General features: G+C 44.4%; 1 protein-coding gene across 7 annotated transcripts; it reads right to left on the bottom strand.

The window, feature by feature from the left end:
• Positions 1-1,806: 1,806 nt before the first annotated feature.
• CREBBP (CREB binding protein) lies at positions 1,807-97,963 on the bottom strand. Of its 7 annotated transcripts, XM_053957257.1 has the most exons (32): positions 97,307-97,962; positions 83,320-83,855; positions 83,143-83,193; positions 58,543-58,719; positions 48,687-48,936; positions 47,958-48,071; positions 40,960-41,202; positions 40,242-40,341; positions 39,628-39,774; positions 39,073-39,190; positions 36,325-36,517; positions 36,162-36,215; positions 34,859-34,983; positions 34,091-34,279; positions 32,251-32,670; positions 31,457-31,636; positions 31,043-31,229; positions 27,073-27,191; positions 26,665-26,904; positions 26,102-26,190; positions 21,188-21,298; positions 20,438-20,494; positions 19,162-19,239; positions 18,617-18,684; positions 14,351-14,501; positions 13,449-13,595; positions 12,448-12,561; positions 11,879-12,044; positions 10,770-10,937; positions 7,530-7,691; positions 6,992-7,273; positions 1,807-5,489 (listed from the first exon to the last, which is right to left on the bottom strand). In XM_053957257.1, the coding sequence occupies exons 1-32, from the start codon at positions 97,389-97,391 to the stop codon at positions 3,324-3,326; spliced, it is 7,287 nt and encodes a 2,428-aa protein (XP_053813232.1). In that variant the 5' UTR covers positions 97,392-97,962; the 3' UTR covers positions 1,807-3,323. The 7 variants fall into 7 exon arrangements, with proteins under 7 accessions (XP_053813232.1, XP_053813227.1, XP_053813228.1 ...); XM_053957252.1 differs by having other exon boundaries at positions 83,143-83,855; positions 97,307-97,963; XM_053957253.1 differs by having other exon boundaries at positions 32,251-32,667; positions 83,143-83,855; positions 97,307-97,963.
• Positions 97,964-118,692: the final 20,729 nt, after the last annotated feature.

Raw genomic sequence — 118,692 nt, 5'->3', positions numbered from 1 at the left:
CTGAAAGTTGCTCTGGGAGAAGCACCCGACACACCTCCTGATCACCCTGTAAGCCATGAACTGCTGTCACGTGCTGTTGTCCACTGCCACCGGCTAGAAGGGACAACATCTACTGCTGCCTTTTAACACTGACCGAGGGGGGACCGTCCCAGCCGGTTTGGCAAGAGGGCTCCTCTTCCTCCCTGCTTTGCTCTAACGCATCCGGGAGGCAGACAGCGCAGGGAGCACTCACACGAGTGCTGTGGGCAGATCTGTGTCCCGAGGGGAAGCCCAGCTGTGCGGGCAGCGAGAGGGAAAGTTCCCAGCCTGCGGCAGCAGCATCACCGGCAGGAGGCAGGAGCCAGAGCAGAGCGGAGCACAGTGGGCAGCCCAGGAAAATAGCAGAGAACCATCACTGCAGCTTGACGTTCAGATTTAAGAACCTTCTTCTACTCCAGAATTCAGTGAGGGGAAGGCCTTACCCACCCTCTTCGGTGGTAAAGCTCCTGCACAAAGCTCCAGTGCACTCTCGCCTTATCAATTCCCATGTTTCTAGGGTGCTGTTCCTTACTGACCGTACCTCCCCATCAAACAGACAGGGACTTGGAAAAGCCCATCTAGGCTTCAGATATGCTGAACTTCATATCAACACTCACAGGAGACTGGAGTGAAGCCTCCCCGAGGCTGCAAGAACTGCACCCCCAGCCCCTCCTCAGGTTTGATTTCAGCTCTTCATTTCCCTTCTTTTCCTTGTGAAACATCTGCTCTTACCTAACACACCTGAGTATCGGATCTACATCGATCCCTTGGCGCTGTGATCTCGCCACACTTCAGGTTGTACTTAAAAATTACTCCAGTATTTGCTTCCCATCCATTGGTTTTTTCCACTCTTTCCCGGGAATGGGCACCCAAGGGAGCTGCAGCCTGGGCCACACCAGCTCTGTGCTCCAAAGAGGACTCAGCTTATCCAAATCCGGAAGTGGTGCCGATGCCTTTAAAATGGAGGCTACTTAGAGGAATTAGTGAGATTGAGCGCAGTTATCTTAACCTTGGGCGTCAGGCTCCGCTGATCCTCACGGCCACCAGCCAAGTGGAACCATCCTTCAATCCAAGCAGTTTTACCAGCTTTTATTAGAAACACCAGCACATTTCAAGTTTCCTCTTTTTGATCACAAATATAGTGTTTTTCCTCTTTTTAAGTACACAGCATGAGACACAGCATCAGGGCTTTCCATCTTTTTTTTTTTTTCTGTTTGTTTTTTTTTACAGCAATTTCTTTTGGACAAGCTTTGGGTTTAGTGTTCACTGACCTCACCCCAGCCCCAAATTTTGACATCTTGAATTGCTGAAGACAATTGTGTGGGCAGATGAATCCGATGGTAGTGAAAAAGGTACAAGAGTTAAAAGTTTGCAAGTAAAAGTTGAAGCAGAGACCCTCTCCAGTTAAAAAGGATGAAGTGGCGCCGCAGCACACGATTTTCACAGTACGGGGAAAAAAGTTGAGATAAAGATTTGCTCTTTCCCCCCCGTTTTCCCCCACCAGTGTCCCAATAAAAACGTTAAGGCTGGAGGAAGCGCTAACTGGACGTGAAAAGCCACGTGTGCCCAGTGCTCCCAGGACAGCACACCGGGCTCGCTGCGCAGCCCGTGCCGGGCACACGGAGCCGAGACGCCTCGGGCTCTGAAGAAGGCGCTTGTTTGAGCTCGTGGTTTGAGCTCACACCTGTGCTGGGAAATTTTCCCTGGACTTTTTCACTCCGAGAAAGCAATTCACTGAGGGGAGGAGGAGTGAGTATCCCAGGAACGTGAGGGCATGGTGACAGGATATTAAAGGGAACATGTACATGATTTGTTATTTTTTATTCCACAGAAAACCCTCAAATCTAGACTCAGAGTTAACAGCAGAAAAATAGTGTTAAAGTCAATAGGTTCATATTTTACTGTAGACTAAATAAATTAGCCTAGAATTAACTCAATACTCTCTATTTTCCTTTCATTGGTGATCCTTCTCTAAATTAATGCAGTTTTTAAAAAGCAACGGCTATTAATAATTTATTCCAGTTAACCCTTATGGATGAACACCTGCGAAGAGTCGATGTCTGGAAACCATTCCCCTCTCCTCTCCCTCCCCGAAAAGGAAACAATCGCTAAGGGTGTTGTAAAACAGACATGCTAGCTACAATATCCATGGATCGTGCCTCTCCTACCGCTGCCTCTGGCTGCTCCGGGTCATGAGTGAATCGTCATAGCTATGTCTTACAAAGAACATGATCAAAAAAATATATAAATAAATAAAAACCTTAAACATTCTTACATGGATTTTAAAGAACAGAATACATGTTAAAAACTTCAGTAATTTATATCAATTTTAAGCAATACTTTATATACAATGGAAAAAAGACATGCATAGTCCAAATACAATGTTGAAAACAGCATTTTCATAACAAAAAACCCAAACACTAAGTGTTAATACCATGTACATGGATTCAAGAAGGACCACCCTTTTTGTCTGTTGCACACAGTTTATTTAACAATATGATATTATAAGTAAGAAATGAGTTTTTTTTCTTTTTACCATTCTATACAGTGATTGAATCTTCTTGGATTTTCTTATTTATAGTAATTATAGCGCTTGCATGATTTACACTAGAATTGCTTTCCTCGTTTCAAGTTTCACACAGAAGAAAGAAAGAAAAGAATGTTTCTTCTCTATCCAGATCAGCACGGCCTAAGAGTGATCATCCCTATTTTCATCTAAGACCAGTTTTATCAGAGAAACAAAGCAACAATTTCTACATCTGCAAGACAAGGATTTTGGCGTTGGCCAATGTGTGCAAGAGTCAATTCCTATCTTCCCAGGGGTAATACTTCAAACGCCTGCAGAGTTCACTATAGAAAACAAAAATCTTCCCGCCATGTGTCAAAGTTACCGGGATACGCTATAATGTTGCATTATTTCAGGAAACAGTTTCTGAATATTATTTTTTTTTCTTCTTTTAAACTCAAATGTTTAAAGTCTTGAAAATACAAATAAAAAATATGAATATAATGAACTTGTTTTCCCCGTTAAAAAAAAGGTATGAGTCAACAGCAACAAAAAAATAAAAACCAAAAAAACCCACAAAAGAGACCAGATATTTTAACCGCCTGGCTTTAACAAAAAAATATATTCTTTGTATTGTTTTTTTTTTTCTTTTTATTTTTAAACAGCAATTAATTCTTCCATCTGTAGGAAGCAGCAGTTCCATCTAGGATTCAAAACAACCCAGATGTCTGAATTTTTCAGTACAAAATATCCAAGAACACGAAAGGAAAGAAGAAACAAAAGTGATGCTCCCATAATGCTACAAACCCTCCACAAATTTCTCTAATGTGTCCCCGGTGGTGTCACCGACCAGAGACAATTCGTTAGACAACGCACTGCGGTTGGGGGTGTTTAGTTGGGGAAGCATTGCACTCTGTTCTGGGTTGCCCAAGTGTCCCTGATCCATGGAGCTAGCCATAGTGACTGCGAGTCCTGGGTGGGGGGAACCAGTCTGGGGAGAGACGTGGTGCGGTGACGGTTGGGGCTGTATCCTGGGTGACGGGCTGGAATGTGGTGGCTGGGACTGGGGACGGGGAGACTGAACGGGCGCTGGGGACCGCACCTGGTTGCTGAGGGAGGTGGCGATCTGCTGGCCAGGGAGATGAGACGCCTGCGGTTGTCCTGAGAGCATGTGCTGCTGTGGGCTCATGGGGTTGGGCTGCCCGGGGGACCCTATCTGCTGCTTCATCTGCTGCTGCTGCAGGATGCGCTGCTGCAGGGCCTGCTGGATGTTGGGAGCGCCGTCCGCCCCCAGGCCGGGCTGGCCCATCTGGTTCAGCTGTCCCATCTGAGCCATCTGTCCCATGGAACTCCCCTGTATGGATAGGTGCTGCTGCATCCGCTGCTGCTGCATGGCTTGGGGGTAACCTCCCGGGCCCTGGGGCTGCTGGAACTGGTTGTGAGCTGCCATCCCTCCTGCCATGCCGGCCCCTCCCTGCTGCTGCTGCTGCTGTTGCTGCAGTAGCTGCCTCCTCAGGATCTCGCGGTACTGCGGGCTCATGTTGGCCATGCTGGGGTTGTGGCTGGGGTTCATGATGTTGATCGCCTGTCCCTGGGGGTTCATAGCTCCGATCCCTTGCTGCTGGGGAGGGACGCTCGGTCTCTGCACTCCGGCTTGCATCGCGTTCATGTTCTGCAGTCCCGCCTGCGCGTGCATGCCCGGCTGTTGCATGCCAGTCTGCGGCTGCTGCATCCCGGGCTGGGGCTGTATCCCTGCTTGCTGCTGCATCCCAGGCTGGTTCGCCACGTATTTGGCTGTTCTTTGCTTTATAAAAGCTGCCATAAGCTGAGGGTTGGATTTAAGGATATTAAGAACCTGCTGTTGCTGCTGCGGAGAACTCGGCGATTTCAAGGTCCTCAGCAAGTCCTGAAGTGCATTGGGGGTGATGCTCCGCGGCGGCTGCTGCACGCCCGGCATCCTGGGCCCGGCCACGGCTTGCGGCGTCGCCATCGGCATCACCGGTCTGGCCATTCCCGGCTGCATCGGCTGCTGCTGCGGCATCGGCGGCGACTGCCACTGCCCGGGCTGCATGTTGGGCATCACGGGGCCGCTCACGGGGTTGGGCCGGGGTACATTCATGCTGACTTGCTGCATCTGGTTCACCGAGCCCACCGTGGGGTTCACGAGTCCCGGGCGGCCGGGAGGCAAACCATTGTTCATGTTGTTGACCCTGTAGAGCTGCTGCTGCTGCTGTTGCGCAGCCTCTCTCTCGATCTGCCGAGCCGCTTCCACGGCGGCCGGCGGCGGCTGAGCTGGAGGCGGCGGTGCGGACACCGGGTTTGCGGGTTTTCCTGTCGAGACGGTGGTGGGGGGCTGGGTTCTGGACACGCTGGGAAAGCCGGCCGGTGACATACTTACAGGGGAGGGCTGGGGCTGGGGAGCAGGCTGCGGTGTCTGCGGTGTACTTGGCTGCTGCGTAGGGGTACCAGGCGTTGCTGAGGTAGGAGAAGGCAAACTTTGCTGAGGCACGTTTCGGGTGTTCATGGTAGCCATCCTTCTGCGCATGAGCTGAGCCTGCTGCAGGCGGTGCTGGATCTGCTGCTGTCGGAGCTTGTGTTTGATATTGAGACAGAATGGCACGGGGCATTTGTTCTCTTGGCAGTGTTTGGCATGGTAGCAGCAAAGAGCTATGAGCTGTTTGCACACCGGACAGCCACCGTTGGTCTTGCGCTTGCAGCCCTTGGTGTGCTGGACAACCCGTTTCATCTTCTGGCAGGATGGCAGAGAGCAGTTTGCGTTGCGGCACTGGCAGGCGTGGACGAGGGACTGGATGCAGCGCTGGATGCTCAGCCGTCGCGACTCCTGGGGGCTCTTGGACTGCTGCTCTCCTTGGTTGTTGCTCTCATCATCCAGACCCAGGCCCCACTTAACCATCTTGTGGTCATGGCTCTTAGTGTTGTAGCAGTTGATGCAGAGGTCGTAGTCCTGCAAGAAAAGAAAAGCCAGAGCTCAGCTGCTGACAGGGCGCGAACCACACGGGCAGAGAGCAGCGTGATGCCAGGGGAGCAGCGCCAGCTCCTTTGCAGGCACACGTTGGGTGCTTGTGGGTACAACCACGCAGAGCACAAGCAGGATGACAGTCACACACTGTCAACAGCTGCCACTTCACCTCACACCTGTACTCAGCCAGGGAAGTGGCTACACAGCCTGTCCAGGCAGCCTGCAATCACAGCTCTTCACTGTGGCAGGTAACAATGCAACTGGGGCAATCACTGTGTCATTTTGTTACATGAAAAAGTCTTGCAGTAATTTTTTTTCCCAATTTTTCCCTTTTGATGACATTAACTGTTTATTTTTCTGTGATGCCTACTGGGGTGCCAACACCTCCAACTAGTAAGATAAATCTATGGTCACTCCTAAAAAGTAGGGTCTGGCCCTCCATTTATCCTTAGTGTAACTACTGACTAATAATTACTACCCTTAAATATGTATTTTTAAAAATCTCTAAACAAGAACAAGTTTCATACACAGACAATCACTTACCTGAACACCCCCACATTTTTGCTGCCCTGTCCCTTTTTTGGCTGGAGGAAGGGCGCTCCCTTACACAGAGGTACCAGAGGCAGCCTAAAGGCCCTACCTCCCTCCACCACCTAATTCCCTGCGTGTGTCCAGTCCATGTCCTGCAGCCTCGCCTCAAGAAGCTCTGCTCAGTGCTTTCCTCAGAGGGATTAATTAAGACTCTTCCCCCACAAACCTGGCAATAACTTGCGGTGTAAAAACAAGGCTGCACTTATTCAAATGTCTTTTATTCAGCTACACCCAGAGGTGAACACAAGTCCTCCAAAAAGCCTCAAGCATACCAGTACAGCCCCATGGATAACCTCTCTCTAACACACGTCCTGAAATTTGAGCACTCTGGGCTAGTGGAAGGTGTCCCTGCCCATGGAAGAGGGGTGGAACAAGATGGTCTTTGAGGCCTCTTCCAACCTAAACCAATCTAAGATCCATAATTCTTTAAAATTAAGTAAAGAACTTGTCTTTGCTGACGAGCAGTAGCAGAATAAACAATGCAGCAGGAGCTGTTCCAGAGCACTGGTGCTTTCCATGTCAAGCAACTAAAGTCACTTATTCTACAAGAAAAGGCACCCACCTCTTCTACCCTCTAAGGGGAGGTGAGGGCAGTCACCTCCCCTTAAGGCTTAGCAGCCCTTTACCAGGATGGGCTTAATTTGGAGAAACTTTGGGCAATATTCAAAAAACCCCCTTCAGACTCAGCTGTAGGACAAGAGAGGGCCAAGTTCTGAGGTGCCCCACACGTATGTCAGTCAGTGCAATGCCACCATCCCTCAGTCAGTGCAATGCCACCATCCCTTGCAGACAGTGCAATGCCACCATCCCTCAGTCAGTGCAATGCCACCATCCCTCAGACAGTGCAATGCCACCATCCCTTGCAGACAGTGCAATGCCACCATGCCCACACGTACCTCGCAGACAGTGCAATGCCACCTGGTCTCCACGTGGTGCTTGCACTCGTTGCAGGTGTAGACGAAGCGATCCTGCCCCTGGGTGTGCAGCTCCACCAGCATGCACAGCGTGGACCACTTGGAGCGGCGCAGGGAGGAGAACTCCCAGTGCTTATCTCTGGCCAAGGTGAGGAAGGCGTCTCGCCCGTCCATCAGGTCACAGCTCAGCAGTGGATCCGGGTCCACAATGGGGTGCAGAGTGTTAATCACAGGCCCGGCATGTAAATGAATCACAAAAAACACCTGCAGGTAAATGGGGAAGAAATAAAAGGCAAAGAGGTCAGGTAATGTCGCAGGAAGGAGCTGGTGTTCTCTGCAGTGAGAACATTATCTAATTAACTTCGTTTGGGCTAATCTCTTCCAATATGTTGTTATGCAACAGAAACATTCCTAGCCCAACCGCAGGGTTTATTCTTCCTGGTTTTTCAGTTCTGAATATCACTGTGCCTGCATTTACAGGAATAAACCCTTCTCTTTTTACAGCAGATTCCCACAGTACCTCTTTATGCTTCTCCATGGTGGCGTAGAGCTTCTGAGACAGGTCATTGGACACGTTTGGCATGCTGGGCTTCTTCTTGTTAGCTCTGCTGATGCTGCTCTTATTCTTGTTGGTTTTTTTGTTGTTCTTTTTCTTGGCATTCTTGCTGTCGCCCTGGCTCCCCTGCAATAAAGGCACGGGAAAGATGTTACACTTTGGAGAGCTCTCTCCCATTCACTGGGCTCACAGTGACACACTTCTGCTGTCAGGAATAGAACTTTGTTCCAATGCCTGCAAATCAGCCCTCCTGTGTTAAATATATCCTATCTTCCAGGAAAAATCAAAAGCCAAATTGGCAGGCAAACAAATCCAAACACTGTTTAAAAATAAACTTTTAAGGTACGTATACATTAAAAAAATTCCCATTTTACACTGATTGTTTTTCCTTCTCCAACGTCGTACTTCAGCTTCCACTGCTTTAGATCTTGCAGCTGATGATAAAATGACACAAAAAATATGGACTTAAAATTCCAAGAGTGCAGTACTTTGCTTTACTGTGCATTTGGTGTGTCACATACTTGCTTGAGCTCTGATTTAATGCTTGTTTTTACTGAACAGATTTAGGGCTAGGACACAGATAAGAACATGCAGGATTTGAACTGAAACCAACAAAACACATTATTCTCCATCCTGCTGACTTCCAGCTGCATGTGCAGCTCCCAAAAAAATAATCTCCAAAACCTCCACTTGTGCCCAAGTTACAACACAGACCACAGAGGCCATACACTGAATGTTAGATGTAAGTAAAGAGAGTGAAAAATAGCAGATGATGCTATTTAGATGACCTGGGAAAACAGAAATAACTTTTAGAGTTCTCATGTCCTTAAAAAATCAAACCCCAAGCCCTCGGCAGGGAGGGCTCAGGAAAAACCCCTCTCCAACTTCTAGAATTTTGGTCATCATAAAATTAAAAATAAGCTACTGAAATACTTGGATATATATAAATATAAATATACACACATACGCAAGCAAGTTCCATGAACAGTATGTACAAGCAAACACAGGGTTTGTCCACAGGCATATTTATTCCAGGAAAACAAAAATATTCCAACTGCAGAAAGCAATTCTATTTATAGACTGCTGCCATCCTTCCATTCCATTAATTAGGCTTGGACAGGAATTCCCTGTCCACTCCTGGGTTCTCTCTAACTAATTTTGTGGATTTTCTGACCAAACCTGTTTGGAAATTAAAATGAGGCTATTTTATGGGAAACCAGACAGAGCTCTAAGTGACTTGAAGTGACTGAGAAGTGACCTGTTTTATGTGCCCACCTTGACTGCCCCCAAGTTTCCTTCCACTGATGGAATTGGAGCCTGCGCTCCTTTGCCTCCACGTCCTAAAGGCCCAGCTGAGATCTTAAAGTTTAAACACCAAAAGGAGAACAGACTAAAACTTATCAAACAAGCCAAGTCTAAGTTTTCTTTCTACTCCACCTTTTGCAAGTTTATATTTGGCAAACTGTACAAAGTATTCCAAGCTGTTTTAAGAAGTTGTAGGGCTGTGTTTGTGCCATTTCATTCTGACATTCAGCCAGATCAGCCAGAGATGCTGATGGACGGTTCCTGGGGGAGCCTCACCCCTTCAGAACCTTTGCCAAGAATTCTGAATATTTGCCACCTCTTTACTCCCCCTTTGACTGATACCTGCAGCACATGTTCACTTGCAGGAAGCTTTCTCTTCACATACACAACATTTAGGACAAAGAATTTAAGAGAGATTCTGTGCCATTTCAGTACCAAGATCCATGTGCTGCTTGTACCCATGGAGATCCCCATTGCTGGGCAGTTTTCTCCATGAAGTGACCCAGTTTAAGTGTCTGATTGGAGGAAGTTATCACACTTTAAAATTTACTCCTTCTCCTGAGTCATGAGGCAAAGACCCCACTGTGCCATGCTTGGATGACACCTCAGCAAGCTGGGTGCAGGTTGTGTCCCCCTGCTGCTGCACCAGGCATTAAGGGGGAGCACAGGGATGTTCCCATCCAAGGCTGCATCGTCTCATTTTAGGCCACAACTTGTCTGAGCTCACAGTGAATTGTTCTGGGCTTTTTCAAACACCTCATTCCCCCTCCTAGATGCAGAGTAAATTCTCACACCACTGTTTTCCCTGATTTACTGGAAGTGATCCTGTTAGCAACAGAGAGCTGCTGCCTAATTCCAAGCCTTGCCTTCCACTTCTTTTTATACAGCAGTGCTTGCTGAACTATCTCAACATTCAAAGTCACATTCAGAAGAAACAAAGTGAAAGCTGTTAACTTTGTGGTTCCATTAAAACATAGCCACAAACTGTAGTAACTTTGAAAAGCTGCTAAGGTTTAACAGAGGGAACTTTCTGACATCACAAAATTGATGGATTAAGGTCCATCCCTCCACATCCATCCTATGTAACACAGACTGAAGGCAAACAGTCTAAGCTTCAAGGGGGCTTTCCCCAGGTAAAACTTTTGGTTCTACTTCAATCTATTGGACTTCAGATTTTCCTACAACATTTATTTTCAAAGTGTCTTGCTGCAAATCTCAAGTGAAAAGGACAGTATAAAAGTGCTGAGACCATTTCGTTGCAGATAAAATCAAGATGGAAATAAAAATGAATGATGACATTCTGTCCAGGGCCCCGAAAAACCTGGTTGTTGTTTTTTTTTGTGGTTTTTTTTTTGGCTTGGTTGGTTTTTATAGACAAAGAGAAAATGTTGGTGAAGGAACAGCACCATCAGGATCAACTTTTCCCTCCAACGCAAAGCCTGCAATAAACACTTTCAAATTTCAGCCCTTTACTGTTGCAAATGACTACAAGTACCTGTGCTTAAATAACAGCCACATTTCATTCAGCTCTGAAAAATCCAGCACCTTTCAAATCACAAATGCTGGAGGTGCTTTGCAAAGGTGTGAACCAGAAGCTCAGCCAAATGACTGCAAGCAAATGTAGCGTGGCAAAAGCAGCTTAACACATTTCTCTGAGAAGAGAGATGCTGAACTGACATAAGTGACTTCTGAGTATGTTAAAAAAACCCAAACCAACAAACCAAGCCATCAGTAGATGTTAACCAAGAAGAAAAACAGAAATGCAGTTAAAGGGACCCCTGATTTCATGTCTGCTGTAAATGATCTTTTCTAGTTTATTTGATGTGACCTCTCTGTATTAAAGCATTGATTACCAGCTTTGTGAGCTAAGGGAGAACATGGCACATAAAGCTAACCCACCTCTGTTGTTTCACTAGCTGCAGTGCTCTCTTCCTTCTTCCTCTCCTCCTCCTCCTGCTCCAGCTCCTTAATGCTTTCCTCCAGCACATTAGGCCAGAAATCACCTTCAAAGTAAGGCAGCTCCTTGGCACTGGTCAGCCTGTCCTCAGTTGCTTGTTTGAAGATGTCCTGTTGAACACATCACACCAGAGCAGGAATAAATAAATGAAGATCACTTAGCAGAGAGAGAGGAGAACCAGAGACAGCCCAGAGCCTCACTGAGCAGCTGGGCCTCACCCACAGCCAGGAGCTGCTCCTGCCAGGGCTCCTTTTCTGGGACAGCTCCAGACCCAGCCTGGCAATCCTGGCACAGCCCCACTCCCTGTTCCATCTGAGGATCAGTGCTGAGGCTTTCCTGACCCCATCACGCCATCAGTTCATGCTCCTGACATGATGGGAGATACCAAGATATCCCTGGAAAATGCAACTGACCCCTCTCTGGTTTCAAAACCCCCTTATCAGGAGGCCCAGATTTCCCAGCTCTTTGCCACCTGATGACAAGGCTTGTTAGGGGCTGTTCCTACTTTACACATTTAGGAATTGTCACTTGCCATCAAAACATCCATTTTTCCCAGCACTGTCATTGCCATTAAGGAATTCTTGTACATTTTAGCATGAAAGGAGTGGCAAATGCTCCCTTTGCCACTTTCTACTTATTTCCTTGGGTACATGTGTGATATTCTGCAGTTATGAAAATCATTCTTGTCATAAGGAGCTCTTTTATTTCACACTAGTGGGGCCCAGCATTTCACATGCTCCTCCAGAATCACCAGAAAGAAACAGCTTCCATAAACCTTGACAAGCTCCATATTTCCTTGCCTAGAAAATGCAGTGAAAGAAAAATACACAAAGGCAGGTTCTTGCAGATTTCCCTTCATGCAGACACCAAACCTAAAGAATTCTCAGCCTGAAAGGCAGAACTTCAAGAAAATCTATGACAATGAAGACTCTGGTTGAGAATAAACCCCTTGTACAACATTACTCCACTTTTCAGGTGATATAAAACAATAGTAGCTCCCTTCAACTGAGAACACGATAAAAATGGAATCAGAAATCAAATAGTAACAAACCTTGTAGTCGTGAATAATTCTCTCAGCAAATGCCTTGTCCAGCATCTTCTTATACCATTCTTGCAAACGTTTGGGTTTGGGTATTTTCTGGTCAGGTGGGTGGCAATGAAAGATGTAATCATCTCCTTCACTGGGGGGACAGGCCCAGATGTGCCCTGTCACATACCTGTGTCACACACAACAAACAACATCTGTGACTCCCACCAGAAAACTAACTCAAACCTAGTTATAAATTCAGACCTCTGGCTTTCTTTTTTAAATTTTTAAGATCTTTTTCTTTGTAGCAAAGATGCTGAGGCAATAACCCATATTTTGACAAGGGATAAGGTCAGGGATATAATAATGAAGCTTAAACATCAAGTGAACCTCTGACCAAATGAATGATGTGCTGTCAGTTTAGGAACCCCAACAATAAAAACCACCTTAGTGACAAAATCCCAGTTTCTCTCTCCACTGCAGAAGAGACGCTCGCTCCACACATCTCAGAGAGGTCAGAAGGAAACAGAGACCACCCCAAGTGAAAAACCACTGAAGACCCAGATTTCTTTGCTTGCCAAGCTCTCACTCACCCGAGTTTCTTCACGTACTCCAGGTAGCCGATGAGGATCTCGTGGTACACGGCGGTTCGGAGGCAGCGGGGCCGGAAGAAGTGAATGCTGTCAAGGTAGGAGATGTACACACGCCTGCAGGGAGAGAGGGACACCCTCAGGGCTGCTTTTTACTGACAGCTCACTTCTGCACTAGACAAATATTGTAAAATGCAGGTAAACCCAGTGAGAAGAAATGCTGATGTCCAACTCCAGGTCAGAAGGCTGAATGATTTCTTTATTATAACTATGCTATAATACATTAATATACTGTATAAAGGAAGATACTAAAACTACACACCTGCTTTTCTAACTACCAAATCTAACTACCTTACAACTTGTGACCCTGTTCTCAAGAGTCCAGCCACAGGTGGATTGGATTGGCCACCAGAATCAAACAATCCTCACCAGAATCCAATCCAGCAATCACCCCAGGTAAACAATTCTCCAAACACATTCCACATGGGAAAAACAAAGAGCAGAAATAGAAATTGTTTTCTCTTTCTTTCTCTCTGTGCACCTCTATGAAAAACCCTGAGAGAGAAATGTGCTTGCCACAGACAAACATGCAGAAAGACAAATAAATGCTGATGGTGTTTTAATGCATATTCAAGCATCTTAACATGGTGTAAACAGTCCTCAAAAGCAAAAGAAGGGCTGTATTTCTTTAGACAGCAAGAATACACATCGAGAGGCAAAATTATAAGCAGAATCCAAAAAATGTAACATTTTTGTTTGTTATAACTGTAGATTTTGTAATTTTTTTTAAATTTATTGTTCTGGTGGATATAGGAGGTTGTGTCAGTTGATAATTAGGATAGGTATTTATCCTACTAAATTACATTTTTGATATTTGTCTTTCCCTTCAAAGTCATCTGCAGTCCTACAGCAGGACAGATTTGTGGGCCAGAACTGAAATGCATGTCCCAAATGTGTCTGCAGTGACTGTCCAGGGGGTCTGGGAAGATGCCCAAGGAGGGTACCTGGTGTTGGGAGGGGGGCAGTCCGAGCCGTACTCCTGCACGTGCATCCCAAAGAAGCACACGTCCACCCCGTCGATCTCCTCAAACGCAAACAGAGCTTTGGTACGGTAAGGGAAGGATTCTGACATCTCACCAGAGTCCACAAATCTGCAGGAAAGGGCAGCAGGAGAGAAAACCCAAACAAATGCCAATTATTAAAGCAGTGTCCTACCAGAACGAGGGGATTATTGTCAACCTTATTTTTAACTCCTAAGGAACGTTTTTAGGCAGGAGTTAAATGGGATCAGAGCAGAGCTGTAGTAAAACAGGGAGTCCTGTTCCTGTAAATTCATGGAAAGACTTTCCATATAGAACACAGGGCTCAACAGGCCAGCATTGAGTACATGAATATCCTCAGAGACCACAAGCCTTTAAATAGGCTACAGAGCAGAAAATGTGATGCATTAGTATGAAGCGATGTCACATAAACACAGTTTTTATGAATTTAACCCAAAATACTTAACAGAATAAAGCTTTTAATATTTTCATTTATAATGAAACATATTAAAAATTACTCCAGAAAGCTGAAGTGTTTCTAAAAACACAACAAAATGAAGGAAGAGTAAGGAACAGAATCTCAGCAACTGCTCCAAACTAAACTATGAATTCGGTAACCAAAATGTGGTCACACTCAAGATGTAGTGACACAAAGTCCCAGTATTATAAGCAAGGATGTTCCCACTGCCCCCAAAACAGTCACTTCCTCTACATTTTTTAACCTTTCATAATCCTAAACATGCCCAAATTTCAAAAATGTGCCAAGGCATTAAGGTGCAAATTGGCACAATTTTACAATAGCCCCGCAAGGAGGCTTCAAAATAAAATTAAAAAGGAGTGCATTCGTTATAATTAACAGGACTAACCTGGATTTCATTCCTGGTTTAACTTCTACTGTCTTATCTGAACTTGCTACCACTCTGACAAAGACCTCTCCAGCCTCAGGATGGTTCTGACGCCGCAGGAATTTGTTCACTCTGTCCTCCAAATGGTTCCCTAAACGTGTGGTCTGCAGCCCTGCAAGGGAAGGGGAGAACACCACCATGGAAATGTTGACATTGGAGCTGCTCAGCTCAGGCTGGTGCTGTGCTCGAGAGCTCCTTCAGCTTCCTCCTCTGGATGGAAGCAGGTTTTTCCCTTTTGTTTTACCTCCATATGAAAACTGGATGGTTTGATTTATGCAAACCCATCCCTGCTTTTCCCCAGAAGCAAACCCCCCCTGCTTTCCACACCCCATCATGGCAGCTGAACCCACTGGAGTGGCACAATTACCCTGTAAGTGAACTAACAAAGGCAGCTTTACGTAGCATTTTTCAATTTCAGCCTTATTTTATGAACCCTGCAAATGTTTTCTCCTCCCAACCCCACTCTGGCTGCTTGACAGAGATTACATCACTTCACAGATCTGGCTCCATGCCACACCTTTTCAAGCGAAGCAAAGCAAATCAACAGAAATGAAAAGTCTTTTGACTTCAATGGAGATTTCATTGCTTTTGCTTTTCTTTTCAAGAGAGCTTTTGGACTGCAGTTGCAGCAATCTGCACATCAAGGTTAAATAGTTCCTGCCCGGAGATGGAGGTCTTGGGGAGTTCAAGTCCACAGATTGTCCAGATGCCCTCACTCCATCTTTACATTCACAACTGGCTTTTGTGGGGAGAGCTGGGTTTGTGCTCATACAGGATGTGATGGTTTTCAAATAAATCCACAACAAATTACAGAAATCATGATGACTTTGGGTTAAATTAAGAAAGCAGAAGGACCCCACTGTTTTGACTTGAAGATTTATGACTATTTCTCTTATCCTGCTGTACTTATTTTACCACTGATATTTCTACTTCACTTTATGGTCAATCTGCTATCTTTTCCAAAGTGATGGTGTAATCTACAGATGATAATTTTAATAAAATACATTTAATTTTTGCTCTCTATTACTTGATTTTTCAGTTGATATTTGGCTTCTGACACAAGGTCCTTGGTTCCTCCCTGACTCTGAGCCTGCACATAGAATTCTGCAGTGAAATATCTGTGCTAGAAATTCCTTCAGGCTCCAATACTGGGGGAAAATCTCACATATACTCAAAGGACTCTCTCACTTTCTAAAGGATTTATACACTTAAAATTTTATTTTATAAAATCATGGGATGGTTTGGGTTGGAAGGGACCTTAAAGCTCATCCAGTCCCACCCCCTGCCAGGGGCAGGGACACCTTCCACTATCTCAGACTGCTCCAAGCCCTGTCCAACCTGGCCTTGGACACTTCCAGGGACCCAGGGGCAGCCACAGCTGCTCTGGGCACCCTGTGCCAGGGCCTGCCCACCCTGCCAGGGAAGAATTCCTTCCCAATATCCCCATTAACCCTGCTCTCTGGCAGTTTAATTACAATCAGTTTACAGAGATTGCCAAAGGTAGCAATCTTGATTTACATCTTTTAGCTTGTCCCCTTGTCCAGTGAGATTCTGTGGTCATAACCAGCACAACACAGTCTAAATATCATTTACCTGGGAATAATATATAATTTGAATTAAAAAAATGAAATTTAAAGGCAGGTTGAAGTACAAACACCATGCCCTTTACCAATTCCAACACACTGTATTGGTCTTTCCATATGTAACAGCAGGGAGATGACTCTAAAGGCAATTCACAATATCCTTTATGAGGGAGTTGTTTTGTTCTGTTGATTTCTCTGAAGACAAACAGAAAAAGAAGAAAGGGCTCCATTTCAGCTGATGAGTGGGAAGATTTTCAGAAGGCCACTGGAGTTAACTCTACTGTCTTGTTGTGTTTTCATCTTTTCATCTTCCCAATGCTAAGCAACCTTATGCTGCAATGCATTAAAGCTTGGAAACCAACAAACCCAAAAAGACCAGGTAAGGAGATAAAAGAAATAGGCAGCATTAAAATTACATGTGCTGTAAGAAAAGAATCTAAAAGTTGCATATTTGATCTCCTAGAATGTGAGTGAAAGCTGTTTTAGAAAGCAGTTGGATTTTGGTTCTTGGACGGTTCTCACATATGCACCTCTAATAAAAGCTCAAAGCTCAGTGAAAACTGCAGTGCAAACCTGGAAAAAGGCATCCAAACTGCTGAGGAGAAACCTCCAGCACAGGTCAGTGACAGCAGCAACAGGCAGACCTTTGTTAGTGGATGAGTAATTGGACAGAGAGGAAGAAACTCCAACTCCTGTGGCTATTGTGACTTCTTGTCAGGAAACTACTTTGGGTGACTTATTTGTCAGGATATCTTTTGTCTTTGAACCTCTCTGCACTGGCTACTGGTGAAGTAATATTTGTAGATTTTCTTAGCAAAATAAATACTTCAGAAGTTCAGGGTTTTCCAGCAGAACCCAGCTGCACACTGGTTCTATCTGCCAGGCTATCAGTTAAGATAACCAATTTTACTCACTATACATTAGGAACATGAATGTTCCACAAGAGCTGAGGGATGTGCTGTCTTGGTTATCAGCAGTTGTGCCATCATGCTTGAAAGAGTGGAGAAATATTGATGGCAACTTTGGCAGCAAATGTTTTTTTAAGAAGAGGGAGCATGTTCACGTTTAAACTCGCACTGCTTAAGTTTGTTTTCAGGTCAGCAGCAAGACCAAGGTTTTGATGACAAGAGCAGACTTTCCTTTCCCTTCCCTGCTCTTGCATCCCCACCAGAGCACTGTTGAAGAAAGCTGATCTCCAGAGCTGAGCTCACCAGTGGGTTACAGCAGGCAGCAGGACTCAGATCCCCAGGGGAGAAAGACAAGAGCCAAACAGCAGGGAAAGGAGAGGGACAGGGAGGAAAGGGAAAAAAAGCACCATTATTTCCCTGTCTAAAACAGAATAGTTACCTTGAACTATGTGGCTGGTTACTCAAACTTTAACCAGAGCCACAGAACAACTGCAGACATCCAGGGAATCACACACTTATTTTAAGGAAATTTACATCAATACACACTGTAAAGCCAGCATAGAACAGACATCCATTTAAAATGGGTGTCTACCACTACAGCTGGATTTAATCATTTTATTAATGTTCTCCTCCAATTTTAATCTGTCTTTAATGAGACTAATTTAGGCCTCTTTAACAAAACTCTCTTGAGTGCATCAGGTTACTCCAGAGACTGTTCTGACTGCTGGAACCCACCATGCCTCACACAACATCATCATCTGCAAATTACCCCCTTCACATCTCCTGTTACACAATCAACCACACAGCAACTTCTCAACAAGTCACATTTTTAATGCAAAACCTTGCCTTTATCCCAACTTGGAAGTTTCAGGCTTGTGGAGGCACAACATCACCCAGTAATGCTCAGAACGTCTAAGGTAATTTAAGGAAGGGATCAAAGGATCAAGGGAGGAATGAAATGTCCCTGCAAGTTCTGCTTGTTCACGTGCCTGAATCACCCCCCTGCTGTCTACACTCACTTTATTTTTCTGCCCTCTGCACTGACTCTGCATTTCCAACATGAACCCCTTCTCTTGCCCCATGATCTGCATGAATAAAAATGTCCCAGTTATGTTCCCTGATGCCAGATGCCTGCAGAGAACCCTGTGTAAGGATTCTGGAGACTCAGACAACCTGACCTGGCATCCCCTGGCCCTCTCTTCAGTGCCTATTTCTACAAGACCATGGCAATGGTTACTGCCAAGAGCACCCAGTGCAATGAGTGACTCAGTTCTTACCCCACCACTGGTCTGGAGGCAAGAAAAGCTCTTCCCACACTTTGGTACTTGGCAGCAGCACCTGCACTGCAGCACAGTTGGTTCCTACAGGTTATGGGAAGGGCACAGAGGTGACAATCATGTCACTACAGCTCCAACACTACATGGAGACCTGGCTGAATGCAGCCAGTGAAGCACACACAGCCCTGTGCTCCTGTTCTATTAGTCCCTTTCTGCTTTTTAACCCTAGAAAACAATGACAAGGATGTCAAACACACCAAGCAGCAAAAAGACTGACCACAAACAGGTAAACAGCAGGGCTTTCAAATGTTGATTAAAATTCTGACAGCCTCGGGCTATGCTGCTCCCCATTTTGCAAATGTTCCTGTGCTGTCTGTCATGACAACACAAAGTCTCAATCAAAAACCCATTAGGGTGGCAGGGAGAAGATGAAGATAAAAACAGAAATAGCAAACTCACTTTTAGCACTGAATTTGTTTTCTTTGCGTGTTCTACCAGTTTTCTTCAGACAATTATCACAGACAAACCTATTGAGGAAAAAAAGAAAAGCCAAAAATTTAGCATAAACCATTATTGGTGAGCTTAAGCCCAATGTTTGAACATGTAATTTAAATGTCAGAGTACAATATATTTTTCTCTGGCTTTGAACAGCTTATTTCACTCAATTTTTGAGGGATTTAAAGCTTTTATGAGCTGGTTTAACTCTGCCAAGCAGTTACACCTGCATTTGTGTTCTGTGCACACAAATTCCCCTCCAGCCAGCTGCCCTTATTTAAGAGTTAGAAAGAAACCACACAAATCTGTGTGGATGAATGTACACATTTTCATCTGAGTATACTGAAATAAGACTCCAAACACAAAAAATTTTATTTAGAAATGTTTTGTCCCCAGTTCTTTAAAAGGCTGTGCCCACATATTAAAGAACAAAGGTAGAAAGTCTTTAATTACATAAACTACATTGGTCTCATTATACAAGAGGTAAAAAACTAACAAACATCTCTTACCCTGAGGGCCAAATAATATCATAATGTAACACACAAATCTGGTGCATCTTCCGACCACATTCTTTGCAGTCAACAAACCTGAAGAGAAAAAACCAGTAGCAAATTACCTTTGGTGTTAGGTAAGTAATTTTCCAGAATTCAGAATGAAAGAAGGAGTTGCCAATCCTCTGCTAAGAACTGAATCAATTTCATCAGGTCCAATTTACATCTAAGTTTAAAAAAAATACTCAGAATAGATGCAGATGTACATCTATCAATCCTTGTGCAAGTTATACATATATATCTATACCTATATATAAATTGCAAAATGTGCTGGTTTAATTTAAAAATCTGAAATGGGCTGTCATGCACAACTTTTTCTGGATCTTTTCTATCCTCTTCTAAGCAGAATCCCAGTTTCACAGAATCTTCAACAATACCTCCACAGATTTAATTCTGAATTGCTGCAACAACCACAAGCTGAATAAATGGTTGCTCAACTTACTGTAAAGGTAAGAACTAGTCATTCATGAACCACCCTGCCAAAAAAACATGTATTAACTTGTCTTTGCCTGCATGGCTCGGCTGTAATCTTGCTTTTATCTATTGTTTTCTGGTCAAAAAATTGTATGTCAGATTTCTTTTTTTGGATGGGAAAACTGTTAGAGGTTTTCCCAGTCCAGAGTTAAGAAGCCAAATGCACTTGGGTCTGTCTCAGTCCAGCCTTCCAGGCCTGGGGAGGAGCTCTGTTTAGAATTTGCAAAGATAAGCAAAGCAATCAAAATGTGTTGTGCCTCAAGCTGCCAGAGAGCGTGGAGCAGGATGATAAAATCCCACTGCAGGGAAAGCAGCCCCAGTTCAGCTGGGCATCCCCTCAACATCCCAAGGTAACACAGGGTACCTTGGCCTTTGGGTGGGCTCAGCACTCAGGGAAGAGAAAAATGTGCTTTAGAACCACAAGGGGAAAATGCAGAAGTGCCCCAGGAAGGCAGAGCCCAGGGTGAAAGGCTCTGGAGGAGGGAGGGCCATTCCCAGCCTGGCACACCCTTGGAATTACCCAAATTACAGAACCAGGAACTGTCTGTGGAACAGGCTCCCGTGTTCCTCTGGGGTATCAAACCAGACATCAACTCTGGGTGCTGTGCCATGAATTTTAGGGAAAGATTCTGCAGTCTGTTTGGGCAGGGAAGGGGGAACAGAAGAGTTCTTTACTCTCTGCCCCATTTCTGCCCTGCTGGCTCAAGGACAAGTGGAAGCAGTGAGATTTTGGGAAGGAAAACAACAGCCTGGTACTTACGGCTCTGGATCCAGGGTATCGTTTTTCTTCTTTTCAAACTGATCCTTAGAGATGGTTCTAGAGACAAAGAGTTAATATGAAAACTCAGTAGCACCCTCACATCAGAGGCTCAGACAATATCATGCTTTGCTGAATTGCAGCAAACCTCAAGTCTGAAGAAAGCACCTCAGTATTTATTTTCTGGTCAGAGCAAGCAATTCAGTTCATTGTATTTTAAGCTACAGAAAATATTTTTCCCATTTCACTTTCTGTGTAAATTAAAAGCAAGAGATACCCAAGTCTACACATAAAATTAAAATCATAAAGAACAAGGGAAGCTATTGTCAGTAAAGCAGCCACCTTCCAAACCAGCTTGCAAGCCTCAAATCTGATTTTTCTGGCCAGGTTACAGGCAAGCCTTTGGTTTTAGAAACATGAGCTCTGCTTCAAAAGGTGAGGTATCAGAATTAGATGGAAGTTTTCTATTAGAAAAGGTGATGGATTACTGACATTTATTGACACAGCTTCCACTGCTCCCCAAACACATTACCCAGGGTCTGGCACCCCGGGAATGGGCAGCAGTGCTGGGCAGAGTAACAGACCCAACAGAGCACCAGCTCTTCATCCTGTCCCTAGAAATCTCCTGCTAGGAAGAAATGAGGCATTTCCCCCCAGATACCACCCATGGGTTTGGGTTTTACCCCCAAACCAGGACACCCTCCCCCTGCCCCATTCCAAAATTCAGGATGCAGAGGAAAGGAAGAGACTTACGTTTGAGGCTGGGAAGGGTCATCACCCAGGGTGACATTCTCCCCCTGGATTTCAGTGAAACACTTCTCACAGAAGTGATACCTGTCAGCAAGAAGGCCATATTTGGGTGAGCTGGTCCAGCACAAACACAGCCACCCAAGCACGGAGCCACCAACCAGGGCAGGGCAGATCACCAGGAGCACGACGGAAGGGGGGACGTTGTTGGTTGATTGATGGGTCAGTGTGGACAATGAGGAGGCACAGAGGGAGGGGAGGGCAGGATTAGAGAACAGGGGAGGGAACAAACAGCACAGACGTAAGAGGTAAGACGCAAACACCAAGACAACACAGAGCAGAAAGCCAAGGCAAAGCACAGATTAGCATTCGGTCTCATTTCACACATCGTAACAAGTGCTGGGCCTCACTTCCCAGATCTGGGCAGGATTTGTGCAGTAGCCACCAAGAGCTACGTTTGTACAGGCTTCAAATTTAAGAATTTGGATTTGATTTGCATCGCTCAGGGAAAAAAAAAAATACTCTTTGATTCCAGGCTTGCGACTGATCGAGTTTCCTTTGGGTAAAAAGGAGCCTGTCAACAAGCTTTAAGGACACATTTATTACAGATTTAAGTAATTAGGAAATATGCTGAAAGCATTTACTGATTGTGAGTCAAAACTGCAAAAGCAGAAACACTTGATATTGAAAAAAAATCTATAAAAACAATAAATTCAAAATTTGACTGTAAGATTAAATGTGACCAATTGCTCAGCTAACATTCTTTCATATAAATGAAACCAAATCCATACTCTAGACAAACATTTAACAGAAATGCAATTATGGGTCAGAGTTTCCAGCCATTTATATATATAAATACAATATATGTATATATGTGAACAACATGAAATATTGTACATACATACAATATATTTATCAGGTACATTAAAGATGTGGCATTAATTAAACTTTACAAATTGAACATAAGGCTAGGTACAATTTTTGGTCACCAGACCAAGAGCCAATCCAAGCCATACTCAGCAAAAACAATTCTGCAGTTTACCACACCAAGCTGAGTAAACTGCAATACAACTCTATGAAAATACAATCTGCATTTGAAAAAAAAACAAAATAACATCAAAGTTACATAGATTTGGGTGGGGGTGTTTGGTGGGGTTTTTGTTTTGTTTGGTTTTGGGGTTTTTTTTTTTTTTTTTTGGTTGTTTGTTTCAGATGAACTGGAACCAAAGTTGTCAGGGTCACTAAAATAAAAAAAATAAATAAAAAAAAGGAGGCTAAATGTTTGGAAAGGATATGAATTCACACATGAACAAAGGTAACAGAGAGGCCACAGCTGTAAAATGCAGGAAGGCCACGAAGGATCATCAAAATAAAGGAGCTTTATGGAGAGTGAGAGAGTGGAAGCAGCGATGGCAGCACAGAACGAGGCAGGTTTAGTACTCAGACACCAGAGCCGTGGGGATGGGAGTGTCAGAGGCACCAAGGGGACTCAGTGTCACAATGAACCAACAACTCCAGGATGGAGCCTGAGCAATGGGGCAGCTCTGGCCCCTCACCCCCACCCCGGACACCTCAACTGCTGCAGTCCCAGAGAGCTCCCGGGCTGCGCTGGCCTGGAGACAGCAACAGGCACTGGCAAGCACTGATGGCATGGGATGGATCAGAATTCCTGCTGGGACACACCTGGGCAGGGGAGATGCTCCACGAGCCATCCCCAAGTCCCCTGAGCACAGCTCAGGAGCTGCTGTGGCAGGAGGAGCGCAGTGGGGCTGGCTCCCAGGGGAAGGGCTGGGTCCAGTTAACCCAACCCCACTGGCACTGCCATGCAGTCACCTGCCAGGACTGCCAGCCTAACCCCTCTTCAACTGCACCCAGCTCCTCCTAGGGCAGCTCCACTGGCATTAAACACATGGCCCTCCCAAGGAAAACCAGGCTTTGGGAGCTGAGAATGCAACAGAGCGAGGCCAGGAGAAAAACAAATGTATTCCACTAATTTGTTATCTTTGGGGATGATAAATACATTGTGGTTATTAGAGAGGAGGGTTCCAGGAGTGACACAGCACATCTCATTTCCACTGACTTCCTTTGCCCCTCACACCCCATCCCTAAGCTGATAACATAGTATCTAATAATTTTTTAAAAAAATCCAAACATAAGAGGTTCAGAAGTTTACATCCTTTCACATATCGTTCATTTCTCTTTTTCCTAGAATGTGCTTTTAAACTTTTTCTTAAATTAAAAACCCCCACCACTATTTTCCTTACTAACACAGCTGCTCATCATTTTAAGAGTCAGATTGGGAAGGACTGAAAGTCAGGAGGACCCAAATACAGGAGAGTGAAGCCAGAAAAATCCATGGCCAAGGCTCCTATTAGTAATTTGCTACATTTAAACAGTCCCAGAAAAGGTTAATTCTGATCCATTTTCAGAATAACTTATGGGCTTTCAAAGCATTCTAAGCTTTAATCCATGATATTAAAATGAGGAAATAAAAACTGAAGTACAGTGAAAATGAATCACCTAAAGATCATGAACATTTGTCCATAAAACAACCAAGGTGAAGCAACAGCTGTAACTTATTATGGATATGGACCCTCAGAAACAGAGACCTGCCTTTTGCATGTCACCACAAATATTCAGCAAAACCCATAAAAAACATTCAATATTGTAGTTAGAGCAGCCATAGAAACCCCAAAGAATGTACTTATTGCAAGACATCAAACATGAAAAGCTTTTCAAATGCAGACTGTTCAGGTGACTCCTGTTTATTAAAGAGCAACATTATGGTTCAACACCGAAGTACAGAAAATGCTCACTCTCACATGAACAGGTGAATTCCCAACTGCAATTAAGTGCAAAGGCAATTCTAAATTCATAACTGGATGGCAGTACTGACCTGAAACACCACTTGGTTTTCTCAACTGAATATTCACACATGCAGCACCTTTTCTGAACACTTCAAGCTAAATTTCTGCCTTATTGTGGCATCTGAACAGTTCTGTACCAAATAATTAACCTAATGATTGAACTGTGGTGCCTGTGTTCATTTATTCAATGGTGCCTAAATATTCTTAGTTGTAATTTAGTTGTGTGGTACACTGGACTTTAGGTGCATACTGCATTTTGCCTGTTCTGTACATGGAAAATTCAATAACATTTGACCAATTAAAGATCTGCTGGAAGCATGGAATTTGTTTTTCACTTGATTACTTGTTAAGAACAGCTAAGATTTGAAGATCTCTGTCCCAGGAAATTTGAGAGGTTTAAAGCTGATGAACAGGGGCTTTCTATGCAAAATGGACTATTACTTAACAATATGGTGATTAATCTTTAGAAATACCTTTTGAAAAGCCCCAATCATTCATCACTGCATTTAGTGGGCCTGAAACAGAAAACCTCACACTCCTCCTGAACACAACCCCACCACAAAGCACCTACCCCCTTCTCAAGGCAACTGGATGAGCAGAAAAATATGACTTAAATGGACTTTCATGTTTATAATGGGCAGAAAAGTGGAATATTACAGCCCCAGTGCAGAGGAACCCTCTGTTCCACTCACCCTGGACTTCTTGCTAGTGATCAACATTGCCTTCCATAGAATTATCCAAATATTTTAACACAAACTTAAACTGAGAAGGCAGTTTTGAAAGAAGAATGAGCCCTTCTTCAATTCAATCTGAAGTTACTATTTTTTCCAAATACAGAATGCATAACATGAAAAGCATTTTAAATTTTACCAGCATTTAAGGGTAAGGGTTATTTTTCCCCATTGAACGTACTAAAGTGTCTCTTTAAATACATTTTAATTGCTTTATTTCTCTTCAGCCTGACTTTTCAGAGTCCACAGTGGCTCTATAAAACCTTTAATGAAAGCTCATGAATTTGTTCCTGCCTGTCAATACTTTCTGCCTCCCAAAGGCCACCCAAGGCCCCCCACACAAGGTGGGATGACACATTTTCCTCTCCCACATTGTGCTGCTCCAGCGTGGGGCTCAATAGGCTGAGAGCTTCCCAAGAGCATGTTTGGAGAGAAGGGAAGACCCAGAAAGATGAAATGCAAGTGCTGGAAGTCTGAATTGGTTCTGTGACTTCACAGCTGGCAAGGCTTAGAGGCTGCCAAGCCTCTGGAAAGCAATTCATAACTTCCTTTTCCTATTTAAAATGAAGCTTTTGTCTCAGCCCATTTGTATTGTGTGTTTTATTTGGGGGGGGAGACACACATCATCTAAGAAATCAAAATTAAAGCCAAGTTTTGAGTTTGCTTTGTGATTTTAACACCGGTGATTTAAGCATTAAATGGAAAATTCATCTAACAATTATTTATTAATAATAATAGAAACACCAAGTCCTAATATTAATTAAAAATAAGAAAAAAAATTAATTTTCACAGCTTCTTACGGAGCCTCTGTGTAGTTTTTAATGCTATTTCCAAGCTAATTTAAATGTAATTAAGCACTGACTAGGAAGGGGAAACATAAGTCTTGCAATCAATCACTGTACCCTTTACTTGGCAAATTCTGGCACTAACTTATAAAGAAACCTGCATATTTTCACAATTCTCCTAGAACAAGGTAACAGGATTTCCCAGTGCCTTTTTGAAGTCCTGCCCTTCTCCCTCCAGCAAGCCCTGCTCCTTATTTTATGGAAAACATGGACAACTTGACCTGCACTGAAGCATTGCATGGGACAGCCTGGCTAAGAGCAAGCACTGAGGAACAGAGTGCCTCACACTGCAGCACAGAAAAACAAAGAGTCATCTGCAAAAGGACAGCGTGGAAAGATAAAAAAAGAACTTTTCCCTGACTTAGCTGACAAAGGAAAGTAAAAGTTAAAAATCCTCCTCGTCCTCTGTGTGTGCAGAGAACTCAAAAAAACTCTCACTTCCTGATTCAGGGGAAAATCCTGGATTCAAGGACTTACCTGTTCTGGTAGCTGTAGTAGGCAGCGTCCCGGGGAATAGTACACAGCTGCTTGCCATAGCAGCACAAGGTCTGGGGAGAGAACTCATACTGCAAAACAAGGGAGAAAAGCAGCTTTAAATGGGGGATTTTGTCCAGCAGGGATCTATAAAGCAAACCTGATGTTTGTGGGTATCAGAGGACACTGCCATGGCCACCACACTTTTCCAGCTATTTTCAATGTACCAGCACAGCCCTCTCAATCTGGTGACAATCATTAACTCTAAAAGCAGCTGACCTTTCACCTCTGCTTTATGGACATGGGAAACCAGGGAAGCATTTTAATATTACTTATAACTAAAGAAGGCGTCCCCTGAGGGATAAAAACACAACAATAATAACAGAAGGGCAGAGCTGCTATCAACCTTCTCCGCTCTGACTGTATTTATAACAAAGCCAAACTTTTTGCAGCCCTTCCATTCGGTATTTCTACTTTAAAAACAAATCCCCCCAAGCTGGAGCTTTGTGTGCTGACTCCAGCTGGGCTGTTGGGAAGAACAGCCCCTGGGACACTGGGACACCCACCTTGCGCCCGCAGCAGTAGCCCAGGGACTGCATGACTGGGTCAATCTCCTGCTCAAACACCTCTGCCAGCTTAGTGCAAAACTTGTAGACCCGGGAAGTCTTGCGGTTGTAGAGCCAGGCGTTGTTGAACATCAGCCACACATCATCCACGTACTGCCAGGGCTCCTGGTACTGCCCCGTGTCCAGCTTGCGCTTGATGGTCGAGAGATCCATGGGATTCTTCACAATGTCAAAATAATCCTGTAAAAACACCAAAAGCCTTCATTTTTAAGAGGTTTTTCAAGATGTTGAAAAAAGGTAAAATGTTTACCTGAGCAAAGATAAAATAATAGAATCGTAAAAAAAAAATTAAAAATAAATAAAATAGGAGAATATTTTTATAGGTTTTTTTTTGTAATGCCAACTCACCGGAATCCCTAAAAGCTGGGGATCCACAGGCTGTCTGAAAGGAAGGGACTCTGGGTCCTGCCGGTACAAAGCTTCCAGGGTGGGCATGAGAGCCTGGCGCAGCTCCTCGGGCTTGAAAACTGGTAATGGAAGTCAGAAAGGTTAGAAAATTGCCCTCCTCGTTTCCTAATCTCTTGACTCCCCCCAAAAAACCCCAAAGAAATACATTAACTAAAATTCGGCAAAGGGCTTTCCTGATCAGAGGCAAAACCTCACTTACAAGAGGCAAACACAGCCTTGTATTTACTCAGATCACAGCAGGTGATATTCCCAAAACGGGGATATGGGAACAATTCTAGCCCATGATGATACATATTCTGGAGCATTAAAAAAAACCTCTAAACTTATACAGAATCAAATTAAATCAATTGTTTCAACATGAATGAACCTCTTCTCCTCAAAGGAGAGACTGAGCATAATTTTCCCTCCCTCCCTTCTAACCTTGCTCGCTATTTCCAAGCCAAGACTCCTCCAGCAAACCCCACTGCACTGGGCAGGGGTGAGGAGCCAGCTCTACAGAGAGTGACCAGATGTCCTGAGAGCTGGCACAGGAATTTTCCTGGCCACGGTGTACAAACAGTCCTGGTCTGATGGATCGTTAATTGATTTTGAAAGTGTTAATACTTCCAGATTTCTATGGCACCACTTGGCAACAGTGGCATGGCAACAGCCATGATTCTTTCAGGAGTGGCTGACAAGGACAAAAAAAGGCAATACATTTTCTGAAAAATAATGATAACTTGGAGAGCTCTTTGAACATCTCAGCAGTGTAATTACATTTATTTCCTTAGGAACAGTGTCTTTAAATAGGGAAGAATGCCTATCATTGAGAAAAAAAGACAACTAAGGAAAGCAGGATGGCATCTAATATTTATCTACCTGGATGAAATGAGAACAATACCAATAAAATGGAGCAATTAATTCTGCTAAAAGCACTTGAATCAACAGGGTTCAGTGACCCCTTTGAGGCTGATCACTGCTTTTCTCACTCAAATGGTATTTTGGAATGATATAAATTGCTTTTTGGGACATCTAGATCAAAATCTATGATTTTAAAGAGTACACACACACAAAAAAAAAGGGAAGACAAATTAAGCCGACACTACTCCATTGGCTGTATGATCATTTCAGCTGTTGCCACAATCCCACTCCCAACAAAATGGCAATTCTCTTCCATATTCATCAATACCATACATGCAGGCACTTCTCCCTACTACAGACTTCCAAAGTTTTATAAACAACTCTTGCACATTATATTATGGGATCCTCAAGAATAGAAATAAATATTAAATTCCATTAATGAGGAACAGTATTCCCTACTGCTCTGATTCAGATAGTTCATAATGTGATAATCTGAATTATTTCATTTAATGAAATGTAAAGGTCAAAAAGTACCTTTCAATAATCTATTCTGACTATCTGCTTGACACTGCTTTTAGAATTTTCTCCTATAATAACATACCACTAAGCTACAGTATCTTTCAAAGTAAATCCAATCTTATTTTAAACTCAAACTATAGAGATCCAGTGTGACTTTTGCCAAGTTCCTTAAAGCCTAATTATCTTTACAGAGAAAGTTTATAACCCACTTTCATTTTGAAGTTAAAAAAAAAAAACAAAAACAAAATGAAAATCCAGTTGTTATTTCAATTTATTACTTTACCTAAAAACACAAAGAAAAGTTGCCTTCATCTTCAGCTGCTCTGCCTCTAAGGACTATGACTAATACCAGCACATTTGATCATAGCATCTCCCTGTACATGGATTTTACAAGGAAGTTTTGTTTTTCCCACTCTCGTTTTTCCAAAATTAAATGCTCTCAGTTCTCCTCCAGTAGCTTGAAGACCTTTGCAAGGAGCTGGCATCCAGTTATCCCATTTTGTCTTGGGTGTGTGGGTGGTAAAAAGAAAATGGGATCTTTGCCTGACTCACGATGACGTATAGCCTACCAAAGAACAGTACAATGCTACCTTTTTCATTTTTTTCCTTCTTTCAGAGGCAAGTCTGCTTATGATTACTAAGAAGAAAATTCATAAAGGAAGATAAGACATTTTCAAAATTACAAGGACAAACACACACAAACACACCTCAAACCCCAGCTCCTGCAAGTTTTCCATTATGCCTCACAAAGAAGTGAAGAAACCAGTAAAACTCATCTTCAAGGTCAAACTAAAGCTGCCACCAACAAGGAGACAGGAGCTGCCCAAATGAGTATTATAGTGGGTTTTCTGAGACTGAAAGGCAAGGAACCATGACCTCCCTTTCTTGTTCTTCATGTTAGATTTGCAAAAAGAGGCAAAAAAAGGCTCTGCTTGCTAAGTTATAGCACACAGTCCATGGCACTTCCCCTCACTGCCTGCTATGTCCCAGCTTACTATGGGATGGCCATCAGGAACCTGCCTGCATGGGAAGGAGGAAGAATTCCCAATACTTTTGCAACCCATGCAAAACTCCTGATCAGCCTCTTCAGAAGTTTTAAAATACCACCTATCCCTTCAGCACACTTGCCAGTAATTACTCTCCAATACCTCTTGGTTTATTCAGCACTTTAATGCCAATGCTCAATTAACATTGAACAAACTCCTTGGTGAGAAAATGCCACCCTTTAAACTCATGTCTGTGGTTGTACCTGCCCACACAGCACGTGCTTTGCACTACACAGTTACTGGGTGACAAAGCTTCCAAGATAAAATTGTGTCACCAAAGGAGGAATTGGAATACGTGGTGACCCAGCCTGAACTGACTCTGCAAGAACCTTCCCTGTGCAAGCACATTCCTACCAGGCAGCAGAGATTCCTTCCACTGGGAATATCATTGGCTCAGAAATGCTAATAAGCTTTTTTTTTCCACTCCCTGTGTTACATATGGGTTGGAAAAGGCTCCGCCAGTTGGTTCTGCAGCAGGATCTCATTTGGGTGCCCCACTCTGCTGCCAGCTGAAAACATCAATCTGCAGGGAAATGTGTTTTACAGTGATTTATTACAGAAAGATTATGGTTAGTGACCAAATGCAACCCAAAGCACATCAAGGAGATGTAGATTATTTAGACATTTGCAGCATGTTCAAAGGTTCCCTTTAGCTGAAAACTAAAAACTAACCACAGAAAACATCACCTCAATAAAGCAGATGCCAAAACACAGAGGTCTCAAAACTGCTAAGGTTTTTGAGTCTGAAAATTTATCTTGCAGCCTGCCACAAAGCTTGCACTACAAGCAGAGAAATATATTTCTATTTTAATAAACTTATTTATTTCTTACTAACACAAGGCACCTAACCATTTATATAACCTGCAACACCATGAAGTTTCCTTGAGTACAGATGCAGTCACACCTCAATCTGTGCTGACACTGCTGCTTCATTTAAGAGACTGCTGAGCAAATGAACACTACACTGAAAACTCTCAAGTCATGAAAACATAGGACTCCAAAATAAATGTTAAGCCTCTTGCAGCAGTCCAGCCTAGGAAAAACAAAGGTTCAGGAGAGTTCAAGTGCCTGATTCTCAGAAAAGTGACTGCAAAACTCAGGATAAAGACAGTGTCTGCAGCCTCTTAACAGGAGAAGAAAAGCAGTGGATACCCTTGGTTACTGAAAGCACTCTTATCTACACTGAGCCCTCCTCAAAGAGCACCAAGATGTATAGGGAGGGATTTATGTATTTAATTCCTCCAGAAATCACTGCCTTACTGCCTTGGTCCTTCTGGGCAGGCAGTGCTGAGATCAAGGGCACAGTGACTTGCTTTTCTCACCTGATTCATGTAACATTAAAGGAATCCTACTTTCAAAATTAAGTTACAGAGTATTGATCTCCCAGAGCTCCACGTGCTGGAAACACAAGTGTAAAACAAACCTCCCAGCAGGAGCTGAGACTGTGGAAAACAAACGTTGGTGAAAGCAAAGCACACAGGGGAACTCAGTGCTCATACACGTACTTTTCTTGCGAGGCTGAGAGGGTGATGTGGATTGTGAAGTGGTTCCATTAGTGCCACTCTCTTCTTCCTCTTTAGCCTCTGTTTTAATTTCAGGCTTCTTTTCTTCAATCTCCATTGGCTCCTGCTTCAGTTCTGCTCCATCTGTTTCTTCTTTTATTTGTGAAGATCCTTGTAAATCCTCCTCCACCTTAAGAAAGGATGCAACAAGAGGCACTGTTACATCTACAACGCAAACTTCAGCCATCAAAATATTAGTTTGAGACTGTTGAAGCACTTTCCATCCATGGCTTTCCTCAGGAGTTACTTTGCAGTAACGACCCTCCTCTCGCCCCTTAGCTCACCGAGTCAGACACATCATTAAGTGCTTTTATATCTATCACTGCTTTCAGTTAAGCTGTAGAGAATCTCATTTACCTCAGTCTTAGCTTCCACTTGTGTCTCACTAGTCTCTGGCTCAGTTTCTTCAGTTTTAACTTCTGATTTGCTTTCTAGCATTGGTGCATCTGGTCCTAGTTGCTGGGAATTCGTATCAGCACTAGCAACTGAGGCAGGGGTGGGGACCCTGTTATCAATACTAGCTGCTGCCTGGGATAGCTGTTGTAAAAACAGTACAAAAGAAAGACACTGCATATATAGAAATATTTTCCTTTACTAAAAATGAACAGCACAAAAGAGACATGAGATGATATTCTACAACAGTGCAGAACATGGATACAGGTCACTGTAGCCAAGTTTTGATAGTACACATTTAATAACTCTGCTTTACAGAGAAGAAGCCAAGGAAAAATTCTGCCCCAAAGAGGCTTCTTTTACAGAGAAAACACCTGCCCAGTAAAACACTGTACATTCCTTGAAACGTGCATTTGACCTGGCTGTATCTTAAAAGGAAAAAAAAAAGATGCAAATCTCAGGATCAGAAAGGATTCTGATTATGGCCAAATAGAACATTAGGCCTGTTACACCTCATCTTTCTGCACACTGCTGCCAATTTTACTTTGAGCAGTCCAGCCATTCAACCCGCCCTCCTTCACACAATGCTGAGAACATCTGAACACAGACATTTTTACACATCTCTAACCAACCCCCTGGTCTAAAGCAGAAGCTGCTAGGGACAGCTATGGGCTCTACATATTCAGGACATGGTGCTACAGACAGGGACGCTCGTGGGATGTCACGACACAAGGCAGAGGGGACTGGCTGGTACTTACTGGAGTGCCGGGTGGCTGTGCCTGCACAGATGTTGGCTGCTGCTGGGCTGGCTGTGGGGTTGGCACAGACTGGGGCTGGGCAGGGGTCTGTGGCTGCGGTGTCACCTGGGCCTGGGCCGCAGTCTGCCCCGTGGGGGTGCTCTGGGTCTGCGTGGCCGTGGGAACAGAACCCGGCGTCGGGGTTGGAGTTTGTCCCGAGGACGAGACCGGTGTCGATGGCTGGGTGGGTGCTGCTGGCTGGGGAGGAGTCATTCCCGGGGGGGTGGGGTGCTGCAGTGGTGGCATCCCGGCAGCAGAGGACACGGGAGGTGTGGTCTGGTGCAGGGGGGGCTGGGTCACCGGGGGACACGGCAGCTGCCCGCTCTGCGGTCCCAGCATGTTCATGGAGTTGGGAAGAGCAGCACTGGGAACCTGCCCCTGCTAGGGAGAGAGAGAGAGTCTTACAGAGCCTGCAATCACACTTATCCCTTCAATCACAGCCCTGAAGCCTTGTCTGACAGGATGCTGTCTGTGCAAGCAGATCAGCCACAAATGCTGCTGCTGCAAGTGACTGCTCTGATTTCTGTCATCGCTGCCATCGGCTCTCAAGGACCTTGCTCCCAGATCTAATGGTGCCATGCACGTCCTGCATTAATTCCGCTGGCACAGACAGGGAATCCTCCCAATCCCAGTAACACAGAAACCCACAGGCAGCCTCTAAATCGTGCCATTAGCTGGGCAAAGGTCAGGCTTTGACACAAAATGGTTTTGAGCAAATACCCATTTTTAGGCCAGGACTCTGAGGCAGCTCTGCTTTGGAGGGCAGGTCAACACATTTAATGCTGCTGTTGCACGGAGCAAGATTTAAAAAGAGTATTTTTGTTTTCTCTTCAATTCTAATTAAACTGCTCAAGACGCTTCAGAAAACCCGGGACTTGTTTTTCAGAGCAGCAACAATAAAGTACTCTGGATGTACTTAAACCTTTAAGTGATACATTTTACTGAAGATTGCATCAGATGACTGGTGATAAAAAGAATACTCCATCCTCAAATGTAACTGTTACTCTTAGAAATACAAATCAGTTAATTTCCTGCAGATGAGGTTTCAAATTTAAAACACACTTCTATATTGTCTTTACAGAGGCAGTTTTATGGAACTAAATGCATTGGGGAAAAAATGTTCACCACAAAGGCAGTCAAACAACTGAGCCAGGGGCCCATGAAACTGTAGATATTCCATCCTGAACATATTCCAAACCTGACTCGACAGAGTCCTTCATAACCTGATCTAAGTAATCTCTCAGAACTCTGGAGGTTTTAACTAGCCTAAATTACTTGGGCTCTGAGTTAAACAACAAGCCTTTCCCTCTGGGAAAGCAGATACTTTGGCATCATAAGCACAGCTGCTACTTCACTGACCACTACTGCAACAGAAAAATGTTACAGGAAAAACCCAACAATTTTCTCTCTGGAAGCAAAGAAGTTAAAACAACTTCTAGAAGATCTTGCCCAACGACTTTATTATAATCCTAGACTTAAAGTTAGCTACTCCGGTCCACACAGAGACAAAACATATGCTCATAGGCATCCCATAAACTGATTTCTGATATTTCCCCCTAAATATCTCATCAGCATGAATTTTAAGGGATTTAAATCAGGAATTGCAGGGCGTTGCGCCCCCATTAACAGATGTCGATAAGTTATGTAAGAGCTGCTGAAGAAGGCAGATGTAACCCAGGATCCCCCAAAGCTGGGGTGACTACATCAAACAATGGCTACAGAAACACAAATAAACAAACATAAGTAAATAAATCAGAGCAAAATAATTAAGTGCAAATGAATCTTAGAGAATCCATCTCACCTGTGCCACCCCGGCCTGGGCTGTTGACTGACCCATGCCCACATTGTTCACATTCATAGCTCCAGTGGATGCTGGGAACTGGTTTTGGGGCAGGAATTGGTTCTGGGTAGGAGCCTGACCCATCATGTTGTTGGAATGAGCTCCCATCATGTTCTGTGGCTGAGGCATTCGGGAAGGAGACATTGCCATCTGAAAATTAACACCCAGATTAACTAATTACCATTTAGTACTATGGAGCAGGACAAAGGAAAATACACTGAAATCAATCAAAAGATAGGACAAAAAAATAAAAGGAAAACTGGCTTAATTACACTAACTGGTAGTGGGCACATGCCCATAACTTCAGCATTTGCTCCACAGCATTCATTATTTTTAACAGGTAATATTCAGAGTGTTAACTCTGTTTTTTTCTCTGGGTTGACAGAGAGAATCCAGGGAAACTAAAAATATTTTTGTTTTTCTAAAGAATAAAAACATGTTTTCATGTAGGAACAAAGAAGATTTATATTCTGCAAAGACAGTAGATGCTCTTCCACAGATTGCTGGCGATTACTGCACCTGTGGCACGTGTCCCTCTTAAGTTCTGCTCGGTGTTTTTGGAACACGCAAATATTGCAAACAAACGCCTCGATAAAAGCCTGTCAGACTTGCTGCGTTCCCATGAAACGATCCCACAGTTTGCAGCACTGCTCTGTGGCTTGGCCTTTCCGGAGGGGATGAGGGGTGGGTGGGCTGAGGCTGTGCTGGGCAGGGGTGGGGGGTACGAACCGCGGGCACGGCGCCCATGTTGTTCATCTGCACCGGGTGGTTCATCGGAGACGCCGCCCGCGGGCCCAGCGGTGCTTGGGGCATCTGTACATTCCCTATGGACATGGGGTTAAACTGATTCATTCCTGCAAATGCACCCCCAAAACAACTCATTAGGAACAAGTCAGCAGAATTTATGGATCTATATTCTACTAGAAAATTAACAGTTATTATGACTGCAATTCGACCACCCTGCACTTTATCTTTTAATTACTTGACTTAGCAGACAAATCAGGATGCAAGAAGTGTTTAGAACAATGCTAGTTAGGGTGAAATACAATTTTTGGTGTCTTAAAAAAAATTAAATGCAAAAGATGAAGAGTAGATGCTGGATGATCTGCAGAGAGTGGATGCTATTTATAAATAATACCTTAGGATGGTTTCTTAAAATCAGGCATTTGCTTTGAAACAGCAATGTCTTATTCAGGGCTCACTGAAATGGTTGAAGTAAAAATGATAAAAATACATATAGGATGTATGAAGGCAACTCCAAGCCTCAAATTAGGACAAAAGCTGACAAAACGCATTAAGAGGGGTTGTGCTTTTCATACAAAACATTGAATCCCTCAAAAAAACTTGTCTAAAACTGTAATTATGGAGCTATACTTGTGATCAACTTGTTCTTCTATTCAAATAAATTTTAAAAGTATTTTATTTCCTAAGGACATTTCAACACAAATTTTGACTTAGTACTAAGTCTGAACCAAGAAATAAAATAGATGAGGACACTTTTTGAAGGAAGTTGAAGCACCTAAAAGACATGGGTTTGTTTTTTGGAAAAAAAAAACACCCATGAGTTCACAGCAGCCTCAGTAGGTAGTGACAAGTGCTGTGAACAAGCTCCAAGGCTTTTTTAGATGCACTTTCCATCAGAAACCAAGAAAGGCTATCATTAGCTACACAGATGTTAGGGCTAATGTGCTGTGTTTCCAACTACAGGTGTATTTTTGGCTAATTAACTGATGAAAACATGCCAACATCCTTCCCCCTTTACAGTGTTTTAAATGAGATTATCCACAGTATTCTTGCTTGAGCTGTCCTCTCCTTGGAAGCACTGAATTAATTCCCAATCCCCAGCAAAGTGCTGGATCTGTATTGTTAACAGTGCACTGACACACAGAGCAACACCAAAGAATGGTGCTGAAAAAAGGCAGCCCCTGTGGTTCCTCCCTCCCAACACCAAAAAACCCCAACAGAAGATCAGCTTCCCCCCCCAACAATTATTTTGAATCCACAAATTGCAATTAGAGAGGAAAACAGATACCTTGAGAAACCTGCATACGACTGATAGGCACGGTTGGCATGGACATAGGCCCATCTGCAACACAACACAAGAACAGTCAGCAAAACCAGTTTTAAACACAACCTCAGGATTAACTTGAGTCCAAAGCCTCCTGAGAAGCAGAGGCAGCTCCAGCAGCACTTACTGGGTGGCCTGACGGGCTGTGCCTGGCCCATGGCAGCAGCCACCTGGGGAATCCCTGGGGGCTGGGGCCCAGGGGTCTGTAAGGCTGCTTGGTTCCCCAGCATCCCTTGTTTATGGAGACGAGACCTCCTCTTCTCTTCCAGCTCCTTTTGTATCTTATAGATTTTCTCTGCTAATAAATGATAGTATTCATCCTAAAAGGGAAAAACAAAGAGTAATCAGCAGCAGCGAAAACTCATTCAGTCTACCTAAATACCATCATCTGGTTTTGGGCTGGGTTTTTTTTGTTTTGTTTTTTAATGTATACACCTGCCTAATTGAAAAATAAATATTTATTTTCAGAATCCTGTAAATTAAGACAGTCTTTCCTGCCTTAATGCAGAAGAGGGAAAAAAAAAAGCTTCCAGAAAATACACTTGTTTATGGCTACCCTGCAAACCTACTCTGAGTAAATTAGCAGACAAAGGAGAGGGCTGGAGGTTCTCTGTTGCTTCAGCAAAATCCAGGAAGCTGTGATTTAGTTTCTAGGTGTTAATGATTTTTAAATGTTATTTTCATAATAAACATTTCCACTAATCCACAGACAAAAGAAGAAGATATTCCCAGCACAATGTTACACTGAATAAAATTTCAGGAGACAGATGTTAAGGACAGATCAATTTTTACATAAAGAAAGGAACTACTCTTTTCCTAAAGAGTCTATCAACAATCATGGCAAGGGATAAACAAAACCAGACAAAACCTCACAGGAATGGAGAAAATTCAGTGAAAAATAGTCCACAGGCAGAGACAAGTAAACACTACATCTGTACGAGATGAAAAATCCATTTTACTCAACCCACACTGACAACAGATCCAATAAGACAGTCACAGTGCACACCACATAGACAATTTTGCTTGTCAGGAATTGCTGGACACACATCTGCCAAGTGCATGAAATTATGCACCTGTTAAAGGCAAAAAAACCCCACAAACCCTCAAGGCTACATTTTATTTGTGGGGCCACCATGTTCTTAGAACCCAGGGATACATGGAGCACAGAATTGAGTGATGCTCACCCACAATCGTTTTGTTTGTATTCAATATTCATCAAAAACAAAATTTGTTATTACAGCAGGATTGAATTAATTTCCAAAAACTTACTATGAGATATGTATTCCTCAGCAGCCTTGGTAAGGAAGTCCAGTCATACAATATAAAGCTTTGTTTTTCAGGTCACTTCTCAGAGTTTCTCCAAAATCAGCAGACACTTTCTGCTGTCCAGTTTAAAAGCTTTACAGCCCCTCCCCTTCTCAAGCCACTTCAGTTGTAAGCTCCTATTTGTAAATTTAATATTGTGCTACTTTCCCACTACAAAGATTTCCTGCAAAACCTGTGCTCACAAGGATCACACACTGCTTGAACAGCATTAAACTCCTTACAAGGATGCCTCTTACTAATATGCTTTTCAGTGTCAAAGTAGAAGGGGAGCTCCTCAAAAAGAAGGATGTAATTCCTCATGGCATCATTAACACATTCTGAATTACTCCCTTCTTCCAAGTTTGCTGTTTGGAGCCAAATACATTAGATGAATTCCAATAACAGAAACTTCTGGCCATGAGGCTCTGACAGCTGTTTTGAGGGGTGAGGAGAAGATACTTCTGGGTGTTTGTCTGTCAGAAAGAATTTAATTTTACAATCAGGAGTTTGATATGCTCATCCTTACTGAGAAGGTATTTAGACACCCAAGTGTGACCATGAAATCCTCCTTCTATCTAAAATTGGTCTCTAAAGCTGCCAGGGTAACCACGGTCGAGCACCACCCATGTCTTCCTTGTAAACAACCTCTTGGTAGCTACAAGGAGGATACAATGTGGTTACTGACCAGCACTGACACAGCAGCACTGTAAGAAGGGACACTGCCTGTCTGCCTCTAGGAAATAAAACCTGCATTTCCATCTCCAGCTCTTCTCAGGTAGGCTGAGAGGGGCAGAAGTGTCTGACTGGATCATCTGATTATCACCTGAAATGCCACTAAATACTCTCTTTAGATGCTCCTCCCTTGTTTAAGAAAGGATCTCAAGTTTCTGATCAGGTAGGATCTTGCTGGCTGTTACTACTGGCACTAATATTGTCTTGTTGTCTTTTCCCAATGAAAACTTCCAGGGGGCAGTTCCTTTAGGGTAGAATTACCACTGTGTCATATCCTCAGCCTGTCAATCAATAGGGGTTTGCTCCCTTCAAGTAAGAGAGATTTGAGCTGACATCTCTGTGCAGACAGCAAAAATCAAGAACTACAACAGGAATTCTGTTCTTTTTTCCTATCCACAAAGAAGCCAAACTGACTTCTTATGTCTTAGCCTAACTATTCCTGGTGCTGCAGAGTAGAGGAGAATTATTTCCATCAGTACAGGTGGAAGGTAAGCAGTGGAACAGCACTGGGTCCTAGAGAAAACCTCCAGTGGTAAAGAGGCATTAAGAAAAAAGGGAGGAAGTCAGTAAGGGAAACATCAAGACCTGCAAGCTGTGCTCCAACTTCTTGCATTTCAGGAGGACACAAGTAGGGATGGAGGTGCTGTCTAGAGCTGAGAGGTGAATTAGCTTGGAGTGACATAAATCACATGGCTTGGGACTACACAAATGCTGTCACAGACCAAAACCACGACTTTCCTCATGAAGAGGGCAGTGAAATGCTTCCCTGTGGTTTTCTTTACACTTCTAAGATTTGTGATGCTACTGTTCTTTCACGTGTTGGACTGAAGCAACATACCCTACTATTAGCAGATTCATACATATCTCCTTCCACTTTCCTGGCATAAGCCACCAAGTTCTCCATTCGGCGATCCTTCAGTGCTGCTGGATCAGGAGTGGGGAAGATGGCTTGGACACTGCAAGGACAGAGCAACAATAATAGAAAAAGATCTTCAGAAAAAAAAACCCAAATCAATACAGCTTTATGATAATCACCCTGGATGTTTCTGTCCACACCAGATATGTAAAAGCATATAAAAATGGTTAAAAAATATTTTACTATTTCTCACAAGATTAAAACAAATCAAATGATGAAAATAAAGTGAGGTTTAACAGTCTGCAGTGTAAATAACTGTTCACCACAGAAGAGCAAATTTACCAGCAATATACACTAATTCCATGCCCACTCCTTAATGAGCATGAAGAACAAACTGAAGAGGAGGATTAAAGGTAACAACTCATCCTGAGTGGCCCAGCACCACTGATAACTTTCTTTTCAGCTTAATAGCAGAACTACTGTATTGAAATTCTTTAAAAACATTAAAGGAAAAAGGCAGCCTTGGTGAATACTTACAGTTTATGCACTAAATGATTGCGCAGGTCCTGAGTGACATGTTCATGCCATGCTTTCCTTACCCCGGTACTCGAAGGAGGTGCAGCCGTTGGCATTGAGCTGAGGTTTCCAACATTGCCAGAGTTTGTGCCATCATTCATTAGTGGGCTAAAATAAAAAGAAAAGGGACTGTTAGAGTACCAGAATGCAGAGTTTTTTCATAGGTTTGATGCCTGAAGCAATTTTTGAGTTGTTGCTTTCATCACTTTTAGCTGTTGCATCAAACATTCTCTTAAGTGAAATTTTGGCAGCAGCAAACAGCAACCCCTGAAGCAGCAAAGCTCAGGAGTTTACAAGGCACATTCACAGCATGAATGGTAAAGAATCACAACTATGAACTTAAAAATAAAAAATATTGTTCCTTTGAGACTTAATTTAAAAGCAGTAAATATTGTGGGGCTCTCAGGAGGCATAAAGTGGCAGCTCTGGAACTGAAACAGGAAAGAGAGCAGAGCTGTACACGTGACTGACCATCTCCATGCCAATACAATCAGTTTTTAAGCATGCTCTTTATTTACGTTCATAAGCATGGAAATAAATGTTTAATTGAGCAAGAATGAAAATGTGTGCATTACTTATTTGTCCCAAGGGATGTTGGAAGAGCAGTTTCAGAAATTAGACCCGGTTGCTGGTCTGTTGTTATTCCTCCTGCGGGAAGGTTCATCTGGTTGGCTCCTTTGGGACAAAATTAAACATCATTGGTACACAGTTCACAATTTTGACAATAATACGACAAAACTGCACTTTACTGACCCACCTGGCTAACAAAAGAAGCCATTTATCAGGTTAAGTATTTTTATAACAATACCTGCTGTGCTGCACATACGTGGCTATTTATGGAACCAAGTTACTTTCTGAACTACAAAAATGAGTCCATTAAAATTTTAAATTCATAAACTCTTAAGATTAGATCAATAAGCTATAAAAAAGGTAATACTAGCAATTAAGATGCAAAACCAAAAAAAGTATTTGAGACAGAATTGTCTGTTAGAACGGGGAACAATTGTTAAACCAAAATCCTTCAGAAATTCTGTCTCATCACCTCAGAGAACAAGCTATGGGCTATATTTGAAAAGAAACTAAAACTCCTGCTATTTGTCAAAAGCACTACATTCAAAACTTTCTAATATTCAAATCTAAATGAATGGTAGTGCATATAAATAGTATATTTTTAACTTACTAAACGACATGAACAGACAGTCACTACTCTGACCAACCAAAATACGAGACTACTCAAAAAATTCAACATCAGTTATTTTAACTTCTTTCTTTCTTGGTCTTTTCTCTACCTACCCAGTGCATTAATGGTCCTCATTTGCTGGTGAGCCTGAGGCTGTGCTGGCTGCTGGCCTTGGACCTGGGGCTGCAGCTGTGTTTGGGGCTGGTTGCCATATGGCAGCCCCAGGGCAGCGTAGGCTCGTTGCATGGAGCTGGGGTCAATTGGGTTGGGATTGCTTAGTGATGGAGTGTTCTGCTGGCCCGTGCCAACAGAACCGATGGAATTCTGGATCCCACCAGCTGGAGACCCTAAAAGGGCTACAGAGAAGAGAAAGGATAAGAGAAAATTAAAACTCGATGAGGATAAGGAGTAAAATCAGTCATGCCAAGAGTCACCAGAACATGCACATATTCTATGATACAGATCTTTTTCTGCTAGAGGACAGAACAACACCCGAGATGCCAAGTGGGAAAACTCAGCCTTTGATTCTACAGGACAGAACCCACCCTGGCTATTAATCCATGCAGTCTAAAGAGATGTGCTGTAAATTTCAGGCAGATAAGTCCATAATCACTTGTCATAGATATATAGTAAAGGCTCCTATATACGGCTAAATAGGATTTTCATGCTTGGGGACAGTAAACTAAGGGGGGAAAAACATTTAATTCCTCTACTTCCCTCTTTCCCATCAATCCCATTTTAGGTCAAAATATTTGGCTCCAGAACAGAGATCCTGAGTTCAGCAGAAACACTGTGTCCTTGGACACAAAGGTAATACTGAAGATCTGTTGGTAGAAATTTTCATTGCGAGCAGTCACCACACGAATCCTCTGAAGGCCAAATCACCTTAAACCCCAAGTTACTCAGAGATATGAAAAACCCTGATGGGTCTCAGATTGTACTGGCTAAATCTAAAATAAGTTGGAGAGTCAGTAAGGGGTTGAACCCTGGTAAGTAATTTAGATGATGTTTAGGTATTTATTAACCTATATGGCTACCACAATCAACCAACCTCTCCCACCATACAGATGTATGGAAGAGTCATCTTCCTTGTAGATAGGAAATGGAAACAACAGGGAAAAGTAGAATTTACTTGATGCAGAAGAGAGCAAAATTTTGCTTTCTGGTTCTCATTTTAGCTGCCATTCTAAGTAATACCATGTTCCCTAGTGAATGACCCATGGAGTACAACCCTCAGCACAGAGACACTGCATTTTGATAATCAGAACTCTGGTAGGAGTAACACTTCCTTCACATTTTCCCTCTCAAGTAATTAAATACGTAATGTGCATTATAAATATGTGAACTAAACTTAGCAACAGTAATGGCTCTTAATATAGGCAACAATTACTGTTTTATTGAAATATTAGTAGGGGCACGTGGTTAGATAAAAAAGTCATGAAAACAAGCCTTCTGAGACATTAACAGCATTATCCAGGATTTCTTAAATCCTTACCCACTATGGAAACGGAATCACTGAAAGAGATACACAGGCTTCCAGCTTCCACCCAAGAGAAAACACACACATTGCAGAGTCCAGACTTTTCTCTCTCCAGATGAGAAATCAATTTGATCTCATTTGCCAAAGAACTACAAATAAATATACTCAGATATCTCCCTCTCCTGAATAAGCAGCCCTACAAAAAACATCCTTTTTTTCCCCCAAAGGACAATCCACAGTATTTTAAATGCTGAGATTACCGTGAAAATTAAGGCTTATGTATATTTACACTCTGTGGACACACTCACAATAAATTTTGAACTCACTGATCACTCCCAAGAGAATTTAAAAACAAAGACAGAAGCTGATTAAGATCCTATCAGCTTAATTAAAAAAAAAAAAAAAAGACATATTAAAGAGCAACTATATGAATTCCTCATTGGACTTGCATGTAGTACTCTGGAATCACACAATCTAGGAGAAAGATGCCTTTACACTACTGCAAGCCAAGGAATAGGAAGGTTAAATAGCACAAAAGTTGTGACACCCTGGAATTCAAAAGGCTTCAGAGGCTGCTGTGACAGCACAGATTGATTCAGGAGCTAATAAGAATTCCAGCTTGTTAGAGGATGATATTCCACCAGAAAAATTAGGACAAACCCCCCAACCTGCTTTCAGTGCTGGAAGTGTGGAGATGGCAGAACGCCCACAGGTGATGCCCAGGTTTGGGAAGCAGGGAAAGGTTCTGGCCACCTCACTGAGGAGAGCCCAGCCTTCCACCACCCCTCACATTCTCCTGGGAAAAACCACTGAGTGTCTGAGACTGCAAGCTTGGCTTAAAGCTCACTTGGACAAGTTCAGCACCTCCAGCCCACGGCTCTGGGCTGAGCTTTGGCAGCAGCATCAGTCGCTACAAAGCACAAGTTCAGCCCTTGTGTTAGAACAGTTTTAGGCTATTTGGCCTCAGCTTTTCTACCAATTCACAACTCAACAGGATCCTGTTCTGAGTATTTCCCAACATCAGGAATCTGTTTTTGAAGGAGTTTTTTTTTTTTTTGTCTGTTTGTTCACTGGTTTTATATGAAGGCATGACATTATCTGTCAAACAAGAAGATGGAGGCAGAGAGTATTAAATTTCCACTCTGGAGAGACCCAAGTGCAAATGCTGCTCCTTCTGTGGCAGATACTGCAGGAAATAAAGTCAACTAAAATAAATACAGCCCTGGAATAAACACATTAGGCCAATGCTACATGAAGCAATGTCTACTGCAATTTATTTTTCTTAACTGATGCTTCAGATGTTGAGGAGCCCATGACAGAAGTTACAAGTGTGAAGTGAGCTCTGTAATTCACATTCTAAATGCTGTAAAGAGAACTGGCTCTGGGTGTCCCAGTGTCACTTGTGTTTATGTACCTGAGGAGGCAAGGTTCAAACAAGCACAAGTTAAGCAGTCCCAGAACTTCCTGAGCAGCCCCAGTGACATCCCAATGCCCCAGAAGGCATCAAAACCATCAAACAGCAGCTCACCTGCAGGATTCCTGTCTCAAGTAGTGCTGTTTAATGACACTGCACTCATGTCTTCTAGAGGGGAACCCCTCCAGCTAATTAAAGTTTATTTTAAGCACAGATCCCTAATGCTATTTTAAATACGAATGCCCAGCACTTCTCTAACCTGACCACTCCAGTGAACATGTTAAACCATTTTTGAGAATTTTAAATTCCAAAACTCTAAAGATTAGATTAATAAGGTAGAAAGAAGGTAATACTAACAATTAAGATGCAGAAAGAAAGCAGCATTTGAGACAGAGTTGTCTGTTAGAACAGCTGGCAATTGTTCAACCAAAATCCATCAGCAACTCTGTCTCATCACCTCAGACAACAAGTTATGAGCTGATTTAAATTTAGCCATGCTGGTTTAAATGATTGATTTTGCTTCTGAATTCTTTAACTGAGACTTGTTCTGTCCTGTTCCTCACTCTGCTTGTCTTGCAGTGGTTGGAGCAAAATTTGTTCTGGTGCCCTTGACTCACCTCAGCACAAGCCTGTCCTGCCCTCAGAATTAGGCAGGTACACGAAGGTAAATGAACAAAATCATTTAATTAAAGGCTGTATCTTGAATCAAATCATGGGGTAAAGATTTTATGAGGAACTTAAAGCAGAAGAGTCAGGTTTTAAACTTCACTGCCAATGCCATTTTATTTTTTATTGAAGTTAAGCATTAGATCATAAGCCTTCAGTACAGCACTGGATCAGTCAATCAGAGGAACTCCTTAACCCATGGACTATCATCTACCATGTGGCTCCATGGGAAAACTGATGGGTCACCATTATATGATTTTCAGCAATTGCAAAAACAAGAGACATGTTTTTTTTGTAGATCTTACAGTCACTGACAGTAAGGCTTGAACAAGCTGGATTTCATTTTGTTTTCACAGGAAAAAGACTCCACTGAAGAAGTTGCTGCTTCCTCCTGGATACATTTCCCTGTGCATGGATGCACTCACTCCTTCCTCCTCTGCAAAGGACTGGTTCCCAAAAGCTCCATCCACATCCAGATTCTCTTCCATGTTCTGCCTGTACTAAATAACCTGCTACATCAGCCAGCTAGATCATGGTCCCTGCTTCCATTTCCCTCATCAGATTCCTGCTCTTCCATCTCTGACTTCACTGACACCAGAATTTCTGGTGTTTTCTCTAAAATCTCACTTTTAGGTGAAGATTAGTTATCTTGAGTTTCATCTTTCTTAATCCAGCTTTCTCCTTGCTGCATTTTATTTAAAATTTTCCTACAAGGAAAGTTCCAGAGGAGACCAGCTCCAAGTTCACATGTCCACTTTCCAGTCTCACTCATCTGAGTGTGGATCCCAGGGGTTTTCCAGGGTCCCCTGCTCCTGGAGTGATGCACACCAAGTGCTGCACATGGGGATGGCCCAGGACATTACAAATGGGAGCAGATCCAGGAGCTGTGGCACAACACACCTGCCCAAGCCAGGAATGGAAGAATTAAGGAGCTCAAACAAGTAAATGACAAGATGAATCTTCAAAAATATAACTGACACAGCTACAAAACTAGGAAATATACCAACAACTGTTTGCAAAAGTTTGTAACTCATACTGTGTTGGGCCCAGCAGGGAGCAAGAAGAATTTCCTAACAAAAACAAGCCTTCAGCCCCAAAATATTTCAACCAAATTTCAAGCCATTACTTCAAAACACAGGATTCACTTGCTTATTCAAAAGAAAAGCTTAATGTTTTACCATGTACAACATAGTATTTGTTTTCCAGTTTCCCCTGTCCCCTCAGAGGTACGTGGGGCACACAGTAAGAACCATGTGGAACAAAAAGAATTTTAAATTTGTCCCAATATGTCCTATTAACAAGTCAGGTCACTATCAATCGTTATAGTAAAATATAATTCAAGAGTGCTTTAAAATAAATAAAAAAGGCAATACAAAGGAAACCTGGCACAATGTTCTTTGCAAAAAATCCCAACACTAAAAGGCCTGTACAGAAACAGCTCCATGGCAATAACCTAAACCCCAGGACTTTCCAGGACTTGCAGATCCCCAAGGAGTAGGAAGGGAAAGCTACAAAAGCATAGGAATGACTGTGCATGGAAGTGAGGCACCACCTTGCAATGGCTCAGCAGTACTCAACTGCAGAATGTTCTAAAAGGTGGGCACCCTCTGAAGCAGCTTCTTGAAAGCCCAGCATGGCCACACCAGGACTGAAATAACAACAGGAAAACAGGGATGGGCACAGGAAGGAGGGTTCTGGGCTCTCTGTAAGGAAGGCAGCCCAGCAATAGGAGGAGGATCACTACACTTCTCATTCCTTTTTCCCTTTCTGAATGTTCTCTGTATTCTGCAAAATGCAGACTCCCTCCTCCTCCCAGTTTAGCAGAAGCTACTATGATTTATTCTTAAGAAAGACAACATTTTCTTCAGTCTAAAACAAACCCAACTCTGGTTAGTATCCACCTGATCAGGCACAACATTTTAAAATGCACATACCAATGTAAATCATTTCACAAACCTTCCTGAATGCCCAAAAAGGGGTACCCTTTATAATACAGCTAAACAAGTACTTTTAGTGTTCCTCTTTCACATCCCAATAAACCATGAGTTATGTGTATGACTCAGAGACATAATCCAGGACAAAGAACCCTGCACCACTGGATTATTGATTAATTGAATAGGAGAAGGAGATTTCATATTTATCTCCCTCCATATACAACAAGAGAGACACTTATCCACTATAATTCTGTTGCAGTCAGACAATATTGTATTTGATCCCATAGCAAAATTATTTTTAAGGATTGTTTATGTTCCAGTTTTTGTTCTCTTATGATCAGCTGTATGAGCAATCAAACAAACAGTGCACAAACTACTTTTCACCAGCAGCTTGTATTGAAAAATGCAATTCTGTTCTGGTAGATGTTGTTAGCACTTTGATAACAACTGTGTAATAAGGATGTTAAGCACAAATGGACCATGTCATATTAAAAAGCAAAGCTTTCAACACATTTTTCAAGGGTCAAACAGGTAATCACTTGCAACAAATTACTACTTTCAAAGCAGAAGATTTATCTTGCTTACCAAGGAGAAGTTTGGTAAAATGAAAACAAAATCATGACCTCCAAGTAGCTCTATGGTTGTAATTTTTTCGGTTTTGGAGGAGGAAAACCCCTACTTAAACCATAAAGAGAACATGCTCAATGGATAATTTTGGTAGTTTTAGCAGCTACTCTCCCCACTAACCTAAGAGCAAGTCTCCATCCTCCAAGGTTTACTGGTGTTCCCCAGTGCAGTCTCAGCTTAGCTGGAAATTAGCAGAATGATTCCAATCCAATTCCAATGTACAAGCTTTGCAAGTCCTGCAGCTATTTTCCACTTCTCAGCCCTTATTTAAATATACTTAGGCATAACATTACTTAAGACTTCTAGAACTTTACATTGATGCTGTAAAATGTTCCACCCTGGCATCTTTTCAAAGGACTTGATGAGAAGCAAACCTACCAATATAAGTTCAGAATTTTTTTTTTCAGAGCAAGAAGGAAGAAGAAATAAACTACAAATAGACTGGCCCCAAGGATCAGTAACAACTCAGCTATTATAAAAACCAGGCATGATTTGCAGAACTACAGCTAATCTATACCAGTGTTAAATGCACTCAATGATTAAGACACCCAGACCTTTTCACACGAGAGAATTATTTTTTCAAACATTTTTTATTATTTTAAATCAATAGCTATTTGATTTAAGTTGTTTCTAGCAGCAAGAAACACAATCAAGTAGCTTATTTCCTTGCCAAGCCCCTACCTACATCCGAAAACTGCTTCATAACTGGAATCTATTGACCTGACTCACAATGGAACACCAGTTAGAAGTTGCCACACCCTTTAGAAGATGTGTGCTTGAGCTCAGACTTTCCCAATTATTGTGTATTTAAGTAATAAATTGCACTCAATGATCAGAAATGGAAATTCACTGGTATACTTACCCTTGTACAAGATTGTTAACAGTTACTAAGTTTGTTGGGACACTGTCAAGAGTTTATTGCTCCATTGCACAGGTGATCAACTTTGGTTTAAGAGTTTTAATGGTGACAGCAGTAAGACAAATACTCACGTTGTTGGTTTCTTTTGTCACTGGCATTTTTCAGAGGAAGGCACACGGGACAGTCGTGCCGAGTACAATTCTTCCAGTGGGAGATGATTTGTCTCGAAGATGCACAATGAGCAACTGCAGCAAGGGAAAGCAAGAGTTAAGAGTCACTCCTTGGTTAATTGGTTTTGAATTATTTCGTTTTTTAGAGCAATTCTACTCTTCAACTGGTTTTGAACTATTTCATTTTTAAGAGTAACTCTATTCTTTCTTCTTCACAAGCAATACTAAAACAGCAGACAAGTAAATTTTTTTGTGATCCACCAGCAAATGAAGGAAACTAGTCCTAAAATTTAAGACATGGTGGACACTACACCCTCCTTATACAACAGAGATGAAAAGGATGATTGCAAGGCTACACTGCTACCATCCTACTTCCAAAAGGCAAATATTGCAATGCTGTACATATTACTAAACACAACTGAAATGTCTTGTGATCCAAGTGTAAATGAAGGAAGCTAGTACTGAAATTTAAGACAAAGACACGGTGGAGGTCACACTTAATACAACAGAGGAGATGAAGAAGACGCTTGCAAAGCTGTACTGGTACCACCCTACTTGAGGAGAGCAAATGTTGCACTCTGTTCTCTAAACTGGGAGAGCTGGGAGCAGAGCGCCAGTGCTGACACTCCTCTGTGCCAGGCACAGTCGAGAAGAGCAAGGCTGGGGACGGGGAGGGCAGGGAGGGCTCACCTTGGCAGGCCTTGCCAGCCTGGCAGTGCGTCATGTGGTTGAGGACGTTCTTCATGGTGCGGCAGTGCGGGAGGGCGCAGGCGCGCACCTCGCCGTTGGCCTGCTCGCGCCGCTGACACTTGTGAGCGTGGAGCAGCAAGACCAGCTGCTGCTGGATCAGCTTGCGCTTCTCGGGGTCTGCCGTGGGCCCGGTGGCCATGGCCTGCGTCGGGACGATTCCCACTTGCTGCACTTGGGTTTGCATCTGGGACTGAGGGGAAAAAAGGAGAGTTCAGCGTTGTGCCCGCCAGCCGCAGTTCTGGTCTTCACCTTGCACAAGGATTTGAGTAGCACAAAAGTGTTCACTGAGCTACAAGGGTTATTGCACCACTCCCTGTCGCGTTCTCAGACATTTCTAATGCTGAAACAACATCAGTGTATTGAGAGGTTCCTCTGTTAAAACACTTACACAAACAAGAGTTTAAATAACGAGCCATTCAAAATACTGTTTATTAGAGAGACCGTAATTCCAACAGCAATGAGCTCTTATCACACTCAGAGATGGAACTCTTTAAAGGTCCCTTCCAACCCACACCATTTTGTGAATTCGAGCTTGTTTAGTACTATATTTTCATCTTATAGGTCTGATTTTCATATCATATGTTTTATACACATCAATCCTAGCTCCTTGTCCCTAACAAAAAGAGAAGTCCAATGGGAGAAGACAGTCAAAATTCTATTACTGTCTCCATGTATTACAAAAAAAAGGTAAAGCTGATTTTCCAAGGCTAAGTTAATCCTTTTTGTCTCCAAATGATATTCCTTCCACAGAGAAAATTCCCAGGGCAAGCTGTATATAGTTTTCACCTAGTAAGGGCCACCTAAATTGGGGTTGCATTATGGCTACTGAAGAGAACTAGAGTTATCACAGGGTGACACTGGGTTCTATCAGCTTTAAAATCCAATGTTTTACTTCCAGCATCCATACTTTATGGACACACTTCTGCACCAAGGCCTGAGCTCTGCCTGACAGCTGCAAACCCACAGAGATCTTCAGTTTAAGGCACGGCTCGTAACAGCGCAGAAGAGAAACAGCCTCTTTAACATGTCAATTATTCAGCACAGATCAGGCAGCTTTTCTACCTTCCCGGACAAATGTAGAAACTTGACTTTCAAAATTAAACATATCCACAGCCTGCAATGACTCCCCTAGCAGGAACAGATGTGGGACTGCAAAAGTGCTGCAATCCCTGTGATTTGCAGCCTGAATTAACCTTATGGACAAACAAGCAACTGTTCCAAGAATCACTTGGATTATGCACTGTGAAAACAGGTTACTACAGGAAAGCTCACCAAATTCCAAGCTACCTAAAGAAACCAGCCCTGAAAAATACTTTTAAATAGAATATAGGAACATTAGGATTATGCTGGGGAGGTAATAGAGGAAATAGTTCAATACTGCCTGCAGAACTACTAACCTACAGCTGACTACAGCCTGTGTACCACATTTAAAGAAAATCAGGTTTAAGTGTCAGCATACACCATTTGAGCCCATTCTACTTCTGACCTTTGAGAAGGATTCCCCAGGAAATTCCACAGCCTACAAAACCCTAATTTTCTTAAATCAACAAAAAGTTCCTTGCACAAGTTCTTCCTACTCCAGCAGCAAGCTTTGTCCCTGCATATCAGGGTTTGGAGCTTGCTTTTCTTCTGGGGAATGAAGCACACAAGATCAAGTGGAAAACACCATGTCTGGTATTTGATGGAAGAAGTGGAGATTCTGCCACTTGATAATGATTATAGTAAGTCTTAGACAAAGAGGAATTGCTGAATCTGTCTTGAACTTTCAAGAGAAAGAACAATAAAAGGAATAAGGGGGTGAATGAAGGAAACCCATGAACATCTGCTCCCACTGCATGCAGCTGAAATTCAGTCCTCCATTTCTCCTGTGAGCAAATCCATAGAGCAGAGAGGTTTTGCTGAAACAATTCTTGGGTCACAAATAGGAAACAATTAGTTCAGCTAATCTGCAGAAAAATACAGGGATCATGCCAAAGAAAATCTTGTTGGAAGCGATACTTTCATCCAGTCGAAGAATTGTTTCCCAAGCCAAGTCCTCCTTTTGTTACTACCCTTCCAGTTAACAGACACAACTGCAGCTGTATCAGCACAGATGCCCTGAGCTAGGAAGGTTACTTGAAGACTGAGTAACAAAAAAAGCAGAACTGCAGAGTATCAGTAGTTTGAAGAACAAAGCAGTCTCATTCCAGATCAGTGTGCTCCTGGTAGGCACAAAACCCCCTGAGAATGTAAAGCTTCTTCAGGTTGCTTCACCTGACTGACAATGTTCTTGCTGAAGCAGGAAGTTCAGGCACTTCTGGACCCACAGTTAGAATAAATAATTCAATAGTCAGATAAACAAGGCAAAAAAAGATATTTTTGTTTCTCTTGCCACTTGCTCCACCATCAACAGAGCAAATGGATCAGGGATTGGAAATCTGTTAAAATCTCTGACAGAGATGGGAATGTCAATAATCAGTTTTCTAGAAACTGAGTTATACATACTTCTATAGGGTAAGACAGCTATTAATACCCTTTAAAGTTATGGAAACTCATTCACAGAGGAAGATGGTTCTGTCCTGTCCCTATCCTGAAGGGCAAAAGCTTCCTGCATGTCTGAGCAGCATAGATGCCCAAGTATCTTGTTCTTGTGGACTTGGATGGATTCAAAGTTCCCTGGTGGTTTTACTTTACTGAAGTGACCAGCAATTCTCAGTGTTTTATGTATTTATATTCAAAAACACTCAACATTGTCAAGATGGAACACTATGTACCTTTTCTTAGAAAAGTAGGCAGCAATCTCAGCAGCAGTGGCAATCTTACAGCAGGTAAACAATGCAATACAGAACTCTGCCTCAGCTCCACTCCACAGAGCATTATGGTTTTAAATACTTTTCTTCTGTAATTTCTGTTTATTTCCATGTTTTTTTCTTCTCCCTGATAGAAGAATGTGACTTTCACTGTATGAGGACAAATCCTACATTTAAAAAATTCCTTTTAGTTCTGTAAGAGAGGTTTGTAATCAACAGCAGATCTTAGTGAGGTTATTAAGAATCCACTGCCAGAAATCCCACACATGGGTACAGTAAGGTGAAACACCCCCAAACTTCTTCAGTTCCCTTCCAACCACAGGCTTAAAGTGTGATCCTGAAGGTCCTTTCCACAGAAGGAATAGCAGGCACAATGTGGATACACACATGAACTGTAAATCTTTCAATTAGCAATATGTATAAAAATATATATATTATATAATATATATATAAATAGAACTTTCAATTAGCAATAATTCTGTCTGAATTGAGTGTTCACACACAGTGTGATCAATTCCAATAATGAGTATCCCAAGACTTTTCCAGTAAGATTCAAAACAGTCTTTCCTGCCCACAGGATTTGCAGGAATGCTCTAGTAAGTGCTGAACCAGTTCTGTAGAGCCCAGGGAGCATCATTCTGTCCCAAAACTGAAGGAGAGCTCAAGCAGCAGCTATTGGGCGGCATCAAGGCCAAAGGCATTCCCCAGTGCAGTCACTTTTTGACCAGAGCTTCGCTGGGAAAGCGACACAGAACCAGTTTACACTTCTTGCAATTCATGTGGATGGTGGTTTCCCTGGTTCCACCAGTCACTCTCAACAGGCATGGAATGAGCAGCCTGGTCCTATCCAAAGGATAGATCCTCAAGGAAGGATCCTTGTGACACCAGGAACACCAGGGTCTGCTTTGGCCCCAGAGGTTGGAGGCTCACACGTGCACAAATGGGCTGAGACCAGCACTACATGCACAAGCATTTGCATTTGTGCCTCAAAACGCTGCAGTGCTGCATTTCCCCACCCAAGGAGCAGGAGGAATCACAATCCGAGTCTGAATGTTGAGCAGAAGGCTCCACAGGACACGAAAAGAGGCTTCCTGAACTGGACATGGCCTCAGAAGGCCATCCTGCTGTCTGGAGGGAGATAAGGGATGTCAGCCTATAGCACCAACCTGAGCTCTGGCAGTGCTCTAGGAAATGAGAGGTAGGAAGATATTCAGCTCCTGAACACAAAGCCAACAGAATCCCAGAACCATTTAGGTTGGAAGAGCCCTCTGAGATCATCAAGGCCAACCTGTGACCAATTCCCACCTTGTCACCAGCCCAAAGCACTGAGTGCCACCTCCAGGCTTTCCTTGAACACCTCCAAGGGTGGGGATCTAACACCTCCTTGGGCAGCACATTCCAGTGCCTGACAAACCTCTTTGGGAAGAAATCCTTCCTGACATCCAACCTAAACCTCCCCTGGAGAAGCTTGTGCTGTGGTGTTAACATGAAGAACGTGTTTAGAGCTCAGGATTTATCTCAAAGCTTTGGCACTGACATGGATAAAGGCAGTGTTTTCATGTCAAGGGTAAACAGGAATATTTTTAACTTTCAGCTTCCACCTCTGAGGGTGGCACTGGCAAATGAACTTGCAAGCCCATGACAACCTCAAAGGTGAGAAGGCTCCTATGATCAGGCCACAGAAAGAACCTAAATAGCTGGTCAGTGCACTTAGCTTTTAATTGCTAATGGAATTTTGTTTTAAAACCAGCAAAGGTCTCAGTTCAATGCCATTGAGTCTGCTAGGCATCAAGGCTGGATAAGCATCTTTCTTAAGGATACACTTGTGGAATTTTATCTCATCATCTTTCTGATTTGCAGGACCAGCAAAAGCCAAGAAATGTACATCGAAGAAGTGTTTCAAAGTAGAAAAAAGGGGCAAAATACAGGAAAGTGTAGACAGATTCCAGCTCTCACATATAGGAAATTACCTGAGCAAAATACTGAGAGGTTATATACCCCACATAAACCTCAGTATTTTAGTGGGGGATAAAACAGCCTGAGGAATGAGGAGCATTAAAAATCCCAGACAGCAAATCCTGAATAGAAAAAAGGATAAAGTACAAATGAGAAATTTGTAAGGGAAGGGAAGCCATGCTGTTGGAGTGCTGGCTATGGAGCACCTCAGCTGCTGGAATAGGGTAGGACACAGCAATGGATACTCTCCACTGCCTATATTTGCATATGGGGGAGGGGAGAGTGGAACACAGGCCAGAGCATCGGGAAAAGATTAATTCCTCTTTGTCAACTTTTGCCAGCCTGGCACTGTATTTACAGATGATGCAAAAGCTAAAATATCCCCCCATTCAAAGCAATCCACATCCCCAGGATGAGCTCCTGCACTAAGGCAAGACAGAGACTCTGCTCCTAACAAAAGAACATCCTTTCCCTGGCACTGAACACTATCTGCTGGATTTGTTTCCAGGTTATTAAGATCTTCTCCTTTAGACCTAAGTAGAGCCTTTTTCCAGCTGTCCTCTGCTGTAAATCAGGTGGGATTTTCTTGAGGAAGGGGTGAGCTTGCCTGTGAACAAGAAACTGAATTTCAGAGTGGAGGTCAGGGCAGGCACAGGGAAGGTGAACACAGCTGACAGCAAGCACAGCAGAGACTGGGAGAATGCTGAAGAGAGCAGCAAGCAGACACTCAGCATGCTGCCAGTGCAACAGCCACAGAGATAGAGGAGAGTGGCTGTGCTGCAAGAGAGGAAAAGTCACTGGAAGGGTCAGAACACAGGCTTTCCTCCCTGGAAGGGCACAAAAGATAAGTGATTCTTCATAAAGTCTTTTCTTTCTGGTCTCTAGAATAAAATACCAGTTGTCTATTTTAAGTAGCTACAGTTCTACTTGCTCTAATTAAACCTGGCCCTCCAGTTTAAAAGCTTTCTTCCTCTCCCTCAGAGGTCTGCAGCAAGACACACCTGAGACATCCTCACCCCCAAGTCACTTCTGTCTTCTGATCACAATCTGTTATTACAGAAATCCATAGGACATAAAAAGAAAAAAAGAAGAACAAAACAGAGAGCTCCTGATGCAGTTTAGCAAGAGATGGGGAGGGGGGAAAAGCACAGGAGATGTGCTGCTCCAATTCTAAGTCAAGAATTGAAGAAAAATTATTTCCTTCACTTCCAAAAAGCAATATTCTCTCAACTCCATCTGCTGGTCATAGGGATAACTGTGAAACCATGCTGGTGTCTGGAAGCCAAACTTCCCCCATTGTGCTCCTAACCCATGCAGAAATACCAGATTTACTGGTATGCCCACGAAGGAACCATCCACCACCACCCTTGGAACGGGCAGCACTGCAGGGAGTGCAAAGCTTCAGCGGCCTTGATGGAAAAGCCTCACAGGGCCACCCCCAGCAGCTCCTCCCAGAGCCTGCACACTCCAAAACCAGAGGCTGCTGGCTCCCAAACTGGCTGCTGGCTCCCAAACTGGCTGCACACCACGCTGAGAGCCCGAGAGCAGAGCGTGGCTCGCGTCCACAGCCCAGGGATTGTGCATGATCTCACCAGCACAGCACTGCCAGTCCTGCATCAGAACCATTTCAGCAGCACCGAGGCTCAGTAATGTGTCACCAAAACTTCCAACATCAGAAGCAATGTTTTTCTTTTGGAAACAAGCCTTTCAGCCCAGCTTTCAAGCTGCCCATTCTGTAAAGGGAACTGATTCTGTAGTAGCCCCACAAAGCAAGAACTAATATGCTGTTTGGATCACTATTAAAACAAAACAAACAAACAAAATCAATCCATCCTGCTGGCACTGAAAATTAATACCTTAATGCTGACCTTTTAATCATTTTAATAGCATAAGGTTTGTTCTTCTTTTCTAATTAAAGAGATTAATCCAAACGTGCTTCTCAGGGTGTAGTGTAAGGTCATGCCTGGAACATGCCTGCAGTGAACACTTCAGAGAGCCACTTTACTGGGCAGGCGGGGGGGACGGGAGAGTGCTGCTCTCAGGAGAGTAGTAGCCTGAATTTGGATCAAAAATCCAAATCTACAGCTGCAGCACATTTGTCCTGGCTGCCAGGGTTATGCCTGGCAGTGGGAGAAGTCCTGGTTACTGTTGGGGACAGGGGTATCACACAGTAATGATTAGAATAATGTGGGTTAAGAAGCTGAATCATCTTTTACTTTTGCAGCACACATATAAGGTGTAAGGCTAAAGACTGAAAGGAGTATTTAAAAATATTTTGGTTTTCAGGACTTAGGAGTCCTCAGACAATGGCTGCACTTTTCTGCTTCCTCTTCTCTAGTTTAAATACCCCTTGTGGTAACCACAGTGCTCAGTGCCATGCTGCAATCTGGTTTCCTGCCTCAGACAGGCCACACACCACCAGGGTTTTCATTCACGTGCTTTGTCTCTCACATGGAATAGTACTTTGGGGGCCCTTTAAGATAAGGATAGTATGGAGGGCTGGTTTAGCAAGATATGTGGTTACACTCATCCCACAAAGGACCCTGAACAGGGTTTTTTGGTTTTTTTTAAATATGCAGTTGTCTTCCAGTTGTTGTAGTGGATGGATGGAGTCTGAACTGACCCTCCACAGGTTCATTTTTGATGGATGTTAACATAACAAAAAAGCCTTTTCCACATCACTACTGCCTCCCTCAGGGAACAGGACAGGCCGTGTCTCCAGGCCAAGCACATTGAATAAACCATCATCTCCAGGGACTAAAGCCTCCCGGGACACAGAAATAGCAACAGGATTGCAGCAAGAACACAGGGCAGGATTGCAGCTCTGCTCTGGGGACCTGCCTCTGTCACCAGCTGCTTTTCACAAGAGCCATTTGGGTCACATTTTGGTTGCCCAATGTGAGTGACAGATGTCACTTAGATGTGTGTATGTAACTCATGGAACTGCTGTGGATGTTATTTTACCCGTAGGTAATGCCTTAACATATCAAATAAGGTTTAGCAAGCCAGAGCCCACAAACCTCAAGTTCTGAGTCAGCAGATTCTGCCAGTCTTACTCTCCTTGTGCTTCTGTGCTTAAAACTGGGGCAACACATCTTTATCTCAGAGAGGTGCTGTGAAAATGAACTAATCCAAAGAAAAAACCTGCTCCAGTGCTGACTGCCACAGGAAAGAGCATTTGGAAATGACCAAGTGAGATATATTAAAACATTGTCAGCAATGCCCACAGCTACACACCGAGCTGCAAAAATAGAACTAAATGTTGACTGTGTGCTCTTTCCAGGGGCTCTGTTCATATTGTTCACTGAATAAAGCAAAGTCCCTGTGGAAGGAATAACATATGGCCATGGATGTGCTATTACCAAATAATTACATTGCCTTACCCTCTGTTGCCAAATAAAGGTTAAATTCTAACAAGTGTGACATTTCTTTTTAAGTTCTTGGCTTTGCAATAAAAATGTTTAGATAGAAATTCAGTTTTTGAAGTTACACCCCTGTCAGGATCACCATGCCTCAACCCCCATGTGAGCTGAGACCTTTGGGCTCCACAGTGCCAGTGTCTGTTGGCTGAAATGCCTTTTACTCTCTGTTTTGGTGTGAGGGAAAAGAAGATACATTGGACATGCAAAGCTTTTGACACCTGAGTAACAAAGACAGATGGTTCTGATTGTTCTCTCAGTTGGTATTTTTGACATTTTAAAACTGCAATTGATACTACTGGGAAAGTTTCCCTTACTTTCCTCTTTCCCTTGGACAAGATGGGAGAAAGAAAACAGTTTTTGATTTTATTTCTCTCCCATCACCTGACAAGCCTTGATGGCAAATGCCTTTTTTATTCCACCTGAATATTGACCACTGCATTCTATACTGGTGAGTATATTAAGACTCAGACTTTCTCAAACCTGATTCTTAAATGAGCACAAAATTAGGCTTCAAGATCCCCCAGTCCCTGAGATGAATACAGCATTTTGGGGAGACCTGCAGGTTTTCTGCAGCATCAGGACAATAACTCACTTGTTTTACACCTGGATCCAAACACTTAAAACAATTAGAGTAGTCATGCAGCAAATTGTCTTTTACAAATATTCTGCATGAGTGCAAGTGGTGTTCTGCACATGGTGTTAATCCAGTCACAAGCTCCTTTCCATAATCATAAACAGTAAATGACAGATGATATTAAAGATTTCACAGCTTAACTAGAGGAAAATTAGGAAGTGATTCTCTAAAATTGGGAGAAAAGAGGAAGTTTATTGCATCCTCTTGCCTCTCATGCAGAGCTTGTTAGTGACAGGCAGGTAGCAAACACAGTGATGGAAGAGCAAGCATTGGTTGTGCCAAAAAATAGCTTTTTTTTGGATTTAAATTAAAAAATAAGCAATTTGCAGGTCTTACAAGTTTCTATAGTAACTGCTATCATGTATAAGAATATAAAATGCAACAAGCTGGAGTTTCCATAGAAACAACACAACCAGTTTGATTAATACGCAACATCCTGAGACAAATGGGAATATTTAATTTAACTTTATAAAGAGAACTTTGGTAAACATCATACTATAAACTTGCAAGGTGTCCTAGTAAGAACTGTTCCTGCAAGTTTGTGACATGCAAGTCAGCCACAGTATAAAGTGAGAAGCATGTAGGGTGTTTACCACATCAGTTTCAAAGGATATGAGGTACTCTTTAGTTTCAGGAAGGTGGTGAACACATTCACCAACACATTCTAATTGACCCAACACAACCCAACACATTCTAACTGACACACAGAATGTGACATTTTTATCTGGTTTGAAACTAAATATACCAGCCAAAATGAAAGTATGCAATACAGTTTCTATAATTGTGATCCTTGAGAAAGTATAACCACTGCATAAAAGTGGACAGAAGTTTTATATACACACTGCAGACTGGAAGTGAGGAACCACGGGACAACTCTGATGCTTAAATGACCGTGGAGAAGTAACTTGATAATGTTGCAGAACCTGGATCACCCAAGAAACTTAGAAAGCACTAGGAAGAGGTAAAGAATGCTGGAAGCAGCAGGTCCAACTCACCATGTTTGGCACACTGGTGACAGGAGTACTCTTGATGTCGGCAGGGAAGGGAGACAGGCTATTGGCCATGCCTGGCTTGTTCGGCAACTGAGGATTCACTCCTGCAGCTCCCATCTGCTGCCCTCCAGTTTGACTGAAAGGCTGCCCAAAGGGAGTAGTGTTACCTGTCATTCCCAGCTGAAAAAGAATGAATGAATGAAATGATTAGAATTTTCGTGATTCCAAAGGGAGATTTAAAAAAACCCAAATGTATGTCAAATATCCGTCTTTGCATTCGCAGAGACCAAATTCCAGTATAAGCTTCTCAATATTAAATTCTCAGTATTAAATTCATAATTTCACAACTTTTACCAAGTTAAAATATATCCTAAAAAGATGCTTTACAAATATATACTGCTGTGTGGGGCTGAAGTCTTGCAATTCAACTTACAAGCTCATCCTTCCCAATCCACGTGAATAGAAATTACTTTTTCCAACACTACAGAAACTTTGGAAGAGCAAGCAAACTTCAAATCCTGTGATACTTTGTGCATTCTGAGCACAAAGCATGACTTTGCACTCAGACAGATGGGAAGGGAGGGGAATATATAGAGGCATCAAGCAAATGGTTATCAACTTATGTTTTGGTACTCGAGAAGTGTCTGAGCAAAAAGATGTCTAAGACTGACAGCCTTGATAAATGACACCCTGAGAACTCCCCAAGACTAGAAAACAGAAACACAACTCCCCCTGAATGACTGGAAAGAACATTGTACATCCAAAGAGCCCCTTGGCCTGCAGGAGTCTCCCCCATGGTGAAATCTCCTCCACTGGAACCACAGAATCACTGAGGTTGGAAAAGACCTCCAAGAGTCCAGCCCTGAGACCCATCACACCTTGTCGCCCAGCCCAGAGCCCTGTGTGCCACATCCAGGCTTTCCTTGGACTCCTCCAGGGATGGGGGTTCCACCACCTCCCTGGGTGGTGCCTTACAATGCCTGACCACCCTTTCCATGGAGAAATTCCTCCTGCTGTCCCTTACAGTGCTTGACCTCCCTTTCCATGGAGAAATTCCTCCTGCTGTCCCTTACAATGCCTGACCACCCTTTCCATGGAGAAATTCCTCCTGATGTCCAACCTGGCACAGGTTGAGGCTGTTCCCTCTCATCCTGTCCCTTGTTCTGTGGGAACAGAGCCTGTGTCCACCCTCCTGTCAGGGAGTTGAAGAGAGTGAGAAGGTCTCCCCTGAGCCTTCTCCTCTCCAGGCTGAGCCCCCTCAGTCTCTCCCATAGCACCTACTCAACGGATCACATTTGTTCACCCCCCTGCCTCACACTGGGAGGATTTCTAGGTGACTTTATGACCTGGTCCTAAATGAATCCAACCACTGAGAAAGTCTTTATTTGGAAGAGTAAATCCTATTTTCCTCTTCCTTTCACCTCTCCAGCCTTTCCTTCCTCATAGAACACAGTGGTGTTCTATGGTCCTGGTCTCTTCCCTTCCCCTGCCAGCAGGGACTCAGAGACTATTCCCATAGCTGGAAGAAGGACTGCTCACATCAGATTATCACTGGAACAGCCTCATAATGAGGGATTATTCAGGGGTTGCTTTTTATGCTTACAGGAATTGGGCTGAACGAGCAGTTGAGGAAGCACGAGTTACGAGCAGCAAATTACACTGGGGCAGAGTCCAATGAACACAATTTGACTGGGCCTTGTCCTCTTTGTCCCTGTACTTTGTACCCTCTGGTTTCAGACAGCTGGCCCTGCCACTCTCCAAGTAGTTTTATGTTAGAAATGCTCCCTTTCCCTGCATCCTGCCCAGTGACTGTTGCCAGATTTGGGCCTTTCTTCACTGTACAAGACGTTCTATCTTTACACATTAAAAAAATCCCAAAAGCTGTTACTTTGCAATATATGAGGTTATCAAATATGTGCTGTGTCCCAGAGTAGAGCTGAATAATTCAAATAGCAAGTAAGACCAAAAATTAGCATCTAAAGTTTAGCCCCAAGACTGCCTTCAAAGAGAAGTGGCATTAGCTACTATCACATTGCACAAATATCAAGAATTTAATTTTCTGTATTTCTGTGTTTGTTTGCAGACTGCATGTTCAGAGAAATTAGTTTAATTATTATTTATTACACCACAGATTTTGGCAGCTTTCTCTGAAGAATTAATAGCAAAGTATTTAATAAAATTACCCACTCAACCCACTATTTCAGACAAGGTATGAGAAAGTGTCATCTGATAATGACAGCTGTTCATTAATGCTGTAGGGGTCTATCAGATCAACAGTGAAGAAAATTTCTGAAACTAAAAGTGAGATTCTGAGAAAGCTTAGGAGAACTACTGAAACCTTTCAGAAGCCAGAAATAGGAACATTAACTCTGGGGCTGTTAGTCAGTCTCCTCATGTCTAATTCCTAACTACAAACTTCATTGTTGGAAGGACTTTGCCCTTCCAGTCTTCTTTGAATTTGCTTGAAAGTTTGGAGGAGTTTTTTGAATGGAATAATATACAGACTTCTCTGGAAACCACCACTACCCTTCCTGCAAATCTTTACAGTCACCCCAGCACTGGGAGAGCCGTGGGGAGCCCAAACTGGGAGACAGGAATGCTGCTGAAACCTCTCGCCATGTCTCCATGGGCCACCCCATGGCAAGCAGAGCCCTCCCTGGGCCTGGCAGCTCATGGATGGAGCAGACTCAGGCACCAGGGAGCAGATGGAAAAGGCTCAGTGCAGGCAATGAATGCCCAATGATGAGCTGAGCTTGGAAGCCTGGTGTTAAAAGCTTCTGGCAGAATCTTATACAGCTGCATTTTCAAAAGAGCAGAAGAGAGATTTTCTTTGGGCAGTGAGAACACTGAGAAAATTTTACCTCAAATTTAAGTTTTTGCTCCAAAAGAAACAGAGAGGTGTTCTCATCTCGTTATCAAGGAATATTAATGCTTTTTGATTAATAGCAGAATAGATTTTTAGGAAAAATATTAGAAATATTTTGGTCTCAAAAGACAGTTTCAAGTTTGTTAAAACTCTAAATGACTCAAATATCCCCAAAGCACCGAGGCTCTGCAATCCTAACAGACACCACCACATGGTTGTTTAATTTTATTTTAACAATTCCTTTTCAATTCCTCTGTTATTAGACAGATCACAACTCTGTACAACAACAAAGCAACCTTTCAAATCTTCCAAGCTGAGTGCTTAATAGGATGAGGATAATTCTTCCTACTCTAGGTGGTCATTAAGTAATAAAGACTTGATTGAAATTTTAAGAAATGCTTTGCCGTTCTTTGAAATCCAGCTGGAAGCAAAGTAGCTTCCATTTGAAACCTTATATTTTGGTTAACCTGCTCTCTGCCACATTGTATTTCAGTGTCCAAAGCTGTGCTTTCATAAGGGAAAGGAACCTAAAGCTGAAGCATTACACCAGTCTGTAACTTTCAAAAACTAGCAATATTTGATAACATTGTAAAACATCAGACATGCCTTTTAACCCTACACTTCACTTTTGTAAATTACTCACAGTGAAACAAAATACTAAACACTTATTTTTTGTTTGAAGTTAATCTTCTAAAAAAATAGTCTGAGTAAGTGGAAAAACCTTTCTTAGGTGGCAATCCCTGAAGTAAATATGGAGACAAAAATTAGGAGGGATCATCCACAAGATGAGTTTATTAAATCTGATAGATACTTGTGGTTTCAGGGGGGTTTAAATTCAGTTTTTCCTGGGAAGAATTCAAATTAACAGGACTGTGATTTCCAGAGACTAAGAATGCACAATACAACGTGAAACCTGTTTGAACAAACTCTTATCCATTTTTAACAGCTTCCAACCAAGTCTGAGATCAGCAAGGAGTTTCAGTGGCAGAACAACCTGCTGACAAACAGCACTGAGATCCACAGCGTTCCAGAGACCCTGAGGAGCAGCTGGGAACTGATTCCAAACACAGCCAGGTAGGGACTCCAGCAAAGCAAACCAGTCAGCTCCTCCCTGGTGGGAAGGCAGCAAACAGGAGGGGGAAGGAAAGGAAGAATCAGGCAGATCCCTGAGTACCACACACTGAAAGACGCCCGAGAGCGCGAGGCACAAACTGCAATTCCTGGTTAATTGTCTGAATGCTGAGCCCAGTGACTGCTGTGGAGCTTTAAGCCATGGCTGACTGAAATCTCAAAAACCAACTGGTAAATATATGGAGAAGATTGAGCCTACACATTGTAAAGAGTTTATCCTGCTTGTTTATTCTGCAAAATGGAAACTGGCAGCTCCAAGCAAAGGAATCTGAAGGCTCAAACACCCTAACTCCTGCCTCTGCTTCCAGGTTTTTTCCAAGCAGGTAAGGAAAGGCAGATACTCAGAAGACCTTTGTTTTTATATTTCTGAAACAGAACTGTGATCCCAAAATAGGTAGTTCAGGGGAAGATTACCAGGTAATTAAAAGTCACCAAAGAAGATAAACCAGCAAGAGCACTGGAGTTTACAACTTGGTAAGAATGGTCATTTTCATGGGGAACTCTGAGCCATCACAAAGATTTGTATTTGCTTAAAGTTTGTTACATTTACTTTTCTAAAAGGAAGGGAAGCAAAGAGCAATCCAGTGTGAGTTGTGTCTTTTTTCCACCTGCATGAAGCAGGCATGGATGTGCATCACAGGGCTACTCCACCTTCCACCCAGTGCATCTCCATTACACCAAAAGCTGAAAGCTTCTCTCTGACAACTTGGGTTATGTTGTTCACTCCCATTTTGTTTTAAGCTCATGGATGTTCCCTACGTGTTGCCTTTGCTCCCCTCCATCTCTTTTGCTCCCCTCCAATCTCCTTTCTCTTCCTGCTACCACTTTCAGCTCTGTTCCCTGCACTCCATCCCATGGTGGCTCCTTTCATCCCACTTCATCCTCTGCAACTCACATCTTACATTTCAGTTTCTGTGCTGCAATTTTGGGAAAATCTTGCTTCTTTTGCCCAGCTCTTTGTGGTCACAGCTGCATGAATTCTGATGGAGAGGAGCAGACTTTCCCAAGAAAGGTGTTGTTCTGTTCCACCAGCTGCAGAGGGGGAGATAAAGGGGTGTATCCCAAGTGCAAGTTAAGGCTAGAGGTGCCTCAAGAAGGAACACGATTAATGCAGGACACCACCTTAAACACATTACTTCTGCTCTAAAACAGTTCTCAGAAATATGATAATGACACTCTCCTTTAATGGAAAAGAGCATTTAATTTAATAATTCTGCTATCCCAGGAAGACAAGTAGATTCTGTTCCCTTTTTTTATCACTATGGCAACTCTCTAAGATACTGGAATCTATTAGCGAGTGTGGATAGGAAATAAAGTATTTCACTCTCATAAGCCAAGGAATGTACAAACTTCCAAGCTAAAAAACCCCCCAGCACTTAAAACCTTTGTTCAGCTGCCTTGGACTACAGGAGCCATCACACTGCAGTGCTCTGAGCAGCAGCTGTGGGAGGTGCTTCTCCTGCTTTGCTTCTTAGTTCTCTTCAAAGAAGAACTGCAATTCCATTTCCTCTAGTTCCTAGAGTTTCATAGATTTTATAGAGGAAGCTTGTGACCAAACCTACAAAACCTCATCTGAGAGTGCAGCTCACAGGTGATGTGACAAGTGAGAAGTTCACCAATCTAATCCTGAAGACACCTTTCAGAGCAGACTGGCTCTCCACACTGTGTTGTTCCGTCTGCTTTTAAATCTTCCTTTTTCCCTCCCTTCTTTAGCAACACTGACACACCACAGTACTTCCTCCTCTAGCCCAGCATCAAGGAGATGGGTAATGCTCCCTCTTGTACACCAAGTGTTCAGGCTGCAAATAAACTCTGCCCTTCCCTCCTCAAAGTTTTTATCAACTGTTCCCTCACCTCCACCACCACAGCTCTCACTCCTGCAATCCAGGGTACTCCATCACCACATTCCTCCAGGGCTCCCAGGACATGCAACCAACACAAGAGGCTGCAAACCCCACTCCCTGTTCCAAGCACATCATTTCCTACTCCCTTTTTAGTTCCCTCTCCAACACACTGTCAGAAACCTCACAACTGCATGCAGCTATGCTCCTTGCAATCCCTTTTCCTTTGGGAAATTCTGCTCTCCTCTGTTGCCTCAGATCACTTTTCACTCCAGGGTTTTCAAATTTAATAAAAGGTCTGGCAGGACTGACTGAGTTCAGCCTCAATTTTCCTGTGAGAGAGCACCTGCATTTGTAGTCATGTACCAAGGAGCAGCACCCACCTCTGATAACGCTCCTGGGTTTGTATCTTATACCACCACTACGTATCTAAAGTTAATGCCATAATTATCTTTTTTTAAATTAGCTGGTCCAGACAGATTAGTCAAAAAAAAACCCCCAAAACTACCCAAACGAAACACCCAAAGCAACAAACTTATCTCCAAGTTAAATGTTGATTTTCACTAAATTTTTTAAGCATTGACTCTGTACAAAAATGGAAGAAGGTTATTCTGGGCAAGTATTTAAAACCAAAACAATACAATGAGATTTGGACTGAGCTGACAACAGAAAAAAATACTGAAAGGTTGATATAAGAATCAGAGAACTCAAAGCAGCATGGGCTCAGAAAATAAGCCTGGCTGAAGTAATCTGATTATGATCCAATCCTATAAAATAAAAATAGTTATCATTAATATTCAATTCAGTATCTGCTGGATTTTTTTACTAGAAAACAGCCTGGAAAGAAAGGAAGCAAACAAGACAAGCTTGGCCAGACTTTGAAAGCCATGAATCTGCAAAATGCTTGAAGAAGAATAAATGTGAGCTCTCAATATGCCAACAGGAGAGATGAAAAGACAATTGGATAATTGGAATTGTATGGAGCCCCACACGACAGGTCGCAGAGGCCACTGAAGGAGAAGGTGGATCAAGTCAACTTGCTGAACTCAAAGCCGTTCAGCTGGCCCTAGACATTGCAGAAAGGGAGAAGTGGCCGAAGCTTTACCTCTATACTGATTCATGGATGGTAGCCAATGCTCTGTGGGGATGGCTGGAGAGGTGGAAAGGGGCTAACTGGCAGCGTCGAGGAAAACCAATCTGGGCTGCTGAAGAATGGAAAGACATTGGAAAGTGCCATCCTTATGTGTCTGGAGTGATGAGAATGCTGCTGCAACAATGACCAACACACTGTAGTAGTTCAGGAATGACAGGTAAAAATGACAGAATCCAGAGAGGCCTCAAGTAGTGTTCAAAGGACTAATGGGCATGGTCAAAGACAGGCTAATTGCAATCTAATAGCCTAATTAATTTAGCTTACTATTTAAGCTTATTAATTTGCTTATGCTATTAAGGCAAGGGCTGATGTCATTCTAAAGTACTGATTTTGAGAATAAAAGGGTGATAACAGAAACATTTTCTATTTAGCAAAGACAGATCAACAGGTAGGAGCTGAAGCTCTGTAGCTTCAGAGCCAAAATTAGAAAAAAATGGAAGCGACTAAATACCACTGAAATCATTAAGATTATATTAATGTTTTATTTAAACAGTGTGTGCTTCTACTCATCAACAGGAGTTAGTTCACAAAAATCATAAGGCCTATAATCAGAGATATCCTGTCTTTGTACCACTGTCATTTCCACATGCTCTAGTCTTCATAAAATGGAACCTATAATAGAAAGATAATTACAAATTCTCTTCTGCTTGTCCAGAGACAACTCCAAAAGATGAGAAGAAAAAATTATCTCTGGAAGCAAAAATAATCTGAGACTATGACTAGAGTCCATTAACCAACGCAGGGACCAAATTCCAGGAAGGCAGGGGTGCAGAACAGAAGCCAAAAAATGAATCAAACGATTGCACCCTCCTGTGTACCCCAGAACTGTGTTTCTGAGCATGGCTGAGTGCAGCTCCAGGTGATGGCTCTTGTCAAGACATGAGATCACAGACAGGATGGACTCCAGCACAGAATTCCATCCACTCACTCAATCCTGCAGCAATTAAGTTGCCTCTTCAGACTGACATTGATTGCAGGATCACAAACCAGTCATACTGCTTGTTAGGCATCCTAGGGAAACTGCACATCTCCTGCCCCTCCCTCAGATCAATTTTTCTCTAATCACTTTGGAAATCACTGGTCAATTTGACCCGTTTTTCTTAATGGCCTCACAGATAATTAAGTTCCCAAGATTACCCAGCAGAGAGATGGACAGGTAGATTATGACACAGTCCTGGTTCTGACCAGGACAGATTTATTTTTTGCAGTAGCTGGGAGAGGGCACGTCCAGGACACAGAGGTTATTCTGTACCACCTCACATCACTGCTGAGGGCAGGGGAAAGGGAGTCTCTTCCAGGGAGAAGGGGTTTTCTGAGCATTTTGCATGTAAATCATTCACCTCTCTTTGTTTTCTTATCTCACTGCTGTTTCTTGCTCTTATCTGAACCCGTGATCTTTGCCTTTTGTGCCTCTCTCCTCTCTAGCCCACCGCAGGGGGAGGGGGGTCAGGGAGAGTCTCAGTTTCGAGCACTAAATTGGGGAATACCATTCTTAAACCACAACAGTCTTATCTGAGGCTCCAGGGGTTGAGATAACAACAGATCTGCCGAAGCCATTTGGAAACAAATTTATCTGAGCCTTTGCTGTATTGGGTATGGAGCCGCTGGTCACAGTGCTGCTTTGTCTGCTCTTGTGGGTGTGGTACTTAACCTGTTTCCTTAAGTACCCTTCCTCAGAGCAGGGAGAGGGAGCAGGATGGCTTTGTGGCTGTACTGGGGGATATCAGTTTATGGCATGATAACATCGAGAGCAATGAGGGTCATTTGGGATGGGTGTTCAGCGCTGCTCTCCTGCCCTCACCTCTGCACTACCTTTGGGAATCCATTAATAATCGTACACAGTCTGTGGGGGAACAAGAGAGAATGGTTTTCCCCAGCTTTCCACCCCCCTTTCCTCCTTCAGGACTGTCACAAGAGTTTTTGAGGGTTTTTAATTTCCCTCGGATGTTAAGTGTACGCAATCCATGTGGTGAAGCTTGCATGGAGTGTGCCATGGCCATAGGCCAATGCACTGGCAATGATGTCAGTGAAATGAGAACAGGGCTTCAGGTGACTCCTTAACTCTGCAATATGAAGATAATCTTTTTCCTCCCTACCAACCTGTGGAAGGACTGACCAAGACTGTGGACAGATCAGATGGAGCAAACTAGAAAGTAAAGTCCCATGTGGACTCCAGCACGGACCAGAATCTCTGCTACTGCGAGCAAGCTGCCCCCAGCTTGAGAGGGGACACACCACAGGGCAGCCTCTGGTTCTACCTGCATGGTCACAGAGAGGACATGAAGAAGAGCGATGAAAATCCCACCTCTGCCCCGGCAGCATGAGCATGAGTGTTGAGAAGAAGAACAACCACCACAGGAAATTGTTCAAGGATAAATGCCCCTCCAGTTTCCTGTGGGCACGACCTCAGACAGAATGAAGGGCTGATGTTATTTCACATCCTCTTGAAGAGACCTCTGGTTCATATTTGCAAGAAGAGAGAAACAAATACTATGATCAGAACTAGAGGGGCCCTGCCCCCCAGCCAGGTGGAGAAAAGGGACTGTTAGATCTCTTGGACTGTGTGGGTTCATGGCCCAGCACATGAGACACACAATGTCCCCTGATGCCACTGAGATCCATGGGGGCAGAATCCATCTCTATGTTTGGGGTGGCAGGGGGATCCCAACAGCTGATTGTACTGAAAACTGAAGTGAGCCTGACTGGGAATAAATGGCAAAACACTCCATTGTGACTGGCCCAGAGGCCCCAGGCACCCTTGGCATGGATCACCTCAGGAGAGGGTATTTCAAGGTCCCAAAAGGGAATCACTGGGCTTTTAGAAGAACTGCTGTGGAGACAGAAAGAATTTGACAGCTGAATTCCTTGTCTGGTCTCTCAGAGGACCCTTCTGCTGTGAGACTGATGAGGGATGAAAAACACAAGTACTGATCATTACCACAACAGTGCCCTGTTGGCCACATGGCACCAACTGTCCCTGTGGGACCCCATCCATGGGATGGGCCATGGATTGGAGAGCTCAGCCAGACCTCCTCACCCTTTAACAGCCACAGGACCAGTGGAAAGTGCTGACTGACAGTGGACTATGGTGGCCTGAATGAAGTCACACCATTACTGGGAGCTGGACGTGCCCCAGGGGTAGAAACACAGCTTCACTACTTGTCAGGGACTGATCCAGACTGCATTGGAAAGGGGTGAGGCTCCGGAACATTTACAGCACATCGATGACATCATTGTATGGGAGAACAGGGCAGAGGAAGGTTTTGATAAAGGGGAGAAGATAATCCAAATCCTCCTGAAGGCTGGTTTCACCATAAAGCAAAATTTAAAGGGCCTCACTGTAGGTTTTTGGAGGATGCACATCCCAGGGTACAGTCAGATTGTCAGCTCTCTCCATCTTGTGACACGGAAGAAAAATAATTTCAAGTGGAACAACATTTGAAAGTGAACAACAACAAGCTTTGAACAGATCAAACAAGAGGTTGTTCAAGCAGTAGCCCCTGGGCCAGTCAGGACAGGAAAGGATGTAAAAACCATGCTCTACAGTGAGGGAGAATGGTCCTTCCTGGCAAGTCTGATAAAAAGTACCTGGGGAGACTTGAGGATGACCCCATGGGTTCTGGAGTCAGGAATACAAGGGATTCAAGGCCTGGTACACCCAAACTGAAAAAGAGATCCTGGCAGCCTATGAAGAGGTTCAAGCTGCTTCCAAAGTGACTGGCCCTGAAGCACAGCTTCTCCTGTAACCCTGACTACTAAAGCTGGGCTGGATGTTCAGAGGGAAAGTGCCTTTCCCACATCATGCCATGTGAGCTCCTGATGCAGTTTGCAACTAGCCAACAGCACACCAGCCCTCCTGCCCTGGGAGACAACTAGGACTGATAGAACCCACAGCTGTGGACTAAATGAACTCAACAGACATCTTGAAGGGATGGCCACTGACTACAGAAATTATATCTGTGCTTGTGGGAGATATCTATCTATCTATCTAGATATATACAGATATATAGATATACACACACACACAAATGTATGTAGCTAGTTGGAAGGTATAGGAATTGCACATGAGTACATAATATGGAATAAGGGGTAATGTCCTGGTTCCAGCCAGGACAGGATTAATTTTTTGCAGTAGTCAGGACAGGGCAGGGCCAGGATACTGAGGTTATTCTGTACCACCTCATGCCATTGCCAAAAAAAGGGAGTCTCTACTGGGGAGAAGGGGTTCCTCCTGATAGCCCTGTAAACCAGGAGGAGGGAGAGGGGGGGTAACGCTGTTCTGTGCATTTTGCATGTGAATCACTTGCCTCTCTCATATACTTTCGTTATTAATACCATTGCTGTTCCTGTTTCTTATCTCATTGCTGCTTCCAGTAAATTGTCCTTATCTCAGCCTGTCATCTCTGCCTTTTCTGCCTCCAATTCTCCTCTCCATCCCACTGAGGGGAAAGGGGGACAGAGAGAGTGGCAGTGCGGGTTGGAGAATCTCAGTGGGAGCACTAAATTCAGGAATAAACCACGACAGACTCGCAGATTGACATCTCCATGAAGGAAAGCACAGAGACCTCTGCCATCACCCGCTGCATTTAGCAGCAGACACTACCCAGGGCTCTTGAGGAGCCACCACCATTGCCAGCATTGTCCTGTCAGCACCTCAGAGATTATCTGAGGACACGGGAGGGAGCTGAAAGCTTGACAGGAAACAGTTTAGAAGACCCCCGTGGTGGGGGTGCTGTAAAGAACTGCAGCTTTGACAGTGGCAGTGTGAGGACACACAGCCCCAACCTACTGGGTGTGCTACTCTGATCTGTTCTGAAAACAGGAAGGTCAGAACCATCTTTTTTTCCTCTCCAAACTCTTCCCACACCTCTGAATCTGACAAAATAACTGTAGGAGGAAGTCACAAAGTCAGCCTTTTAGTGAGCCACCACTATCCCTGTATTATTCTGGACTTAGTCTATGGTATAAAACCCAATTTAAGTCCCAGATTAATAATTTAAATTATTTCAGAGAACAGAACATGCCTGTCATAGTTAAAAGATGAGAGAGAGCAGAGGCATCCTAGATCTGATCTGTTTTGATAAGAGGCCAGATCTTCACAAACTAACAGCAGTGTTGAAGAGTTGCATACGTGAGAGCTTGGCTGTTCAGCAGTGTAAATTGCTCTAGTAAAACACATCTGCCACTCACTACTGCTTTCTTCTAAATCCCTGGATTTGCAAGGAAGGACGTTCTCCCTACTTCCTCCTGCTGTATCATTGACACAACTGTGTGTGATACGAAACACTAAAGGCTGAGGAGACAGTAACTATTCCCACCCTTCAAGAGCTGCTGTAAAATAAACTCTGATGCCGTTTTCTGAATGCCTGAGCTGGAACTTCAAGGTTCCACTTCATAAACAGCCTTAGACTGAGAGCAGCTGTGCACAAACACCCCAACCCTTACAGAGCCACAGCTACTCAGCACCTCTCATGCCTCACCCAAAATCCCCAGTTACATCATTGAGATGTTAGGGACACTTTTCTTCTCTCTCTCTCTCTCTCTCTCTCTCATTATTATTTTAGAAAATAGAGCAAGCTGGCACAAAATGGGAGTTCTGCACTTCCCACTATGACCTCCACATCCAAGCAGTATCCTTTGGGTTCAGAGAATGACTGGGTACAGACCCAGTTACCTGCTCCTGCCTCCAGGCAGTCGCTGTCCACTTCACTACAGGACAGGATGACTCAGAATTTCTGGAACATGCCATCCCAAGCACCCTTTACTTCCTTCTTTTATGGGCCTCACCAAAATCAGCCACTTCATACTCCATTATTAGATTAAGCTTTTAAATCCCTTGCCATCAAATTACCACACCTACCTCAAATCTGGGCTTTCAACACACAAGTTGGTTACAACACTCAGCATTTTGTTCCCTTTTTCTCTCTTCCCATCCACTGAAATGTTTTTATAAGCAGTATGTCACCTTGCTTGGCTTCAATAGTCTCAACTTTCTTCCTTTGGATGTTTATTCTCTCTCTCAAGATAAGGAAATCAAATAGTTAGGTGTCTCAGATGCTCAGAAGTTACAAACTGAAGTCTACAAAGTACTGTGAACGAAGGAGTCAATCTTCTCTAGGTAATGGAAGACCCAAGAAATTCAGACTGACAGGCAATTCAGCTGCTTTTAATGCAGTTAGTGACAGTGAGAGAGGACAGAACTGCTTTCAAAATGCTGACTTCTGCTTCCCAGAGAGGTAACACACAGAGACAGGGACCTGTGCCTTGCCATCTGCACACTTCACCACCGGATCCCAGGTGAGCAGAACACACACGAGCTCCTGAGCTGCTATGATCTGGCATCAACCCTCTGGAGTTAATCCCTCCTCAGCCCCTGGGTGCTGCTGCCCCAGCTCCCAGCAGTGCTTTGCTCACAAACTCGATATCAAAGAGCAGCTTTCCACCAAGCACAGGCTGAGGACTTTGCCCTTTGGACTCTTATCTCCCTCTGGAATGAGGCCCAAACCTCCAGCACGAAGCAAGGTCCACCTCACCGATTAGGGCTCCCGGAGAAGCGCAGAAGACAGGTCCATTAGGAATTCATGCTCATTTGTGAAGGGGAAAGACAGGCTTTCTTTACTACACTGGCATCATCTTGCATCTGTTTACTGACAAAAAAAAAGTAAGTCTCTACTAATTGCTATTTCATCCTATAGTAATGTGTTCCAAAAGAAAGTCACCATGGCGCTTGGAATGTATATGCCAGAGGGACAGATGGAGAGGCAAGGAAAAGATTAATCATTTTATGGCAGAAAGCCAGTGGTGTCACAAAAAAAAAAAAAAAAAAAAAAAAAAAAAAAAAAAAAAAAAAAAAAAAGTGAATTCAGTCCCAGTGCAAGAATGGTGGCGATGATGTTATCTGAGCTGAGGTGAGAGCACTCACCTAATCCAACCTGCAGGTTTGGCAGTTTGACAAAACATTCAGTTAAAAATACTCCCTTTGAAGTCAGTAACAAGAAAGCCTTAAAATGTAACATTTCAAGAATCACATTTGATAATTAAATCATGAACTGGCTACCACTGTTCAGAGGAAGCCAAGCTCCAAGTCTCCCATCACTTTAAGCTAATTGCTATAACCAAGGCCTACCACAACAGATTCATGAAGCAATTACTGTCTTGTTCTTCAGCAGTAAATTAACTCAAAATACCCAAATGTCCAGGAATAACTGTAATTTACTTCATCCTTTATTACTAAAATTTGGTAAAACTAGAAATAAAATTTTTAAAATCCCATTAAAAAGAAGCCAGGTGTTTTATTACCACTTGTAATAAGATGTGAAATTCTCTTCCAAGCATTTCACAAAGGCCAAAAAACTTCAGTATTCCAAGGCCTTTTAAAAAAATGAACCCATGTTTCCCCACAACTACTGAAATACAAAAGACAAAATTTCATGGGAAAACCTTCTTTACAAATGACTGGATAAACAGAGAACAGATTCTTAATACATGTAACTGGAAATCAACTTTTCCCAGGAAAAGAAAATCAAATGACCATATGCTTAAACTGTATACATGGCTGAAGAAAGAAAATGTCTCCAAAATTCTGCACAAGCCTGAGTATAAACACAATGGAATCCAGTACAATTTCTGCATTCAGTATCACTGTTGTACTTATGAAGCAAAATAAAGCTGAGAAGGTTTACTTTGTAATGAGTGTCACCTCTGCAAACAACAACTTCAAAGCTCTAATGAATAATTAGCCACAATTGATCAATGCATTCCAATTGCTTCAAGAGCTTTTATAAGTGCCAAGCAGAGCAAGTGGCTTTCTTCAGATAAACAAGAATTATTCTTAATATACAAGAACAGAAACTTAACCAGAACCACAAAATTAAGTGTAGATGTTTCAAAGGTTTGTTTCATCAAGAAAATCTAGTTTGGACACGAAGAATAATTCAACAATACTTAAGAAGAGAATTTTGAAAGGCTGAAAATTCAGTGAAGATATGCCTCAACAAATACGCAATTGTATATTCACAGGCCAAAATTTTTATGAGTTAATTCCAGGAGAAGCTTCAACGTGTATTAAAACACATTTATGGTCATACCAAAACACAGTTTTCTAAAACAGGTCCCCAACTGAGTACACCTGTCCTCCCCCAGTTCCTGCACTTCATCATCATTAAGCTGAATCAAAGTTTAGGAACAGTAGTGATAGGCAAGGGGCAATGTCTTCAAACTGAGAGAAGGGAAATTTATATTAGATAACTCCTCGCTGGGAGGGTGGGCAGGCCCTGGCACAGGGTGCCCCTGGATCCCTGGAAGTGTCCAAGGCCAGGTTGGACATTGGGGCCTGGAGCACCCTGGGACAGTGGAAGGTGTCCCCTGCCCGTGGCAGGGCTGGCACTGGATAAATGTTAAGGTCCTTCCAACCCAAACCATTCCATGATTCTGTGATTCTATAAATGCAGATTTCGATATCAAATTCAACCCAAAGTCTGCACTCCTTCCTTTATTTCCTGTACTGTGGATATCAGCCTTGCAGACTGTCCCCAACACAACTGCCAGCTGTGTCTGCCAGCACCTCAGCAGTTCAGAAGTGCCTATAGTTGGCTGGACACAGCCAAGGGAAGGGAGAGCACGTCATGCTCCAAAAATTAAGTATTATAAGGAATAAGCTGTTTTGGTAAGAGAAAACAGTAGCACTATTTAAGAGATTCTTTCCCCATTTATCTCCCAGAAGCTGGCCAAGGATACATTATCAGGCAAGCCATGGAATGTGATATTCCACAGAGGTGGCAGAAAGACAACAGTAGCTCTGAGGAGGAACAGCAACAGGAAAAGTATCTCCAAAATATAATGAAAAGAGATATTCTATGTCCTTCCTTTACAGTGTATACTCTCCTTGACAGACATGAATCCTAAAGGAAAAGGGGAAACGCTGAAGAGGCTGTGACTCTAAAAGTAACTGTAACTTTTCAAATGCAGACCAAGGAGAATAATCAACCAGACAAGAAACAAACTGACACTACAGGTTACATTAACTACATTAAAAGAAACAAAAATCAATATTGCTTACTCCAAACAACTACTTAGCACAAATATCACAGCCTGATATTAGCTATGGAGAAATGTAACTATAAATAATTTACACTGTTAAAATAATTTTAAAATAACTTTAAGAGCCAAATATGTTTGTTTTGAAACATCAGTGACTTCAAGAGTTACTATGACATTTCCAGTCCTTCTATAAAACATGTTCTCCTTGAAGATTTAACAATACCTGTGAAGCTACTGAGACAATTCTGAACAGGCTTTTAAACAAGGTCTGATGGTAGTCTTTAAACAGGATTAAAATTGAACAGTTTAACAAACCAGGCCTGTACACACATTCCTCACTGACAGCAGCTGCACAGAGGATGATCCAGAAATGCTTTTTAACCCAAGATGCCCCATATCAGACTAAGGGAGCCACCACTGTTTGTTCCAAAAGAGAAATCTCATCTTCAACTGCTGGCGTTCCAACACTTGTCCATTACCAGGGTACAAAGATCCTCCCGTCCTAAAGGCAGTTATTTAATTAAGTCAATTTGCCAAAAGCTTCAAAGGGCATTTGTTTTGTTTCCAAAACTCCCCTGACAAGCAGAGCAGCCATGCAGCCAGGGCAGCATTGTGCTGCAGTCACTCTGAGAACACAAATCCTTTCCATCCAAAACAGCAGCAGAGTGCTAAATAATCTATTTACCACTCTTCAAAAAAATCTATTTCATTTTCTTTGGCAATGATGGTCCTATATTTAACATGCTGTATTTTCATTATGATTCATTCTAAAACAAAGGCACTGTTGAACCTTTTTTAGAGCAGAGTACTCTTATTTCCCAAACCTAAATAGGATTTGTACATAGATACCAAAGAACACATCCATCACCTTGGGATTTGAGAATCTTCAGAACACGTAAGCACAGACATTTCCAGGTGCTACTTACAGGTAGTTTTTGTAGCACCAGGAGTTCAAAAATCATCAAGTCCTTATTAATCGAAATCTCAATTCTGCAAAGCATTCCTGGCCTTAGAATTAAAGCCATTGCTCAGATTACACACAAACAGCTAAAACACAAGCAAGCTTAGTGTGCCACTTCACAGTCACAGCAATTTTTGGAGTAAATAAAAATACTCTTTACTGTAATAGCAAGAAGGAGGAGGATGAGAAGAAACGAGCACATACTATTTACAGAATGAACACAGTTACAGCAAACTGATGTCACATAGAAATGGAATTGAGCTTCCAAACAAAAACCAACAGGTATTTCCTCCAAACATTCACAAGAATAAAAGAAAATGCCATTATATTCTGCCATTCCTTATTCTCAGCCTTGCAGAGTAAACTAGCAATTGTGCCAGTAAGAATTCAGAATTAATTTTTTACATATAGAGGGAAAATGTGTATTGAAACACCTTTTCTAGTTTAAATGTTAATCAAGGTGAAGAATAATCTGCCCACTACAAAGTAGACTTGGGCATGCTTTGTGTTACCTCTTTTATTTTAACCCCCTATGGAAATGAGTGAATTTCAAAATTCCAAAATGCAACTTTCCAACATAATCTTATTTTTTTTTGCCTGATGGTTGAAGCGTCCTTTTTTCCTTCAAAAGTGTTTTTCACTTGTGGAAGCTGCAAAAGGAGACTCGCCTCCTCTCACCGCTTTCACTCCTGATCCATTTCTCAGGAAGGTTGTCACAGTTATCAAACTCTATGTTATCTTCCAAGTTTCCTGCACTGCCTTTTTTCTAAAGAAACAGACCACCAGCATTTAGTTTCCAGACCATAGCACTGCCTGCTTTAACACATTTCTGTATGTCCTTCCAATTACAGGATTCCAAAAATAATCACAGCTCACTGTCAAGCACAAATATTAAGTTTATCTTTTAAGTAAGGGCAAGCTTTGAGACCTGCTAAAAAGGTCTTCTCATCAGAAAGGCTCCTGTGAAATCATATCTACATGCGTGATTAGAGTCTATTAAGAAAATTACTGTGACAAAGATTTCCTTCTGACTGAAGCAACCAGGCATTTTGTAACTTCTACACACCAACGTTTCAGTTGGCAGGTTTTTCTCCCTCCCAACATCTGAGTCATTTTTCACCTGGGTATTAAAAACTCCAAACTACAAACAGCAGCAGGAAGATATGTGAAAGCAGTCTGAAAACTAGAAAGACGTCATCTCAGTTACATCTATCAGTAAGGACCTGGGAGTTTCTGTCATTTTGACTAACCTGAAACTACACTGTAAATCTTGCTTTTAATCAATGGCTTCCAAAGGAACTGGTGGATCTGTTAGTTTCACTCCCAAAACCTTCATTCAGATAAACTTCTTAGAAATAAACCCCACTCTAACAACAAAAATTGAAGAATTACAAGACTCTAACCAATATAACTGATGGTTAGTGACAAAAACCTTAATGTTTGTGGTATGTTATCACAGTAGAAGATAATGGCACAATTCTGCTCTGAAGAGATCCCATAACACTTAATTTTTGTCAGCTGGCTGATAAGCCAGTGCAAGTGCACAGGGAGGCTTTTGGGTGTGAAGCAGGAGGAGAAGAAACTGAGCTGTGGTTTGTCCCCACCAAGGCTGAGTGCTCTGTTTCTTGCAGCCCTGGAGCCAAACTGAACCTTGATACCTGCAAAAGCCCCAGCCAAGTGCCTATCGCTTCAAAGATCTTCAATTACATTGCACAACTGCAAACAAGACTTAACTCATGTACTAGAAACAGGAAACAACTGCATTTTGGGTGCCAGGAGTAAGAGTTGTGGGAAGTAAGCTTTTTAAGTCACTAAATCTCTTTGACGTATCAGCAAACTCATCTGTGGAGCAGCACTTTCCGTGGTCATGTTTCAAAACAAAACTGCCTTGGAGACTTTCATTTTACTACGAGCCAGTGAGTTTTGCTATTATGTGTTTCTCTGTATTTATAGCTTTCTTCTGTTGTATTATTACACAAACACATATGTCTCACCTCAGTCAAAATGCTGTTTTGGTGCTCCTTATTCATCAGAGAATGGAGCAGCTACAGTCAAGTCTGTATTAGGAGTCCCCTGGAACTGGGAACCAGCACTGTTTGGAATATGATTTGGACTGGCTACTGGTGTTTGCCAGAGGCATGGTCTGCTAGGAGACAGGCAGCTTGGCAGCCGAGCACGGACAACTCCGTGGATGAGAAGCAAATTAACTGCAAGTCATGTTAAAACAATTCAGGCAGAATTCAGACAGATTGAGAGCCACCACAGAAACAAACAGCACCAGCAGTTTGCTAAAACACACAGAACTGCAAAGGAATGAGAACATCTTCAGCTGACTTAATTCACAATCAGCAAGCATATCTAAATCTGGTACTCAGCAAGAGCAACTGGGGGATCTGTTTAAATAAATAGCTGGCTTCATTTTTTTCTCATCACAAATTTTCCTTACCACAGTTTCCTCACAACACCGAGACAAATAACGTAACCACATATACTGTGTAAGTCCTGCTCTTTAACACGGCTCATTATCATAATTAATTTACTCAAGATTAATTTCCAACATCAAAACACCACCCAGTGAAAAGCACAGGGAGCAAAACTGTGAATGTGCTTGTCCAAGGCACATGTATTAGACAGACACCCTGCCTGGAAACAACAACAGAATTCACTTCTTGTATAGCTCAACATTAAAAAGCCCCGAGACAACGGGTTATTCTCTCGGTAGAAGTAAAAAATGGTTTTACTGGTTTCTGAAGTTCACTTCTGGTAAGAGTTCCTCCTCCTCTTTAATCTGAACCTACTCTTACTGAAGCATACACTGCCATGTGGCTATTCTGACTGAAATAAAGTTGAAAACATGCACTGTCCAAACAAATTAGGCCAATACCATTTAGAGGAAAAAACTGTTCTGCACTCATAGGCAAAAATCCAGCAGACCAGATCTAGTTTTGCACAGTTAGTGATTGTTTTGAGTCTGTTCAGGTTTTGATGCCAATCTCACTGCTGGTACCAGCTTCCAGTGGAGCTTAAATACATACACAGAGGTAAGGAAATCTCAACTCTTGGATACAGCACTAGGAACTCCATATCTAAACTCCCTGCTACCTCCTGGAATACTACACTGAAAGATCTGCCAGCCAGATCAGCTTTTCCATCAGTTTCTCCCTGCACATAGGTTCTATTTCATATCAATATAAGTGTTTTCCTTCAGAGTTTTCAAAATAGGTAGGTTGAAGTTACTCAAAATCTTCAATCTTCAAAAAGTTATCCCAAAAAATACCCAAAAAGGTATCCCAAACAATCATTAATGCTGTAAACCTCATAACTAGGTATGAAAATAAACAACCATTTTCTTCTAATCTCTTTATAGATTCAGTCTGACCAAACAATTTAATCTTTTTTATTGACATACAGAGCCCAATAATGTTTGATTAAATGTGCCTGCCTTTTGGAAGGAAAGCTAAACTTGGGGTAGGTTTAATGGTCCTATAAAGAAAAATACTTAGAAAGGAGCCCCCAGAAAGATGTATCTTCACTGCAGCTTAACAGCAATACTTTCTGCAGATTATCAGCCATGCACAACTCAAGATTTTTTCCTTAATTTCTGCTGCTGGGTACCAGAATATTTGTTGGAGTGACAGGACTCTGAAGTCACTGAAGAAAAGGGGGTTCCTTTTACAGAATTGTATGAGGAGGCATTATAGCTTAGAAACACATGGAAAACAAACCACTCAATAGTCCTCTCATCTGATTGGAACTTCACCACTTCTTGAGGGAAAGAGCAGAAGCACCAGGTAGGGGAATCACTGTCCAAAAGTCCTAACACAGGATAAAAAGGAAGCCTGAGAACCATACAAAATAAATGGGAACTTCCCAACATTTTTTTCTAACTTTCCACAGGCCTTGACAGCTGTACTAATGGAACGCATCCACGTACAATGTACACGGGGAATGCATCTCAGCAAGAGACTCCCTAACAACTCATCGAAAGAAACACAACTTCAAGCCCTTGCCAGCCACAAAGAACAGGAAGGTTTCATCTCCTTCACTTGGAAAAGATGAGCTCCCACAGCAACAGGAGAGTGTTAGGCACGAGCATGTCTCCAATGAAGTGCTCATTCCTATGGAAGCAATGACCATCTGCTGAGCTTTGCTACTGCTTATCACATCCAACCACCAACAATCTTAAAAAACACCTCTAACAAGATGTTCTAGATGGTTTGAACGTGTTTTCTGGACTTAATGGACTCAACAAAAAACATTGTACAACACAAAAGGGCAATTCATTACTGCTGGAAATGACTGTGACAAGATGATCTGTTCCTCTACTCCTATCAAGTAATAATTGTTTGAAGACAAATCCTTTCCTCTTTAAAGCTGATTTCCTAAGGAACTTCAACACAGTCCAATAAAAATTCTCCTTGTAATGTCATCCAAGAAAACAGGGCCACAATGCCACAATTACAAGCAAAATTGTTATAGCAAAAGAGACTGCCAGTGAAGGGAGCAGAGACAGACACAGTATCATGGAAGAGATAGTGCCTCAGAGGCTTCCAGATATCTCAGAAAGAAAAAAAAAATCACCCATTTTTGGAGTATCATGTGAAATCTTTGCTCACATCTCTATAGACTGAGGAAGTATTTTATTTTAATCTCTCCTTGCAAATGGAAGAATAATTGTCTTGATATCAGCACCTTCTTGCCCTCTGACACTGAGAATTAGTTATTTTCCACTCCTGTTTGAAGAGGTTAGATGTAAGGTTTATCTCTGCCTTTGGCTCATGCAAGCACAGGAACATAAGCCTCAGTCACCCTGCTCAGTTCTGCCTTAAAATAGCAAGTCCAGACCAAAATTAACAATCATGGGTGATGATGATCCAGATGAAATGAATCCTTGCAATTTCAGAGATCAGGTGAAGGGACCAGATTCTGGATATTTTCCTTCTTTTTCTCTTAATAGAAAGAATGCTTATATAAGCACACCACAACAAACAAAACCAGAAAAAGGAATGGATTGATTAGTCACACACTAAAAAAGGATTAGAACCAACCACCACAGAAGCAAGGTCTTGCCCAACAAAACTGGGCAAGACCAAACCATAAAGGGTCACAAGTTCCCCACACTGCATATAAACCTACTGAATTGAGAAAAATGGACTACTGAGCTGTACTTGAACAAGATTAGTCAGAGATACACATCACTTATTTTTAATGTAATTAGAAGATCCTGCTTTATAAAGCTCTTTTAGGTATTTTTTCTGTGTTTGTACTTCATAGCTCTTTCTTTCCCTTAGGATATTGCTACAGTCATCACCTAGAGAATTTCATTCCAGCCTTGATAGAGATACAGTAGGATGGCAGCTACGTTTTAAGCATGTTCACTATTAGGTAGATCAGCTGCCTCACCACTTTTATTACAGCTCTTTAAATCTTTTAAGCTGTACACATTAAGTGGTAAACACCAGGGAATCAGGAGGTGAAAAAACAAACTAACCCAAATTTTCCTTCAGCAGAAATTTCAGTTTCAGAAGAACAGACAAACTCACTGAAGTGTTTCTTTGCTTTTCTTAAAAGCTTTCCTGGAGCATCAATAAGAAAAAGCTAACACACAATCATGGCTGATAATCCTACTAGGACAATAAACTGGGGGATGGGGAGAGACTGGAAAAAGATACCAATCCTCAAATGCCGACTAAGAAAATGGCAAAAATAGAGAACACTGCTGCTTGGCACAAGAAAATTCAGGGAGCAAGTATTTGTTCCAAAAGGGAAACACAAAATCTTTGTGTAAAACATTGAGCTCACATGCTCTCTTTACTAAGAGAAAAATAAGATGTATATAAAGTAAAACTTTTTTAAAGAAACACAATGCTTTTAAGCTTCATCTTATTAAACAAGAGATGGAGTTCTGGAACAGTTTTCCTGTTTTACTTGGACAGGTTTTTAAAATTATTTTAAGTGCACCTTCAAGGAAGCACCATTTTATCACTTCTGCTGTCATGAAACAGTCCTTTCACTGCTCTTTTCCAGTGTACTCCTTGCTCAAGTCAACTTCACTTTGCTTCTTGCACATGTGTAAACTGAGGCAGTCTGGGTCCCTCTCCAAGCTGGTGAATCCATTTGCAGCTGGCAACAGGCTAAGCCTGAAGTCCTTGAAATCTGGAATGTGTCTGAGTTCTGGCCTGTTCTTTACTAGAGGTGGGTTTGTTTAAAATAAATCAAGACCTCACAGAACCTCCCCCATCAGGCTCACACAGACTATGTCAGCAAGTCCTTTGCTTTGGGGTAGTTCTACTACAGTTGGTTCACATAAAACAGAGTAATGACTAGGAAAAATCTACTCCTAAGAACTTAGGTATCCGTAAGTTCACAGAATAAGCCAGATAAATAGAATTCCTCAACTCTTCCCACAAATTTCAAAGGAAAACAAAAGAAAGATAAGCTGACTCTCTTTCAGTGCAAACCAATCAGCTTCCACACAACAAAATTAGCTGTCTCCAGCCTCCAAAACAGTTATGTCAACTTTCAGATGCTCTGACCTTCACTCGTAACACAAGTATCTCTTCCTTAAGCAGAAGCATCTCTTCACTGCAGAGAGATTGCTTTTTATCGTTTTTATTTTTAAAAAATGAAAATTAACTATACAGTATTCCACAGTGATGTGAGCATCTCTTCAGAGTACAGGACACACACTTTCATGTCAGACAATGCAATTTTTTCCACAATTACTAACACATCAATGAATTAACATTTACATGCTAATAAACTACAGTGACAACAGCTACTGATGTATGAATAGATAAAATATCAGAGATAAAAACTGATCTTTTTCTACATATCAGAACATGGTGGGTTTGCCATCAAAATTTCATGAAGGAACTGTACCAAAATAATCCAGACAAGAGATAAGGCACAATGCAGGAGGAGCAGCAGTCAAAACACTGCTCTAAGCTCACACCTGAAAACAAAGAACTAAAAAGCAGTAACTGTATCAAACAGGGAGCCAGAGCAGTGCCCCAGGACAGAAGCAGACACTTCCAGGTATATATTCCCTGCCCTGATCCACAATGGCCACCAAATTAGGCTCCTGCCCTTCCCTTTCACAGCTTGCATTAGCTTGGCAATCTACGTGAAATTTGATGTTTCCAGATCAGTTCCTCTGCATTTAAAAAACATTCGCTGCACGGCTGCTGACAGTGGTCCTTGACAAAAGGAGCAATTGCTACACCTCTCCCTTCAATCTCCAAGTGTTCACATTGCTTTAGAAGATGGCGTTGTCTGGCAGCTAAATTGAGATCCTGCACATGAGAAATCATCTGCTTCCTTTCTGCAGGATTATGCTACTCTTTTCTAATTCACTCTGCTAAGATACTCTCCAACATTTAGCTTCGAGGATGTCTTTTTCAACAAGTACTTTCATTTTTGATTACATGAGAAGAACTGCTTCAATTATCTCCTTTTCACAGTATCACTGGTGACTGAAATGGGTAACTACAGACTCAAGAAAGCACATCCTTTAGTTCTGTCCCAGAAAAGGATCTACTGTTTTTCCTAAACACCTGTATGGAGAAAAACAAGTGCAATAAATAGAATACAGTAAATGGCATGTACATACTTTAGTAATTGCTCCTGTCTGTGCTGTGTTCAGCCCGGTGTGCCCAGCCATCTGTGGAGATACTTGGGTTAAAGTCTCTGCCAGCACACTGCCTGCATTCCCCTGCATGGCAGGGGCAGAATATTGCATTCCTGCTCCCCTTCCTCTTCCAGCTGCCCCAAGAGATCCATTCATTACCTGCCCTTGTCCTTGCTGAGGCTGATTCATTAAACTGTGACCAGAATTACTGTTGAGAAGGCTCTGGTGTGTCTGACTGAAATTAGTATTCATACATATCCCAGGTCCAGTCTGCGATGTTGCAGGGCTGCTCGTCACCATTCCCACTTGTTTTTGTGCTTGAGAGTTCAGAGTTTGGGATGCAGGTGTGGTAGGTCCAGAGGTGCTGGCTGCTTGCTTGGCCAGGCCCGGAGCAGAGGAGTCTCCTGGGTTCAGCGGGCTCTTACCCATGGCACCCAGATTCCCGATGTTCGCGCTGTTCGGCTGCCCTTGCACCTGAGCACCAACTCCCTGCTGCACGGGGCTGCTCGAGTTCACATTGCCAATTCCTGGGTTTAAGGAAGAGCCGCTGCTTCCCCTCAGAAGCTCAGAAAGTTGTTTGTGTTTGGAAGCCGCATCTGGAACGAGGTTTCCACTGCTATTTAAAAGGCCCAACTCGCCATTGGGGATCAGCTCATCAGGAAGATCATTTTCCAAGTCAAACAAAGATCCGAAATCTACAAGTTAAAACAGAAACATGGGTGAGAAAACATGACAAATGAGTAGCTAAAATATTTATCTTTGCTACTTTGTACCAGTGTTAACAATGACAGGCATTCAGGATGTCTTTACCCGGGACTAAGAAGTGAGTGAGGGTCCCCTGACACAAACTCCAGAGCCTTTCAGAGCACAGTCATCACACACTGTGCACACACAACCACGCAGGCTACAGCACTGGCCAATAAACAGGTTTTCTGGCAACAATTTTGACAAAACGAAGCTTAAGAAAACTAAGGTGGCATGAATACAATGATCTAATCTGATGCTTAAATTTCCCTTGTTTTGGCTAAAAGATGAAGGCAGAAATAACAACAGATTTTTTTCCTATTGATTTACTCTCCCAAAAGAGCAATTACATCACTTTTCCAACCTCCTCTGCAATCCCAAGCCACCACATCTCACCCAGCAATTCTACCTCAACCCTGTCATTTATGTGTGCACATGGCCAAAGAACATCTTCCAGCACTGCTTCAAAACTTCACCAAAGAACTACAATGATTTTCTCAGCAGTTTGATCCCAGTCTCACATATAAAGACATTTAAGATCAGCTTCTAGGCATTGATTTGTACCATGATCTGTTACCTCAGAAGATCCCGAAAGGACTCAGCATTTTCTCCTTGTAATGCCTCTTGAATCGAGTCACTGCTCGATTCCTAAACAGCTCAAATAATTCAAATTGCTCTGTAAGTGCCCAGCCCTCATTTATCATGCCCAATATTGACAGAGGTAATCCACACACTCTCCAGATGAGCAAAATAAATCAATCAAATCTTCATTAAGCCACTTGAAGGAACAGTTCTGTCTGGCTGCAACATCCAGACTAATAAAAAAGTGGTGGGGCTTTTATTTTTCCCTTTAAAGGACCAACTCAGGTTCAGTAAAATATTTTATTGCATATAATAAGCAGCATCTGTGTAACCAGGTTATTTTAGTATGTAACTAAAAAATAGAATGTTCACTGTTTATGGGTACTTCCATGTGAAAATAAAAGTTACATATTTGAAGACGTAAGGACAGGCACATATTTATAAACATCTAAGCAGACCAGCCTTAATACACCAGAGTAGCTGTTCAAACACGCAACACATCTTGGAAGAATTTTCCAATTCAAGGATGTGAACTAAAACAATCACTTCTCACTGTAACATAAATGCATGAAAACATTATTTTGCTCCCCAAGCCAGCCCTGACAAACCTCAGTCCTTCACACTGAGCAACAAACCACATTTTTTCCAGGTTAGAGCAAAGAAGAGTTATTTACTTAAGGAGGACATTCCAAAGGCTTCATTGTTTTAAAGTTTAATTCACTCTTCAACCACAAAAAGTTGGTACAAGATCCAGGCTGCAAAAATTATGTAAGATGGTACAATGAAAAGAAACAACAAATCTCAAGCAACACATAAACTGTATCACAAAGCAGAGATGCATCACCAAGCCATCTCAGCACACTTTAGTATCATGCATTTTATCAGCACGTGCATTTCCAATTCAACCTAACTGTAGAAAAATTAATAAAAATGGTCCGACTTGCAATGCCTAGTAAATTACACAAACAGGCACAGTAAACAAAGACAAAAACATTAAATTCTGGCTGTTTTGAGGTGCTCAAAGCACCACGTCCTTCAGGGACCATCATCACCTACTGGAGTCAATAATCCTTCCAGGATTGCATGTCGGATGTGACAAATACACCCTGCTCAGAACAGAGCCCCTGTCCCTTCCAAGCAGGCAAGGGACAAGCTAACATTTCATTTAGCAAGACTGATTAAATTATTTTTAATTTCTCTTACTTGCTGCCTTTCCTTTCAGGTCTTTAGTTCATTTTTCCTGTTTGTTTTCTAGAAAAATTCCTAAGGTATACCTTTGACTCCATGATCGCTTCATCTCTCCTCCACTCTCCCACACAACATCTCGACACTGACCATGCTGCAGTCTGCCACTTCCTATACATGTTGGTTCTACTTTCCCTCTTCCAAGATTTCTCTATTTCAGCTGGGAATGCTGGGAGGCTCTGGGAGGCTCTGCCACTGGCAGTGGCTGCAGCTGGAGCCCGACCAAAGCCATCTGCCCACGCATCACCAGGGGTGGCACACGGGGCTGGGGCTGAGGCTTCGCCTCAAGCTCCTCTCACCACCCCAGCTCTCCCCAAGTTCAAGGTTTACAGTGCTCGTTCACACAACTTCTGTAAATCCCACAAAAAGGTGCTCTTCCATGCTTCTGCACCAAAAGTCTTAATATTTCATGGACAATAGATGTGTGGGTGCAGGGATAGGGGCAGAGAAGAAGAGACAAAATGTGAAGGGGGAAGATGTTGCTGTGGCTTAAAGAGTAGTTTTTTCCAGCTGTATTTCAAAATGGGATGCTGGAGTATAAATGCTCAATTTGTTTTTTTGCTTGACTGGCTGGACTCTCTCAGTCTTGCCAGAGCCAAGAACTGGAAATGTTTTTGCAGTTTATAAAAAAGAGTGAAGAAAGCATTTGGGAATATTGCCACTTAAAACCTGAAATAATCTACCACTCCTAAGCTCCTGTAAGAAGGCTGTACATTAAGGTTAGACATGGAAAATGTACTGCTCTGCCAGCAGGAAAATAAAAAGCAGGTAAACAACTTAACACAATGGTCCTGTAAAAATTCACCAAGAATTCAATTGTTCAGGCAACGATTAATCATCTTCTTTTATATTTCATCACAGTCATGCACATTAAAAACAGCAACACAAGGCACATTTTACAACGGTTATAAAATGCAACAGAAAACAAAAATCTACTTGAGCATGTCTGCAACAAATCCATAAAGATAAGAGATTGTCTTGACAGTTATAAAAAGAATAAGTATATTTACACACATATAAAAATCTGCCATAATAAGAACATGGCCCATTTCTACTGACAGAGAAATGAAAAGCAACTGCAGTCCCTCCATCCTCACAAGAAGAACAGAATTGATCCCATTCTCAATGCTTCAACTGTTTCTCAAAGGCAGCTACCAGGAGGCTAAAAACCAAGGGATGCCTTTGCCTTTCCATGCAGTTACAGGAAGCAATGGTCAGGGAACACCTTTGCTGAGAAGTCCCACCGAGCTTTAACCTGCTCCATTCTCAAAGCTGCCACGCACCCAGCACACATCAGAGCAGGAAAAGTGGTCTGGATTTTAAAGGAGAACCGATTCCCTAAACCCAAAAGGGACATACCTCTAACTCAGTGCTCATGAAGCAGCAGAGCTGACTAAGGCTGCAGAGATTCACCTCATTGTGTCTTGACTCCAACATGGCACATCTGATCCTCAACCTCACACCTTTCATTACCTCTGTCACATAAACCCAAACGTCCTCTTAACAGCAGAGCACCAAAAAAACAGAGATTACGTTTTCTGGAAGGCATGGAAAAGCACTAGGCAAGTACCACACCCCCACTTTTTCCAAAAGGCTCCTTCTCCAATTTGAGCATTCTGTGTTCCTTGAGCAGCTATTTTCACACATAGAAGATAACCACACTTGAGACAGTTTCTCTCCTAATTTCAGTCTTATGAGCTTAAATGTCACAGTTTTCTGCCTTCCTGGACAACACTTTCAGCAACCAGAATTAAAAAAAAAAACAAACATGTTCCCTTCTAGGCCTTCTCAGAAGAAAAACACCACAAAACTGCTGCATCCTGAAGGCAGAACATTCTCATCTGTACAACTGCTTGCGACTCTTACTGGGAGACTTTTCTAATATACATACTCAATCAATTAACTTGTTTCAATGTCACAATTTTTTCCCCTTTAGCTCAGCCTGGAGAGGTGACAAACATCCTAAGGTGTTTCATTATGTGTCTTATTATCTCAAATGTATCTCACAGCAAGGAGGAGAAGAACTATCAAATTCAGTTTCATTTTTACAGCATAATCTTTGCTTGAGACGTGACTGGGAGTTCTGTCACAAACTGACTGCTTGTGGCACGGAGCAGACACTGAAGTCCAGCACACAAGCAGTATTTTCACCGTGCCTTTCTTTCATGCCAACGTAGCTGTTACATTTCAGTGAGCCCAATTTTGTTTTGTAAGGCTTCTTTCAATCACGTCAAACCCCAGCAGACAAAGCCTCAACAGTTCAGAGCTCCAGCCATTCCCTAAAATTCACTGTCAGGTAGCTCCCCTCAATAGCCACACTGTGTGGCACAGTCAGCAATTACCACATCCATTCCAACTTCCTTTCGAGGTTTGAGGATTCTGTAATTTATTGTTTCACAAAAGACAATTATTGCATGTAATGTTTTAGAACAATTAAACAATGTGTTCATGGAAAATCTAAAATTTTCAGAAAGAAAACTTCAGATTTGTGTCTTGCCCTAACAAGACATGGAAAGCTTGGGAACTGACATGCATCTGACCTTGACTTTCAGCAGAGCAGCATCACTTCTTCTGAACCAGGTTGAGAATGATGGTGATGAGGGACCTGGCTGGGTTAAGGAGACCCTGATGGCTGGGGGGAGGGGTGATGAGAAGGAATAAGAGATCCAACATCGAGGATGTGGATGAGTCTCAACAACTTCTGGCTTGAATAATAAGAGATTTAAATATTTAACTAAATTTCTATCTGCCTGATTGTTTAAACTACTTGCACTTGGGATGAGAAAGGAATACAGTCTGGGTCACTCGTTCCTAAGTCACTGGAGTGGTCAAAACTCAAATGTGTTGATATGAACCTCACCTTTTGGAATCCCTGGGACTTATCTTCGAAAATTCCTTGGAATCATCATCACAGCTCTCCCTTGTTGACAGGCCTAAAGTCACTCAGGTTGGAAGGGACATCAGGTCTGACTGCAGCCCAGCCCTCCACCTCCCCTCAAAGGGCACATGCTCCAGCCCCCAAACTCCTGAGCACCCCTTCCCTGAACTCACTCCGAGGAGGCTGAACAGTCTGTAGCTGACTGCATTGTCTTTTAACCCTTTTTGAAAATGGGTTTAACACTTCCCTTCACTTGCTTTCCTGTGGCTGGGATTTTAGAGACAGCTCCTAATATCTTTCCCAATCCATTTTGGTAAGACTTCAGCAACTAAGTGACTTTTCAAAACTGAAGCTTGTTACACAAACACATCATGAAACAAATGAGAAAAAAAAAAATCAGTTCTCTTCTAACCTCTACTGCAGTACTACGTGTATTCTTCACTCAGCTCCTGACACCAGCTCCACCAGCAGACACATGAGCCAGAATGGGGAAAATGCACATATCCACATCCTTTGTACCACAACTAAGGTGTGATAACAACTACCACCTGATACAGGAAAAGCCACCTGCTCTGTCCCTGTCCTCCTCCATGAAAAGAGAGTAGTATAAACTGAGATCCTTCCTTGGTCACACCAGGTTTAGTCCCCAGCCTCTCTTTCCACTTCCATGTTTTGTATCACAATGTCATAACCTCAAGGTTCTCTCTGCTCTACTTGTCCAAGTTGTCTCCACCATCCATCTCTCTTTTGCTTTGCTAATAGTGACAACACAACCTGTGTTAAAAATCTAGAAAAACCTGAGACACTGGTTTATTTCAGAAGTAATTGGTGGGTTTAGGGATTATTCTACCCTTTCATAAAAATAAATCACAGATTACTTGAATGTTTCCCTATCAATTACAAAATAGTATATGAGAGCACATTAAATGGCCCTTGCACCTGGCACTAAGGCTTATATAAAGAAGCAAATATGAAAAATGTCCAGATAAGAAGCTAGTCTCTAATCTCCTCCCGCAGGCCAGAGGGGAATAATGCCAAGGTAACCCCAAAATGCGTGGCAGAAGCAGCCCAACAAGTGTGCTCACTCTGGTCTGCTCTTAGAAGCATCAGATGGCAAATGATGGATTGCCTTTGCCTTCCTCTGCCCTTCTCCAAAACCATTCTTCCTCTTAATTGTTTCCCAAGGTATCTTCACTATTTTGACACAGTTGCCATGTCTGCTCTCGTGAGTAAGTCTAAATCCCACCCAGCAGCATCCACAAGACACACATGGCTACTTGTCCCAGTGCACGTGGCTACCAGGCAAACCCTCTTACAGACCAGAAGGCTTCAGTAAATTTATTTACCATAAGAAGAGAAACCCAGACAGAAGGAAGAGGAGGTGATCTGCCTATGGGCTGTGAGACACCACACTGGCAACATCAGCTTCTCATTCACAAGATCATCCTGATGAAGATTAAATACTTTAAGGTTCTTGCAGCACATTAACATTAACAGAAGTGAGACTGCCTTCTCATCCTATCACAAACACACACATTGTGCCTCTTGCCCAAATTTAACAGCTGACAGAACATTTAAGTTCTGAATGACCCTTTTAAAAGGAATCATCTGAAAGTCTGGTAATTAATAGTGGGCACTTGCTTAAGTCAGCATGAAATGCACAGTCTGTACCAAGCCAGTGTCTGCTTGTGCCTGCCTTGAGCTGGCTCCCACAGCTGCCAGACCCACGGCTTCCCTTAAGGCTGTGCCACCCTCACTGCCCACCTGGAAAGGGAATCGGCACATAACACACAAGGACGTGAATTATCTTGACAAAAAACTTTATCTGTGACATTCCCTGGCCACAGACTTCTTAGTGAATATATTGTCAGCACGGGTGGTTCAGGTTTTGAAGTGTTCAGTTCCTCATGCTCCCCACAATGACTGACAGTGTCAGTGGTGAGAACTCGAGCTCAGTTCTGGTTCAGGAGCTCCCTTCAGCTACACGAGTCCTTCTATGAAAATTCCCACGTTAACACAGCTTCTCCAACAGAACCACAGAACAGGCCTATTCTGGGAAGAGTGAAATAGATAAATACATACCTGAAGTAATATTATGAGACAAGGAAAAAAAACCTAAGCAACATTACTATAAAACAGGCAAGTCTGGGGTCTCCTCTGTGAAGTATAGAAGCTGTAAAAAGTACAAATTCCGTTCTTTTTAATGCCATTTTCCCCTCCCTATTTATGACACTAAATTTAAGGGAACTGTCTTCTGCTTGGCAACTCAAATTCAGCTGTGCAAGAACATACAACCCAAAACAAACCAAACATACCTGAGGAAGCAACAGCAGACGGGCACTTAAAACTAACAATTTTTGTATATTTATGTCTAAAAAAGCTTCCCACCGTAACTGACAATACAAAAAAAAAACCCACTCTCTCATGAATCTTTTACTTTAAAGCACTGATTTCACTGGGATGAGGCTGTTTTGAACCATTCTCATTAATACTTTCCTTTAGGGAGTTTATGATCTTAGGAAAAAAACTTCACAGCAATTCCAAACCAGACTCATACTCAGTACTTAGCTCAAGCCACTTGGTAATTTCCCCATCTCTTTTCTCCTTGAGATGACACTACACCAGAGATGACACAGAAGTGATGTCACCCACACCTACTAACCCAGCTACCGAGGTACCCGTGGTGGCAAAGCTGGGCAGAGCAAGAGAGCAGCTCGTGCTCTCCTGGTGACACACACACAGACAGGGGCTGCCATCCAATGTCCCATTTTACTTCTCACTCTGCAGCAGAAGGTCTCCAGCTCTGATTTCTGTCTCTGCCATGTCCAGCTGCAGCAGGAAAATGACACGTGCCCGGGAGATTGGGAGGAACAGTCATCCAGGGAAGAACAACTCCTTTTCCCAATGCTGTCTTCCCAAGGAAGCTTCCACAGCACTAAAGGTGACCAGCAGGGAAGCTGGAGATTATTTTACAGACTTACAGATGTATCAATAAAAATATATCCACACACAAACTGCAAACCAAAGATACTGCATTTATCCAGTGTCATAAATAACATCCTTATTTCTCAACGTTAGCAAATAAGAAAGCAGGAAAGGAAGAGTATGTTAAGAGATTTTGATTATGAGTTATAACTATCACTGCTAATAGAAGTTGCAGTTTTCTTTTAATTCACACTTATGATTCTGCAAAATACTTAATAGTATTTGTTGAAGCATCTTTATTAAAGAGTTTTCCAAATAAACAATTTAGGTTCTCTCTGTATCTTAGACATCTGAGAAGACAGATGGAAAACATAACATATGTTAAAAGGAAGATTTACAAAGCAAAAATTCTTGAAAGTGTAAACCAAATTAGGGTGGAAGTGTCAGATTTCTAAGTTATCACTCATGTTTTTTCACTGTATAAGAACAAACCCTAGAATTTTTCAGAATTGGGTTTTTCAACTACCCCTTCCACCCTGGTTTCATGTTAACCTGCAGTATTTTGTTAATAGGGTGAGGGTTTTTTTTCATGTTCTTCTCTCTTAGCAGGTAGCAACATTAAGTAAAATATCTAATAAAAATAAACATTAAGAATTTGTGGAGGTTTTTAATGTAAAGCTGCAGGTATAATAAAAAAGCACAGCATGTTGCTGTAGAAATAATTAATGGCACTGGACGATCACTCCAAGGAATGTCCAGCCAAAATAGAAAGTGAATAATCTGCAGCAGAAAACTGGGAATCATTTCACAAGCTACAAAGAGATCTCTGGAGTACAGCAAAGACACAGCTTCTATTCCTGCTGGCTGGGCTTCTCCAGGAGCTCTATGGCACAGCACAAGACAGCATCTTCCTAGTTAACTTTAAGTCACTGGAGGGGGAATAAGTTTGAAGTCCTCAGTACATGTGCAATTATAAAAGTATGAATTTCAAAAAATACAGGAATGGGCAAAATGGTAGGACTGTGGACTGTCACATATGATCAGGCCAGCAGATCATCTGCTCAACTTTTCATCCCACACAGACATGAGTGTCAAACTCCTTGGAAAAAACCTGTAAAAGCCCACAAACACTGAGAGAGTACACAATACCCTGCCATCAGCAGTGCCTCATGAACTGGTAAGAATTAGCCGTGCTAGATTCTATAAATGAGCCCATTTCTAATCTCACAAATCTCCTCTCCCAGATCACAAATACTGGCATCAAGTTATGCAGGTCAGTCACTTCAGGTGAAAAAAAAACTAAGACTTTGTATCAAACTTCTAGCTCAAAGTAAACATCTTGCTTGGCATCATCGTCTCCCATCCACCACCCCCATGGTTCCATGAGTCTTAAACAAAATAACCATGAAGTATTCCACAAGAAACAATATAGCCATGAAACATCCCACCTCATTTTCCCATCCCAGATAGTAAGGGCACAAGTATCACAAAACAAACGAACAAACAAAAAGAACATTCCTGTGGAATAATTACAACTATGCACACTCCTTCATCTACAGCTTTTCAGAAAATTAACTTCTTCCCTAAATTTTCTGCCTATAAATGAGAGTGTGTTCACTTAATGAAATGATCCTTTTCCTTGTTCCAGGGAGAGAATAAGGAAGTGAGTGTGTAACTGATTCTTACTGCCACAGCACACACATGACACTCAACTTTTGCAGATATCACACAAAACAAGAGCAGACTGATTACACAGGCTTCCATGAAGCTTTTCAGCCATGCAGGAATGGACTCTTTAAAACATCCATACTAATGCTTTCACGTGCCCAAACAAAATCTGGGTTTAGATCACCGAGACGTCACTCCATCTGAAGTCTCTGCTAAGAATGTGAACACAAGCTTAGAAAACATTGCTGTCTTTCCTTAAGCTACTTTGCTTTTGTCCACCTCTTTTCGAACTACAACCTAAATCCACTGCAATACACCTATCTGGTTTTTGGCAGGAGAGCAGGATCAAACCAGGCTGTGCATTGACACGAACTCCCTTCTGCGAAGTTCTGTGGCTGGCTGGGAGTCAGCCAGAGATCTACTTATCTCTGCACGTAGGGAGGCACGTGCAACAGGGCCAGCCTCTCCCCAGTGTAAAATCCGGGCCCTGGATGCCAACACACAGGCCAGGAAGAGAACAGGAGTTATCGGGGAGCTTGGCCCACAGCTTTTGCAGCAGCAGCCACGCAGCTTAATCTGTGCAGGATCAGAAGTTACGGAAGAAACAAGAATTAAAAATCAACAAAATCCCCTTCACAAGGAAGTGTGAAGTGAAAACATAGCTCTAATGGACTTTGGAAGCTGCTCATCTCACCTTCTTCCCAACTTCACCTACTTTAGGAATTTGTTAATTCCTGATGCCGTCAGGGACACCCTCTGCTCTGGCCCAGATTACACTGTGTTGTTTCTGGAACTGGCGCAGCACCACAGCAGCAGAAGCTGCAGGGAACACAATGAACGCAGACAGAAGCATGACTTTAGTGAAACCCAGACCCTTACCAAGCTACCTGCAGAAGGGACCACAGTCCAGGGGCCCCCGAACACCTCCAGCTGCTCTGCTGCTCCATTCAGGCATGTTTTTCCCAACCAGCCTGAGAATGCTGCCAGGTCTCGGTATATTCTGCTGAAGGACCAATGCCAGCAAGGTACAAAACAATCACAACGCTCAGCATTGAAATAACACACTGCCATAAGCAAAGTTACTGTAATTCTACTTTTTGTAGGAGTCCCTTGTTTATTCTGTGGCGCTGGTTGAGAACATCTCACAACAGCCACAGAGGAGACAAATGTTTAGGTATAAAAACGCCTGTGTATCCAATAAAGCAGTAATTAGACAAAAGCACTACTCCTACCTGGCTAGACAAGGAAAAATCTTTCCCACGGACATTTTACCACAGGAGTCTGCTCATTCAATATGGCACAGCAATGGCAAGCGAAGTTAACAGCCAGGAGTCTTAACCTTCCTTATTGATACAAAGAGCAGCAGGGCAACTGCGAAATGAGACTATCATGAAACTTAACGATGGTCACAGCACCCATTTCTGTTATCCTTTCATCTCTGCACCCTTCTGCAAGACCAGACACTGAATTTAACTGCTTAGGTTTAACAGAAAAGGCCGTATTTTCAGAAGGTAAGCAGACCAATTTCAATGGCACAAACTTTGCCCCGGTAAGCTGAGGAGCTATTTTTATCAGAAAGATTAAAGGCAGCTAAAACTTACCCTGACAAAAAGAGTTGCTTAACATCACCGCATCAAAGCATCAAGAGAAATATAAACAAGGAGGAGAGCAGTTGCTTTCTGCCCAATGTTCAGGTCTGCCATCAGAGCCTCGGGTGTGAGCATTTGCAGGCTTGAGCCAAACTGTTCAGCCGGGCCCATCTCAGCGGCTGTGAAAGCACGTCGTCCCCCTCATCCCCCTCCCGGCAGCCATAGCACCACCAGCGTGGGGCTACCACTGCAATTGCAGTAATTCTGTTCAACTCACTGCTAACCCAGGGCAAAAGCCTCAGACCCATCTCCCCAAGCTCCCTCGATCACAAAGGCCACTTTCCAGGTTGCAAGAGAACTTTTCCGTTTAAGCCCCAGCACCAGGGAGCAGGCATTTGACAGCAATAACTACTCAAACTATTTGCATCGCCTGCCACAATGCACGGAAACCTTCAGCGATCCTTCAACAAGCAGCATTAACTGCTGGCAACAAACCTAGAAGTGCTTTTCCTAAAAACAACCCTCTCTTTAAGTGCACAGACATTACCCACACCCTTGGCAGAGAGGTACTTTCGCCTATGGAACACCAGGACGATGACAGAACTCCTTGGACACACTTGTCCAGAATACAACTTGGGGTTTGCCATCCCAGTGCCCCCAGGCCCCTGAGCCCTGCAGAACTTTCTGCAGATGCTGGAGTTCACACATCCAGCACCACACAGAGCTCCTCGAGACACACGAGAACTTGCTGAACAGGACGTAATTAAGACTGAAGCGTTCCAGAACAGCCCAAGTGAACTTCAAAAAAGAAAGAAGAAAGAAAAAAAAAAAAAAACAAACCAAAAAAAACCAAACCAAGACACTGGCTACCAGGAGAGTCTAAAACGTCTCGCTGAAGAATTAAAGAACCATAAACTGTATTTGTCCCGAGTTACAAAGAACATTTCACAGCAACTTGTGTATCAGACTTCCATATGACTCTACATATTTAACACAGTTCAATCACAAGACCTCACCTAGATACTCCCTGACAATTCTTATTCGATACTGTTTCTTTCTCGCTTGTTTCATTTATTTGCAGGCTGAGAAAAAAAGGTTTCCATAAAAAACCCCTAAAGGACCCAAGCATCTGTAAAGTGTTGCCAAATGCAGATTGAGCAAGACGAAAAAACCCACAGAATTTATCAGCTCAATTATAGTAATATTTTTTTTCAGTAAATGAAAACATAGCAGGCACAGCACGATTAACTTATCACTATCCCTTCCACAAGATTCATTAATCTCTGAAAGCAGAAATTAAAGTGCAACAGACTTCGTGTTCTTCTGAAACCACTCTTTCAGGGATTGAAACAGTCGGAACACCGGGAGAGGCCGGTCCAGGCACACATGCTCTTGTGCACACACGTGTGTATTTACAACGGGCACATATTGGCTGGAAACGAGACATTTTTATCTGTTTTATTATCTACAAACTCATCACAATTGAAGAAAAAGGCACGCCAGAGACACTACACGAACAGACAAGTCGCAGTGACTGCCAAGCTGCTGGGCATTTCGGCATACGAGCAACCCCACAACTTCAATTACTATCGGCAAATCGTTTGGGGTTTAAAGGAAAAATGCTTGAAACAGTTTAAGCCAAATACCCGAAAACCTCGGTCACAGGTTGGGAGGTAAAAAGAAGCACGAAGTATTAAGTGGAGGGTAGGATTAGATGGTCTTCAAGGTCCTTTCCAACTCAAATCATTCTATGACTACGAAGCTATTAAGGAGTTTTTATTCCGTAGGTCTGTCACACACAGGGGCACAGTGAAAAAGCCTGGATAGGGCGATTAGCTGTGGGTAATCTGTGGGGTTTAAGGAGTAGACAGAAACCTCAACTACCCGTCCAAGAAGGCACCGTCAGCTTTAAGCTGAAGGAGGGTAGATTTATATTCTCTATCGGGAAGAAATTCCTTCCTTTGACGACAGTGAGGCCCTCCGCACAGGCTGCTGAGAGAAGATGCATCTACCCCATCCCTGGAAGTGTCCAAGGCCAGGCTGGACGGAGCTTGGAGCAGCCTGGGATAGTGGAAGGTGTCCCTACCCATGGCAGGAGATAGAACAAGACGGGCTTTAAGGTCCCTTCCTACCCGAAACATTCCATGATCGTACAACAAGCAGGACGGTTGGCGCTTCCCATGCCTGGCCCTTCTCCTTCCCTACCCGCACTCCACTCACCTGTCCAGCCCCATCACCCAAACCGAGGCACTAAAAACGAAGATGATGGAAGAAAAGAAGGGAAACCTAACTCAAAAAACGTCTCTTTCCAACCGCTATTTATAGCCGGGACGGTACTTGGCGTACGGGTCCCGCCCGGTAACTTCGACTGCAGGAGGCCCAACCCACCCCCGCCAGGAACCGCGGCAGGGCGGGCGGTCCCCCAGGCCCCCCCTCCGGCGGGGCGGTAGGGGCGGGGGGGTGTGTGGGGGAGAACCGCCGTAGAGCCCCACCCGAGCCACCCCCGCGGCCTTACCTGTGCTATCGCTGGCGGAGAAGCCCGGCGAGTTGAGCTTGGCTCGCTTGGGGTTGGGCGGCCCGTCGAGTAAGTTCTCCGCCATGGTGGCCGGAGCGGCGGAGCCGGTGATCGTTGTCGGGGGGTGCTCGGGGGGGGCCGAGCTCGCTGTCCCCGCTCCTCCGCCGCACGGGAACCCAACAGCGCCGCTCAGTGCCCGGCCGGCCGCCCCCGCTCCCCCATGCCGGGCCGCCGCAGGCCGCAGGGAGGAGGGCTCGGGGCGGGGAGCGAAGGGCCCAGCGCCCCCTCCCTGCCGGCCGCGCTCCTCCCGGGCGCTCCCCCCGCCGCGGTGCCCGGATGGCGGCTCAGGCCGTCACTCGGGGCGCATTCCGCCCCCCCACACGCTCCCCTCGCCTCGCCCCGTCCCCTCCCCTCCGCGGCGGCGGCTTCGCCCCGGCCCCCGCCCGCCGCCCGCCCGCGGCCGAGGTAGGGGAGGGAGGAGGGGGGGGGGAGGAGAAGAGAAGGGAGCGGGGGGGGGGGGGGGGGGGGGCAAAAATTAAAAAAAAGGAAAAAAAATCACCAAAAAGCGGAAAAACGCGCCGACCCCCCAAAAACGCCCCAAAACAATGAGCGCGGCGCGGCGGCGGCGGCGGCTCCCGGTGGCGGCGGCGGCGGTCGGTTGGCTCCGGGCGGCTGCGCCCCGCTGGCTCGAGCCCCCTGTGCGCGTCGGCGGCGCTCGGCGCGGCTGCCCCGTGCGGCGGCGGGGCGGCCCCGCTGCCCCGGCCCGGCCCGGCCCGGCCCGCTCCGCCCGCGCCGCGCTCCGGCTCCGCGACAAGATGGCGGCTGTTGATTCCTCAATTAAAAAAAAAAGTTTTTTTTTCTCTTCTCTTTTCCAGAGCCCTCGGGGGCGGGGCGGGGGCGGGGCCTGCGCGCTGCGTCACCGCGCTCGCGGCGCGGCCCCGCCCTGCCGGAAAGGCGCGCGCGGCGCCGGAAGCGCCCGGCGCCGTCCTCAGTTGCTCCGCTGAGGGGCTCGGGGACGGCGGGAGGGTCGGGCTGCGACCCCGCCCCACACACCGTGCCTGCGGTGCCGTGCGCTCGCTCTCCGCCGCCGTGCCCCGCCTCGGTCTGCCCTGTTTGCTTCAGTCGGGGCTCCCCCCGCAGCACCCCCTCACAGCGTCCCCTCTCCGTTTGCCCTCAGATGTCTCAGGTGCTCCCGGTGCCCCCTCATAGTCTCACTTTAGTCCTCTCAGAGTCCCTCCTCCCCCCCCCAAAAGTCCTCGCCTCGGTCTTTCCTGTTTGCTCCTGTCGGGGCTCCCCCTCAGGACCCAGAGCTGTCCCCTCACAGTGTTCCGACTCCCCTCAGATGTTTGTTCCCCCCTCACAGCATTCCCCGCAGTCTCCCCTCAGTCCCACCACAGATGTCTCAGTGCTCCCCTAACAGCGACCCCTCCATGCCTCCCCATAGTCCCCCTTTCTCCTCAGTCCCCTCGTAGTGACCCCCACAATCTCCCCTCGCAGTCCCACCATGGATTGGCCCTTCAGAGTCTCCCTTCAGTCCCTCAGAGCCCTTGCTTCAGTCGTTTGCCAGTCTCCCCCCACACTCCTCTCTCTGACTCCCCTCAGATGTCACGGTGCCCCCACACAGTGTCCCCTCCATGTCTCCCCATGATCCCCCCTTCCCCTCTCAGTCCTTTCAGAGTCACCCATGCAATCTCCCCTTTCAGTCCCACCACGGATGGCTCAATGCCCCCTCACAGTCTTTCTTTCCCTCATACTCCTCAGAGCCCTCACCCCAGTCTCTCCTCTCAATCCCACCATGGATATTCCCTCTCAGTCTCTCCCTGAGTCGTCCTCAATTTTCCCTCTCAGACTCCCATCAGTCGCTCACAGTTACATTTCCAGTTTGCCTTCTCAGTCTCACCATAGATGTCCCCTCTCAATGCCCCCTTCACAGCCATCCCCCTCACAGTCTCTCTTCTCAGTTTCCCCTCAGTCACCTCTCAATTTCCCCTCTCAGTCCGCAGAGATGGTCTCTCTCAATGTCCCCCTCAGCGTGTCCCCTCTCAGTTTTTTTCCTCTCAGTCACCCCCTGCAGTTTCCCCTCTCAATTCCACTGTGGATATTCCTTCTCAATGTGCCAATCACAATATCCCCTCCCAAGCTCCCCCTCAGTGCCCCCATTTTCCCCCATGCCCTCAGAGCAGCCACACATGAGGACAAGTGTCCCATCAGAGCTGACCCACTCTCAGGCAGCAGCATCAAACCCAGCCTCACTTTACAAACGCTTTCTGCTCTGTCTAGACAGACTTCCCCAGCCCAAAACAGGTTTAGAAGACTGGAGCTCGTATACTTCCATGGATTTCCATACTGGTTCCCAACCTGAGAATCAGGTTGTATAAGCCCCGGTGACGTGTGTGGCAGCAGAGCTCCTTGTACCCAAACTGGTTGCTTGGGGCTGTTTTCATTGCCTTCATGTTGGAATGTCCTCCAAGGGCAGCCACAATGGGAGGAGAGGCTGGAGAAGATCTGGACACAATTCTGACGATGTGTTGACGAGCTCCATGAGCTGAGATGGATTCAACAGCAATAATTTATTGGTTTAAAGGAGATCTATAATGACAGTTTCCTTTGTAAAGAGTAAGTCTGCCTTTTGTTTACTGCAAAACTCGAATTCATTACATTTACTTCTACATTTACATGAATTTCATTACATTTACTTGCAAATTCTGTATTTATTTACATGGTGCCTGTCCTTGCTGAGGTCTGGCTGTAATCACGTGGAGGTCTCTGTCAGGCCTCTGCTTCTATCACTGTACTACTCATTAGTTACACAAGTAAGGGCTCTCTGGTTGTGCCTGCTTTAATTTCCTTCGAAAGCAGTGAGTTCCCATCTGTTTCAGGATGTTTCAGTGTGAGACAGGGTTTGGTGTCTCACAGTGCCTCTAGATGTAAAAGCAGCAGCTCTTGTCCAGCAGCATTTTACTGTGGTATAAAGCATTTATCCCAGTTTAGGTTAAAGGAAAATGTTTTGCTGTTGGAGGTGAGGGGTGGGCGTCAGGTCAGACTCTAAGTCACAGCTGAGGACAGCAGTGTCTTTTTCTGGCTCCTGCTTGAACTTTTTAACAAGTTTAGTTGGTGTATTTTGAACTGTGTCTTGGATCACTCTTTGTTTTGCCTTGGTCATTACAGCCTGGGCAACTGAGGTAGTGGAAGGTGTCCCTGCCCATGGCAGGGAGGTGGAATGAGCTGGTGTTTAAAGACCCTCAAACCCAAAGGAAACTGTGGTCCTTCAATTACATCATTTATGGATATGCTGGAGTGGCTGACACCAGGAGCCCTCCATAGCACTTCCTCATGACCCCCTTCCCTGCTGCTGCACTAACTCTGCAGCTCTGGGATAAAGTCAGGATGGAGATTTACTACTGGAGAGAGATCCTGAGTGGTCCCACAGCTACTGCCCCTCTCCAGAGGGTGTTCATGCTGCCTGGTGCTGTGTGACACACTCATGTTACACCAGTACTGCAGCCCTGAGCACACAGCCGCTGAGGCAGGGGCCCTGACAGCCCCAGTGCTGTGACAGGAGCTGCTGTGTCAGTGCCTCTGAGGGAAATGCCGTGTAGCCACTGTTGGGAGAAAAGCAGAGGACGTGTGGAGGCCATGATTAGCTGGGAGAGCTCCTCTGTCTTTACAGCAAGTGCCAGGCTTGCCACACCGGTGAAGTCACAGCGGGGCTGCAAGTCCCAGGAGCAGAGTGGGAGGGAAAGGAGGTGCTTTGGAGGGAGGGAATCCTTTACTCCAGGCAGCAGGGGCAGAGGAGGAGGATCCTACTGCTGCTGTGTCCTGCAGCTTCTCTGTGCTGCAAATTCCCCTTAGGATGGCCCCAGCTGCCCCTGCCATGGGATCAGAACAGCGCTGGGTTAACGGCAGGAGGGAGAGGAAGACCTTGGCTGTTTCCCACTGCCCTTTGGAAAGAGGGCTACGATTAAATACCCTGAAGGCCTAAGAGTGTACCCTGGGTACCACAGCCCTTTGGTGTCAGTATTGCAAGACTTGGATGGCCTCACCCACTAGTAATGCCAAACATGGAATAAGCTCAAACAGAGTAGGAGGATTTAATGAAGAGAAACTCTTTGAAAGACACTATATGTCAAATACACCAATATTCCCAGTCTGGACCTCAGTGCATGGCTCCCTGCTCCCCCGCTGATGGGTAAGCCCTTGAAAGGATTCCTGAGGCCTTCATTTGTGGTGCGCAGGAGGGAGGGTGAAGCAGGTGCTTAATGGATAACTCCTTTATTCAGGGACTAGTTCCAAGAGAAATTGCATAATAAAACCTGCACTGCTGCAGCCCATCGCCAGACTTCCTGTCTCCAGAACTAAGCTGCTTAAAGACACAGTTCCTGAGATCCTACCTTCCTTCCTCACCCAAAACATGGAAGTATCACTTCAATAGCTTGTGACCTCAAAACCTTACAGCCAAACAATTAGCAGTGTTTGAAATAATTTCTGAGGAGCTCTGCCCTTTAACTTGTAGTCACTGTGGCACCATCACAGGAGTTCTCATTGGGAATGGCAGTCTGTTTTTCTTGGTAATGCTATGTCCCAGCACCCGGTGGCCTTACCATGTGCTGCCAAAGCTGTTCTAGGGTAGAAGAAAAGCCCAGAACCTGTTGCCTCCTCTCCTCCCAGCCGCTGCAGAAGGTGCTGCCTATTCTTTCTCCAGGCATGTCTGGTTACACACACCCGGCACTCATGGGATTGTGGAGCAATTTTATGTGAAATAACTGTTGTTTCTGGCTTCTGATTTTCATTGTGTGTGTGAATTCCGTGGTGTTCAGGAAGTGGTGGTAACCCAGGGACCGCAATCACAGCACTGTTTTGTGTTTAGCTCTGTGTCTGTGAACTTCTGCAAAGCCTTGTCTCCTTGGGTTACAGAGATTGACACACATCCTAAAGGGTCTCCTTGCTTCATTTCATGCAGAAAGAGCATTTGCAGGTGACTAAAGATGTTCTGTGGGTGATATCCCACAAGCACCAATCAGATCTGATTCTGCTCTCCTTTTGATTAAGTATTCATTAATGTAAAGCTATTTCCTACCTACTTGTTGAATAGAGTTTAATGGGGACTGGATGCAGACTTGGACTTTTCTGCGAATTGCTCAGAATCCTCCCCATCATCTGTCAGGACCATCTAACTCTGATGTGGTGGAATCCCCCAAGTAATGGGTAAGGCTATCTCACCAAAGTGAGAGTATCAGTTCAGGAAAAACAGAGTCTTCTGTCATCAGCATAATTGAATCTGTCACTCTGAGGGGTCCTTCTTTCTTAAATCCCAAACGTGAAGCCTTTTTGCTGAAGTTGCCTGTAACTTTGCCATGCCTGACAAACTATTAAGAAAAATCTGTATAAATCTTTGTGCTCAATGAATCTCAGGTTTTGTCCGAGACACAACAGTCCATTTACTTTATTTTTAAAGTAAACTGCTACAAAAAATATCTGTCTTTGAGCTCTGCAAAGTTATGATTTCTCATCTCTCTGACACCAGCTTGCAACCTGCCCCACAGTCAGTTCGAAAATCATATTTCTACCCATAAAACAGTAATCTGGGTAATCTGGGCAAATTTCATGTCTGCCAGCTCCCTTTTAGCAGTGGCAATTAGTGGTTTATGGGTGGTTTCAGCCAACATGGGCAAAAAAAAAGACACAGAACATTTTTTCCGCTGCAGATTATGGTGAAAGATCCCTTCCCTGAGCGCAGAGAAAGGCAGGATGCCCATAGATACACTCTGGCCACTTGAGATGGGAAGATTTCAGTGTTTCCCACCTCCGTGCCTTGTCCCCTGGTTAAAGATGTGGCCTTCCCATTGCACCATCAGTAGCAGAAAGCATTCACAAGCTCTTCAGGTGCTGCCACTCACAGCTTGACATGAGCTGAATCGCAGATGCACAGCCCGAGTTGGGTGCTGAGCTGTGAGCTCAGGCATGAGCACTGCTCACTCTCCCCTCTGCCAAATTCACACGGGCTCCACCTCTTGCCTGAACCCGTATCTTGGAGCAAGACCTCATCCTTCCCACCAGGGCTAGTGCTTCCCTCCATTCATTCTGTTCCCTCCACACAGCTCAGAGCAGTGGCCTGTCAGCATCTTCAAACCAGAGGGATTGGGTGATTCCTCATCCCTTGAAAGGTGTCTCCAGATTCCTCCCATGCCATTTCAGTCCTCTGCTCATTCCATGATGGCATCACAGAGACAAGGTCTTCCAGTACCTACAGGGAACTGAAAGGAAGGATGGAACAAAACTATTTACAAGAGCATGTAGTGACAGGACAAGGGGGAATGGGTTCAGATTGAGAGTAGGTTTAGCTTAGATATTAGGAAAAAATTCTTCCCTGTGAGGGTGAGGAGGCCCTGGCACAGGGTGTTTAGAGAAACTGTGGCTGCCCCTGAATCCCTGGAAGTGTCCAAGGCCAGGCTGGACGGGGCTTGGAGCAACCTGGGATAGTGGAAGGTGTCCCTGCCTGTGGCAGAGGGGTAGAAGGAAATAGGGTTTAAGGTCTCTTCCAAACATCTCTCTCCTATGATTCTGTAATCAAGTGCTCAGCACTTTTGACCACACTAAGCATTGCTCCTTTCAATTCAGTGCCATCCAAGCATTTATTAACCTACTTGGACACACTGCATATGTCTTTTGTGAAAGTAATTCATTACCGTAAATTTCATTGTTCTTTTTTTTTTCTGTCTCTACATATAGCTTGCATTTTTTTTTTCTATTCACTAGCAATGCTAACAGCAATACAGTGACTTCATGTAAGTGTCTGGGATGACATTTGGAAATGGCCTCCTTGTGTTCTGTCCTTATTTTTTGCTGCAGCAAAATCTGGTGTTCCCAAGAAAAGTCTGGCCAAGTTCACAGTCTCACCACCATCCTGTTAGTCACCTGTGTGCAAAACTCTGCTGAGCCACTGTCAAGCCAGGCCATGGGGACACTGGTGGCATTTTTCCCTGCTCTGCCATTGTCCTGGTTGGTGGAGGCAGCCACAATAGTATGGCTCTGCAATTTCTCCTGCTCCATTCAGCCTTGCCAGTCCCTCTGCCTCTTCTTGCTATCAGTCACAGCTTTAATGCAAGACTTGGTTATCTCAAAGAGCTTAATTCCTGGGAAACTCTCTGTACCTTCTCAGTGTTAATCCTGGCTCACATACAACTCTTGAAAAACTTTATTTTTCATCAGAAACTCTGCTGAACTTCCATAGTCATCCAGAGAGCAACCCCAAGCTCTTCTGCAGTGTCAGCCTCTCTGTCTCTCTCTCTCTCTCTGCTGAGTTAAAAGCCAGCTGTGAAATGTTTTGGATTTAGGTGGCAGACAGGTCCTCACCCTCTGCATTAGGCTCCAAGAGCCTAATGCCCAAGTAACTAACTATGCCCAAGTTCTTGGAGAATGGTACAGACTCATGTGGCTGCCCTGTCCTTGCCCTGGCACTGCCATGTGCAGTCATAGAATCATGGAATGGTTTGGGTGGGAAGGGACCTTAAAGCCCCTTTGTTCCAACCCCGTGCCATGGGCAGGGACACCTTCCACCAGACCAGGCTGCTCCAAGCCCTGTCCAGCCTGGCCTTGGACACCTCCAGGGATGGGACAGCCACAGCTTTTCTGGGCAAACCTGTGCCAGGGCCTCCCCACCCTCCCAGGGAAGAATTTCTTCCTGCGGACTGTGCACTCCTCCCATAGAGGAAAGGGCCCCCAGTGGCGACCAGGAAGCCTTTCTGGGCTGGGTCTTGGAAAACTGTCCTGCTGAACCAGTTCCAATTTGTATGGAATTCTTCAATATTCATCAGGGCAGGGAGGGCATTGAGCTGGGTTGACAAGGGGAATACATTAACCAACCGCCTGTTTGTGCCTCCAGCCTTGCTCTTCCCCCACCACAAGAGTTCTTTCCTTGTTTTGTGTAAAAAAAAGAGCAACTTCTACAGGAGCTTGGAGCTCAGTGCTCACTGGTTTGGGACAAGTAGAAAGTGCGACTGGCCCAGCCCCACATTGCCCCATAAGTTGGATGATGATGACTCTTTTCACCCTTCTTCTAGCAGATAAGGTGTTTGTGGAAAGCTTCACCTTCTGCAGGTAACTCTGGTGTGTTCAGGGCTTCAGTAAGTACTCAGAAAACCCCCCAAAGTTTCAGCTTTCAGAATTTCGAAAGCACTCAAACGTTCTAATTTATTAATTGACAGTGAAAACACCTAATTTCCCTGCTGTGTGAGCAAAAGTTTAAAAACAGCTTTTATCTCCAAAACTGGGAAAATAAAGGGAGTAAGAAAAAACAAAATTACTAAAACACATCAATCCACTCATCTTCTCCTTCAGCAATTTTTCACGTTTGATTCAAACCAAATTCTTTATTTTTTCTTGTTATGGCAACAACCAGTTTAAAAGCTCCACTATTTCTCCAGCCCTGTGGTTCTCTCAGGCAGCTCTTTGGGCAGCCTGGCTCTCATGCATCCCAGTTGGATACATCTTGCATCCTTCCTGTCACCTTGTTTTGGCTGCCTGAATCAAACCTGGCACTTCTTGGGTGCCCAGCACAGAGCCAAACCCAAACCTTTCCTGGTGACTCAGTCCAGAGTTTCTCCCAAACACAACATGAGGGTTTTAGCTGGAAAACCTTTTTTCAGCATTAATCATCTTTCACTGTAAGTTTGCATGAGCTCTTAAATAATGGGTTCAGGTGAAAGTAGAACTAATTATTGCCATTATGGCTTCTAGCTCATAGAAATAGGGAATGACAGACTGGTTTGGAAGGGACTTTGAAGACCATCCCGTTCCACCCCCTGCCATGGGCAGGGACATCTTCTACTATCTCAGGTTACTCCAAGCGTCGTCCAACCTGGCCTTGAACACTCCCAGGGAAGGGGCAGCCAGAGCTTCTCTGGGCACCCTGTTCTGATTAAGGGGATCATAGCAGGGCAGCAAAGTGACTGAGGTGATGGTGATAATCAGCACAGGATAAAATGGGATCCTTTCCTCTGGAAAACCTGTGAGAGAATGATTCCAACGAGGTGCTCTACTCTGTTGCTTTCAAGGTTATCAAAGAAATGACCACCCCTCACCTAACTGTGGTGTCCCATTCTGTAACATTAATGACAAGAATCTCTTGGCACAGGATGTAATTTGCCTGGGGGAATTATTTTCAAAACTATTTTCAATAGTATTTAACCAGAAAGTTAAATACTATTGCAGAGATTAAATGAAGGCAAATGATTTTATAGCCAAAATAATATTTTTCTGTGATAAATTATGTAAAAGGCAAGAGTAATAAAATGTGATGCTCCAGGGAATAAAACAATCCCTGTAAAGGTCAGGAAACTCTTTTAACTTACCTGCACATCTGTCAAGATGCATTTTAATTTGTTTGGGTTTTCTGTCCTTGGTTGGACATGATATTCTTGCCTGAGTTCCTCAAGGCCAAGCACCTCATTGGGTGGACAGAGAAACCTTCCCCAGCTCTCTCAGAATATCGCTCCATCCTTTGAAGCATGAGACAGATGATTTCTGTTACACTCCTGTCCCATTCCTGCAGGACTTGACACACTTGGTGGCATCTCACGCTGTGACCTGTGACTCCACGAATTTGCTGTTACAATGCTGTCTGTAATTGTATCAGGATTAACTTTTCACCCCAAGCTGTACACCTTGGTCACGATGGTTAATTCCTGCGGCGCAGAGTTTCACGGCTTGGCTGTCAATGTGCTCTGTGCTTCAGTCTTAGATCAGCTGAAGTTTCTTGTCTTCCTGTCTTAAACCAACAGCACTTAGGTGTTAAGATGAGAAATTCCATTTTTTCCTGCTTTTCTTCCACCCCATATCAGCTTATCCCAGCCTTGTGCTCACCAGGGAAGTGAAGCCAGCTGAGCTCTCAACCACCCAGCCTGGAGGTCCCATCACTGTCATCCTGGAGCAGGGCCTGACAAACTACTGCACCTCATCTCAATCCCCCAGCTCCTCCACATCCAGTGTATGGTCACATCTCTTAAATCAGTCCACTTGGCCCCTCTGCCAGGTCAGCTCCACCCCCCATGGCCCAAGCCCACTTCTTCCTGCTTGTCCAAAGGCTTCTCAGCTGCATTCCAGGTTCCCCTGTCAGCCACACAAGATGACACTTGGTGCTCATTTAGGGCAATTTACCAGGCTGGTTTGAATATGAGAGCTCTGAAATTTATTTCACACTTTTGAAACAAACCCAGACCCAACTTTTTCGCAACGGCTGTCAGTGATGTTCACAGCATCCTGAAAGGCTTGGATAGAATTTGCTCATGAGCTTTATAGAATTATCCTCTGGGAGAGAGTAAATATGGGAGAATTTGAGCTAGGAGAGACAATTTACATTATTGAAGTGTTAAAACATGACAGAGCTGTAACCTCAAATCTATATTATAAAAGTACCCAAAGATTTGATAAAATACAGGGCTTTCATAGAATCACAGACTGGTTTGGATTGGAAGGGATCTTAAAGCCCATTTTTTCGACCCCTGCCATGGGCAGGGACACCTTCCACTACCCCATGGGCGCTCCAAGTCCTGTCCAACCTGGCCTTCGACACTTCCAGGGGCAGCCACAGCTGCTCTGGGCACCCTGTGCCAGGGCCTTACCACCTTCACAGGGAAGAATTTCTTCCCAATATCCCATCTAACCCTGCCTTCTGGCAGTGGGAAGCCATTCCCTGTGTCCTGTCACTCCAGGCCCTCATCTAAAGTCCCTCTCCAGCTCTCCTGGAGCCCCTTTAGGCACTGGAAAGTGCATAATACAGATCATAACACACAATACAGATACCTGAGACATTTTCAAAGAAGTACCCAGTAATTACTGCAGTCATTACATGGTCCTGGTCTCCCCCCAGCCTTTGATCAGAGATGTCTAGAGTGATCTCTGCTACTTCCAGAGCAAGGCAGCTCCATCTCCTCCTTCCCCAGCTCTTCTGGAGGAAGCAGTGACCCTCTGCACTCCCGCACCAGTGAGAGTGAGTTCCCACCACAACACTGGGACATCACGGCTTTGGTTATGGCTTTGCACCACTGGCTGAGCCCAAACTAACAAAAAAACATCCTCAAACTGTCTGGCCTTGTATTTTCCTGGAGTTTAAGTCCAGTTGAAGTAATTAGATCATCTTTTCTGCATTTTTGGATGTCACAAGTCACTGCATTTCAGGTGAACATTGAGCCGTGTCACTCAGGCCAGACTAAAACCCACCAACCCTGGGGAGAGCAGAGCTGCTGTGGGCTGACATGGGAAATGATGAGGTGCCAGCATGGGCCTGGCACTGCCAGGGAGGTTTTGATAGTTCACAGCAGCAGCCTGGTGCTCCAGCCCAATGAGAGGAGGATGATCGAGGCACCCTGAGCCCTCTCCCTCCCCAACTGGCATAGGACACTGAGCTTTCAGACCAGATGATCTCAAAGCATTTGGACAAGGCAAGAAATCCTCATGGCTTCACCTCCCAGCTCCCTGCTTGCAGGCAGAGCCCTTCCTCCCAGTGTCTGCATTAAAACCGTGTGGCTGAAATGAGCTAATTTTGCTTGAAAGGCTGCAAGCTCCGGTGCAGGCACCGCTCCCCTCGCACGCTGTCGCAGTACGCAGCCACCGTTGCTGCAAGAGAGCTGCGGTTCATTTCAAGGTTGAATTTGTCCAGTTTCAGTCCCTGGGATATTTACATCTCTGGAAATTATCTGGGGATGCTGCAGTCCGTTATAGTGGAGCTGTTGCTTCCCTCAGTCAGATCTCTGGGCAAGTGCTTGGATTTTAACACTGCCATGTCCCTACGTACACCCTTCTCTGTAGCCTATATTGTTTTTTAAGATTAAGGAAAACATATTTTATTCTCAAGCTTTTCTTTTCAATTGCAAGGACCAGATACTCTTTTTAAATGACAAGTGATGAGAATCTCGTGCATTTGCATGACCCCAATGGTTTCACAAGCTCCTTTAACTAAACCATTGCCCAGATTTTACCAAAGACACGTGGGGCTGATGTACATGAGGGCCACTGACACCCAGCACGGAGCACATGAGCCCTGAAGTACCTAAAATTATCTCATGCTGGCTTTTGAAGATAAGTCTCCACCCTCCATTCAGAATGACAACTTTTGGCAACAACAAGAAAACAGAAATGACAGATGGTTACAAAATCTGGTACACAAACATGACAGTAGGCAATATAATGAACATTTCACCCACTCCTTCATTTATGCTAATCGGTGCTTTTGAGCAACCGGAATTGTTCTGCCAGACAGCCACGGATCTGAAGCACAGCACAGCAAATCTCAGAGGGCCACCAACCTGAAACCAGGGCAAAACTCCACCAAGGCGACTCACTGTGAATGAAATTAAAGTATCACTAAACTCCAACCCTGACAAAATCCCCCCACTCCTAAAAAGCACATCGACCTCTCCTCCCGCCCTGTAAACACCACATCCACAAAACAGAGGCAGTTTGGTTTTCCTGCTACCTAAAGCTTCACCAAAATTCAGAGGAACCAGCAGAAATGAGAAGTAGCAGCCTTGCAGTTAATGTGAATTGTGCTAAATAAACATATTTGTTACAGCAACAAAAATTTCCTTCAAAAAGCATTTTTCTCCCAGACTCAGCTCTCTGGGATGGACTCCGTCCCTGCGGGAAAATGGTTACTCTTCCCTTTGAAGCCCACTTATCTCATGCTGACATTCTCAGAGGAAGGTGCTATGTCACCCACAAACCTCCTTTTATTTCCTATAAAAATGTAAATCAGCCTATTTTTTCCCCCCAACAACCTTATGTAATGAGCAGTGTCCTCGCTCAATCATTTTGAAGACGTGCTTTAGCCTCTATTTTATGCAGGAATCTGTAAGAATGAAACCATTCCTTTCCTTCTCTGATATTTCAGTGCTTGCTCCTTTGCTTGCTGATGCAAAGCTCTGTGGCCATTCCTGCCGTGGGCAGGACCTAAAAACATCTCAGAGGACAACAGCAACACCTTTATATTTTCCCAAGGATATAAAATAAATTTTCCCACAAGTAAATTGCCAGTGCTTTCAGGAAAAGAGGGGCAGCCTTGAGCACTTGCCCTCAGAGCCAGCTGGGATGTGTAATTGTACAAATCTGTGTATATTTGTAATTATAAATGAGGCTTGTTCTCCATTATCAAAATTTCAAGATACTATCCTTTACAGGACCCAATTTTCCTTTGCTTACAGCACTGTCACACACTACCCACAGCAGATGAAATCCTCTCTTCTGGGGGCAGAATCACAGTGAAAACAAAGGAAAAATAGGGAATTTTAGTCAAAACATTTCAGTTGCTTTTGAGGGCAAAAAAACCATGGTCTTGGTGGGTTTCCAGTAACCAGGTCTGCAAATCCTATACTTGGTCCTGGGAGAAGATAATTTTTTGTGTCAGAGATTCATCTCATAGAATCAGAAATCTCCCACTGTCCTCATGAAGATCCACCCAGACTTCTCTGACCTGGGGAAAACTTCACTTCTTCTGCTTTCTGTCTCATTCACTTGTCACTTCCTGCCCTGGATGAAGCATCCCAGCCTGTATAGTTCTTCCTTGGGTGAAAGCTACTCCATTTCTTTAATTGTCTTTGATGTCCACCTTCCCCTCTTCTAGATCTTCTGTGCAAAGCCACATATCAAATTTGAGTCAAGGGGATCTCAGCAGATGGAGCAGTTGGAGCAGAATCCCACTGTGGTTGGAGGTATGGCAGACCAGGGTTTCCTGTTCTCCTCTCTGCTTCAGTCTCAATCATTCCTAAAAATAATGCTCCGACCAACTTCCAGCCTTAAAATCCCAGAGAAGCACTGACCAGAAGGGTTGGGGTCTCCCCACACTCCAGCCTCTGGGTGCCTTCATAGCCCTTTTTATGGAATAGTTTGGGTTGGAAGGGACCTTAAAGCTCATCTTGCTCCACCCCTGCCATGGGTAGGGACTCCTTCCACTGTCCCAGGCAGCTCCAAGCCCCATCCAACCTGGCCTTGGGCACTGCCAGGGATCCAGGGGCAGCCACAGCTGCTCTGGGCACCCTGTGCCAGGGCCTGCCCACCCTCCCAGGGAACAATTCCTTCCCAATATCCCACCTTACTCTGCCCTCTGGCAGTGGGAGCCATTCCCTGTGTCCTGTCCCTCCATCCCTTGTCCCCAGTCCCTCTCCAGCTCTCCTGGAGCCCCTTTAGGCCCTGCAAGGGGCTCTGAGCTCTCCCTGGAGCCTTCTCCTCTCCAGGTGAGCACCCCCAGCTCTCCCAGCCTGGCTCCAGAGCAGAGGGGCTCCAGCCCTTGGGGCATCTCCGTGGGCTCCTCTGGACTCACTTCAGCAGCTCCACATCCTTCTGATGCTGGTGCCCCAGAACTGGAGGCAGCTCTGCAGGTGGGATCTCACCTGAATCCCACCCTCACCTGCTGCCTATGCTGTGGGATGAGCCCAGGATAATGCTGGCTTTCTGGGCTGCCCCCTCAATGGGGGCACTGAATGCCACCTGCTAAAGGATAAGCAAATCCTCTTTTCTTTTTTTGTGTGGGTGGGTGTAGCCTCACATGATGTGTTCTCTCCAGGACATGGTGAAGTGGCTGGCAGGTTGTCTGATGAGAAGGACTCTGCCCCGTGACACCATGGGATCTTCTGCCTGTTTTTTGTCATAGAAAAGGGAAGATGCCTGCATTCAGCTGCTACTGAAACCAGGAATGCCAGATCAAAACCTGGAACATCAACTTGGGAGGACGCTGATCTGATGCTGCTGTGGATGAAGGAGGCTCAACCCCACGTCCTTGGCCACCCAGGTGCGTTCACAGGGGTCCCACAGCCGGGGGTCCCTGGGTGCCCCGGAGCTGCCTGGCTGTGGGGTGTGTGGGGCACAGGGGGCCGGGATGTGCTGCTGGATGGTCTGGGTTGCTTTGCTGAAGCCTGGGCCAGGACCCTCGACAGCCTCCAGCTCTGCCGGGGCCGTCCCCACGTCCCCAGCGGGTTTTGCCCGCTCGCTGGACACGCTCAAAGTTCACGGTGCTATAAATACCCGGGCCCAGGGCTGCCAGCGGGGCCGGCCGGCGCGGGGGGGCTGCTAAAACCCAACGGGCCTTCCTTGCAATTAACCCTGTGCGTGCATGAGTCCCCTCTGTGCGGTTTGAAAAAGAGGAATCCTTCAATTCGAAATGTGTCTAAAGCCAGAAGAGAGCAGCAAAACTCCTTCAGTGGGCTGATTCCTGCTGGGAAGAGCCCTGGGATTGGTACCAGGACTGGGAGAGCACAGGGCCCTGGAGGAGGGTGCAGTGGATGCGTGTTTTGTAGCCAGCAACATCCACAGCTGCTGTGTGACCCTCCAGCTTGGGCAGGTCCTTGTGTTGGGAATGCAGTGGTGTGGATCCAGCACGGCTTGTGTCCCCCCATAAAGCAGAGGCTGCCTGTGCACCCCACATTCCCCAGAGAGCATGGCCTCATGCTACACAGCCCCCTGCCCTGCCCACATGGCCTCACCAGCCCCACACCCTGCCCCCATGTGGCTCCACAGAACACGACCCCACACCCTACCCAACATGGCCCCACAGAGCATAGCCCCAAACCCAGCCCTGTATGTCCCCACACATGGCAGCCCTGTGCCCTCCAGCCTGCCCTGTGTCCTGGGCACCACGTGCAGGACTTTTTTGAAGCGCTAAAACGCATCGAAAAACTTGAAGGGCAACAGAAACGCACTAAATCAGTACAGCCTCCAACCCCACCCCAAAACGTGCAGTCCCCAGTGGTGCCAGGTCACCCGAGGCAGAGCACAGCACCTGCAGCAGGGTGTGAAGCAGCTCCCTGGGGAGCCAAACCGAGGAGACGCCTGTGACCCCACCCACAGCTGTACAGAGCCCTTTCGTGGTGCCAAACGTTATCTCTTTAACCATTTCGCTCCCACACCTTACCCTGCTGGGCTGAGAGGAGAGCCAGTCTGTGAGGAAGAGCCTCTTGCCCCTTTTTGCTGCTCAAACCACGGGCGATGGGAAACTCGGAGAGAACAGAGGACGAGCCGCAGGGGCAGAGCCCCGCGGGCTGTGTGCTACCCCCGGCTCCTGCTGAGGCTGGACACAACCCAGTGCACACATGGCTCAGTGACAACGGCTCAGGACTGGGCAAGGCCCTGCTGACCGAAGGTGATCTCCAGCTCCATGGGGCCAGGCTGCACATCCCCATGGTCTCGCAGGCAGGGGGTGACCCTGTCCCATGACTTCGGGAATGTCGCAGCTGCGAGGGACCCTTGGCCTTGCTCAGGTGACAGTGCCACCAGAACAACCTCATTTCAGCCATGGAAATGTCACCTTTTGGGTCTCTTCAGGCCAAGCAAAGGCACATTCATCACCTCACTCTCCATCATCTCCTCTCCTCCCATCAGCACGGCAGCTCCCATGATGCCAAACACCTCCTTGTTGCACTTGGATGTCATGGCTCTTCCTGACGCTTACTTGACCAGGATTTTCAGGTCATCACTCCTGTGGCCAACAGGGTCCTGCCCCACAGCTGTGCCCTGCCCTGTTCCCCACAGTCCCAGTGCTGCTCTGGTATGTGGCTGCCTCAGAGCTGGTCCCCTCAAGCCTCAGGGCCGCTGTGAGTGGCACTGCCGGACTCTGCGCACGGCACAGCACCGGAGCAAAGGAGCCTGGCGGGTGGCACTAGGGGGAGATAAAGGCCAGGACATGCCGGGCCCTGCGACCTTGCCAGCCCCTCCTGTCCCCTTGTCCCCAAGGCCACCCTAGCCCTGGCTGCTGGTGGGAACAAAGGGGAGAACTGCAGGTTTCCATCTATCATAGTCCCGTTGCTTTGTGGGGTCTTTCCTGGCATCTTCAGTCTTTGGGAAGCATCTTTGGCAACGAGGGGCCTTACGGCATTTACACCTTTATGCAGCAAGTATAAAAGCACCTTCTCTCATGTGCAGGTAGCACATGGACACCCCAAAGCCCATCCAGAAAAGAGGAGAAGAGATATAACTCCCAGAATGGAGGTCAACAGGGAAGGATGAGTCCTGGTACATGGCCTGGAAGCAGAGAGTGACACATGCTGCAAGACCAGCTGGAGGCTCAGCCCATCACATCTGACTCCCCTTTCCTAATGCTCCTAGGTGCACTTAGCAGCAGCACAGTTGTGACAGCCTTTACAGGACCCCACCACCAGCAAACTGGGCACCTTCAGGGCTAAAAACCATTTCAGGGGACCTCTGGGTCAAGGTTCCATCCTGGTATCACAACCAGCTCCTCTGTTCCCATGGATATTCCCTTCTCCACAGGCTCCCTGTGACCCCTCACAGCCGAGATGAGATGAGATGAGATGAGATGAGATGAGATGAGATGAGATGAGATGAGATGAGATGAGATGAGTTGAGTTCACCAGGCAGAGTTTGCGGGAGCTCCTGGCAGACAAGGAGCTGAACCAGCAGGACTTGTCCCCAAAAGGGCTGTTCATGCCTAACTGGATCACAGTTACAGCTGTGGCTCCTGTGGTGTGAATCAGTGCTGGATGCTGGGGCAGGAACTGTGCAACAGCAGCTCTGCAGGCAGGATCCACATGAGGGGGGCACTTTCCCCTTGTATTTTCTACAGATTAGAAAGAAAAGTTAAATGATTTCCTCTTTTTTCCAGAAAGAAGGATTCAGAGTGTTGCTGGCACAGAGTTATCAAAAAATGCTACTAATACATGTTTGTACATCACTTGCAATGCCATCAAACCACCGTGCCCTGAGGACCTGGGCTCACTGCATACATGCCTGAGCTCCCCACAAAGAAAACTGCACAAACTCCACACGAAAAACACCCCAAAACCACCAACCTGCTGCAAAGTTGTGTTTTCTCTTCAACTTCCCAGTTTGGTCACAACTACAGCACACAGAGACAATACTTGCCCTGCAGCCACATCTCTGGGTCGCTCATATTTACAATTATTTAGAGCTCCAGCTCCACAGTTTCCAACATTCTCTCTCCTAAACTTCATGACTGCCGGCGCTGGAGGGGAATGGGGCTGGTAACGTGATAGGGATGTTGGCCTCGGACCAGGAGGCTGGATGCAGAGGGGTGCCTGGGCTGCTGTGTTATCCAAGCCCCTGCAGGAACAAGGTGTCTTTGGCTTGATGTGAGCTGGCAAGAGCAAGAGGAGGGAAGGAGATCCTTCGTCAGCACTTTGCTATGCACTGTGCTCCCTGCTCTCCACTGCCCAGACACACGGACTCACCACTGCTGTGGTGGCAGGACAGCTCTTCCCAGGGCTGCTCATCCTGGGTCCTTTCTCTCCATCAGGCTGGCAAAATTTCATGTTCTGCTTCAGCTTGGTTCCAAAAAGCAGAAACCAACACAACATCACTGCTTTTCCCATGCCACGAGGTGAGCGAGGCGCATGCAGCAGCACCTGAAGGGTCACCCCACGTGCCAAGTGTCCACTAACAGAGGTGGCTCCAACATGATTCTGTTGTATAGAAGAGCTGACAATCTGTGCCCAGACCCTGTCACAGCCCCTAAACCCTCAGGGGGCTCTGGCACAAGTCTGGGGTTTGCATTGTCCCTTACCCAGGCAGGTCCATGGGTTTGCAAACCAACCTAAAGGCTCATTTTTTCTGCTATTTTTCAATAATATTAAATAAGGACAGAAGCATTGCCTGAGACAGCTCAAGGTACCCAGTGCTGTGACTGCAGCACGGCTTCCCCCCTGTGAAATGCATCATGTGCCACCATGGAATCCAGTCCAGGATCTTGGGCTGCAAACAGACAGGGATTGGGGTTTATTTCAATTGTTTCCATTCTGGTTTTCTGCTTTTAACAGATCATTCCTAAGATTGTGCCCTTCTGCCACATGTTCTACACATAATTTCCCATCTCCCAGCTTGGACACAGCCTTTGAAAAAAGACATTTCACCTCCAGTGTGCCCCTGGCACTAACACAGCCCCTCTGCAGGCAGAGCAAGGCTCTTCCCAAAGGTTCCCTCTCTCAGACACCTCGTGCCAAGCCCCAACATGGTCACTTTGTCATCGAGTGTCAAGTACAAAGCATATGCAGGACAGATGGGTATGAGGTTTATAAGATAATTAAGCATGCTAATGAAGTTCATTTGCATCTAGCTTTTAAATTCCCATAAACTCTGTGAGGCTGGGAAATGAGAAATGCTGCTTGACGTCGCAAAGCAACAGAAGTTTAGTTACCAAAAGCAAAGTAGTGATTAATGAGTGAGACCCAAAGCTGCTGTGGCCAGGCTGAGCACAGCCCTGCAGGTCCCCCTGGCAGAGCCACGACACACGATGTCCCCCATGCCACTGCAGTGGCCACAGCCATTAACACAAACTGCTGTGGCCTTTATTGGACTGAAATGTCACAGAACCAGAGAGAGCAGGGGGAAATCATTGCTCCAAAGAAAGATTTGACCCAGAGATGAAGGAAAAGCTCTTTGGTGTGAAAAGGAAAGTTGGTGGCTGGTGTGGGAAGCCAGGTGAGAGAGCACCCTCTCCATGGGCTGCTCCTGAAGCAGGACCAGGGCAGAGTTTTGATGAAGTTGTGGTGATGGCACAGCAGGGAGAGGCAGATGGGCATTCCCTGGGCAGAGATGGAGCCCAGGGCTGTGACCCAGACAGAGCTGGAGCAGCCCCAGGAAAACAGGGGAACAGCTTGGATTGGAGATCCCCAAGATACCCCAGGGGAACCAGGGCAGGAGCTGACAGATGTGCTCCACACCCACCTCCCACAGTGCTGAAGCTGGGAGGGCACTGGGGTCCTAAAATGTGGCCAAGCCTGGGCCAGAGGTCACCTGCAAGTTCTCACCTCCACAGGAAAGCGGAAATATCACCTCTGGTTAAGCAAGGAGGGCAAAGGCCAGGTTGTTTCCAGCCACCCATGGGTCACAGACTGGGAGATGGCTCCAGGTGCTGCAGCACCTCTCCATTACCCCAAGGTGATGGTGGTTCCTCAGAAGTGGAAACCCTGAGCGTGGCACAGCCAGGTGGTACAGAACCTGGGAGCACGCCCACACCAATAACCTGTGGGGTCAGGTACCACTCACCTTCCCAGCACCCAGGGCAATCCTGAAGCCTCCTTCTACCAGAGGAGGAAGAAGCCAGTGGATCCCACAGAGATCCCATTCTGCAGCAGGCCTGAGCTGCCAGGTCCCTGGCAGCACCTGTAGACGAGAGCCATGGAACAGCCTCTGGGTTGGCCCTGCTGTCCCTCATTGTCCAGCTGGGCCAAGCACACCATGACAGCAGGCTGAGCACCCAAGGCTCACTAGGGACAAACACAGCCCAGACTTTCAAAACTGCTGTGAAACATCTCCCTGAGAGATCTTTGGGCTTTTCTTGTTACACATCCCCACACAAACTAACCACACACAGGGTGGGTCTTTCAATACACCCAACATTGGTGTACGACACATCCTGGCCACGAAACAAAGCACAGAGAGAAAAGAAACTTTAAAGTGGGCTTACCCAGGACAAGACAAACTGAAAACAGCAAGACTGGATTGATTTGAAATACCTTGACCAGATTTATTGAAAAATATCCCTTGGCAGTTGACAATCACCACGATCCACAATCAGAACCTGACTGGACAACATTGGAACAGCTTTCACCTACAACAGAAGGCGAATACCTGGGAACACCCCAGCAAGGCCTACACACCCCTGCTGGCATTAAACACTGGCACTGAGGAGCTCAGGGCAAATGCTGGCTGTGGTGCCAATTACACGACAGGTGTTACTGTGTGCTCTGATACTTACCTGGTCTGTGGGAAAAAAACAAATGTTCAAAATATGGGGGAAAAGAATCAGTCCAGAGAAGCACCCAGAGAAACTGGACACTGCTTTGATGCAGCTCTTGCTCTGCTGCAGCCGAGGAAGAGTAGGGAAAGGGAAGCTGGACAGTGTGGCTGGACACATTCAGATGTTCTGGCTGCCTGGTGAGAAGGGTTTGGTGCTGCAGGACACATGGTGGTGGGTCACTGGTCATTGACAGGCAGCAGGATCCAGAGGAAACCTTAGCATCTGCCAGGTCAAACCCTGACTGGGGAGGGCTCAGGGCCTCATTAGGGCTTCCATTCCCCAGTGAAACCCAATGAACACGCAGTGAGATGCTGACAAGAAACCCTGAGAGAGGGGGGAGGTGTGGGACAGACAGAAAGACAGACACTGGGTTTGTTCTTTGGGCCGGTTTTGGAACTATCAAGGTTCCTCTTCTTGCCCAGCCACTGCCACTCAGCCAGTCCTTGCTCTGTGGACACTCACTCCAGAGAAACTGCTTCACTCCCCTTTCCAAGCAAATTAAAGGGATCTGAATAAGGCACTGGAATTCCAGAGTAAACCATCAATGCTCTCTGCCAAATAGAAAAATAACTAAAGTTCATCTCCAGTTTTGGCCAACACAAGCTCGCTGTGGGGAAAAGTTCTGTCC

Source organism: Vidua chalybeata, chromosome 16, assembly GCF_026979565.1.
Source record: "Vidua chalybeata isolate OUT-0048 chromosome 16, bVidCha1 merged haplotype, whole genome shotgun sequence".
Classification (NCBI taxonomy): Eukaryota; Metazoa; Chordata; class Aves; order Passeriformes; family Viduidae; genus Vidua; species Vidua chalybeata.
Note: the sequence above shows the minus strand (reverse complement) of the source record. Positions and strands in the feature narration are given on the sequence as shown.

What these genes read in the sequence shown, in the direction of transcription:
- CREBBP (XM_053957252.1), bottom strand. Translation starts at nt 97,391, where the DNA reads ATGGCGGAGAACTTACTCGACGGGCCGCCCAACCCCAAGCGAGCCAAG. An exon ending in GAATTATTCACGACTACAAG is followed by an intron (nt 10,938 to 11,878) that starts GTTTGTTACTAT and finishes TGTGTTCAACAG; the next exon opens with GACATCTTCAAACAAGCAAC. An exon ending in CAGCTAGTGAAACAACAGAG is followed by an intron (nt 7,692 to 10,769) that starts GTGGGTTAGCTT and finishes CCTTTATTGCAG; the next exon opens with GGGAGCCAGGGCGACAGCAA.